At 30.9% G+C, this 144,179-nt stretch overlaps 1 protein-coding gene across 1 annotated transcript; it reads left to right on the top strand.

The window, feature by feature from the left end:
- Nucleotides 1–63,840: 63,840 nt before the first annotated feature.
- On the top strand, nucleotides 63,841–143,805 carry LOC116770884 (semaphorin-2A-like). Its single transcript, XM_061520968.1, is given in 17 exon segments — nucleotides 63,841–64,160; nucleotides 70,160–70,422; nucleotides 113,029–113,116; nucleotides 113,691–113,742; nucleotides 113,819–113,881; nucleotides 117,010–117,117; nucleotides 123,340–123,610; nucleotides 124,862–125,092; nucleotides 126,916–127,026; nucleotides 127,029–127,173; nucleotides 127,913–128,067; nucleotides 137,731–137,831; nucleotides 138,052–138,224; nucleotides 138,878–139,066; nucleotides 139,798–139,935; nucleotides 140,726–140,834; nucleotides 141,006–143,805. Coding segments are annotated over 16 exon segments (2,172 nt in total). The 5' UTR covers nucleotides 63,841–64,160; nucleotides 70,160–70,241; the 3' UTR covers nucleotides 141,063–143,805.
- Nucleotides 143,806–144,179: the final 374 nt, after the last annotated feature.

Raw genomic sequence — 144,179 nt, 5'->3', positions numbered from 1 at the left:
ATTGAAAATAAAATACGATTCTTATTTCCCGCTGCGATCTATTAAGAGCGCTCTAGGAATATTAAAACCGCTGGACGTTTAGTCAAATCGCAATATTGACATCAGATCGATTCGTATTTGATTCAATCGTTGGTTTGGGAATGCCTAGAACGGTTCGCCATATAACTTCCTTGGTTATTGTACGGTTTGATGTTTGCATTCCCTTGGAACCTCGGCAATTAGAAGGAACCATTATTCCAAGCACTATTGGTCTCGTAATCTAGGTATGCACAATATATAACTATTTCGTGTGTTTATAAATTCAACACAAATCAACTTTGGTTTCGCAGTTAAAAAAATCGATTTGAAATTTTAATCGATTATCAAAATATATTTTCGACTACATGAATTTTCAACCAATAAAATGAATAGAGCCGGACGTCACGTCGAATAAACAATTAGAAAGGCAAATAAAACTTAGATGAGACACAAAAAAAAATATTACAGATTTTAGAAATGAAGTGTTAAAAACGCTCGCAACACACGTGCTCCATATGCCCGAGTTTACTTTCGACTCATTCAATTATGCAAAGCCGCCATTTGTTAACAGATTTTAGGTAATTCTGGAAATGTCGACTCGATTTATGTTAAACAGTATAGTCCGTTATTTATTGTGGTAAACGCTTACAAACAATTCACTGTATAATGTTCCCTTTTAGTGATAACGTTATTTCAAGCAATTAATTGCAGGGCTCTTATTGTTATGATTTAAATGAAATTAATTCAGTTGAAGTGTTTTTGATTAAATGTTATCCCGCGTTAATTGCCATCTGGCTGTATTGGGATTGTAAATTGTTCTTGCTGAAGATATAAAACGTCATACTTAGCCACAAAAATCTAGGTAGGTAGATACAAAACATTTTTATACACTTCCGAAGCAATTACGAACATGTGTGCTTTTTATAAAATTCTACTCTAATTCATCTAAAACATCGCGCTAATAGATTTCAATAGAAAAATGCATTAATTATTTCAAAATAATGTGATAAAATGTAACAGACATGTTATTTGCCATGTTTACAATAAGTGGTAACTAACCACAATCCCCGTTGGTTGCGGCGACCTCACGACAGAGGGCGTCGGGTCGTCGCCACAAAAGTGAACAATTTTCTGATTGTCATCAAGCCTGAAATGATTACCGCTGACACGCCATTTATTTTTCCATTTGTTACATATCATAGAAGTAATACCCCGAGCGCATTATTTAGTTCATATCGGATGGAAGCCGAAATTTTTTTTTTATGAAATATTATATCTTTAATGTTTTATCAAACTTAAAAAATTATTGCATTTCAGGATGCTTTTAAACGGATGCTTAATGTAATTCATTTCGTTTCCGGAATATTCGATTAATGGAATGTTTTATTGTTACAGATGTCATATGATCCGCTTACAATCGAGATAAGTAAGTGACGAGAGAACAACTTGTAGTTCGTATCCTTTAAAGATATCCTAAGGCGGTAATTATACGTATAATTCAACACTTCGCACTACCGCTCGTTCCCGTCTCATAGTTAACAAAGTTCCGCATACTATAAATGTTATAAATGCGAAATTTTGTCTGTTTTGTTCAGAGTTTGTTATCAAATATCTTGCTTTAAGACTTAAAATTTGATGTAATCTCTGTTTAAATGGACTTAAAATATATACGTAATTGACATATACATATATCTTCATTTTTAATTGAATAATTAATTACGTAAATTTGGCTACTTTAACCTATATTTTTTACGAAAGATATTTTGAAATTATTTGTTAAGTACGAGATCGTTGCAGTGCAGAAAAAGCCTGATGATTTAAGCTAGTAAAGTTGGAAAATAATAAATTAACATATATAGTACCCGTAAACTATATAAAAATGTAAACCGTATATTTAAATGCTAAGATATGTGTTAATAACAGATCAAAAATACGTACGTACTTTGATCTATTATCAACAAAGCGTACCAAAGATATAGGCTCTATATAATTTTAGAATTATTGTCTTTAATTACGGCATGCGACGAATCTTATATTCTGTGACTTGTTCTTGACAGCCTTTGTACAGTGCAGTTAGAAAGCTTCAAAGGGTTTGAGTACATATGAGAACGAATAGCGCTGTTTGTATCGATCTGTAACACGAATCTTGCATAGTTTTAGAAATTATGAGTAACATTTACTAATTTTAATATAAGAAGAAATTATGCAAAATTTAATCTATTAAAAATATATTATAAATTCATGTAACGTAACAAAAATAAAAGCAAGGCTGAATGATAACGCCAGTGTGATACAAATTATAGTTTTTTATTATTCACTTTTATAACGAAACTATAAAATAATATATTTTATACGTATAAACTCAATGGAAGAGTTAATGCCTCCTTCATACGTTTACTGTTTAGTTTAAATTATCAGTTAAATAGACGGATAACAGTACTGGTTTGATACAAACATTGTACGAGGAATACCGCTCCACGTTTCATTTCAACCCCATAGCTGACGTGATTGCACTTCCTGTCGGTGACGTACCAGTTTATTAATTTGCCAAATTTGAACTGTAATTAAATTCAAGAAGGTTAATCTGGGGCGCGTAACTATTAAATTTAATAGCTTATACATAGAATATAATGGTATCGGATAATTTGATTTATTAATATCTTCAATATCGGTGGTGTATCGAACTATCGAAGGTCAAAGGCCATTCAACATTTATTCTATGAAACCACAAACTATATACACTAATCAACATTAAATAATATTCTGATTAAATATTATACTTGGTTATTGAACAGTCAATAATAATTATGGATACATGTCACGTCACTTCAAGTCGTTTTACGTAATTGAAAATAATATATCTACCCGGCAACCGCACGGCGAAACTATGGAATGCCGAGAGGTTTCTTCTCATGTAAAAATATGAAACATAAAGTGCAGATAAATCGATCTCCAGAATCCCCGGCCGCTCGGGCAAATACGAATCCAAATATTTTCACTAAGTGCAGATTCACAGAAGGGTTCTTTGAAGCAACCTGCAGATTCCTTTGCGATTTTAGGATAAAATTCATTGAGCTATGACGTCAAAGAATCTGTGTTCAGCTTATTGGAGCTACTTGTGCTATTTTATGCGCTTGTTAGAATGGCTTACCTTTTGGAAGCATTTATTTTCTTCATTTAGTTGTTTTTCTCAAAATAAAACTTTGTATAACATCCGCCTTTTGGGGTATGTTATGTATATGTATTGGAATGTTTATTAATAATTAGTTAAATTTATGATAAATATGTATAATGTAACATTAAATTTTTAAATAAATAAATAATTCATATAAATAATACTTCTTTCTAGTTCTTTTTATTATAATTTCCTGTATTTATATCATTACTAATTATTACTGACTGAAAAAATTCCCGTTTCCATTGTTCTGAATGTTTAAAAAGGGCGATTCGGTTTATCGTAAAGTTTATGGGTTATAATTTAAAAAAAAATTATGGGTTGCTCTTTAGATACTATCAATAAAAATAAGTAATAAGTACATATATATGTATATTATATATATATTATGAACATAACATTAGGAATATTATTAGTATCATTACACTTAGCTGACTTTAGTAGCCTTGAATAGATAAATATTGTACATCTTTTTTATATATAAAATACATCCATAAGCGTTCTATCAAATAATATGAAACGTATTAACTTAAATTTAGCGGAAACGTTGAGATAAAACTACCTTTTTAATGTTGTTTAGTCGTATGTCCTTACGTACAAAAATAGTTACACTACCTGAAGTCTGAATATGTTTGTGTATTCATTACGAGGACTCATTTTTAATAGAATACACTTTAAACGTCGCTGACAACGTTAAAAATTTTACGATTTATATTATAAATTATTTTAAGTCTGTCATATTATATGTAACAGAAATTAAAATTTATGCGACGGCTTTATATTCTCTAATAGGCATGACTTGACGCATATAAATATATATGAATCGATTAGTTAGATTTGTTAAAAGGGAGACCATTTTAAATTATTATAGCGTAGCTATTTATAGTCCTACCTGTGTTTGGTGCTAGGTAATAGATATTTTAGAGATTTGACGAGACGCCAGCGTTAATTAATACTGTCCATTAGCATCGCTTGCTTAGCGCTCTATCGCTCTAAATGCAATTAGTTGCCGACACTGAGACACCCGCGACACAGCGACTCTCAACCCAAACATAATTCGCTTGCTAATAACATTACACTCTGAGTGTTCCTCGAAATAAGATGAATTCGTTTTAAGTTTGTAAGGCGTTCGTGGAATATATATTCATTGAATAAATAATGACTATTTAAAATATTTTATTATTATTTTTTTGTATGATATTAATTTATCCTTACTATTATTATGATATTAAAACTACATTCACATGTGTATAATCTGGTATTATAAGATCTTTAATAAAATTTAAGAGCGTATGTTATATTTCATTATATGTATAAATATGTGCTTATAGCGGTCCAAAAAATAGTAAGAACTAATTGAATGAATTTGTTTCATAATAAACTACTTTTTCTTTAACATGACCAGTGCTGTAATTTCACCCTTTGAAATTCAACATTTGTGATACATTTTCATATATTTTATAACATTAAAAGCCATCTTGGCTATCGCGTTTGTTTTTTCATGTAATTCACATGTCCATTAGGAAAATTACTTAATTTAATTTTATATCTGAAATTTGGGAATTCTTCCGCAATTTTAAGATTATCGAATTGGTATAAGTATGTATTTGAATTAAGCTCATATATGTGTAGACCTTGCTTAAAGCTCAAGAGTAATCTTACTTTAGTAAAAAAAAAAATTTTTAATAAATTATATGACTACCTTTTAGTTCTCGCTATTCTCATGTTATCAGGACTTATGAGAGCCATTAAGTAAACTATTCAAATCATAATAAAAATTGCAAGCGATTCATTGCTTACAAAGAACTAAATAATAATATGAAAATTATTTGGTCCAGACATTGGTTTATTATTTGCTATCAATTCTGTGTCGAAATGTATGTATATCTGTCCTCGGTGATGTAATAAGTCAATTAAGACATTCCACTTTGAAAAGTAAGGTCAAATTAATAAAAAAAAATTATAATAATTGTTCACAATATAAACATTTCAATGTTTCGGTATTTAATTTTAACAATCTAAGTGTAAAGGAAACTTCATCTAATTGTGTTATAGAAAAGCGAAATAATCCTTTCGCTGGAGCAGTGTTCTGGCGTCGTTTTGTTTGGCCGATATTCCTTTCAAACCTTTTATTATTAAATTGAATAAAACATTTGTAAGGAATTGAATAAGCGAAAATGAAAGTACCTTGGACCTCTCAAGTACAAGCGAAATGGTATTAGACTTTGCGTCGACTCAATGATTTGCAACGTTCTGATATCACAAGACCTTAACCCTAGATGTGCGTTTCCATTGTAACAATACCAAATATTTAATGTTTCTAACAGAATTATACAGTTATATATTATATATATCAAATACTGAGGCAATCGTATTTCGTTTTGAGTTTTAAGATATGTTCTCGATAATTTCGTGACAGACATCTGAATAAATTAATAGACTAATGAACTTTAACTTTAGAGATATAATAAACTGGATAGTTGTTATTATATATATATATATATATCTCCTACGAGTACTGAAAATGTGTGTCAATGGAAATGTACTCTGACGCAAATTATTAGAGCAACTGTAACCTCCCTTCTTTAACGTCCGGCTCCGCTCCGTGAACTCTCAATAGATTCATTACGACTCTAACGAGATCTTCCAGAGAGAATTACGAATGCTTTGTTTCGCTAAATGCGATTTATTTTATTTAATACAATATTTCGACGACACTTACGCATTCGACCGCCTAAGTCCCTGTTTAATATTGTTTTATTATGGTCTCACACTAAATTTATTGTTCTTTTTAAGATATCTATAACCGATAAAATGTTTTTTGTGACAATATGTTGGATATAAAGAGACAGAAGATTCCGTATCATATAACAAATTAAGCGTCAGGCGTTTAATCGTGGTAATTTTGTTAACAAATTCATGGATAACTTATGAAAGTTACGTAAAAACATTTATACGGGGAGACAAATTTAATTTTGGAATTGGATAGCCGTTGTGCCTTTACAGCGTAAAAAGTCGCGGTTAGTTTACCAACTGAATAAAAGTAAATAATGTTATTGTGTCTTTGCTATAACAACGGTCTAGTCTAGGCTTTTAGTCTCAAAATTACTTCAATGGAACATAAATGGCTTTATCTATTTTTGTTTTATTTATCATTTAAAACGATGAGAACAGATTAATCAGAAAAATAAATGCTAAATTATATATATATATATATTTATCTTTATTTATTTCTAAGAACAAGAAACTTGACTATAATAAGATTCCGTTATTGACGAATGAGGTGAGGATTCTTAAGAATCGAAATTTTATCATTCCCAACATGTTATATTCGATCAAAACAATGACATAAAATATAATATTCATTTAAATTATTATAAATTCAAACACTAGTACTGTCTCTTTTCCTTTTATATTTTGACATCACAAAATTATAAGTGTCAAAATATTAACTTCGATGAAAAGCTTAAATTTATAACTACATTGGAATAAGAGATAATGATTAATTTAAAATAAATTTTCACTGTATTTAGGAATGTTGAAATAAAAGAATGTGCTTATAATATGATATAAATGTACATATTATGGATTTTTATTGCAACATTAAACGTAAATCGATTGGAAATGTCGACTTGACGCCGGCGAAATTGTGAATTCGAAGAACGGTATTTTTCAAACCGACTGCAGCCACGCGATAAGGCTCTCCGAAAATGTGACCGAATTTCAATCAAATTTATGACTTATTATAATGATTATAAGTATGTTATCTGTGCGTCGCATGAAATTTACGATTTGACTGAAAAGGTGTACTCTCGCGTAACAAATTCGTCGGCAATCGTAAGGTGGCGATAACGATTCGGAAAATTAATCTCATAGTAAAAAACGTTTGAGGGGAGTCGATTTTGAATATTCGTTTAGGTGCTAAATGTAAAAATAATGGCCAAATTACTCTCGCTCAGGTTCAGCGTATTATAAATTTTGTTAACTTGTTTTTGGGTATTTTAGCACACGTTTTTAGATAATCAGTTATATCTACAAACATAAAAATTAAATATAAGAAATTTAAGTTTTAATTTTCATGTAAAATGATATTTAAGCATGAAGCACCTAGGGCCTGTTTTAAAAATATTGTGGAAATAAAACCTCTTTGAACGCGTCTGTCAAAATCACCAGACTGGCAGTAATTAAAAAAAAAATCAATAAAATTAAAAGGTGATGTAATTTGGAGTTGTAATAAGTTATTATAACACTTTAGTGAAAGTCACCGAATGAAATCTTTGTTCTTCCACCCGGGGGAGGGACTGGACCGCTTGCAGCGATTGAAATTTAAAATATTGTACCCTTTGCCATTATGCGAGCTTATTCACCCTTGAAATATCCCCAGGGGCGGCAGGTACAACGATTGGGGAAAATATTTTACACTTGTTACTAAGGATGTCGCTTCCAAGTGTTTTTACGCTCCTAATCGCCAAAGAAATGCGAACTCACGGCTTTCGGATTAAAGTTTAAATTCATATACATCCCAAAAAAATTCGCGGTGTATTTATGAAAAGCACTTAATTAGTGTGTCGAGAATGAAAAATTGTTATTGAAACCGACCTGATTGAACTCGCATTTCATAACTATGTCATTTTTGATGCGATCGTAATGAATACGATATTAATCACCAATTCCCATGAACGTTCCTCGACCCGTGATTTTGTTATTTATTTATACGAAATATTAATTTACTTACGCCATTAATTTAATTATACAATATAAAATTACTAAAAGTGATGAACATGTTTTTGTGTTTGTTTGAGTTATTATCAAACGAACAGATAAATAATTTAAACACATAACAAAATCTATTTCGTGTTTGAAATTAATATAGAATATTAATATTATAGATTGTTTAGAATTATATAGAAAAGAATGTTATATGAAAGGATAATTTGTTACTACATTATATTATATCCTAATTTTATAATAACACACAGGCCTTTAAGTATAATGAATGAACTGCATATTAAAACGTGTGAAATACAGCACAGTAATAATTCAATTAAATATATGATAATAAAGCGTAAAGCACAAAAATAATTAAGCAAATAACTTAACTCATTAGTCCGCTACAGATCCATAATAGATACATACAGCCCGCATTACTGTGTTACGTTCGGTTCAGTGGGCGGAAGGCCAACGTTTACTTGATAAAATAAATTTGAACAAAACAAACGCACTCACAATATGAATCCTCTGAAGTTGTGCTAAACGGCATGGAAGCGGAAAAATTGGACGCTAATATGAGAATTCTAATCCTCATTATGAGGACGTCCTCTCTGCCCGCATTCCGAATGTATCTGTGATGGTTTCAACTGAAGAAATAAATTTAAAAACTCTATTGTGTAGATAATAATTATTAATAAAAGCAACGAAAACAGACACAAAATAAATTTTGAAGTTTATAAAACAATTTCGTTAAATCGTGATCCATAGACAGAAAATTCTGTATCTGCTCAATGGATATGTTAATTAACAGCTACACGAGAACGTTGAAGACAGAACAATTGCTGTTCGGAAAAACCCGAAGGAAAATTTGAATTTCTCACTAAATTCAAGCAGAATTGAAGTGTCAGGGGTAACTGGGAACGTTTATTCCATTCATTAAGGTCCGTTCACACTACATCTCAAAAGAATACATTAATATCTATAAAAGCGTTTTTATTTGCGAATATATATTACGTAGTAACAATTTAAAGAAATCTTTGATTACGATAATTCATTGTAACGTATTTTCTATTTAATAATAAGGAACAACTAAGTAAAACAGAACATTATAAATTAAAAAAAATTGTGTTAATCATATGACATTGATTTTTATTTTTTTAATAGCCCGTGTCAGTTTTAAATATTTATTTCTCTATGGTATATGTATTCTCTATGGTATATGTAAACCGAGTCATGTTTAACTGTCATCGGAACTCAGACTGGCGTCGATGGGGCGGCCATTCGTTAGTCTAACTCTTTTGGTAAAACGACCCCTGGATAAGCCTGCTATGTTAACATTCTTTTCAATAATGACCGAGGGGAGATGTAGCTCTGTCTTGTTTATTGGATTTTTTGTTGCATCTGCATATGAATGGACTTCAATCTGTTGGACTTTGAGTGGCGTTGAGACGAATTGGACTAAAACTTTTTGTGTATGATAACATTGATATTGTTACAGTATACACTACACACAACACGTTTTGGTTGAATGTACTTCCACACTAATAATCTTAGATATTGTTTGTATTATATTTTATAGTGTAATCAATTTTTTAACAACTACATATTTTATTACAAAAAGTTCTAATAGAGTTAAATAACAAATACTTTATGAACTAATCTCGTAAAATAGTTTTTGTCACACTATAGTATTCTAGGTATCATAATTTAACAAAGAAAAATTATTAACTTACATCTAATACAAATAAATCAATTTAATAACATCAAAAAACACGTCTAAGAAAGTTCCAAATGAACATATAACTGTTAGAACTATTTAGATTTAAAAAAATCAACATAGGTCACGTGAAACAGACGACTCCACACACTATTTATTCTTAAACGTATACCTACTTTAAAGTTTTCAAAAGTAACACGCGTGTTGGTCGCTTTAATAAGTGCCGCGCATGATAAATCGGATCAAGTACTAGCGCACGAGTGTCTTTTGTCCCTTTTACTCTAGTGTGAAACTTTATTACCCCTCTTTGTCCCTCTATGGGGTTGCGGATTTAATACATTGCTTGCGGAGTAGAAAACTTAATGAAAGTGTAGTACTGAGCATCATTATCGACGGCTTTAGTCGAAGATAAAAAGGTTTAAGCTATGAAAACGTATGCCCCTTTTTAGACTTAACCACGCATGGTGCAAAAGCTTCAACTATCGTTGCCTGTTTTGAACTAAACTTTGTGTTGAATGTGTACGGAAAACGAAATGATTTTGCATTCAAACATGTATGTTTTGATGCCAAACTTCCAATTTCCTCACAGCACTAAGGCAATATTGAGAAATATTGTTTAATTATATTACATTACATGACACATCAAATATCTTAGACATTGTAAGGAAAAATACAAGGAAGAATGTGTCAAATATATGAGCGGTGTTACCAGTTATTTTAAGCGACATTACCCGAAATAAAACACATGACATTAATCTGCCAAAATCAGGCCACCGGTTTCAATAGATCGGAAGTAGCAAAATAGTGTGCATTGACTACAATAAGAGACCGTATTAATTTTACACTAATGTTGTTTACTAGCATTTAGAGGGCAACATTTATTGATGACTGCACTCTGTCTTTGTCGGTGATATAACATCTGTACCGACGCGTCCAAATGTAGCCTTTTAAACGGAAGGGTTCATTGTTAATCGATGTGATAATTAGAGATTGATTTATAGTTTATTGTAATTGGATTAAGTTGGATTAATTAAGGCCAGGGCTTAACGTGCTCTTAGATTAATCATAGGATAGTAAGAGATATGAAAATTATATAATTTACACGAAGAAAATCCTCGTTGAGTTTGTTTAAAATTGTCATTTTAATATTATAGTATCCGATTCTTTAGTACTATTACAAGCTTCAGAGGTATTTTACATTTATGAAATAATTCAGAGATAATGTCACCCGCATATGCCACTGAGCTTTTGAATTAATACTTTTTTTTGGCGATTTGATAACTTAACTTATGACTTGTGATGTTACGGTGTAACCTATTATACTTGGGAAATAAGACATAACAGGTTAAATTTCCTTATTTAAATATTATATAAAGTTGCGTAAGCCGCAAGATACATGTAAAGCTATCATTTTTTTATTCATAAATATGTCATTTAATAAAAAAATGATTTTCCATAAGATCAAAGAGCACTGTCGAGTAAATATAATAGGATCAAAAACATAGTAGGTATTGAGAAGTTGTGAAATGTAATATTTGTAATATTCAAGGTCTCATTATTTAAAATGATTAAACTATAATTATAAATTCTCAAATAAATCGGTACATTAATAAATATTTCATTGATATTTGCGAGTTATGTCATAATTTGGTTAACTTTTTAGTTATACGTATGTTTATAACAACATACAATGAATTTTTCTACGATAAAATTAATTGTTAAAATTGAATTTATCTTTCGCATATTTTACATATAATATCTCTCTTTATAAATTACCATAATTTCTACTGGGTTTCAGGCTGCGAACGGCATTTTCATAAGGAATTAATTAATGATTTAAGAATTTAACGTTTAGACATACATAAATGCTTTAAAATAGTAAAAGGAAATAATATTTGAATGTAATTTATTTAAAGTTAATGTCCGAACAGTAAAGTTTTCCAAATTCAAATTAGACCTCAATGCACTTGGCCGATGTTGCTATACCAACACTGGTCATTAAAGTGGTGCATGTGTGCGTAACTAATTCGTGTACAGTGGCCAATTCATATCCAATGTTTACATTACTATTGTAATATTGTCTTTATTACATAAACAATATGACTCATAGTTGCTATGTTGCCGAGTGTACTTTCACGGGAGCTGACCTCGGAGTGCACTCACTGTTGTGTAAATTTATTTGGATTGACTGTATTTTAAAGTCCTCAAAAGTTTCTAATCCAGTGATTTTACAACAAAAATAATTTAGAAGATAACCATTAATTAATTACCTAAGTATAACATAAATTTATCATTTTTATAGCAGTATGGGATTTGTATAAAAAAGTCTATGTCATTTTTATTCGTTGTATCTTAAGGAAGAACTTCGGATTAAAGTTTGAATATTAATGTGTCCTTTAAAACTTTTCCTTTCTAATAATCTCCAAACCCTTTCAGTGAGCTGTAATCCTTACGTCTTAAGGCAGTATCAGGTGTCCTCAGAAAACTTTAAATGACAATAAACGCAGGTAATTCTTAGAAGCGGAAATTCAGGAACTTCATTTTTAATACAAAGTTCCGCTCCGGATTATTATTTCATTTGTTTTTCATTACGTGCAAGTTTCTTATTTAACAATTTTCATGTTTCAAAAAAATATAACAAACTTTGTAGTTGTGTTTGAATCTATTATTATAAGGTTTTGTATTAATTACGTAAACATGCTGAAATTAAAAAAAAAGTTTTAATTAGAGGTGACGAGTTTTGTGAGAAATAAATAAATAAAATATTAAATCCTTTCTCCGTAGTGATTTAACGAAACGAATAGTTTGTCTCGGTCGTTTAACGCTTTCAAGTTAATTTACTAATTCTATTTAATCCTCTTTATATCCTTTCAGTTTATTTGCTGACTGAAACTACTTTCAAGTTTAGATATCTTTAAGTACCTACACTTTGTCTTAAATAATATTCCACAAAAATAAAGATATCGTCAATTACAATTTTCTTTCCGCTTCGCCGCAGTCGGACACGAATACAAGCGAATAGAAAAACTAACATTCGCTATGCGTTTATGATTTATTAGCTTTTTCCTACAGCTTTACTATCCACTATTGTGTTTCAATAGTATCAAGAAGTATCATTATAATTTTTTTTTCATGGCAGTTTATGTCAAAAATTTCACTAATACTCTTTCAATACTCTTTCATAATTTAGGATCGATATCAATGAAAATATTCGTGCGTTAATATTTTTTTTTTAAACTATGATTTGAATATTATTTTTCAATAAAAAACCTTGTATGTTTCACATCTCAGACTCCACTGTCATAAGTACACCAGTGATCAGATATAATGTAATTGAATGCGTCATAAAATAACGTAGGTTAACGCTACACGGCCATTATTAAATTTAATTCTCTCTCATTACAGTTGGGATTTATATCAGTGTAACACTAATCACTATTAAACTACACGCTTGATTAAATCTACCCACAATTTGCGGTGTAATTATGTGAAAATAATTTTATACGTCACCTGTCATTAATATACTAAAATTTTGTAAATATTATTACTAAAGCAAAATAATTAAACGAATTCGATTCGTATGTGAATATGAAAATATGTATGTGATGCATACATTTTTCACTATATAAAATAATCAACAATACAGAAACCAATTAATTAGTACAGAATTAACCTATTTCCTTTGCCTTTGTTGTAATTGTTGTTTCATACAATCAAATCTAGCGATACCCAGCCAGACCCTCGTAACCTTTGTATCTCTACATATGTATACATTACAAATAGCGCGCCATCAATACAGTTAGTTTTCTTTATATGTGTTCGGAGAACGTATTACGAGAAGACAATTTACCGCAAGCCTCTGAGTGGTGTAGCCTAATTGCTCAGATTAATGAATTTACGTTAGATCCGGATGGCAGAGCTACCGGAAATCTTAATCTTATAGTGTAAATACACAATGCATTTTTGACATTTTATTTTTTATACAATTGGCCTTCCCTTTATGATATTGCTACTTCTAAATTCGTAGCGGGTCCTATGGGACGTGGATTTTTTAATTAAAACACTTAATTCCGGGGAATCGTAACTTCTTAAGATATATAACGGTTTATTTTTACCGTCTGTGTATAATGAAATTAATTTGTAGAATCACAATCTAATAAAAACATTTAAAATAGAGTTAGAAGCATATTATAATTGAACATATACGTATAAAAAATATATATCAACATATTTAAAAATTATAATTATATCTAAAGATTTTTTTTAACTATAATATAGAGTTTCAGATTATTTTATTATGAGACGAAAAGAGTGAAAGGTCTTTTTGAAATAATGACGTTGAAGTCATGATTTTAGTCTTAAAATGAATTTACGCCGGCGGCGAGCTAATGAAATTAATTGTAAAATTTTGGCATTGATATAAAATTTTATTAGCACTCTGTGGGTTAATTGGAAAATATAAAGTAAGACATTATGATCACAGTGGAGGAGATTTTTGAGAAAAAATGACCTCTCTATCTCAGGACCTTCAAGTTAATTAGAGTAAAGCAAGCAGAAAAAGCATTCAACTAAATTGGACGGATAATTCGCGAAATGACCTTAGATACGGGAAATTTAATTAATAACTGTAGTCGTTCGCAGGGTCCTTCTTAAGGGATGGAAATATGAATCACAGAAAAGTCTGACGTCAAAAACTCGTCATCAAATACAACTGAGAGTTTATTTCTTACTTACTTCAACTTAATACCTAAAATTTTAAATTTTCGATTTTTAAAACGCCAAGGCGGAAATCGAAAGAAATATGGCAGATACAATTTGCTTTCGGGCTGGAATTTTAAATTGGTGATAAATATTTTAAACTTTAGAATTGTTCAGAAAAGTTAGCTGTGCCTTGTATTGAATAATTATATGGGAACAATATTGTCGGTGTGAAATACAGCTAGTTTTAAATAAGTTGTAAGTAGTCGTTTAAACTTCAACCTTTTTATTAATAAACTAAACTTTGTATCATTTCGAAAGGAAAAGGTACTAATATATTTCGACACTATAATAGAAATCAAACGATCTTCACTAGAACGGTACTGTTTTGATAGAATTTTCAACATATTATTAATAAAAATATTTATTATGCAATATACAATCATGTTGGTCACTTTTCAATAGATTCAATACATTCAATAAAAATTAAGTGTCATTTTATAAATCAGGACGATACAAATTGTTCATTAATACAATTAACTTCCAACGTATCGGACTTAGTACTTAGCAAATGCTTAAAAATTTAGCCCCGCTTCTCGGGCTCCCAGCGAGCCTTCACTCTTAATTATTACTTTGGGAAAATTAAGACTGTCGTTTAGCGCAGAGTGCCCGACTGAAGGTTGCGCCATCCATTTATCTAAATGTACTTTATCTCCGGGGGCGCCCCCAAACTATGGAGTTGCCGTACCTTATACATCTGTATCGCTACACTTGTGCTTACTCGTATATAGCTTTTCAGAGGGTTGGATTCGATACAATGATAAGATCGTTTCCTCACTTATTCAGGTTGATTTAAATTGGTACTCGTGATCCGTTAACACACTCCTGAGTTTATAGTATCATAAACATCAACACACAAATAAAATATACATTTATATAATTGTAATAAATTATGTTAATGAACAATATCGGAAGAATGTAGCGTTGGTTTTGTTTAAATTTAAGAGGCGTCTGAAATTCTCCTAACTTTAATTTAATCTTAAGATAACTTTAGTGGGTACTTTGAAAACAAATATATTGAGATCTAAGATTTTCGCGAGTATTCATTTAAATGAAAATAGTAGGTGTCTGCCCGTGATCACGGTTGCTGCAAAAGTAACCGAAACGTCGGGATTATGTAGTTTTTAAATAATAAAATCCGCGTAGTAAATCCGAATAATACTAGTTTCATTTAAACAAATATATTTATGTTATAACATTCACAGCCTTTTTAATTACATTATTTTATTGTTATTTTTTTCTATATAAAAGTGTTTTGCTGGTACTGAAAAAAGAATTGAATTTAACCAATGTCGAATACCTCTGTGAAGTAATCAACCAACGCCATTACAATTAAAGCCCTTAAATAAATCTAATTTGAAATTTACTCCAAGGGTTCCGTTCCTCATAGTGATGTCATAGTACCCTTAAGTATATTACCAAGTAAAAGTGTTCTTTGAGGTGTCTACTCTGGAGATCTGACGCTTTTACTCTAATTATCATGAGCCTTTCTCTTTTACCCCTCTATATGATAAATTACACGTGATTCGTTCAAGAAAACTCACTTCTACTCATGACTGTATTATATTGAAGGTGAAGATACGTGGCCTTCTCTGAATAAGGTCATTCAATTATGATTCCCTCTTCTCTGTTAAAAACATCAAGAAATATCAAAATAAAAAGTCTTTTTAACATTTGAAATAGACGAATATTATTTTAATTTCCAATGTGAAGGATTATAAAAACTGAAAAGCATTGTCAATTTAGCACACTAGAAAGAATATAACATTTTCCAATAGCTTTTAAACTTTTCAATACAATAGGATTTTGCAACAATTTTTAACGTCAATATGTACAATAGAGAAAATTCTGAAACGAGTTTCAAATTATAAAGAAAACAAGTTCTGCATTTAAAATTGAAATACAACGCTAAAATAAAAAAAAAATATACACGTTAGTTTTTAAGATCATGAATTAATTGAATTAAATCATATCCAAATTCGTTTAAAATATCAAAATTAAATTACCTATGTAATTTGTAGTGCAATAATCCCTGTTACTACCACCTTTCTACGGCATGCGTTGTCCATGAATAATTTTATTGCCAACATTAAAATGTAAAAGATGGTGAAACATTTTCAAATGAATGGTTAACCATTTATATAAAAGACTTCATTTGCAGAGCCTAGTTTTGTGGTTTAGCATAATTTAATTACAATAGAATAGTTTATTATGCGGGGTGTCTATGAAATTTATTTTGCACAAAAATTAGTTTCTCCAAAAATAGTGTAGCGGTCTTCCATGATATAGAAAAACTAAACAAAAATAAGTTTCTCCAAAAATAGTGTAGTTGTCTTCCATGATATAGAAAAACTAATTAAAGATTTCAAATATCTTAAAGACGCAATAGTAACTTATCTTGTGAAGCTTCCCCCGTAAAGCATATATTAGCACTGGCTCTCGTTAAAGCAATGTTATTGCTGGTCCCAGAATTCAATTAATTAGGCGATGGTTGAAATCCATTTATAAGAAACCCACCCTCTATAATTCCTGAATACTGATAAGAAAGTTTTGTATAACATTCATTATTGAATAAAACGTAAGATTTGATGCCCAAGCGATAATTTTAACACCAACACTTGACTGCGGGATATCCAGTGATGGCCAATAAAAGCTTCGCAGGTGTTAATGTTTCGTCATTAAATCCTCTTTGTAAATTTTGTCTTAAATTTTTTATGTCCATTGCATTTTTGGAGGTAACAAAATTTTACGTTTTATATTTTGTAATTATTTTTAATTAATACGATATGACGGACAACAATATCTGGTATATTTTTATAGTTTATAATATAAATATATTAAAAATATTCACAATATATATACATATATATGTATTTTAAAATCAATATTCTGTCATCCCTTGAAGTCCATTTATGAAATGTCCATAAATAGTCCTCTTTATTTTCTGGCAAAACGAAAGATCAAATAGCCTTTGTCCTTCCTTTTTACTTATTCAAACAAAATTACATATGCTAGCTTCTGGATCGCCATTGCCCGAAATTTTACGCGCTAGAGATAGTGTCATGAATATAAATCTATCGTAAAAGACACCACGGAGAGGCTAGCCGAGTTTACGGCATGGCTCACTTTGCATTCTTTGTACAACGGCCCTTTACGGTCGCTTTATGGACTCAGGTCCTTTGCATAAAGCCTCACTGAGGGTCCCGATGTATTATGATTACGTCAACTGGATTATTTCTCTTACTTTTGATTTTATACTAGTTGAATTCTTTATTTCCAACAAACACTCAATAAATATAGATTAGAATAAGTCACTATAGTCATTTATAAACTTTTATTTTAATGATAAGGAATTTTTAATTACATTTAATTTACACAAACGGTCTCACACAGAATGTTACAAGAAGACACCAAATAAGAATACTGTTCTTATTTGGTGTCTTTAGACGCCGAAGTGGATATTTAGCGCCTGTTGGGATTTCTGTTAACTATTAATCCCATTTTCTTTTGCCTGAGATAACGAAACTCATTTAAGATATCTCGCCTTTCAGCCTTTTTGGGGTGCAGCTGAATCAAACAGAGAGGTTAATAGAAACGCCAACGTATATGGATTTGTTGCAGGAATTATTTGAGTCTCACCCTTTTCTATGTTTCTTCTAACATTGAATCCAAATAACAAAGAAAAATCGTTTGGATGATATCTTCATACCAATTATTTTAGTTAAAATTTTTAAACTTAAATTTAATAAAACTAACAATAAACAAGAAACTCTCTGCTATTAGAAAATGTATGGTACAGTAAACTTATTTACTTTTAAATATAACTATTTTTATTGCAAATGTATTTTTAATTAAGAATTGGTTAATTTAAGAAATTATATATTTTTCAGTTTTTTATCGTGCAAGAGAATGTAATGAAAATGCTCCACAGCGGTCGTTGTTCTTTAAAGCCTTCGTATTTCGTCTCGGAGACCAAAGGTTGCTCTTTATGTCTAATAAAATTTCCTTCAAAGTATTCTTAATTGAAAATTTAAATTTATGCATAAGCTCTGATTGTAGCATTGTGAGGTGCCGGCTACAGACGTTCTTGGGATGCCTTGATGCTTTTGCAAATTATACGAGATTAACTTAGAAATGGAAATAAGTTAATTTTTATATTACTCCTTTAAGAGGACTTTTTTTAATTCATTCTTATAAACTAAAGATTGTAGAGCTTGAGTAGTTAATCTAGTTTATCTTTGATCCAAAAGAAAATAAAACTATAATTCTTTTTTTTTAGCTACATCAGTATTATTATATTATGACATAATACATTAAGTAGTTAGTCACATATTTTAATATAAAAAATGTGTATTACTTGCTATTAATATATAATATGTTCTACACTAAAAATCCATTTTACAACTTTATTATCTATTAGAAAGTACTAAATGTTTAAATAATTTAGTTACTTACGGTCGGTAACACTAACTTAGAGCAGCTTAAAACTATAAGAAGTAAAACTTTCGATAACTTTAATTATCGATTTATTCCAAGTCTTCAAGCATCTTCAATATAGAGGATTAAAAAGGCTTAAAAATTACAACATTGGTTATAGGTAATTATGGCTTGTTTCAGATAACTTTCAAAAACTGAATTTCACAACATTTTAGAAAACCCCCTAACATTAATTTTCTTTTCCTAGAATCTTAAAGCATTTAATTGTGTAATCAATTAATCTTAATTGGAAAAGAATTGATTCTCTTATGTTGCTGTTCAATATTATCGAAAGATAGTTAGGAACCACCGCAAGGAAGTTGGTTTTAAAATGTTAAAGGCCACATACAGACATAGACATTTACGTCACACTTATAACACCCTCCTTTTTCGTCGGGAATTAAATATATCGCTATTAGAATGTATCTCTATTGTTATTTGTGGAAGAAATGAATATTTAAGTATAAGTATTAAGTATATTCATGAAAGCAAACGTTAAACGGCAACGGAATTAAATTTTATATCCTAATTTAAGAGTTATTAATTTTTAAAGAGAAAACTGTCTTATTTAGGATTCTGTTATCATGTTTCCGTAGCAGAATAAATGTCGTCCGATTATTTATGTCCGGAAGAGAGGGCAGATCGAATTGTGATGCCCCAGTGAAACATTTTAAACAAAATTATCATCTAACGACGATTATCTATCCAACAATGTTTGTACTAACAATTTTTTTTATTATTTTTTTTTTTGGTTAGAATAGAATATATATATATATATATATATAGTAAACTAAAGTTATTCTATTATAAATTTTACTTTACCGCATTAACTATTTCTAGACGGCAATATACATGTCCAGGGACAAAATCTAAATCAGTTTATCAAAATGTAATCAATGGACGATGGTAACGGTTATTTTATAGTTATATATAGATGTTGCTGTGGTTGCTTCTTATGAAAGCTTAAATAATTTCATAAAGCGTTATATCTTTGCCGGGTCACGTAAGAGGACGCTTCGGGAGAAAATTACATTTTGTTTGGCCACGTTCACGAGACATGGGACAACTCAGTTAACGAGTGTTCAGGATTCTTGGTAATTCTTTCATATCTCTCTGTCAGATAAAAAAAGTTTAGAAATCTTTTAAATCTCGTATTCCCTTATTGTTTTTTCTAATATTGAATATAATATTTTCGGTCTATTTTATCTGTTTATTCGCTCAACATTTCAAGTGAAAATATATTAAACCTGACAATTCAGAATCTAATAAAAAGATAATTTTTCATTTATTTTCCAATAACTTTTATTTCCATCAAAAACCTATTTAAGTTATACATATATAGTTTGTTACCACAATATAATAACGTATTCAGAAAGTTCCAAAACACAGGTTTGGGATTTTTTGTCGGCTCCCTCTTAAAACAGGGAAATTAAAGCAATATATTGTAATCTCTCATAATGCCTTGTTTTAATTTTGAACCGTAAATAATCATTTGGTCAATTTTCCCCATGGAATTTCAGTTGCGTGTTAGGAGTTTTTATTACATTTTTATTGTTATTTAGGCGTGTTTGTTCCTTGTTCAGATTAGATCGTCGGTTGGGAAGCAGCCTGGCGCTAATGTGACTTTTGGAAATTTCTCTTGTTTTTTTTTTTTAAAGGAAATTGTAATTGAATTGCGGCAAATACTAATTTTAATAAATATGCATAGGAATAAACAGATTTCATCTCATGTTAATAATTTTAAACAACAACGAAGGTTTTTATGTTATATTACGGTTATGTTATTTATATTTGGAAATATACGGGACTCTCGTTATTAAAATGTCTGCTAAACTAAGACTAAGCAATTCATGTTTATGCATGTTTCTTATATTAAGTGCACTATAAACGTATTATTCAATGCAACACAACATCTACCGACATGTCGCGTAGACCTATATCGCGCCAGGTCATTATAGGACCGACTATGTATATATATATATACATATTGTGTATATGCATACAGTAACCTTTATGAACGATCTTGTTAACTACTAATCGTAAACTAATTCCTAGAACTGTTTCGCACCTGAGACCGTGATTTTTATTTCTCTTTCGCGTTTCCACCTAATATCAGCTTGCCGCAAAGGCTGTTGAGGTGGGCTGAACTTTGTTGGGCGTCATAAATTTATTTAACGGTGCGAAGGCAATAAGAGGTGGATGGTAAAAAGAAAAATACGATACCAACGTGCCCAGCCGTTATTGCAATTAAACAGAGGAAGTAAATCTTTCAGTACGAGAGCAGACGCTCTCCGCCCGTTTCCTGCCTTAATTTATCGCCTTGTTTTAGAATCGCATCCCATTGACGAATTGCGATGTGTTTGATTAAAAAGAGCTTAATCTGTTGCAATCATTAATCAATGAGTGTCAGGTGAGTACTTCATAATAAACAAAATGAATAACATTATGTTCATCTCGGATTTGTAAATAAAACCTCCAATCACAGCAATGATCGATAGCTATTTTTTCAATAATATTTAAACTGGCTTTTATAACTCGTGTAACGGAAACGATGATGGATGCTCCCTCTGAAGTCAGATTGAATTTGGAAATAAAAGTGTTCACGCATCCTCCCGGTTATTTTGGAAGACTGTTGTGTATTTGAATCATTTATATTTAATGTGCACACAAATCTATATAATTCATTTTATATCATTTGTTACGAATGCAATATCAATTTATCATTATTTAAATTTGATAGATAATTGGAGGAATAAGCTTATATTAATGAAATGTACATTCAGGTAGTCAATAATTGTATGTCCAAAATTAATGACCACCTGAAAATAAAAATAAGTTTAATATACAATAATTGTTTTATATACATATAATATTTATTTTTTATATTGTATTTATATAAATGAAACTAGTTTTATTCGGATTTACTACGCGGATTGTATTATTTAAAAACTACATAATCCCGACGTTTCGGTTACTTTGCAGCAACCGTGATCACGGGCAGACGAGGTGTGAGGTGTGTGATAATAAAATCCGCGTAGTAAATCCGAATAATACTAGTTTCATTTAAATGAATACTCGCGAAAATCTTAGATCTCATTATTGTATTTATATAATTGTATTTTTTTTTTCATTATTAATAACATCATATTTCACACATGGATTACTTTTAAACAAGCTTCTTGAATACCGACGAAGATCTAGATAAGAAGAAGTTAAAGATTAGTTATTCCTTACAATTAAATTCGTAAACCGAGATATATTAATAATATTGTTATAACCGACAATATTCATATTGTTATAAAATTTGCACTTTCTTGTCCAAGGTTGGTATACTTCTCAAAGTTGCACAAGCACGATTTGCGGTTACAGGAAAATATAGGGACGAGTGTTAAATTCAAATTGCTTAATGGTTTGAGAACAGGCATTTCATTTTCCATTCGAATTACCTTGTAATTTAGGAACTGCGTGCGCGCGTAAACGAGCTGAAACCGCTTTGTTTGCTATACAGCCTGTTATTGAAATATTTTTAACATTTAACAATCAGTAAGTTCTAAATATGAATCGTTGACACATAGAATTTAGTTTTTTTTTTTCAATGACTAACTCTAAACCGATGACTTCGTTAGATATTAAAATGATCGCTATCAGTTTAAAAGCTCATTGTAATCATTCTTTATTTGTGGGCGAGGGTAATTATTTCAATAGTAATATGTATACGTCAACCACATATACGATATCAGTTTTAATGTTTTGATACAATGTATGTGTTTGTCCTAAAATAAAGTAATTACCTAACCTTTGGGTCAGACGGTCACGGTCATTTTTAAGATCGATAAGAAGAATAGTTTGTAAAATCAATCACTCCACTGTATAATATATTTCATTGCTATTGAGTTAATAAGCACGTGGTATTCCAAAATCAAAATAAAAGCAACTGATATAAAGGGCAACTGTTTGTATGATAATTAGTTCGATTTTCTTAATTCGCAAATTTACAGTCCAATATATCTACTTCTAAGGACTAAATATTCATACAACGGAACAAATACAAATCTATAGAATTGAATTACAAGTACATATATCATTGGTTTTATTGCCTAGAAATTGAACGCAAGCCGCTTTACAGTTATTGAAGCGGACAAAAGTTTTCAAATATTCATGGCATGCGGTATCGATTCTACACGCGTGTGTACACCCCACTAAAAGATGTTATCGGCCACCGCGCCCATGTTATTATAGGTGATGATACGACCGTGTATAGCTGTCCTAAGAGCAAACACTATTATTACATATATCCACTGCACAAGTTTTAACCTAATTACTGATAAATAATATACAATGTAAATCTTATTCAGTACGTTGCAGTTGTTGAAATGTATCGAATAGCTTATGTAAATTTTACGTTTTACAAAATGATATATGAAGTGAAAAAAAATATACACTTTTATTATACTGTGTTAACAAACATATTTTGAAATTATATGCTCATTATTATAATCAGTGTATTCCAATTTTATAGAAATAACATTTACATTCAGTCATTAATTGGATAGTTTGTGTAATAGATGTACGTAATTTTTTAATGTAAAAGCAACTCAAATAATTCATGGCTAACATACATATATATATGCTATTATAATGTGATATTATAAGCAAAACAGCAGGAAAATATTTATTACATCTTGTGAGATGTGAATAAAACAAACATTGTATTACCACCCAATCCCATTTTTACTTTTATGACACGAAAACATTATATATCCTCTTCGCTGCTGAAGATTAAGCTACTAAATAATTAGCAAGCTTTAATAACTTTGCTCATGAAAAATAAAAACATGACGTCTTAAGGTGAGCTATTACGATGAAATGAAAGTAGGTTCAACCTAGACTCTACAAATACTGAAAACGCTATATTTAGAAACATCGTGTAATATCTTGTACAGCCGCAGGATAAGGTTTAAATTTTCTGTGGTCGTATTTATTTTAGTCCGTTTATATACAGCAAAAATATGGTTATCTTATCTACGGAAAACAAATTTAAAATATTATTTAAATGTCAATACATACATCAATTACACCACAGTAACTTTGAACGGCCAATACAGATCTCAGTTTAAATCGATTCCTCGCTAACTTCTTAGAAAGAATTCGCTTCACATTTTATTCAGGCTAATAACTTATATTCCGGTCGGAATTCCTTCTAAATGCACCTCCGAAAAGTAACTTCGTGAGGCATATTGGTAACAAGTTTTGAATATTTCACAAAATATTACGTTTCCCCAGTAAACATATATTAATTTATATTGTAAATCAAGATTCTTTGAAGTCTTTTATACATAATTCTGATTACTACTGAATTAAAATCCAATATTCACAATTTTTAATGAAAATTTGAATTATTCGATTGTCTGTCATAGGCGATTAATTTATTACCAGGTACTTCCAGATATTCATTATTTCTTCATAACAACATCTTGATACGTTTTCACGTATAGTACAAAAAAAAAAATTACATATCTCAGTTTTTTTTTATATTCGTTGAATTTTCACTAGAAAGTTGGTTTAGAAAATTGTCTAGGAAGGCAACAGGACAACAATACAAGCTTATTTGCATATAAGCAATAATGTCATTAAGGTTTTTTTCCCTATTAATGATAACTGAATCGATTTAATGATTGCATTAACGTATATCAGCGATATATGTCCGTCCAATTGGCTTGACTCAATTACATGAAATCGAACTGTTCAAGCTTGATACATGCTCAAAGCCTTTGTCATTTATCCCCGATTACTTGATTGTCTTTATCAGATTCTGGTTAAGATAATTTACTGATACACGAATAATATCATGTCGTTGCATTGGTTAGTTTATTGATTAATCAATTTCCTATGTCACTATGTATCTGCATATTAAACTTCTACTTATCTGGATACAGAACAGCTCGATAGCTATGGTTTATAATCGGTTTATATTTCACTGCCATTGTAATACATACTTTTGTGATAGTTACAACTAATAAACCCTTGTTAAGTATGATAATGAAGTGACATGATACTTATGTTATGAAGTGGTGTGACGTCACCGCATACTTGTGGCTACTTGTGGCAAATGCTGGTCGGCCTCTATTGTGTCTAGACGAGATTATACCTACGAAATATATTAATTGACGAGCACTGTAATCGATATAATGGTGAAATTTAAATTCAATAACTAATATATATCTATAAAGTTATACGTAATCACAAACAAAATGGCTTATATTCAAACAAAAAGTTCAAACCCATCTATGACATGACATAAATTTATAACATTATATTATGCAAATAGTTTTAATGCATATGCATATTGAACACAGGTGTCTGGTGTTTATCCAACTGATTTAATAACTGGGCTCATCGCGAATCGAATCATAGGATTGTATGCTGAATATCAATGATTTGCACAGCATTAGAGACATAGACAGTTGGTAAATAAGTATGGTACAGATCCGAGCGTACATACTACTGTTACAATTTACCTTATAAAGATGCAAAAATAAATTCGACAAAATAGTTAAGTTGCTAAGATTAAATGTTAGTTCTTTATGTTAAATAAACGACCTTATCGAAGAATAAAAACATATAAAAACATATTTAATGTTTGTCCAAAGGGTGTTTAACAATAGTGAGGAACTCTCAGTTAAATAGGAAAGCATAAACTTGAAAATATACGTGTCATTTCCCGCCCTATCTAGTTCCGTGTTTTCGCGACATCAGAACTGATAAGGGAAGGGTGAATGCACGAACGACTCCAGGTAGTACATAGTGATGGGCCCTAGTCGATGATTTATCTGTTATATTAAAATTCACCTCGCGATACTGATTTCAATATTGTTCTTTTGTGCAATTTGTTATGTTGTCAACTGTAGTAGAATTTCAAAGAGACGAAATTACGTTTGTTTTAATTAGGAAATTTAATTGTATGCATTGCGTTTTAGAATATATAGTCTTTTTTTTGGGATGAAAAGACACAAATTTCTCACTTGAAAAGACACAAATTTCTCACTTGCTTAACATTCATTGTAATCTAGAGTGTGTTTGGATTTAGTACAACAACCTTATTCAATTTAATATTTTTTCTTTTATTAACATTATATATAATTTCGAAGTAATAAAACGTTATGGGTGTTTTAATATATTAATGTGATATTTATGTAACATAGAATCATTTTAATTTGATATGATAATATGGAATCACTAGTAGGGGAGAGTGATGAAGCCTCCATCGGAATACCAACGTGATTAATGGATGCCAGCGGTAATGATAACGACCTGCGACTGAATCATCGGAATCAATGCTGAGCACTGGAGTCCACTTTGAATGTGATGAGGTTTTACATTCATATGATTTATCTACACGAGATAACAACTGAAACACACATTTCAAGACAATGTTTAATTTAAATAATGCGTTTTGTCGTAACTTCTGTTAGTTAGGAGATATCGTGCAGCTCATCGGTCGGATATTCCTTTTATTTTGACTAGCCTTTCCATGAAACTCGGCAGTCAAAACACTGGATACTGTAACAGAATAAGCATCACTAAATAAACCGTCACTATGTATATTACGTAAATCGTTTTATCATTTCCGCCAGTTGCTTACGTACAATCCATTATCGCAAATCCGTCTGAACGCTCACGCGCTGAAAAAAAAAAAACAAATCAAAATGCACATTGTTTTGTGACTCTGCAATTATCTGCGTGGGCTTTCCACCGCACTATTGTTTGAGCTCTATTTTAATATTGTTCATAAATAGTCATCAGAACAATCTGATCAAAATTTAGAAAGTCCAAAGTAATACTCATTAAAATACGCAACAAAATTTATTTTGCTGATTGTTATTATCATATCCATACTCATCAGGTGATATAAGTAATATTACGAACAAAAGGTTCGATAAAATCAATACAACGGTCCATTTTCCATAAGTCAGGGAGGTAGGATAATCCCTAAGTAAATCATTGGCGATGAATACGCGTTGGAATGATAACGATTAAATATGGCGCTAGTTCACACCGAAACAAGGAAGCTGCTAAATGTGAATTCATTCCACGGAACACGCTAACTGCATTTTATATACGAGTTTTGTATTGAAATTACCCAGAAAGACATTCAATGGGTATTGATGAATATTTTAGATTTACTTTTCATTGAACACGAAGTTAATGTAACCAGTTATTATGTTATAATGACCATAATTGTTAAATCATTATCAAAGTTTTCGAACCGATGTCACAACATCCATAGAAAACATAATTATGGTTTATTATGTGAAACCCATGGAAAAACTTCCGTCATTACACTTTCGAATACACATATCAATGACGATTGAATAATTCCCATTTACAACCCCGCTCAATATCTAAACACGATTAACAGAAAATAAATGTCTTATTGATAAATCGCCCGTGCTAACTGCTTAATAGCGTGTAACTAATGATGGTCCCTGTATCGGACGTTGATGCACTTGTTTTCAAGACTGCACTCACATTAACTCAAATGTCAATACAAAAACGTATTTTATGCCATTAATACAGACACATATGATTTTTATATAATGTACAAGTAAAATATATTTGCTTATCATTTTGATGCCAGAGACTGTAGGCGACGTATTTATTATGATAAATAAACAAAAAAATAATAGTGAATTCTATTTCCATCACTCATATCGATCACATGTTTAATCATTATTGATTCCTCATTTAAATATAATCAAAAATAAACTTGGATTTTAATAATGACGATGAAAAGTTATCATGTTCAAAGCTAACTTAAAACCGTGATTAAAAGTAGTACAACTTTCAAACTTAAATACCCATTTTGGTTAGTAAATTGTCTGTAATGGATAAGTTTTCGTATTAGCTACATTGCCTGCGTTTATGAGTTCTTTGCATGCAACTGTTGGCTGTTATAGTTTTATTGATATTGTTTATTAAAAGTATACAAAAAAATGTCATTAAGAAAAAAAATTGATAAAAAATCCTGCATGAACTATGAGTTTTGATCAATATATATATTTTTATAGGGAAATTATTTATTCTTGATATTAGAGGTATTTTTATGTTTATGTTTTCAAGACAGGCAACCCTTATGTAATCAAATTAAATACTTTAGGTAGAACTTATCGGCACCGCTAATCATATTTTTTTTAAACAACTAACTTAACTAAAAATATACTTAATAAGAAAATGGCTCTTTATAACTTCTATATTTAAAATTTATCATATTTTATAATCTGAAGACAAAAAATTAACAAAAATTTTTAGCTTATTTGTTATAACTATCTTATTTATCGTAAAAAAATTCATTTCAAACTTTTTTTTTCGAAGTGTTATAAATCTGATAACAATTTTAAAAAATCAATGATCAACCAGGTAATGTCCTGCGAGAATTAATTCATAGTTTTCGTTATTTTTTCAAGAAACAAGTAAATATAACTTAATTCAAAAATACCTATATAGTAAATTAAATATAAAGTCTTAACTTCAACCCTTTTTATTAATATTATTAAAACGTTAAATTAGTAAATCTTGATATAATGAGATCTAAGACTCGCGAGTTTTATTCATTTAAATGAAACTTATATACTTTCGGATATACTCCGAATATCCTCAGTACATCCGAAAATATATTAGTTTCATTTAAATACATTTTGATATAGTATAGAAACATCTATAAATTAGACATTCAATTCATAACTAACTCCATAACTTTTTTTAATAATATTGAAACGTAAAATTTTGTCAATCGTTAATATTATAATTTGATTCGTGAGTTATAAATTAAACGTAAATTAAATTAATACGATTATGAATTGACTAAGAACGATCGCAAAACATCAAATTATATTTTAGACAAAACAAACATTGGCGAATTTGTTTATGATCGGAGGGAATCACTTAATTAAAATGTTACCAGTATCTAATATCCAGAGGGTAGTGCAAATATAGGCAGTACAGGCCACCTATCTGGGATGGTACCGTTGTGTAGATAAATTAAATTGCATCCCGCACATTTTGATAATCGCCAAATAATCGACAACGAGCCTAAAGCTTACCGGCCTTAGGGATAAACGAGTTAATATAACTAATATTATTAACAAGGTACAAGTTAACAGGTTAGATTGATTTGTGTTGCGTCGAGGATAGTTCGATCAACGTATTAGTAATACGTTAGTTATAGTTAAAACCTTTAATATAAATATATTATTGTAAAGCACATTTTGTGAAAACTTTACATTAAATTACACACATTATCGATAATTCAGTACAGTAAAACAGTCTATCTGTTTTGTTATTTAGATACCTCGTACAAAAAACACTTTGTTCTTATTTTCCCTCTTAATTTCGGTCTTACTATTTCTCATAAGTAAGAAGAATCTCTCTGATTTTAATGGGCTTTTTATATATTGATTGTCTCTTTTTTTATTTTAATTTTTTATTTTATTTAATTTAATATTAATGTTATATTAACAGTTTAGGTTATTTTCGAATATAATATATAATAAGTAATTAATGAATATTACCAGGATAGATATGCAAAACTTTATCATTTTCTATCACGATAAACATTTCCATATAATAATTTGACAGCCAGTTTTAATATACATATTATTCATATTATGAATAAAAAAAAATAACTGTGATTGTATGCCTACTTTAGGAACGAGAACAATATGAAAATCGATTAAATCAAACCGGTACCCTTCAAACAAAGCTGCCAAACACTACAAATAAAGAAAAGAGCAAAACCCCTTAAGTAAATCATCGTATCGCTAACATCGAGCGCGAATCGATATACAACCCCTTATCTCGGGGACGCGCACGTGTGAACTGGTTCAATTTTAATTTCATGCTCAAACAATGAGACTATCGAGCCAGCTATTATTTTGTATCGTGGAGGGTTGGGTTCATCTAAATCCAACCGATAAGCCTCGAGCTCTTTGTCGCAGTCTATCCTGATGGCTAATTCGACAACGTTCAGATACTCTCGGGCCTCAATGACTATTTTTAATTCGCCATTAAAATATATTGTTTATAGGAAGGTACTTTATCGAGCTCCCTTGTTACGTTTATCTATACCCGGCTTTCACATGTTTAATTAAATCGTCTGCTGTTTGTGTAGTGACTTAATAATTTTCACTTGGGATAGACCTTTCAATTTATATTCAAATAGGCTTCACGTGAAAAGAAGCCAATGATATTGTGCATATGTTAACAAACTATATGAATGAATTGTAAAAAAATATAATTACACTATCCTTAAATATTATATATAACCTATAAATATACTATGTTATAATCTAAGCATATATCGTGTATATATAATGTAGTCTTTATATCATATTTAATTTATATAATTGAAAATAAACATTTCAATAACAAACTCAACAATTTATTAGCTAAATTATTAAAACTCAAAGAGAGGGTCAGTCAGAGGCGTAAGTGTTTTGTTAAACACAGAACCCATGGGGCCGGTCAAAGCATTGATTTATGTTTAAATCATAAAACAGACAGCCTGTTTTAATTAGGATAAAATTATATAATAAAATAAGATAGTTCTAAAAATACTAGATTTAAAATGATAGCGAGATCGTACTATTGAGATTTATAACACGAAATAACGAACTAAGATCTCTCTCCTGCACACCTAAATCATGTTTGATTTCAATTAACTGTTCAGACACCGGATAGATGAATGGATCCCAGAGCCGTTCTGCTAAAAATGCGAAAATATTGCACTCCCGCTTAAAAATGAAACGTATTTAAACTACCATTTAATTTTGCACTGTAAGTTGCAAGTGAAATTAAATTGCTAATATAATTTTTCCAGATTTAAAAAGTACTTAGCTCCTTTACATAGAAATATTTATTTTAAAAATGACAAATTTGCACCATTTTAACGTCACTTATGTTGCTTCGTAAAATTCTTTTCGATTTGCATCTTTGTGATAACTTCTAAACTTTGTTCCAAATAATTCCAAGATAAAAGTTTATTAAGCAGAAATTGAATTCTAAAGAAGGCGAGATTGTATTTAGCATATTTTGATGGATACTTCACTTCCATAATTACTTAATTAATGTCTTCTGAAAATTGACTATTCAAAAATATCGCTACATCAATACAGTATAATTTTTATTAGAAATACAGTTATAATACAGTGTCTAATTAATGTTGAAGTATTTTATTTTTAAATTCTTAAAAAAGTAATATCTGATACAAAAGCCACGTTGTTCTTGAGGTTTTTAATTTGAACATAAAAATATCTTTGACGGAATTCTGTCAATCGATCTTTCTATGTTTAAACGTAACTAAATTGTTATCATTATTCAATATTATCGTTCTAAAATTTGAACTCCTTTAAAACCGTTGGTGATTACGTTACATTTTCTTTTATCATTCTTATCCTATATCCAATAAGTAAGTATTTTTTTACGAAGCGTGTTATCAGTAAACGAAATGTAATTTAAAGACATAAAAACAATGAAGTGATGAACAGCTGAATTAAACTTGAAATAAAGAAAAACGTTCAAATAATCTAATGTTAATATTATCCGGCAATGTATATGATTTTTTCATCAACATTCGGTACGTTGTAATGGGGCAACTTCTAATAAGAAAACTTGTAATGGACCGTTTGAAGTCGAATCTGGGGAATGATACCCGACTAATGTACTCAAAGTGTCGAGACCCTAATAATGATCATCGAACTTTCCATGTGTTTAACATGTTTGTAAGTCTTGACTTTCTTCCCACATTTCTATCACGAATTGTAGTGATTCAGCAACACGTCACACTTACCTTATATATGGTATGTATTTAGTATTTAGTATTTCGTGTTATACTTTAAAATGTTCTGTGTAACTTACGTATTATAAATATGAAAATTAGTATGCGTTCGTATTAAAATTCTCAAATCGATTTGAGAGAAATATCGCATTTCTTTAGTGCTAGTATAATACTTTGTATTTTGACTGAAAATACCCAAATACCACGACTGTATGGAAAACAAATCAAGTAACACAATCGTAGAAATATAGTAAGTATAAACTGAAAATAAGCCCCTTCGTGTTTCATACTTTAATTGAAATAATTTTGCATGAACAACAAAATAAAACCCGCTTATGCAAATACATAACCGTAGCATTGCAACACAGTTATCAGTCCAAGCCACTGATGTAAATTCTTGTTTGCATTATCTCAATTAAGTCTACGTTTTGTTAGCTTTTAGCCCGAAAACAGCACTTTGAAAATTTTGTTTGTTCCGTAATGAACAACAACCGAATATAACGTTTACGTTGTACTAAATCAATGAATACAATTTGACACTGATGAGCTTCCAGTTTAATTAATTTTATATCTGTGGCATAATTATTAATTTATAATCCCGTGATATTCAATTGGGTGGTTTAAATAAATGCGACCGTAAACAACTATTTACTTGCCCGTATGTGATGGTTTAAATACGTAATTACATGGAAGCGATTGTTTGGTTTATGACTTCATGTTGAATATAGTAATGTTTAATAAACATATATTTCTATTTTATATATAATGAAAATGAATCGGTACGGAAAGTGTTAATTGAAATCAAACAGAGATTAGCCGTCACTGCGGTTGAATCTCGGAGCGTCGTATTCGATCCGGCTCAGACTGAGACTTTATTTGTTTTTTATTTTATTTTTTTATAGAACAAATAATATCTCGATCTTTCATGGTTTAAGCATTTTAAAAATTAAGAAGATCTTACATTTTTTTTACTTTACATAATGCAAAAAAGACCCAACGTTACGGAATGATACAAAATAAAAGAATTAAAAAATAAATTTGTGTCTTGAACTAAATCGCTAATTATTATAAGTTTCAATATTAAAATGAATTTTCATTTAATATTATACACAGATTAAATTTAAATAGATTACTTTGCGGTCTCTTGCAACCGGTCACAGAGTAAAGAATTTCGTTTCATACTCGATAATGCACTTAAAAAGTTTTATCTCTCCTTTTTCTTTCAGCTTCATCGCCTTATATGTTTTTAATTTAACTAGAATAAAATCCTTAAGAACAGACGGAATAGAAAATAAGGATTTAGAATAACTATCATATAATGATATACATATACAATAGATAATAATAATTTAGTAAAACAGACTCCACTTTTGCTCTTAAATGTCTTTGACGGGTGACTTTATGAGTTTAAACTTAGTCTAAATCTCCCATCTTATTATACATATTCGGAAAGTTACTAGATATTCTAAAAGTTTATAATGTTACTGAAATAATTTTCGTCTAGAGATATTATAAATTTTCATCTTATTAGTACTATATCCATAACTCAGAAATGCTTGAGGTTAGGCTATGAAAAGTTGTGAGCGTCGTTAAATCTTAGAAATCAGCGAATATTATAACGGATATTTGAAAATCTAATTCTATCTAGAATAAATTTACCTTTTAAAAATATTTTGTAAAAGGCCGAAAATAAATTTCCGTCCCAAAGCAATTTAAAAGTATTTGATAAACTTAATATTTTATTTATGAGTGAATTAGTTGAATGCTACATGTTTTTTTACTATACAATACTTGTATTTTAAACGACTTGTTTCGCTTTATCTTCTAAATCCCTTTACGATTCTTTAGATTCATATTAAAATACGATATAACTGCCTGATTCAAGTCTGTGAGAGCCATGAAAGTGGAATTAGATGCTTCATTTTATAATTGTCTTAAAAATTAATCAACACCAAAAGCTTACGTCTATCTTTACGAGCTGCATCTGAATTTATTACGTAGTCGTAACTCAAATAAGTGAATTCTCTATAATGTTGGAAAACTTAGGAACCTCTGGAAATGGCTGAAACCGAACAATGGTTCTTTGACAATGCCGGTCACGTTTCGTCGCCTTAAAAATACGACGCTTAAGTCCATAAAGTACTCCGTAGTGTTATTCATTTTTAGCAGTTCCTTTGAATAGCACAATATTATAATATTAGATTTTTCGGACTAGACATTCGTTACAAACTTGTTTGATTACTTCATTTTCCAATATTCATAGATTTTGTTTTTTCCATTTTCATTTTTATTTAAATCGTCCGAAGAGAATACAGTTTAGTTGATGGATGATGTTTGCAGGCAGTTATCTGCAAATATCCTAAAACGTTTAAAGTTACTAAAGATATTGTTTCATTTTCTGTAGTAACCAACCACGGGCTCATAGCAAATAATGACAACTATCTATAGGGGCTTACAACAACTCAGGCAAGCTATTAGCGTTGGCGTTGTATACAAACATTTTTACTACTCCTTTGAAACTATAATCTGTACTACTTTTAAAACTAACATTAATAGTTAAAGACAACATCAGTCACTTCAAAATTACAATAAAAAAAATCAACTTGATTTTAATAGAATTCACATTCCGTTTGTCGGAGTTGTTTCTTTACCCTACTAATGCGTAGTGTATTTACTATAATATTATACATTTCTTTGCTAAGTTAAGAGACTTTATATAAAAGTAAATATTAATTTTGCTTTCACAACATAATTTTCTCTTTGGAACATCTCAATTTAAAAATCATGAAAAAAAACATTAATTCACTTTCACATTTAAACCACTTCAAAACATATCAACTAAAAGATCACGCTCAACGATGCCACTTAAACGTTTTAGAATCTTAAACAAAAAATTAAAGATGAAATTGAAATCAACATTAGAAGAAACATTAAAATACTTTCAATTGCATCATCTTCGTGAGGAAGCTTCTAAGTAGCCTTTTCAATTCAATAAAGCTGTAAACATCTTAATTTTTTTGTAGAGTTTTAATAATAAAAATGTTTGAAAAGATCACTGCCATATTTAAAATTTAATTGGATTGATCGTAATGCACTCTCAATGTGCTGCACAATTTAAAGAAGGTTAAGAATAACTAAACAGATTTTTTCATAAATATAACTTCATTTTATGAAATGAGCCGTAATACTTGAATGCTTTTTTTTTTGTCTGCATAGATATTTGAAATACAGAATATATAAGTGCGTATTAACAAATATATGTCCATGTATACTAATAATCTACATCTTTATTATAAACGAAACAATTATGACCTAATTGTTATATCTGATTATATATTTATAATTGCTACCAAAAAAGATGCAACGGCCAGGACTCTCAAATTCATAAACTAGCTTATGGTAATTTTACCAGTGTTTGCCCCGACAGTTCTTATAAAAACTTTCTAAGTTAGTATGTTTGTTCTTTATGCCCTCTATTTCCACATATCGTGATAAAGTAATAAAATTTGTAGCGGTTTTTTTTGATGATTTTTGTAAGGCTATTTAGGTAAATAGGTCTATGTTTAAACAGTTTAATGATTTTTTTATAAATAAAATATTATTTATAAAATTGTATAGTTCTAAAGAAAAGAAAAAGTGCAAGAACAGACTCGCCAGAATCAGAACAGCATCACATTAAATTACTGGCAAAAGAATGTCTTAATAGACCAACAGTGAAATATCTTTTAAAATTTGAAAACGTAAAGTACATTATGATACAAGTTTTCGGTTTTATTTTTTCTACAATTACCGTTATTGTGAACATTTTTTTAAATTGTGAAATGAAAAAAATGAAAATCCCTAAAGGGCCAAAAGGAATGGATGAATTCTAAATGTATGGGAGCCGCAAACCCATTAGTATGATAACACCGGCACATAGAACTGATTACCGTAGTTCAAGTCTACAGGGACATCTGAGCTTACACAAGCTATAATGTCTAAAAATAATAATGGATTAAATACTCATTGTTTATTTACTTAAATTTTTTATACGTTTTTTATTAGTACAAAAAAAAAACTTAGAAAACAGTTCCTTGACCTTCCATAACTCATTCATCATTTGATTTAAATAGAATTCATTATATATATATATATATATATCGAACTTATAGCCACTTAGAGCCAACTCTGGATACGGAACGAACGCACTTGAATACTATTACAATATTTAAGATTTATTACACCTATTGTTACTATACAAATAGCAAAGCGAACTCGAAAATCCGAGTAATCTCATTAATCATCTTTGAAATTCAATACATTGACACGAATGCCGCCATTACCCGGATTCCAGTGATTTTATGGTGTTTCAATTTCTATAGACACAGGAATTATTGGCATAACGATGGCCATCTGAATATGCAGACTGTTGGTATGCCATTCTATCGATTGCTTAAGCCAGTTAGGGCTCGGTTGTTTTAAGTTAGATGCAATTATTGTTCGCGAAATAACATTGGCTATATCGTATAAGGTTGCTACTGATCATTAAATATACATGTAAATACATATGTTGATATGATTATATAATTTTATACATAGAATTGAACATGTGATATTATTAATAAGTCGTATATTCATATTAACGAAACATAATATATCAAAATAATTTAACATTTTCTTTCCCGACCTTATTTCACAGTGTACGCGTACATCTCTTCACATTTCTTGAAAGGGTGGCAGAAAATGTTCTCGCAAATAATAGGCTTAAAGCGAATATCATTTTCAAAACAGAAATGTATTTACTTTTTACACGTAAACGTACAAATGTGTACGACGCGATCACATACGCTTACAACAGACAACTAAAACATGTTTATAAATTTTACATTATCTGTTAACTTTTTAATATAATTTCGTTTTCGAGCGCTATAAAGATGTTTCAATGTTATATTATTTGACAAGCAGATTTTAAAACTGGATTAAGTTTTCAATCCCATTGTATAGTATTTGATGTTCATATGTAAATCTCTTTACTATTCAAATAATAATTAATACAAATTTTTGATGCTGAAAATGATAATAGCAAACATAAGAAAAATAATCTTCTATCTCTTATAATAACTTAATCTCTTCCGTATTTTGAAACGACAAAAGAAGTTATCGTATGATAAGAGATTCTATTACACTCAAACTTTTCGAAGAATATATTGAGAAGTTTAAACGAGTGTTTTCAGGCAAAGTTTTTTTTATTCGCCCAACGTTCACAATGTGGTTATTCTGCAGTGCGAAAACTTGTAAAAAAGTAGGGCTACTACAGGGAAAATCTGACGTGTCGCTTGCTCTAACCTGTTAACCTCACAATAGGAGGATAAAATTATACCACAGGGAACAAGATTTAGCAACTAACAATATTATTTTGCAACCTCTTAAATAAACAAATAAAAGTATATTCGATTAAATAGATTGAAAATAATATAGTGGATAGAAAGGTAAATTCAATTTAATCGGAATTATACATTTAAATTTTCTTGTCCAATTTTAGTTATTAAGGCAATTTCCTTCACCATTTCTCTTCACTTTGACGATTAAAAATTTAAATAGTGCATAATTTCCTCGAACATTATTCACAATTAAAATTCTTCTTTCAAGTACAGCTTATAGTTTTAGAACGCTCCGTAATAAACTGGTAGTCTGAGTTGGGGGCATATTGCCGGTGTCTCCATATTTCATACTTTGTTCTGGCATGTCTGGCATGCCGACGGTTGCTCGCTAAGTATTGGTCAACGTATGGCATTTCTGCCCACACATTATTATTTTATAACACACACACCTGAACGTATAAAAACAACGGTTATTATACAAAACAACTCGTCTTCTTAACAGGAGTTTAATTAGATTATTAACAGGAGATTAAAGGAATGGAAATACATCAACATGGGTATTGGCAGCAACTAAAAACTGACATCCCGGAGTTTGCTGATATAAACCTACTCGTGTTGATGAATTTTCCATTATATATTTTCTGTATGAATTTAAATTCAATGGTGAGCTCAACATTTGCTTCACGTTGAAAATGTATTACAAGTAACTTAACTAATTTATTTAAAATTCGAACCAAAGGAATTACCGTATAAATCCAGACATAAGGTGAAGTATTGTTTTATTTAATCATAAACCTACAATTAATATTCACACGTAGGCTCCTGTTGTCAGTTTTCAATAGTGGGAAAAAAGAAAGCAGCCTTGTTCAGAGGTGCTAACCGAGTCTCATATTACCAATAGACAAAGCGGCCCGACAGAAAAAACGTCCACAAAATGATTTTTGTATGATAGCGTATGAGATCAAATAACTTTAAACGTTACGGCATGGTAACAAGGTTTAATATTGCTGCGCAATTTTTTTTTATACTTCATTTTATATTCGGATAATCCTTATCCTTGAAGACTGAGAATAGACAAAGTCACCCTCCCGAGGTCGAGGATTCCTTTAATATTAAACTTTATTTAGAATGAAATAAGATTGATGTTATAAATTCATTCCGTTGACATTTCCATTGGAAAATGTCATCGCTACAGGAATAGGCGTAAGTGAACGCGTCAAAGTGTAAAATGAGGGGTTTTGCGCCGTGTCAGTGAAAGTCATTAAGAATGGAATGGATGAAAATTGCGTGCATATTTACCTCTCTAAGTTAATATGAACGACGTTATGAAATGGAAACCAGCTGGGGTTTTTCATCTCAAATATTTCATATAATGATCTTGAGTGATTTCCGCCAACTTATGTCTAACATTTTTAAAATATTAGCGTTGTATGAAAAATCTTTATTCCATAGTTCAATTCAAAATTGTTGTTTTGTTTGTTCTACTAACTAACATTTAAGCTGCATGCTGAATAACATTCCATAATTATAACTGTGGGGCAACTAAGAGGAATATAAAAAACATTAGTATATCATTTAAGCAATTTTTATTATTATCTCCTCCATTGCAATACTTTTATAACATATAGAAATCAAATTCCAGCAATGAAATAGGACAATTGTAATAAAATATAAACAATTGCATATATTCTTCTTTATTTTTAATTTTTCCCATATAATTGTATAAAAAAAAATCGTAACCTAACAAATATGATATCTGAAAATTATGCATTAGTTTGAGATGAGGGCATTATCAAGAAATTGGTTAACGATGTTCATGCTGTATTGTGTAGCGTAACAAAGGCAATCATAGAAACACGTGAATGTGGACCAAAACACTACTGGTGTGACATAAAGTTAACAGAAGATAATAATAAAAAATGCCTCCAATATTTTAATTAATATATCCGCTTCAATCTCTGTAGTCAATCGATTACAGTTAATAGCAAAGTTAAAAAAAAATTGGGTCTTTGTGTTACAGAAAGTTAATGTGAACTATTTAGTATAATTGTTTTTCAATGGACGGTGCAAGAACAATAGACTGTAATTCTTCTTTCAAACCTTTCTTGTACAAACCTGTCGCTCCTTTTTAAGCTTCCAACATAACATAACAAATCCGGTTTTATACCCATACCAACCACAGCCTATAAGAGCTGATAATCCCTTAAAATCGTTTGGTTCAGATAGTCTTTTTACCCTATAAAAATACAGGCACATTTATTCAGAAATACGGTGACTCCATTTCAGTGTGCGCTTAATTAAAGACAATAGGATGATTTTGAGGCTATGAGCAATTTACGCCACTTTCGCTACTTTGTGGGTTGTAGGGCCTGAGGGGAATACGCTAACGTTACGTACTGCTGACGTAATAGTCATAAGATTGTTAAAATTTAAAAGTATTCAGTCGTTTTATTGTTTGGGTCTTTGTGAATTAATATTTTTAATTTTAATAAAAAAATCGGAGTAGTGTAAATCTAGTGTATAATGGAAGTAACTATCACATAAAGATAAATATCTAGAAAGAAAGATCTTTGGCTAAAATATATTCTGCGGCTACTTCCATAATTTACAGAATTTTATTATTTGTCATATATAGTAATTTTAGTAATAAATTTTGAAAAATAAATATGTTTAAACTTACATCAGCAAGAGTAAAATCCGATTATATTGCTTTTGAGATTCGAAACTTAACATTCGATCATACTAACGATAAGTAAAGTGATGATAGTGACGCTGATATAAATTTAATAAACAATTTTACACAGAAAAATCCATTTTAGCACTATAGAAACTTCCCTGGTAAGCTGCACGTTATGATTTTTCAAATAAAGATTGATCATTTAACATAACATCTAATAAGACATGCCTTTTTTATATAATATATGCCGTCTGTTCATTTTAAATATTTATTGATTACTTCCTACATCATAACAATAAGCTAGTTTGTGATAAAAATATATAATAATAAACATACATACCTATATGTAATTATAAAAAATATCATAGTTATAACATTACTATATTTCAGTATTCACATTTACAGTGTATCAAATAGACGACGAGTTAGTCTTAAAACTTATTTCTGTCTGTACTTCTACTTTATAACCAGCTCATTAAAGAGAAGGGGACAAATTTGCTGCTTACTTTCCCTTAACATGTAGGCATATGTCAGCATAGCTATAGTATAAAATGAAAACTCTTGCCTCAGCTACACTACAACTTTTGGATCACAGAAGTTATGAGAACAGTCTCATATATAGTCTAATACGCAATTTATATTTAAAAAATAAGATAGGGTTATTTTTATAGTTACGTAATTAATTTATAATATGTCATTGTTTGTAAAATAATAATGTTCTAATAATGTAGTGATAGACGTAAAGTGCCATTAAAATGTACATTTGAAGATAAAATGTGAAACTGATCAAACGAAATATTTACTTATACATTCGTTATCCGACGTGAGTTATTTTCTTACAAGCATAGCGTTTTAAAAGATTTTTTAATCCCAGTCAGTATTTGCAACGTTTAATAGTCACTTTGATGCCAACTTCATGCCGGTCGGGTTTCTTTTTACAAAGGGACCACGTCCACAACAGTTAAGTTTCTGTACTGTGTTGTAAATATGAAATTTCCTAGAAAATCAAAAGAGAAAATCAAAGAGTTTTTTTATTTATAAAACATAATTATAATTTTCATTTCATCTTCAGAGAAATTATAAACGCTTGTGATTTATCAATCAAACTTTTTCATAATGAAGTATTGTGATAATAATCTTGTTATAAATGACAATTTTCGTTCACCGTACCTGAATCATCGTATCATGATCGTCCTGTTCGGAACGACAGAATTTAAGTACCACCATGATTATTATCTTCTTATTCATCTCAACAATACACCGTCTAAGACAATATACTGTACATAAAATACTATATAGGCTCTTGGGACGGAGCAATTAAAACAAGACATAGCCGAAGGAACCAGTATTGTCTCTCACCTTATTCTCGACTGCCTATAATTTTGATAATAGACTAGAAAATATTCCTTTGTCTTAAGCGGACTATCTGTTGTACGTTGTTCAATATTTTCCATGAATTCAGCTTTGTTTGCTGTTACTGGATCTCTTAGTCTTCTAATTGCAATAATTAAACGGATTTTGGTGTGTATATAATGAGTCGTTAGGTCTGAAATTGCAATTTATCTCTTATTACATTCGGATATCTATAATTAGGTTTAATTTGTCCTCGAGAAAATTGCATTAGGTTTTTAACAATTATTTTGCAGGTAGTTACGCGGTTCAGTGTGCGGCCCAACCATTCTCTCTAACTATTGTTAATGACTGTACGAGGGTATAATTGCATTTTTTCACACCCCACTAACAGCTATTTCACTAATTCCGCGGGTTACGGCTGGAAAGTTTTAATTTTAAATTAAATAATGCTTGTACAAGTTTTCAGACCTAATGTGTTTTTTTTATTCAAATTATTTATCATAAACTTGATTAGCAGTAATGAGCTCTAAGACTTTCTTGAGTATTCAATTAAATGAAACTAATATTTTTCGGAGTAGCAATATTTTGCAGTTAGTTGGAGTTTTCATTTTTGTTTGCTTATATGTTTAATGGTTACTCGCTACCGCTCGCTACCTACTCGCTCAGTTTGTTAGTGTATGTGGTAACATACACGAACAAACTGATTTGTGTATATTTAAATGAAACTAACATTTTTGGATGTACTACGCGTGCTTTATTTTTTGTTAAAACTACATACTTCCGACGTTTCAATTACTTTTCAGCAACCGTGATCACGGGCAGACGAGATGTGAATGTCTGTCAGTTGGTCCTGTTATTTATCATCTACCGCCATCGATTTCTTAATTTTCTGGCGTACCGATCTGGATGCCGGCAAAATGCGTTTACGGTGTCGCGAGGTCCTGCGGTGTGGTCACGGACATGGGATTTTATATTTTTAAGGAGGGGGCCCCAGGTGTTGGATAGATTCCAGCTATCTTCTTTATTAAAATTGGTTTTTTTTTTTAATTTCAATCTCCTCGCGGATTAACCTCGGTATGTACCTGTCTTCACAAGCGAGGATCTGTGGTTTATCAAACCGAATATAGTGGCCTGGTTTGTCCATTGTGTGTTTACACACTGCTGTCTTCGACGCGCGCCTATTTTTGATGTCTGAGATGTGTTTCTTCACCCTTGTACCGATGCTCCTCTTTGTCTGTCCAATATATGATGGTATCCGAAAAATATTAGTTTCATTCAAATGAATAATTTCACGAAAGTCTTAGATCTCATTATGATTAGTGTAAGTTACCTACATAGGTAGCAATATCCCTAGTATTAAATATAAAATATATTTAGATCCCAAAAAAATTTAAGCTTGAGAAGCTTCATATTGTATTTCATAATAGGAAAGCGGAACCAAAAAATATATAAGGCTTTATAACATATTATTTTAATTATTTTTTTTCAGAGAAATTTTAAATAAAGGGAAACTATAATTTATTTAGATAAAATAGAAAGTATTTCTTGAAACGTGTAAAGTTAATGTAAAATATTTTCAAGTTGTAAAAGCTTTTCAAATATATGCCTCTCTTACACCCAATAGTGTCTATTGAAGTAACTTTCTCTATAAACATACAAATAAAAACTGTTCTATGTCTATTGCCATAGTCCAAAACAGCAAAAGGCAACTTTTGTGTTTGAAGTCCAAACTAATCTTCACCAACTTTCAGAAGAGGCTACTAGGCAAATAAATAACTTCGAATAAAATATGAGTGAAACGGCTTTGTGAATAAACTACAGAGAAAAGTTAGAAAGGGTGGCGCACATTTATAGTGGCTCACTTTAATTTTCAATTTTATATTTTAGTTTAAATGTTTTAAAGAACGGCATAGACATTTTTTAGTAGATTCAAAAATACTATCATACTGTTTTAAAGTGATATCTATTTTTATTATGCGAGTGGTAGCGCCATTAGCATTATACACATTTTCCCTTTGAATGACAATGTCGTCGTAGAAAAATGTACGCTTTTAACTTTTCCTAAATAGAACTATATTCCCTCTAGATTCAACAAAGTTTATTTTAAAAATACATCAAAACGGGAAAGAGAATATTCATTTCACGGGCGACATCAAAAGCTTATAGAAAATGTCAAAAAATATAAAAATATAGGCCTCAGGCCAGTCGCGTCTATTAAAGCGAGCCAACAAATAGTAAAACTTAAATAAAGAAGCTTGGCTAGGATCAATTACGTTTTTATAAGACGTCAGTCCTTCCATAATAATATTTTTAGAGCTTTTCATTAAAAATTTCCTTCAAAGAGAGTCAATGCTTGTCTCATTATTACACCGAATTCGAAACGAAAGTGCGGCGAACGATGAAACCGACTACCTCGAGCGGATCTCTAGTATTCACCGACTTTTAATTAATTTTGATTAGTACTGCATTTCAAGTAGGAGACTATTAAGCTAGTTGGCTACATGAATCATTTATACTGTCAATAGATGGTTTAGTGGAAAATCAATTAAAATATTGCAGTTCTGTACATAATAGTAACAGATTCTTTTCGTATTTTTTATTTTTTATTATAACTATAACATATAAATTTTCAATTTGAAAACATTTATTCGTGTTAACAGAAAAGTAATTTATGCATGTATTTTTCGCATTAATATATGTACGAAAATCATAGGAAGTTACAGACAGAGCAATAAGGTTAAAATGATTACGTAAAATAGGACCTTCAAACATATGAGCCTTACAACAGGGGCTTACTTTTTGTTTTTAAGGACTTACAATGCAGATTCAATCGCATCGGTTGCGAGAAGAGGCTCAAAGGTTTGGGCGGAATCATTAGCACCTAAACTGTAGCACAATGCGCAGTACACTTTAATAAAATGTTAGAGTACTTTGGAATTGTTCCTTCACTTTCAGCTAGTTTATTTTTATACATTTATCTTATTACATTTTTTTTCATACTGACGTTTTAGTTGATTAGATTTTTTTTATTATTCTTTAATTTTATGGTGGAAAGAGCTCTCTTTTATTATAGCGTTTTCAAAAGGATCATAAAACAGTTAATTACATTACTAAGAAAGCACATCAATATAATCTTCAACTAGCCACGATTTTATTTAATGAAATGGAATAATAAATATAATGATAAAATCAAAGTATAAAGAAAACCGACAAATTTAAATGCAAATCCTGACCTCCAAAACTTTTTCAAAGGAGAAATAAAATTCGGAGATTTTTTGACTCTATAAGTACCAAATTTTATAAAATTGAAAAGGAACGAACGGATTTACCAAGTTGAACTTTTTCGGTTATTATTCATAAATGCTAATCCGACGATTTTATTTAAAGTTGATTTTGAGTTATAAAGATGGTGATCATATTAATGAAAAAAAATATTCAATTTACGAATTGTGTTATAAAATCCTTTTATTTCTATCCAAGTATAGACTTTTAGTGATTTAATGTTGTATTGTTTCAGATCTTGCGATGTCAGAAACGTGGATAGTTATTTAAGATGGATAAAGTGATTCAGACCACACGGAGGATGGCTTTGCTCTGGATCTTCTCTGGACTAGTCGCTGTGGATGCCGTGAAGGTCGTCATAGAACCTCTTCCCAAAGGTAACTTTAAAAATATAATTTTCATTTAATATATATAAAAAAGTTTAAATAAATGTAATTATAGCTCTAATTAAAGTTACAAAGAATTTCTATTTTAAATGTATAAAGAAAAGTTAGTAGCAACTAACTTCGGCAAGACTTTTTGACCTGTCTCTGTCGTTCACAGTAAGATAAACAAAATCAAGCGTCCTCTCTTAATTTACTTTTTTCAGTTAGAGTCCGGTGTGCGCCCCCCAAACTTCCTCCCCTAGATGCAAGACTTCGTTTTAGTTTCGTTTAATTTCCTATCTCTCTTGTCGTCACGTTTATACCGACGGGCGCACCCACACCAACCTGCTTTTGTTGGATCGCCACTAATAATCGCACCGAAATAATTTTTATTCGCGTTTCTCCATCTATTTTGGGATGCTTTATTGTATTCACATAAATTTTCATTCCGCAGCTGCAAGTAACGGTGATTTCTAAGGAGTTTTTATCTGCCTCCAGTGTTCTTTCTTTTGGAAGTGAGGGTTCCTATTAATATTAATTAAAAGTTTGAATAATTGAATGGATTCGGAATTGTTCCCGTTGTTAGGTTTCTCTGGAAGTAAGTCGGCAATAATTAAAACTTGAGAGGAAAATGGGTTCAAGTCCATTATAAATCATCTTTATTATACATGTTTTTGTCAACTTTGGTTCAGACGAACTACGAGTATACAGCTAATATAATATATTAACAATAAAAATAAAAGAAGGATATTAACAAAACTCGCAATGCAAGTCACGAACTTAAAACAGATGCAATTAAGAGCTTGCCGTCGACATACTAATGAACATATTCTTTTATTGTTTAAAAAAAAATCTCCAGAAAATTATGACTCATATTTTACTTATTGTATACCGGAACATATTAATATATGTACAAACAACTGAGTGAACACAACATCGTATTTTTAACTTCTATAAATCGAATAGTATTCTTATAAAATATGAGTATTCTACTTAAATTTATAATAGGCGGAGCTGACGTCCAAAAATCCATGTATACTGGTCGTGGCCTTTATATTAATGCTTGATTTATGGCTTCATTTCACGTGGTGGTGTTATAACGAGCCGATAGTAATCGCCTTACCAATTACATACTTAAACAACATATATGTTTCAGGATTAACAGTTTAGGCCAGCTTAAGTCCATAAACACAGGTTTAGTAATATGTAATTATTAATTAACCTATTAATTCATAATTAAATTTAAATTATAACTATTAAAATAGCAGCCAAACCATTTTGATTATATAATCATTATTACGGTTTCTTAAAGCAGTAAATTAAGTTTCCAAAAGAATAAAGTTTACAACTGTACATAAAAGTTCTATAACTTTTATAAAGGCTGTTTTTATTTTTTTCTATTTTTAGGCTATCCTTAAATCAAAGTCAATATATTTACCAAATGACAATATAATTTCACTCAGACTATTTATACGAAAATATTTTGTGTTTAAAAGTATACATTTGACAACTCGCAGTCTTTATCGTAACTACTGCTTCATTCCTTTTTTACCAGACTCCAGTCTGGAAATTAAGTCTGCCAACTGTCCTTTAATTTACTTGGCGTTTTAAACAATTTAAAATCTTTGTTAGGAAAAACATCATCTGACGATGAAAATTATATGGATATTCGATATTATGTATAATATAATAAAACTATAATTGTTATGGTGAGATTACAAATTGTACAACATACAATACAAATTGTACAAATCGGAACATGACTTGCTCTACACATCAACATGTCGGATGAATAGGCCAGTAGATCTACGGCTGCCAATTAAAAGTATGGATGGTAACATGTCTATAACAAATGGTGGACTCATACCACTAACACTGGCTTTGTACTACTAAACAAAGTTTACCATAGGTACAGGGTGTTCCTCTTTTCTAAAAATACAAACTTTCTATCATTATTATAAATACAAATTTTAGTGACTGAGTAACAAACATACACAGAAACAAATAATTTTATTTGAAGGTAGGTACAGGTTGTAGTTCTCAAATTATTGGTTTGTTGTGTTTTATAAATTGCTAAAAATGATAGGAATTAAATGAAAAACCCAATATCTAGAAGGCAGAATATAGTATGGTCGTTCAAGCAAAACATTTCTATTACCTAATAAACACTATCAAATAATTGCATAAACATACTTATGCTCTTTTTGATATTCAATGCATATAATCAAGTACTAAAACAATAGATTAATAAATAAATAGAATTTATAAAAAAAAAATGTGATTTTTGCATAACACCGCATAGGGACGTGATACGATGAATACTCTCGTTATAAGAAGCCTTTGTCTTGCTGTGAGATGAAATTGTTTGCTATTTTACTATAAATTAGTATGTATACAACACCAGAGATATAATGCCAAAGATATAATAAGCAACTACTTCATACGATCTTGTTTTGGTTCCATTTATATTATATAAAAAAGTATTCATTTAAATCACACAATTGTACATCACAGTTCTGAATACTTGTGCTAACATTTGGGTTACATTGTTCAAAATTTATATTGGGTCCTCTCATAAAAGATACAGCCACTTGACTTTTGCCCAAATTAATTTTCCCGCAAAGACGGAAATTACAAAGTTCTCATCCAGAATTGTATTCTAGCAACAAAATTGCGATCCCTATAAAGCTGACATTGAGAATGGAATGTTACTTTTATTTCTGTTACACAATAGAATCTAATTGTTTAATTCCTTACAATAAGGTCCTATTTGAATATACGTGAAAAATAAAAATAGTACCTATCTACAACGTGTGTAATTGTTTGAAAAATAGAAAAAGTTCAAACTCACAAAAATCGTATCCCCTTTTAATTTGAAAATATCTGAACAGATTTCTTTTCCGTTTTTTAAAATGTTGGTTTGTAAGTTTGTAAGCACCCTGTTTGTTTTCACGATCGCCCCGAGCGAGCGATTTGTGTCGCAGAAATAAATGGCCGTCCGATTGACTGGCATACACATATAACACGGGCAGTCTCAACACAATGTTGCTACACAATATTATTGTTTTTATTAAAGACATTTTTTTATTATATTAGCCTCTATAACGATAACAAGCAACGCAAAATTTTTAAAAAGAATGCACGCTAATACCAAGGATAAAAATGCTTGCAACGACTTAGGCTATTTCTGCGGAATTGCTTTGCTTGATAACATTTTACTTATATTCAAGAGTATAACAAAAATGTCCTCTAGGAAATGAGGGAAAAATCCACTTTGTGGTAGAAAGTCGTATCCCACGGGATGCCATAAGCGGCATGATTAACGTCGTCTACATAAATAACAGTTACTCACCGTCAGAACAATACACGAAAATGACGTGACATGACTATTATTTATTTTGCGGCATCAACTAATAGGTGTCGTATAAAAGTTGTGTCGACGAGAAAAATTGCTTTCCATTACATAAATATGACTCCCAGAACTACAACTGTCTACGTTCATGAAGTTTTTTTTTAAAAAATCAAATCGATAAAAACATAACAAAAAAAAACAAAACAAGAATCTCATTTACATAAAAGAAAGGAAATTAGCTTTCAAACTTCTAACGCGAGAGATCAAGTAGAGTCCCGAAAACAATAGGAAGAGATCTCATTTCAACCCCAAATACGTTTTCGATATTCAATAACACGCTTCAAACAGGATCACATGAAACTCATATCAATATAGACCGTAATATTGTAAGTAAAAGAGCATATAGCTTTAACAATATATGAAAAAGTGAATTTGTTGATATTACAACTACTATAACTTTATTTATTGTGAAAAATAATTATTGGCAATCTAAATCAAATTGTGATAACGTAAGAATCCAAGAAATTTATTTTTAACTTACGTGTTATGTTGTAATTGTTGGTGGATACAATTTCAGTTATTCTTTAATATTTTTTTTATAGTGAAATTGTTTTGTCCACAGAAGAAGTTAAATTGGCAAACACGAAAATTATTATAATTAAAGTAACTAATTTTTCTCCTTAAAGAGCTCAAAAACTTCTTCAGCCATTTATGAATAAGTAACATTTATTTTGTTCGTCGATGTATACCTTAATATAATATACTTAAAAGAAGCTTTACATATGTACCGGCTGACGAAATGTGGGCGTTTTCGGAAATTTGATATTTTGGTTCCTACCTGAAATATTATCAGTTGTAGAGAAGACTTGCGAAACATACCTACTTCCTAAGAACTTGTTTAAATATCTGATTAAGGACGGAAATCCGATATTGCGTTATGAATTAAACTTCATTGGTATAACAAAAATTGTGTTTTTATCATTTCAATTAAATATGCTTGTTTTAAAATTCTAGTTCGGCTTATTGCTTGTAAAATATTATTACTCATAAAAATTTAAGAAATAATTAATTCTAATTCATTCCATGGCAGGTCAAAAAATAGCTGAAGGTAGAAATAAAATTAGTATATAGATTATGGAAATTCATTACATTTACAATTCAACTTGTAAATGTATTTTACTTTTTTATAGATTTCCAACAACATATGGGTAGTTTTAACTTACTGCTAAATGGTATTTTAAATCAACAATAAATAGAATGAAAACAAAGTTTACAATGAGGCCTGAACAGTATATTTTTTCCCTGCTCAGCAAACATTAGCAGTAAAAATAACTCAGACAAGTTTATTTTAAATAGCACCTTACCACATTGTTAAAGAGACAAACTTAAAATTTACAACATTGTTTTAGAAGGTAACCACAAATCACTTTACAGACACGAATAAACACAAAACCGTTGGAAATAAATAATTTTGTAACAAAATGTTTTCTAGCTCTGGATAGAAATGTTTCGGTAAAGTCAGCAATAATCAGAAATAGTAAAGTAAAGTGAATAAGCCCTCAACTATTAACGTATTCTAGTCAGAACATCCTGACCTTTCAACATCATTCCAACTGGAATCATCGCTGCGGATAAAAAGTCGATTACCCTTGTTTACGCACCAAATAAAGTTTTCTCCTCATTGGCTGAGATAAAGCAAGACAGAGATTAAATTCGGGTTTTGTTTGCATTAAGGCCCCATGTAAACGATCCGAAGTACCAGCACCAAAATATCATTTGGCATAGCCTAATGGGCTCTGAAGGAAGGTTGCTTACTTCTTATTTGGCGTGTTGTAATGAGTTTTGTAGCGAGAGGGGTCTTGCAGCGCTTTGAAGTTAACGTGCGATTCGAAACGTTGATGTTGTTAATGTTATAGAAAATGTGATTTTTGCCGTTAAAGGTAATCGAAAGAAAGCGTTCCAGCATATGTTTTAAAATACATCACAAATTGACTATCAAGAGTAATATGAATAGATTAAACTTTGTATATGCTTTGTGTTGTGATTCAGTTATGGTCGTCATTTTACAAGAAAGTAATACTGGTTTTATATATATTAAATATGACATACATATTCATCGTTTTTATGCAATCCTTAACCATGTTATATTTTCGTCTGGTTGGTTTCAGCGTAAATTGCAAAAATTTTATGTCGAAAAATGTTTTCTTTGTAAAAGCAGGTTTCCATATTGTATCCACCAACAAGAAATATATTTTCAGAAACATTAGTTATTATTGATAGCATAGCTTTAAAAAAACCTTAAATGATATGACTTTCGTGAGTAGTAATTTAAATAAAATTAATATTTTCGGATGTACTATAGCGTTTTTTATTATTTTAAACAACATACTATGAATGTTGCGGTTACCTTGCAGAAATCGTGATCACGAGCAGGTGAGATGAAAAATCCTGTTTTTGATCACGGTTGCTACAAAGTAACCGAAACGTAAGGAATATGTAGTTTAACTTAAACGAAAAACGCGATAACATATCCGAAAATATTAGTTTTATTAAAACCCTAGCAGGCTTTTTTTCAGATATATGAACTTTATATGAAACAACCTTCTTCTTTGTGCATGTGACTTCACCCTTGCAAATGGTTCATTATTTTAGAACTATATTTATTGTATTTCCACGTTGGCATTGCTATTATTTACTGCAAAACCATATAAATATAAAAATTGTTAGTCATTATATATGCTCATATTTACATATGATCATTTTTCAATGAGAATAACTCAAATTCTATTTTTGTTTTATTATATAAAATATTTTTTGATGGTATATCAAATATTCATGTTGTATTATTTAAATTATTTGTTTTTTTTACCTTATCATAGAGTAATAGTCCCGAAAGTATTTAATAAATTTAAAATAAAACTGGTTTACATCGATTTTTAAAAAAAATTGTCAATATTTACCGACACTGTTTTTTAAAGAGCTTCTTTAATTCTCAGAAATAACTTTAAAATATTAGACAAAATATTGTTATTTTGAAATAACAAAATAACTTGAATTTTTAATTTTGACCTAAAAAGAGGGTAGTTATAAGTCTGACATCGATGCCTGTGTGTCCGTAGCATTATCGCTTCCAAAATTTTCATTTGAAAGCCAGTTTCCATGTATGATTCTAAGCTTAATTAATATTAGGTTACTGTCGCTCCAGCAGTGTACGAGTACCAGCTATATTCTAAAAAGATTAAGACATTTTTGACATACGATTAGTCAAGACGGCCATGTGTTTCTTCAACCTTTAAATTACAATTAATTCGTAAAGGGTTCTTAAATCAAAAAAGGTTTTTAAATCTTTAAAGGGTAACACAGCCATAGATGATTGTTAGGTAGTAAACGATATATCATACATTTAAATCAAAATAATTTACGTGTTAGCAAAATGTTCTTAATTTAATGTCAAAATATATTACTATTTTTCTATTTCATTAATTATTTCATATATGTCATTTACGGTTGTATATTTTTATATTCCATTTCTTATACGCTGTCAAGGCAAACTGGTATCCTCAATTAGGAGTAATTGAGTCTATGAACGTGACAGGAAAAATATAAAAAGCATTAGTGATTTGTATTTACTATGGTTTCCGATCAATAAAACTGGTATAACACAAAATGAGATGACTCACCAAGGTATTAATTATTTTGAACAAAGAAACAAGAGGTAATAGTTTTGGAAGAATCGTTGTGTTGTCACTTCGAGTTTGCTGTACGTACCCGAGTAACCTTCTTTTAGGTAAGCAATGTTGTTGTTAGTTTACGGGTTACGTTAAAACCAAAAGAAACCTTTCTCGAAAAATGTTTTTATTTCCTGTGTCCATGAAATAAAGTGAAAACTTTATGTGTTAGAACATGGCAAACCCCTTCTATTAGCTACACACATCTTGTTATTCTCTATAAATTAATTACTTTATTTCCATCTATCTCAATTTAATGAAGTTTCTTCATATAGATATGATTTATTTTAAGACTAATATGAAAATAACAAAACAAATATTCAATTCCTTTTTAATATTAGTAAGCAAGATCGCACATTGTCAAACATGACAAATAACTTGTTTTGTTGTGTTTAAAAACTCTCATGATGTATTAACATCTTGATTGAGTAGAGTATACTGAAAACAAAATGTATTAAAATAATGTGCTCGGACAGAAACACGTTTCAGCAGTGGTCGCGGTCTGATATGATCCTAAGTCTCAGGGGATCGAGACCCTAATTGGACGTGGGCTGCCTTAGAATCGCCCGTCGATTATTTAATCTTTAATACCGGTGTCTTACATTTTACGTTCTCCGCTATACCTTGGTGAGTTATTAGAAATATGAAAATTTTTCATACTTTCCTTTTTAATTATATTAAGATGTTAATCAAATAACCTTTGTGTGAATCATCAAGTTAATAAAAAGATCAAGAACGGTTTTGTTGAATATTTAATTGTTTAAATTTTTATAAAACGTATAGTTTTATTTAATAAAAAAAATGAAATTAATAAAAAAAGTCGTCAATTCAATAGAAACTTAATAAAATTAATAGTGGTTTTTTGTCTTAAGTTTTTTTTTTAATTATCAACTTTAAGTTTAAATATTAGTTAAAAGTTAAACCGACTTTTAAAAATTGTAGCGTTACTTTAAATCTTCATTATAATATGAATTGGACTGAAGAAACCATTCCATTTCAAACATTAATACGTGCCATAAACTAAGACACTCGTACGTCTTTATTTCGAAGAAATGTAAACAGCCAAGGTGTCGGTAAGCGCTCATCTTTTCCTTTTGAAAGCAGTGCTTTGAAAACATTTCATGTCTTATTTTTAAGTTTACTGACCCCTTTTTAAACTTTACATAACAAAAGAAAGTAGGGTACGTATAATAATGCAAGGTTAAGAGCTTTGCTTTTCCATAGATTTCTTTGTGATTCTTTTTCTGAAACTTTTCACGTTTTAATATTAAGAAACAAAATGAGTAAATGTTGGACTGTATCTATGAGCGTATGCCTGCTTCGTCCAAAATAATAACAGACCGTATTTGTACAAGAAAACATATGTAAAGCTTCACATATTTCCTTCCGCCGCCGTCGTAGAATGTAAACAATAGACGACAATTTGTTTGTGGGGAGCTAATCTTGAATCTACTATTAGCCTCCCGTCAGTCGTCTGTCCTAGTCAATTGTCCAAGACAAATGAGTTTCATATCTGTCCTACTAACACTGTATTAAACCATCCTCATGGTTAAAGCCACCCTTTGGTAACAATGGAATCTGTTATTTCTGGTAGGCTATTGATGATTAAATATATTTGTGTCGTCAAAAAAAATTTCTCAGTATATTAATGTGTATACGTCTGGACATTATTATACAATATATATATTTTAAACTTCATAAAATTTCAACTTTATTTTAATACAGCGACAATCTAGTATTTTAATATTTAGCTAAATAAAAACGAGTAAATCCTGCGGCTATATTATAATGACTCGTTAATTTTCTTGTCCTTTTTAAAGAAATCTAAATGTATTCAAACATTCAATTATATCTTATTAAGGAGAAGAACATATATTATGAATGAATGCGATACATAAAGTTTTTAATACTTATATTCCTCTATTAATCCATTACGTTAAAATTTTTCATATGAGGCAAATATGGCTCTGGAATGAAGAACTTTTTTTACAATAGTCTGCATAAGACATTTAAATTTTTGATATTTTCTGAATTCTTCTCACAGCTTGCATTAGAGGACTACATTAAGCTTACGTAACTTAACAATTTTAGTCTCATAATAATGGTCGTTTCATTAAGAAATTATGAACACAAAACCTTTTTCTAATTCTATATAAGAAGATTTTGAAATGAAAAAAAATATTATTGTCTACTTCTATTAGATGAGTTAATTATATGAGGTGGCAACCGGAGATTCCAGGAAAACTACGAAACATACTTATATATTATAACAAAAATTACATATTAAAACTTATAACCTATACCTAAGACTACATGATTGCCCCGATGTTAGGATAGCAATACCATTCCATTGCTTGTGTGGTACCAGGAAACTTCTGGTTCACACGGCTGGGTGTTCGTTCCGCGGAGTCAGCGGCGTCACCAGTTATATGATATTTTATCCATACAACAATGTTGCCCCGGCGATATTTATTTATTTTATAATATGTAGCGCGTACGTAACAAGTTTAATAATGTTTGATTGTGTGTTTATATGTTATACGTACCGGCGATAACTTAAAAAAATCTCACGTTAAAAGAAATCATGTTTAGAAAAAATCAAAATAATTGGTCACATAACTCCGTCATTAGGAAATGTAATTAAAATGCATTTGAAGTATACGATGCATGGATAGTTATGTTGTTCATCTTAAATATAACTTTTTATGAAATTAATGTAAAGTAGGATAACAAAATAAAACAAAAAGTTATAATTATGATCTGATATATAAATAGGTGCTAATTGAAATAATTCACACATAAATCATAGAAAATAAATATATGAAAATCAGTTTCGAGGTATAAAATACTATTAGAAATCTCAGACAGACCACGCCGCAATAAATAAGCGATGTAACTAACAATTGTTCTTGTACATTCAACTTCAATTCAATTGTGGTATAGGATTAACTACTCAGTGCGAAGCTACCGAACTCCGTCAACGATATCATTTCTCTCTAATATTCAATTTAACTTTGACACTTCGCCCATCCAACAAAACCTCTGCCAACTTTTAATGTTAGGAATTATAAATGACATTTTTTCGTAATGGAGTCGAATTCTTTTTGTTTGAACCGGACTTGGGTTGAATAAAACTGTAGTAGTTCATAAAATCAATTGTGAGAGGAATTGTAATAAGATAAATTTATATATTAAACATTAAAATAATATTACACAAAACGAATTGGCCGGATAGTACGCGTGATGACTACGCTTAAAAAATGTTTAAAATTATATTGACAAATTATTAAGATTTCTCAAAACTATCTCCTTGAAATAGATTGATTACTTGCGTTTTATATATTTAACTTTAAATATCAGCAATTTCTGCTTTTAACATTAAAGATCAATTTCCATATTATATCATGTATTATTTACAAACTATTTTTTAAGAAATCATATGTTCCTGTTTGTTTCGAAGCTAGCTTTCAATATAAATCCAATAGCTGTACATCTTAATTTAATTCGTGTATATTCTATATTATAAAAACTTCCAGTAACAAGAATATATATTAACCAGTCACGAATATGTGCGGTACATTAATCAATTATATATTCTCACACGCATGTAAGTAAGTCTAAGAATAATCATAAACTTATGCAGACGCCTAACCAACTCTTAACTAGCAATTCGTAAAGTGTAACAAGTCCTTAGACAGCCTTTGAATTTAAAGGAATATTGTAACCGATTTCTGAGCACGTCGAACCCTCAACAATGTTCTAATGGAATTGTTGTATTATGCCTTTGAGTTATTTCGAAGTTGCTGTATCTTTTCAACATAATTATACGTTAGACGTCAAAAACAGAAGAAACTTCATTTAATTTATTGTTCAATAGTTTTGTTTGAGAATATATAAATACTTGACAACAGAACTTGACAACAGAATTATCAAAATATATCTCTAAAATCTTCTTAGATTCAGAAACGCTTTTTTTCTTTGTAAGCTTTATTCTCTGTGTTTTTCTTCAACTGTCATTTTAAGTCATTAAATTAGACACTCTTTATTTATGATAATTTATTCACAAATATGATGAAGTTGGTTTCAAATTGTATACGTACGTATATATATAAGTACGTGTACAATTTGATATTTGATTTGATATATATATACCTTATAATACACTAATATTAATGTGTTATTTTTTTACTTTTAAAACATAAAGGTTATAATAATTAAAATCTACTTTTACTTATAAATACTATGCATTGGAGATTCATTCTGAACAAAAATATGATATTAAATATTTTGCGAGGCAAACTGTGTAATAGTAAATACGAATAACACTATTAACTTGAACGTAACTGTATAAAATTCATAGCTTATAACTCATCAACCCTGCGTTCTTGTTTTTATCTTCAAAAATTTTATTAAGCCATTTTAACAAGTTAACTATGGACATAAATTGAAAACCACTTTTGCGTAACAGACAAATATTGTATTAATCTGTAGCTTGGTTTTTGTAGTCGTAACATTGTTTCCAAAATGTTGTGTAAGGTGTTAACTCATATAAACATTATAATTGCTAACAAATATCTTGGTAGATTCCTGACACTCGATCGGGATATTCAGTTTAAGGTTACATAATTTAATTTACATTTCGTTTAAAAAAATATATTATTTTTTAATGTTTTAAATCTTATTACAAATGTGCTTAATGTAACCAAATGTACATATATTAGTGAAGTAAGTGGCAAAGAAAAGTTGCATTTGATTAATACTGAAAAATAAAATTATAAAAAATTATCATCAAATGTAATATTCAAATAATTCTTTTTACTAAAGAAAAAGTAAGTCATCAAATCTCATGAAAAATTTCTGTTTCATTTAAATTATAGTTAGAAATCGTATGGTACACTTTTGATACAGCGCTGAAATTAACTGAGCACGTAAAAGAACTGTTTATTTTTAACCTCTTCCTACCCTTTGACCGAGCTTAGTGCTTCTGACAGGCAATTTTCTATATAATATTGTATATAAAGGTCTATGAAATAAATAAAACATTTTTAAAGACTTTATGAGTTGTTACTTATTTTTCTTCAAAGATAATTTTTCATGCTTTTAGTATCACGATTTGGTTTATGTCCATTTAAAGAGAGTGGAATAGAAAAATTTGGTATACATATTTATCGTATTTTACATAAAAATAAATAGTTTGGTATAAAATAAATCAGCTCGACCGATAAGAATTTAACTAGCTTTATTCAATATAAAGCTCGGGCGATTTTAAGAAAAGAGTAGTATAACTTGGGGCAAGAAGAAAAATAAATAAATTTAAATAAAAATCACCAATATAAGACATTTACACAAACTATTCGGAAACATAGAATTAAAGTATTATTTATAATAATAAATATGTAATTAAATTATTTCAGTCTAAACTTATCAGATCGTGCTGGCGTTCCAACTAGACAGTTTAAGTGCAAAACTGAATAAAATCACATTGATTGAAGCGATTCCTAAATATAATTTACAGATTTAGAACTAAAAAGTGGTACCCCAAAATATAGCTTTCCTAAATTTAGTCTTGTTACAACTTAACAATTAAACGGTAGTTTTTCAAGGAACACTACTAAACGCTATATCATAACTCGAGATACCTCTTACAGACTGCAGTTATTCATATTCAAAATATGTGTTGAACATATGTTTCTTATAAGAAGTAGGTGTATATTTTGAAACCGAGAAAAATTACGAATGTATAAAATGAAGGTCAAGTTAAATGCTCTTACCTTAAACGAAGCTGCGATAGAAATAATTCACTTAGCTCTTACACTATTCAGTTAGTACTAAAAAGCTCGTATAAAAATACTGTAACTAAACCGTAGTTTAAATAAGTAAAATTAAATGTATCACCTACTTAAGATTATACGGTTTATAATAATCGATCATTAACTGTATAAGAGTAAGACTAATATGATGATTATAGAAAATTATTAATACAAATTTCATAGAAAATTAAATATCACTTTGTAGAAAAAAATATTTTTGTTAATGGCTAACAGTAGACAGCTCTAACGGCTTAACTGTACTCAGACAGTGAGTGAAAGTAAAAAAAATAATGATGTGTAATTAATAATTACACATAAATACAATATAAATATATATACATATTATTTTAGTATTATAAATTGAAGACAATTTATTGTAGTCCTATAATAATTATGCTATATAATCACCGATTATGTCTAGTGAAGGAAACACGTTTTCAAGCTTTCTGAGTGCTTTGATTAATAAATAAAAGAAACAATCAAACTGAATTTGACTTAAAATAAAATAAAAGTAAAAATAACCCTAATTTACAAAAACTTCCAAATATCCTTGGATCTCAGATTTTATAAAATATATTTTGCATAAATCAATGAAATACATAACAAAACTAACGATAAATATTTTTCATATATAGTTATATAAATAGCATGATACAAAAAATGTCACAAATATAAATGAATTTACTGTAGGCAGTTATATTATACCACATTCATTATATTATAAGAAAAAAAACGGGGCTATAATAAAGTTAAAAACAACCCACGCTTGTCATATTAAAGCTCAAAAATAGTCTTATACGGATGAATGGTACCGCACGTGAACAATCTTAGCATTAATAGAAATGAACTCAATTATTATTCCGTGAAAAACTGAATGAAATAGTATAAAATATATCAAAGTCAATATATAAAGTAATTAATAAATGTTCGTAGATACATATTTATTTCAAAATTCTATCAGATTTCAAGAATATTCAGTAATTTTCCTATGTATGTATGTCCTTTAATATATATGACGTGATATGTATTTATCAATATAAAGAACCCTGCCCTTATCCTATTATCAAATACTTTGCTTTAAGTAATGTAGTATACAATTTTATGGGAGACACTGACTATATCCAAACCACTCCACCTATGAAAAAAACAATATTGAACAAAAGTAAAATTATTTCTACAAATAACATAATAGATTTGTGCGTGAGCCGGCAGAAAACTAGACTTTAGTATTTTATGTCAAAAAAAGTAAGACCTTCAAGCCCTTATATGCATCCCTATCCATTATCAAATCCAGTTACTGCCCCCGTATCAAAGTCAAAGAATTATATAGGAACTTTCTGACAAAACTTCTTTGCTTAAGTCTATAAAGTAATTATTAAATTTGAGTAATAAATTTAATTGTTTGTATATAAGCATTTATTTTTTAATATACCATTATATTCTTTAATGCTATAATAATAAAAAAAGATACAAAAAGGAGCGTATAAATTGAAAGCCCTCTCTTACTTTCTTTGGAAACCATAACATTAAATATGAAAAGTTTTTATGAAGCTTTTTCTTAATGAATATTGTTTTAACAGCTATAAAATATATGTCTACTGGAAATTAACTTAAAAGAAAGTATCTTTTTTATAAACTTTTAATCAAAAAATTTATGTTCTTTTAAATATGTCTTAAAAAAATTATAGTGCAAACAAAAAAAAAGTAAAAACTTTTTTAAAGCATTAACAAGGATTTTCTTAATTTCTTTTTCTGGTTTCAACTCATTTAATAACTACAAAAATCATTTTCACTGTATTAGTTAATAGTTTTGTTTTGTTGAATATGACGTAATCTTCTGGCCGACGAGACAGATCATCCGTAACATCTTAAGCCTCAGCTATCGACCGAAATCCAACATACGACAGTTTTGGTTTCGTGATTTCATTGCTATTAGGTTGTCCGAGCCGTCCCACGTTTATTGTCCAAGATACGAGTGGATTTGTGGAAGCAATTTTCTTTATACATTTTGTTTTGTCCTTTTCTTTACAGTTTGATGGTCCACTTCGTGAGTTGTGGTTCGTCTTCGATTTAACGAAACTTTCACAATCAGAATGCTACGCAACTCTATCTTGTCTTGAAAACAAAGATTACTTATAAGTATTAGATGAGCTAAAAAAAATTATCACTTGAAATTTATAAAGGAATTTTCATAAAATAATCACAGTCTTTTGTTTTTAAGGAACTTTTTTTGTTGCTTCTTTTCTAATCGTCGATATAATAAAACAGAATGAATGTTTAAAATTCAGGCAAATATGTAGTTGGTATAATTGTCATTGAGAAAATATCATGACATACTAAGTTCTTTCATTATCAGATCTAAAAAGTACTCTAAGATTACTTTTAGGACAAAAACATGTCATATTGTTAAAGTAGTGCCTCCCTTTAGCTCAAATAAACATGACATCGTCATTCAAATGGACACCGCACGAGGGTCTAAGGTCTGTCGTCTCGACCTTTCCTTTATTCGTCAAGTTTTTGTCACTCCTCCATTCACCCTAGCCTACATTTGTTAAGAATGTCGACCCAAAAGAACATATTTTCTTTTTGAGTTTAACACACTTCTTCTGTCCTGATTATCACACGTTCTATTCCAGTCGGACTGTATAAACATTTAAATCCTTTCGATGTTACAAATAGGGACCTAGCATTTATTTGTATAATGTAGTGGATAGGATATCAATGTATCAATAGAAATAAAGTGAGCATAGAATGATGCCATTTGAGGAATCAATCAGAGCCCAACGTTCGCACAATCAGCGTGCGTGGAGCGGACGAGCTAATCAAACTAATGGCCGCTGGAGGGCCGTGCAATCGAGCCACAACAATAACAATGATGACTGATTGATTACACCTTCGCCCGTTACAACTGACTTTTATTTTTTTTGAGACCAAAGTGTTCGAAAACAAGTGTAAATTATGTCTCCCATGTATATTCTTAATTCGCCCATTTTAATCTGTCTTAAAACTTAACAACCGAATTAATATACTATTTTGTTTACTTCTTCGATATTAGATTTAGTATTTTTTTATATAAAATTAATAGTAGTCATTATCAATTGTAATTTCATGAGCAGATATAGATGTCAATAACATCTTCCATGAAACCATTTTACTTTCAAACAAAAGGTACATATGAGTATGAATTTTGACCCTAGTGTCTATCCGAATTTAATTTAAGCCTTCTCAAATGTTATTTAAATAATATAAAAATATACTTTTACGTAAACTTAGTAGTTAACATAAAAATATACTTTTATGTAAAGTTAGATATACGATATATTACTCTATTACGTGCTTTCACAACATATTCGACCGTCCTTACACGTGCCAATAATTCTCGGTAAAAGTTAGAATGATATGACATTCACATTTTGTTCAAGGCTAACAAGTGAAGCAACTCAATAATTTTTAGCCCTAAGCACTGCCGTCAGGTAAACGTCGAGTTAGCGTCACACCACGACCGGACTACGATGCCATTTTGACGTTTATTAAGTAGGAAATACGAACGTTACCAGTAACCATAATGTACAATAGGTAAAAGTTGTATTAATCGAAACATCAATCAGTAGTATTGTTAGCTCTCAAAAAGTATATCCCGATATTTTTCTAATTAAACAAATTTTTAACTTATATGTATAACGTGAAGAACAATGCTGTTAACGAACAGACAAGCCATCACAACAATAGAAATATCTTTTAGTATTCGTACCTGTGGACGTAATAATTCCAACGCGCTTTACATAGTGATAGGACGTGCTCTTGGTACAGCCATATTTTTGTGAATAAAACACAAAGGGAGTCTTTTTGTTGACAGACATAAAATCTAAATCAATGGTAAGCTCCACTCACCTTTGTTATAGCTACCATTAGGTTTTGGACGCAGTTGGCGCGGTATTCTGACCACACAGAAACCAGTTCGCAGTCGCTAGGGGTTGGCACATAAAAAATCACACATTATATGTGAATAATTTACGCTATATTGTTGAGAATATTATTACAGTTCCTTATTATAATAATCATTAAAACACCTAATAACTTATTAAAATTTTATATTTAAAATTATAAATGTTCTTTAAGTTTAAGATATTATTACAATACATATAAAAATATAAAATAAAAACGAACTATATTTTAAACGCAATTTGTACTATGTTATAATGATATTTCCTTTCGCATACTTTTTATTCTTTTGTTTTCTTTGAGTTGATCTATTTTTATTTTTATTTTATCTATGTAAATGCTCATGTATGTCTAGATAAAGCAACAAAAAGTAATAGACACTTGAACTTATTTTGGCATTTTTAATATACGTCTTATAAGATAAATATGAAAACAAAATTTCACATTTATAAAAAATTTGGGGAAAAAAAACTGTAAAATACATAAATAAGACAGGTTGTCAATTACGTCATCCTAAGCACATCTCAACTGCAGCTTCAAAAAAAGGGTTACTTTTTTCAATAGACAAGAAAGCCACGAGGGACTATTTACGAATTCAAAAAAATAAAATAATAACTTACTTAGGACGGAGAAGAATGACTTCAATGGGCTATAAATAAATCATCATTGACAAAAAAAAATGTGTCTATTATATTTTTTTCATTCTAAAACAAAACAACATTTCTCAAAGTTTATTTGGTATAGTAAAATCACTATTATTGAAATTTGTTTCACACTCAAACCATATAATTTGCATACATTTTATATAGTTAGGACCAATTTTATTATGTTAAACTACTCCTGGAGTTAATACAAATCAGAGGTCTTGTTATATTACCGGGACCCGGAAAGTTAATGAAGTATACCGCGAACACTTTACCCGTGTCAAACTGTCAAAAACACGTCATATTTCACATGTGTATTTTTGTACTTTAAACGCTTCGTCAGTTTCGATAAGTCTACGGCAAGTTGATGAGCTTGTGCTAGTCGAATATCTACGCGTGAACCCATATTTTCAACTGTCACTTTTCATTACAAATAAAATGTTACAAGGAGGTGTAAACATAATACTAACTCATGGTTTCGTTACGTGGAAACATATTGTATGTTGTGATACGGTGTCTTGATGCGTTAACAACAGACCGCCGAGGCTCCGATTTCTCAGAAGTGTTTCGCTTAACGCTCTCTGATACCGAGTTTTTTTGATCGAAAATTATTTTACACAAAAGAATCATGCTGGGTGAGGTATTATTTTCGCTACACACTTTTTTAACATTCTGATGTCTTGCTTTTTGATACATTGAAGTTAAGGTTTTGTTATATCACAAAGTTGAACTTAATTACTATTTGGAAGAAGTGTAACTAAAATTAAGTAGCGTTAGTTATAATTACAGAGCTAGAAGAAACCGAAGTGTGTAAGAAGTACTCGAAAAAGTAGTTAGAAACTACAACAAGTGCACACGTGGATTGTAAGACTCCAAAATTTGGCACGGAGTGTAGTGGGACTTGCACTGCTACCTGCTACTTTATTATCTCTTAACAGGGCTACCGCTTACACCATTTTTTACTTCACCTTTCGTTACTTAAATAGGCACACAGCATTCATTATTCTTAATACTCATTCCAAAGATATAAAAGCTTTCTTTTTAAACTTGGTCTTGCTCATAAGTTTATTTATTTTAATAATAGTAACATACTTTTTCTCTAAGTTATTTTATTAAAATAAATTAATTCTGATTATAAAATACCTGCTAGTTACTGAGTTTAAGATAAACACTTGAAATATTTGTGCTACAATAATAGTTTAGATATATCTAGTATTGATGCATATAATGACTATATTAATTAGCGCAAGGAATACGTGACAGCCCTAACTTCATCTGCCACTTGAACGATCGAAAGGTACGACGGCGCGCCGGTATCAGGAAGGAATGTATAGTGGGTGACTTGAACAGTTCCTGTCTCATTCGCGCGCAACCGGCATCGCCTGGGCTAAATTTATTCGCCTACTCACTCGTACACACCAACATTTTCAATACTTACCTGCGTGAAATGATATACATCTGTTCGATATCGAAGTCTCCCTCGCACCCGCAAACTGTAATGGATTGTTGATATTGCTCTCTCTCTCCAGTTTCATGAACAGGGGGTAGACGGTGTTCGCACGCATTTGTGTTGGTGTCCGTTTATTTAGTGAACTTGGAAGCTCGGGCTTGTGTTTGTGAATAGGGTGTCGATTGCGGCTGTGTGCGTGGATTGTAGAGGCGCGACATAGCTTTGCCGTCTCCATGACTTAAAAGTTTTGTACGGAATGAAACCAGAGAGCTAGTTGTGCGCCGACCGGCACTCTCGACGGACGAGTGTTACGTATTTGCGCCAAACTTCTTCGTAACTCCCGATATTATAAACTTATAAATTGAAATGTTTACTGGTATGATAGATTAATGATATAATGTTGTGATAACATTGTATTTAATTCTAAATAAAGTGACTTCTCGGTTTAAGAGCAGAGTGATGTTTATTTTTTTGTGTAACTGCAACGTGTTTGGTTCAACGGACTGAAGAGGTTGGTCGTCACGAATTTCTTGTATAGAGACAAACAAAACTCCAGCATCTTACCTTATACAAAAGTCCCAAAAAATTTGTACGGAATAAATACAATTGTATATTTTTTTTTGTATCGATTAAAATAATTTTATTTTTAAAGTGACCATCTTCATTGACATATATGTATATTTATTTGATAAGCACTTAAATTAAATATGAAAATAGTTACTTGAGTTACCTAAAGTAAAGGCAAATATAATTTTGCTCGTTACCATTCTTTAATCATATTAATAGAAAAAAAAATGTAAATAGAGGTATCTGTAATTAAAGCTATAAAAATAAAATTAATAACCAAAACATTGCTGAGAATATAAGCCCCATAATTTTTTATGTTTTAAATTATTTCAAGTGTTTTCTTCGTTATTATCATTTAATTTAATTTTTTGACCGTCGGGTTGAACAACCTCATAGCAGTATAAATAGACAGTTCACCGAAAAGAGGGTAAACACGTGTTCCCCTTCAAATAAGCTACCTTCAAATACTTTGATATAGATACAAACTTGATAATTACCTTACTTGTAATATTCACTCAGAAAGCTCACCTTACATTAAACTAACTAATAATCAATGACAAAAATAGATGTACAAAAAGTTATCCATAGAAATAATTCTCTTGTTCCCATCACAATGGCAGAAAGCAATTTGCTGAAAACGGGAAACAATTGTTATTTTGACTCTACTTTTGTGGAGCAACAAAAGTGGATTGAGTAATCTCACTTAGTGTTATTTAAATTTAAAAAAATAAAACAGCCAAATAATGATGAATAAAAATTCTAAGTAATCAATGAGTCGGCAGTTTTCGCTATGAGGTCATTGTGTATTACTTTCATGATTAACGTTTACAAACAATAAATGTCATCTATGGAATATACTCGTGATTTCAAAACTCTAATTTACGTATCTAACTCATATGATTCGTCAAGATTTCCACATGGATGCTTGAAATTATTTTAGATGTAAAAATATTCTAAGCTGACCAACCTTAGCGAACAGTCCCGAAATTATTCCATTACAACTGTATCCTTGTTCGGAACAATTGATATAAATATTTGTATCAATAATGCGAGGCAGACGTTTACGTACGTGGTTTGAATCCAGTGGTCCCCTAACAGATGTAACATAACAATTGCTTATGTTACCTCTAGATCAATTTACGAATATCCCTTACCTTTCTATTTTTCAGGTTAATATTATGTGTAATTGATTTGGTTGTAAATTTAATTTTTATAAGTTATCATACAAAGCGAACGCTCATTTGCATTTAAATATGGTTCTATTTTTAATTTTGAAATTTTTACAAGTATATTATTAATATAATTATTTTTGACATTAATTTTACTATCACATTGTTGTTTTTATATTAATTTTGCTCATGAAACTTTATATGGGAAAAGAAGAAAAAAATATGTTTTAAAGAAATATGGTTTTAATTCACAAAGAATTATTACGTACCAAATATTATAAATCGGTTAGGAAGAAATACTACTTCAATAAGGGAGATTACTCAACGCTTGATAGAATATTGTTGAAAAGAGATGAAATATAAATGTAAGACACAAGCCAATATTCCTCTTAATCAGTTATTATAATTCTATTGCTAAAAACTTTAAAAACTGGACTTCATTTAAAAGTTTGATATCATAACATGAAAAAATATTTAATACCTCATATAGACTCGAACCACGAACTAGGTTCTAGACATTTTTAAACTCCTATTAAAAATTAAAAAAAAAACAAACACTAAATAGCTTAAAGGCTTTTGCAGACCAAAAACTTTATCGCCGATAATTTAAATAGGCTCTTAATCAACATGAAGACGTATGAAAATGAGCATACTTGAGCGATATAATTCTCGTACTCATTAAATGAACTATGAACGTTCTATAGAAATTTTAAGTAGGAAGTACATTCAGATGCTAAAAACATTCTGATAGGACTAAAAACATCAATAACTCGAGAACTTTACACAAATTTCGATATTGTTAAAAAATTAAATCACACTTATAAACATTCCAACTAAAATACACTTTAAGATTCGATTAACATTCGTCAATGCTCATTGTCTATCTAATGGGGACATTGTAAGTAATAAAATAGCAGGTATTAGGTTGAAAATTATTAATATTATTATTATGTGTTAGGGTTATGTATCAAAATTTCTTGGAGATGCGGTTTCGGGCCCGGCGTTGTTAGCATTTAATTGATTTTGTATCCGGAAACTAATTAGAATCGAGGTTTCTGTAACCGAACAGTATTAATAACTTATAAACTAGCCTGAAATCTTGTCAAGTTACGACGATTTAATGTTAAAGTTGAAAGTCAAACCTAGTATATAAATGTAAGTAAAATGTGCATAGATGTCCTTTATGAATCTGAAATGGTTTCTCTATTGGATTCAGCTATTGACATAATATACAGACATTAAAAAATACATCTCTATTTGTACAGCGCTATCTACCGTAGAGCTGAATTTTGAATTAAAATTTTGTTTTAATAATTAGAGGGGTCAAATATATAAACATATTTTTACTAATGTAAACTTCAGTAACAAATAACTCATTGGCAATATCATATAGCATTCGTAGAGTTATGCTGCGATGGTTGTACTAAAACATTTATATAAAGCACCAATTACCAATTACTGGAGTGAAGACGTGAGTTATAATTATTTAAACAGATTATCAACATTTAAGAAATACGTAAATAAGAAATAAAATATCCTTATCACAAACGGGTATCAAAAAATGTATTATAATTTTGATTATTAATATGACATCAATCAATATAAGGTAAAACTAAAGCAAACACATTTACATAATACTTGTATTACCGTTGAAGTAGTCGGTGGCCCTTGCTATCGTTCCGATATTTATTCAGTTGGCCACTAAGAAGCTTAGAATTCACCGCTCTAGTATTGTATTAATAATTCAAAACATCCGTCGGACCGTATCTCTTCTGGCCAGCCAATTAGCTCGTCCGGATTTTATTGTTCCTAAATATTATTAAAATTATATTCATGACTACAAAATTTTAATTACCGTCAGATACTAATCGCGAAATATTGCTTAAGCGAAGCTGGATTTATTGAATATTTTAGAAGGTGATTAGAAAATGAAATTCATAAGTTATTTACTCTTTGTGGGTATGTATATATTTTATGGCAAGAATTCGATGAAAAAATTAAAATAGCCCATCCAAGTCAAATATTCAAGGTATCTGCAAGGCAATTGCATTACGATTTCAAGCTTCGCTTACAAAGGCAATATGCAGAAAGCAAGCTATTTGTGGTATGAAGCGGTTTTAGAAACGCCAACAAAGTATACGGTTGTTCATTCTACAAGATTGTCGTATTCCTTATTCATTCTATTTAAAATGAATGCACAATTGTAGGTCTTTTGTATACAAACGAAAAATAAACATTATTTGTTCATTATATCATAAGAATAGAAAATTAGTTTTTTTTTTGTTTTCAAAATTTTTATTAGCTTGTATCTTGTTTGTAGCAAACAGGCTCTAAATTATGTTAAAGAATATTCCTCAATATTTCCTTATCTGTAAGTTTAGATCAAAACAATTCATCAATTAAAAGCATAAGTACCGAATAAAGACTTGTCGGTAGATATTTTTTTGGCTTGACATTGATACGAGATGTAGAGAGAACATCGAGTATTGTATTACAAGCTCCGTGGTCTTAATCGAGACAAAATTTTATTATACTCATACCCCTGTTCCCTATCATTCAATTGAACACCTTCGCACAATTGAAGGGTTCCTTCAATAGGATGTCGAATGAAATTTCTTAAGATCGTACCTTATTATAAACGAAGCCTGTCGTGCAATAGGCAGTAGTAACGGTTTAATTGTGGAAGAAAATGAGATCTGATACAAAAGCAGATTTGATCCCCTTAATGGACTCATACAAAATAATGCTGTAGAAATCCTTGCCGTCCCTGATATCCAGTTAGGAGTTTTTAATTTTTTAATTACTCATTAAATTTGAGATGAATTAAGCCATCTGCATTATTTCCATTGTTTTAATTCGATTATATCAAAGTCCACTGTTTTAACGAAATTAATTATCTAACCAAAATTTGTTTCTTTTAAAGAGGAATTTTAATATGATTTCAATATCCGAAAGATGTGACGATCAAAGATAATACATATTCTTTCGGGCGGCATATCTAAGTATTCTTTTGGTGTTGAGGGAATTCGTAATGAAGACGTCGTTACCAAACCGGTTCTCACTTGAGAGGTTTGTGTTGGACTGGACGAGAGAGATTCTCGTTACCGTGTGATATAAAAACGAGCAAACATCACGGTCATGTTGTAATGATAGACCTTTATATGAACAGAAACTTTAATAATGACTAAGTAATGTTAAAATGTCTCAGTCTTACATCCTTAATCATATTTTTATATAATGAAAATTATTACCACCATCAAAACTAATCGTTAAATAAATAAATAGGTTCCATACTTCTTGATTCAACGCGGTTATGTATATAAACATAACTTATAAAAGTAATTCAACCCCATTTGCTTTGAAAGGGGAGATTGAAAATTTTATATACACTCAAATATCTGTCTAAGAAATCATTCACAAGTTAAACCTACATCATTAATCATTTCGTATCAATTTTAAGGGCCCACAATGCCAATGAGTTTAAATTAAAGATTTTTTATATACTTTTAAATCCCTTGGAATCTACGTCTACTTCTGCCATAATATAATAATGTTTTTATTAAACGTTATAAAAGTAATAGTCCTTGAAGATTGTATTATCCTTAAATTATTATCAAAATCAAAGATCACGATAAACAAGTAACGTCTCAACTGATTAAATGATATATCAAATATTAAAATTAATGATATAATAATATAATATTTACTACCACGCTGAGATCACAAATTTTACAAAATAATGACAAAGTCGAAGCTTAAAATCAAGTCAACTTAAAACACTCACCAAAGAACAAAAGTCAAACAAGCTTAAAGAACAAGCTTAGGGAGTTTACAATTTATTCTCTACACCTTTTACATGAAGCTGTTACAAAATATAAACTATATTCATGCAAAACTTTCACAGATATCCCCTTTTCGGCCCTTTTGGAATTCTTTTTGAGGTTTATCAATTTAATTCATCAGGACTCTTCCAGGGTCTGACCGCATTCACGATATCTGCCACATGATGAAGGGATTCGGGTTAAATTTACCAGAAGACATTTATTTATTCACTGATACCCGCGATTATCATCTCTTTGGACTTAAGATGAATGATTATATTTTAATATGGATGATGTGACGAAATTATAACAGATAATAGAACTAATTTATTATAAAATTTTATTATTATTTTATATGTAAATAATTAGATTCTTTTTGATGCGTCAATTTATATTGTAGCCATTTATGGCTACGACCTTTAGGTCAACAGCCGTAGTTTTTTTAACAAGCGAAAATAAATAAATGCTATATTGATTTATAGATCATGACTGCTTTCTAACCCCAAAAAGATATAGATAAAAACTTAATAATAAAATTATAATATCTCCCATGATGGGCGTATAGTGTTGCACATTCATGGCATTGTGTCATTATTGGTTGCATTGTTGAATATTGAAGTTAATGTTTGCCATTGAGAACAGTCTAATAAATCATTTCGTTTCAATCACAATAACCAATAAATATTGAATGAAAAATTGGTTCGCATAATATTGGAGGTGAAGTCATGTGTTTTATCATCCGAGTCGTAATGACCTGTGTCAGATCCCGTCGCTGGAGCACTGAAGAGTTAAGTTTAGGCCTAAAAATTAACAATATAAATTCTAGACCATTATAATAATTACATAATACTATAATTCTTTATTAATTTTATTGCTGGAGTTTTGTTACAACATTTTCAAAGACCGACTGTATTTTTTTTTGTGATTATCATCATTTATAATTTAGTTTGCAGGGAACGATAATGTTAAATTCCTACTAAATAACATATTCCGTACTATCTGTGTTTTGTTCGTACATTGAGTGATTGTGTAAAGATGCGGACTATGAGCGTGACATCTTTGGTGCGGGTAGCTTTAGTGCTTGTCGGTGTAGAGTGGCAGGTTCAATCCCAGTCAGTACAAACTGGAATAGACAGTTCTTATAATTTTTACTATGAACAACCTTGCTGTACTGGACCTGTTATAAAAAACAAATACAACGTGAGACACAAGCGAGGTAAGTTATATACAATTTATATATTTGTTTATTAGTTTAAGCTATACTAATTAGGGCTATGTTACCGTTAAGCAATGTGTGTTTCATATGACACATACAATAAGGAATTTTGCACAATTCCCAGAAGATACCGAACCATGATTCATGATGTTGCAGTAAGCAACAAACATGTTTTTTACGTATGCATTTGTATGTATACAACACACACATGCACGCCCGCGACGCTTTCAAGGGTACGTAATGTGAGAGCGAGACAAGGATATGTTTATAAATAGGTAAAGTGAGACAAAACATTCCTTTTGTTTCTCTGCCCTCCCTGATGTCGGGAGATTTTAATACAGTTGTAGTTATTGTTACTCTATGAAAGTTTATTTCCTAGAACTCCGTAATTTCTTTTAGATGATTGGTTCATATTTTGTTAGCTGTATTTTGTATACACTCTTTCGGTTTATTTTTAAGAATACACCATGAATGATACATAGATTTAATTAGAAAGAAAATAATTAAAATCGCGCGTAACAAAATACTTCTTCGTATAATGTAGGTACAATTTTATTACTTTTACTACATTCATTAAACAGTGACTCAAAACAGCTCACCGAGGAGTTAATGAGTGGAACTTAGATCATTAAGAGTGTATATCAAAAATCGGTAAAAAGTTTATTCGTAAAAGTTGTAAAATGTTCTAAAATAAAAATTTTACATGCTTATTTATTCATGTAATCCAAAAACAATTCACGGCTATCTCCTAGATACATACTTTACTGTTCATTACAATAATTTTGGTAATCAAAAATAAATTAAAGTTTTTATTAAGCAACCATTCATATTTCAGAGTGTTGGTCTATAATAATAACGAGAAGATTAATTTCTTAATATTAACATATTTTAAAAAGAACAAAAATATTTTATAATAGAAATGAGTTCTAATACAATATTGTCTCTATCATAAAACATATTAATATATTGAAAAATTTGGATCCAAAAGTTTTGTTTACTGTATTAAAAGACTTAATGTTATCAATTATTAATTTGTTTATATACCCAGTGATTGGGTTGTGTTACCTACAAAAATCTAACAATGTAACTAAAATTTATCTAGATCGATTGACACGTGAAGGGACATATATATGTTTCAACATACCTAGCACAAATAATATATATTGAGCATGTTAAAAGCATTACCTCTTCTTGTTTCTTAACCAGTCGACTGAAGTATAGACGCTATTTATGCCCACAGGGGTAAAAGCGTATATAGTATAGGCAAATATAATATTTTTTCGACAGCACATCAATATTGAAAAAAAAATAAATGGCAAAAACATCTCTGCATTCAAAACTTAATGGGAAAACTATTTGAATGGTGCTGAAGCTATTTAGCTCAAACGTCATCTGTGTCAATCACGTAGGTTTTCGAATAGCAAAACCGATTATCGGGCATATTAAGTCAGTTATTGTTATCGACAGCTCCGTCCAACCGACCGTAAAGTAGATTAGGGACCTCATAATGCCATGTTTTGGCGTCAGCTGCACACATATCATGCATATACGACATTTTTCAAACATAATTCTCTATTAATCTACGTCTTTGAAGTAGTGAAACTTCTGTATGATAATAGTCTCGTTTGAACTGCACGTTCATACAATTTTGGTGAAGACGGGGTTAGTGCGATGTTGATAATTACAGGGGTTGAAAACTTGAATGATGGCCCGTTGAAAGGGACGAATAAGTTTAGGTCGCTTCTTCAGCGGTTGGTCAAATAATGGACGACGCTTGTCATTACATTGACAAATGTTTTGCATTTATCTATAAAGTTCAGTCGTTCAAAGAAAATCGAAATTTATATTTTATTTTCATTCATATATTGATTTTTTTATTTGTTTATATAAATTTCATATATTATTAAATACTTTTGATCTTAAATATATGCCATCATACTTGTTTACATTCAGACCCGATATTATATATACATATATCTGCAGAATTTAATATTTTATATCAATGGCCACTTGAAAGCCTAGGCAGCCTGAATGAGCTAAATCAGCAGCATTTAAAAGAAAGAACGCACTCAGCCAGGCAAAGTGGAATGGGAAAAAACACACAATAAACTAAGGAACGACTGCCAACGTCCGGCGTAGTCACAACTCGGAGTTCGAGTTGCTTTGACCACTGACCACATCTCAGTTCTAAATGTCGAATGTTCTATATGGAAATGACCTTTTTTAGCTCTCAACTTCAAAAGACCGTTGTTTTTACTCAGTAAATAGTCGATTGAATAATAAAACGTTTTGGAAATGAATGTATTATATTGTCAGATGAGAAAGAAATCTCAAAATCAACAACCTTTACCCGACCCAAATCGTATAGAAGAAGACACGACGGATAAGTCCGAAGGGAGATGACATTACTTATTTTAGACATTCGCGGCACAAAACATTTTGTACGAAATTTGGTCACGTATATATAAGAAATGTGTCCCATATCGTATCTTGTAGGTATTGCGATTGTCCATTGTATTCTCGCGAGACAAAGGGTTAAGGACGCCGGGAGGAAACTTACCTTCGTCAAACCGCTTTTTGGAATCAAACGTTCAGGTATTCGTGGCTGATCAACCCATTTTATCTCAGCTGCTTTCACGTTTCGGTGATTCCGCAAATCATTCTGAATGTTGTAAATATTAGTGACGTTCAAATTCTTCAGCGTTTCAACCTAAGACGTGACTTTGAATGGACCGAACAAATGCAATATAAAGTATGTATTTACAAAATATAGTTTTCATGTAACTGGAAATATCTCATAGTTCTTTCATGTACCTATTTTGAATCACTAGAAAATTCAAACTTGAATTTTTTATCTATTACCAGTTTTTAAACGACTTTATATAAATATTTTAAAAAGCAAAGCAATGTCTCCTTAAAACATTCATATATCATATATATGCTTAGCAGATAATTCTAAAAATGTATATTTATTTAATACAAAATATTTATATCAAAAGTCAATTAAGGCCCTATATAAAGTTATGCACTATTTAAACCTGTTCTGTTAATTGTTTTCATTTTATCGACATCAAAATTCATTTGCAAAGTAAGCGTAAATGATTTGTTGATTGCTAGCTTAATTTGATTTATTGCAAAAACCAACAATCGCAGTGGGGAATCTTGATGACTCTAGATTGAGTTAATTATTTAATTCTCTACTATAAAATATAACAAAAAGACCTCTTTAATAACAAAAGTCTTAAAAATAAAGCGATCTCTATAAAAATATTTTTTGTCAATATAATCTTTTATAATCTGGTACTATAAAATGTTTTAAAAACCAAAACTAATTTCTGTTCAAGCACTTATAAACTTGAACACAAATAGGCTCTTAAGTATTAGATTAAAGTCGTCTTTTATGAAATTAATCCGTGCATCCTTAGTTACATCGCCGCGGTATATAAATTAAATTTTGTTCAGCACTCTATCCCCTTCAGACCTTGAGCCGTCCACATTAACTTTATAACGCCCTGCTTTGTTCGCTTTAAAACAATTGCGGTTGCAAAGAGATCCGCGAATTCCAGTCGTAAAACAGTCATCACTACGTTGATGTTGCCTATAAGCATTGTTCGTATAAGCGTCCAAAATCTTCCCGTCTGGAAAATTTTAGCCTTTGTACTCAGAACGTTCGAAAGCAGAAGCCGAATAAGTTACCTAATCTCTGCTCAAACCCTTTCATGTCCCATTCGTCAATACTTCCTAAAATTGAACCATAGCGTTTTGCCAACGTAAGTTACCCGTATGCCTTTAGGTGCCTAATCTTGGACTATTGTCGAATCCTTTATCCCTCTTAAGGCGTCGTAGGATATTCAATTCGAAGGATATTAAATAAAGATTACACTCCAGAGTTTTCAATTTTGAAGGAATTATGATTTGTGAGACAAAAAAAAACGTGGTATATCAGATGTAGTCTCATAACTTCACGTGTTAATTCCGCTTATAAATTTGAATGTAAGGTATGTATCATTATTTCAACTCTCTACCTAACAAAAAAAAAATCTATTTTTTTTAATTAATTTTTGCACAATTGAGCGTCAAACACACGCATGATAATATTTCATATTCTATAAATTATTAAAACACTACATTTATCTAACTTCCAACTTTAAAAATAGACATATTAACTTTTTCAGTATATTTTGTGACGCAGCAGATGCTTAATTTCAATGTTTAATTTATTCTTAGTCAAAAATTTACCAAAAGAATAAAGTTTATGGAGATCTTGTGAAAATGAACAATGTACTCAGGGCTTACACAACGTTGCCTAAGTAGCATTTGCAATGTTAATTTTATTCCATTTCAGTGCGGTAACGTTTTTAAAATAACTAGTAAAGAGAACATTTAATATTTAGCACTTAGCTTAAGTTAAATTATCGCAGTATAATCTCTCAGTGTAGCCTTCAACACCTGGGCGTTAGACGGAAATACAGTTAAAAATATTATTTCAGAATGGAATACTACTATTTAGTATTTAATTTAAAAAAAAAAAACGTTAATAAGCTCTCTTTTCTAAGATAATTGTAATGTTTAGAATCAGATACGATAAGTCTGGGTTATAAAAATTTTGATTACTTGCTGTCAGAAAAATAAAGTAGAAGTATCTACATCATACTTTTTAACTTTACAATTTCTCTCGTGGAAATAATGAAATAAGTTTAATTAGAGTCCGTTGTCGGTTCCTAGTCTTAATTAAGCTTTGGATTCAATGTAGACGATTCTATTTGTTCGTGATACCCGATATTTATACTATGCTTCTACGAAATGTGTATAACGGCAGTTAGAAACAAACTGATTGGACAACAAACATTCCAGAAATACGTCAGAATTATAAATTATTTAGCCGCAATTCATATTTATTTACTACTTTCTATTAAGCCTTTTCGAATTTGTAGGTTTAAATTTTGTAATGTGCTTTAAATTAAAAAAAATAAAAATGTTTGCGATAGATGAAATTAGTTCGATATTTGAATTAAATTTCCTAGATACTGCTATTAAATAAATTTTTGCCACATTTGTATATGAATTTTTTTGATCTTCAAAACGCTTGTGGGATGCTTTATGGACTTCCCTTTAAAAGTACCATTTCAACCACAGCTGTCACTCATATAATAATAATCATAATCCTTTACAATACTAGCTTGTCTCAAATTCAAAGAAAAGGCGTTGGTTCAATCAATACACGCACAGGGTCCATACGAATGCATTTCATCAAAAGTAATTCGATCTAACTGAATCGGCGTCCTTTTGTTTTGGCACTTATACGCCTTTATTTATTTTTTTATACGTAACTCAATACCAACCGTTCGTGTTACTATTGACACTTCGAACCAAAACATAAGAGAGATGAAAAATATTTGTAATTATTTTTTGTTTGTTACAAGAATGTTTGATTAGCAAATATTTGACGTAAGTAAAGTACTCTGCTCAGTTTTAATTTAATGTGGAATTTCTTTACACTTAAGTAATAAATTTTCTGCATCCTATTAGCTAGTATCTATAAAATAAAACTAAAGCTTCCGGATATTACTACGCGTTTTTTTTTATTATTTTATAACTACATAATCCCGACGTTTCGGTTCCTTTGCAACAACCGTGATCACGCACAGACGAGTTGAAATTTTCACAGGCAGACGGGAGGAAAAACGCGTAGTAATATCCGAAAACCTTCGTTTTATTTACATGAATACACGCGAAAATCTTAAATATCATTATGTGAGCCAGTATCTAGGTTCTTTTATAGGAAGTATCATAATATTCTCACAAAACGTTGACGTTAACTGGTTATTGAAGATGTGTTTCCATCCCCGACCCAGTTCAATATCCCACTACCCTTTTACTATGTACTGGGCTAATAAGATAGACTATGTATATATGACAAGCGTATGAAAAATTTACATGATATATAAAAACATAGAGTTAAAAGTACATAATCAAGTTATAGTTGTCTTTAATTCGACCTTAAAGAACAAAAAAACTTACAATTCAATATTTATTATTTATATATGTATATACGTATTCAGATCATGGTTATAACTTTAAGTAATAAAATAAATGTCACCCGAATTCTACTTCAAAATGGATGAATCATTAAATAACCTATTTATAGGTCATTTAAATTTACAATCATATCATTAGAAAGGTTTCATATAATTTGTGATACAGAATCGTTTCACGACATTATTCTTTACTATCATATAAATTTATATCACTGTTATAAAACAAACCGCTGGATTACTGATTTAAATTCGTCGATAGCAAAGCAGTTAAAGGGGGCCTTTATAAATTAACGATCCCAATTTCCCTAATGACCTTGTAAAAGGAAAGTTACGATTTATATTTAGTGTACAGCATATATTGTACTGCTTAGGGTTTTGTCAATACATGGGACTCCCACACACTATTGGAAACTAATTTAACAGAACTGAGTCATAATATCTTTATTTTATAATTCCTAAAACGTCCTTACGGAGCTATAACAAAGTTTTATAGATAATAATATCATTTCTATAATCTGGGTCCTTTCCTTTCTAACTTTTAATGTAAAATATTTTATACATAAATACATAGCTATATATAGTTTATTAACTGAAGGGTTTAAAAAAGTGTAAAATTGCTTCACTACAATGACTTTACATATATATAAACCCCTGGACAGATAAAAAAATATTAATATTGAATGAATTCGACTTTCAAAAACCTTATAAAATCTACATTTTTTTTTTATTTCAATCTGCAAATGTTTTTACAAAATACACAAAGATTTATATTAGTATGTAACAGAAAAACTTTTTAAATCCTATCTCTTCATGAAATACCTTATTTGACAGCAACATTACAATTTTTAGATGTAAAGTAACTTAAGAACTGTAATATTGAAAAGAATAGCTTCAAAGAATTTTATGCAATCTTGGAGCAGATGGGTGTAATGAAGATAAGGTTTTTAAAAAAATTTCTTTACCTGGACAAACAAACAAAGCCAACTGGTCAGGCAGTTTTAAACATAATGCAAAAGGTAATAACATACAGGAAGCAAACTTAACCAAAAAAATCCTTACACAGATATCATGACGATAATGTTGAAAAGCTAGAAATATTTACGTTTCTTTTAAAAGTAGTCATGAATATTAGATTCGATTGTCTGCAATTTTATTATATATGTTTTTTTAAAAGCTGGTAGAGTTTCCATTAGTCCAATGGATGGAAATGGAAACTCATATTTGAAAACAAAAAAGAGATTTTATTAAAACTTAGAAAATACATGACAAATAATAGTCACATTTGAACCGCTTACAACTAATTTTCATTCACGACATTCTATGATATAAGAGTGAGGTTGATATATTTCAAACATCTATGTAACAGGAAAATGTGTTAATGAGATTAGTTAAAGCCTCACCTGAAGGTTGTCTTAAAATTAATTAAAAAACGTCACTATCAGATTCGCTTCGAGGCTTTTGAGAGTCATTCCTATATATTTGTAATGTATTTTAAAATTCATTACATAAATTTTACAATAATATGAATCAAGCGTGATGATGACAGATTCAATTATAGTTACAGGGGAACTTCCAAACATTAAGGTATAGTTACAACAGTACATTCAATAATTCATTGTTTTCTCAGCAAGGGCTTTTATAATAATACTGTATATTCAATTCGGTAATGATGGAAATGAATCCGAATCCTTCATTAAATTAGAGCCGTCCCCCGAAACAAATAGGTAACGACTTCACTCGTCGCTGCCTCTAAATTATATTAGTTTATTGTTGTATATTTTTTTTTTACTTTGTTCCCTCGAAGTAACGTAATTGGCTTGGGATCACGCTACTATAACTATCAACTGCGTTATTGGTTTGGCTTTGTAAGGCTATTTCCTATTGTGAGTTTTAGGGTTTTATTTGCTGCTATTAACTCCATCCGAAAGTTTAACGACATGTGCTAAAGCAATTACATTGATAATGTTTTGTTATAAAACATGTATTTTTTTAATCGATTCAGCCATATGTTACTTTTGTTAAAAAATATTTTGTTGTTCAGAAATTAACCTATGGTATACGATATACAATGATATTATAAAAATTTATAAATAACCCATCATACAGTCAATCGTAATATTTTAAAAGTCACAAAGTATCGGATACAGTACCTACTGCACACTAGTCATAGTGTGTTCATTAAATTTCTACATAACAAATAGACCCTTCAGTATTTTTTCTATATGTATATAAATATAAATGTAGCCTCTGTATAAATATTACAGTTCAGCTTCTTAATAGTGCAGATTTTTTGGTCATATATTTATTTATTTCGAGTAACATTACTCATAAATTTATAATCATAATTACACGGAAATTAGTTGATTCGAGTTACAGTCATAGGTATTCGACAAGAAATTGTCATATATATAATATGTATAATATTAACTCATTAATATTAGAACTATGTGTCACTTATAAGAAAATTTTGTCCAATAACATTATATTCCATATCAATTTCCAAGAACAATGTACTGTCATAACCACATACGATCCTATGTACTAACTTAATTGGGCCAGTTATTGCATTAATGTTACATAATAAAATAAACATCTTTAGTGCTAACAGTGTGCAGTAAACAGTTATTATGATGAGGCTTAATCTAGTTCTAATCTAAATCTTCTAGAATTATAGAATTAATTACAAATAATATAATAATTATTCTTTATTAACACTACAGATATAATCTGGATGGAGTGAACACTTTTTGATGAATACCCAAAATTAACTTGTAACAGTAAGCATAAATCTGAATATTCTTATAGCTTACATATATTTTCGAATATTTCGTCAGAAAAGTCGTCCTCTTTTCGCTAGCTGAATATATTTATGTGTCATAAAAGGCAACTCGTTGGTGAAATTTTATTCATCGAATGTTTAATTGAAGTCTAGTATTTCAGTTTTTTTTTAAGTTCCGCGTTATATGTATCAGAGAAATATTTATAATGAAGCTCTTTAGGAATGTACGGCTTTCATACATGAAATTGGAAAGACATTCGAGATTTAAAATCATCGGAAATTTTATGAAATAAAATAAATGTTATAACCTCCAAAATGTACATACACATATACACAAATATGTACACTAGTACATATATTTTACACAGCAAATTATACAATTGATCTACAAATGTATTTTAAAGCGTATTTAATAATTATGATTAAAGTCTATCAGATTTTAATATCTGCTTCCGAGATGACACTGAATACATGTTTCGTTTTTTTTATTTATATGTGTAATTTTTATTGAATACTAAATACTAATAAAATAAAATAGTCCATCCCAACATAACTATTTCATTTATTTTTGAATGCGATCCACTCGATAACATAAATGGGTAGGTCAACTAGACAATATTTATGTACATATATACTTTTATCGTTTTAAGTTTAAAACAATTTTACTTATCTAGTAAAGGATCCAAACTTTTTTCATGTTTAAGAAAAAATAATGTGCTGTAACATACCAGGACACACTACTCAATGACTTTAAAATATGTTATTATTTTCAAAATATATATTTCATAGAAGCAGCTTCGTAATTTTATACCTAACATGAAACACAAAACAACAATAAAAAAAATTACTTCCTTTGCTCTATTCAACAATATATTAAAATTGTTTTTAACACATAATACTAATGCTGTGTACTTAATTTTTATTATATGTACATACTTACAAATGGATATTTAAACATAGCGTAGATAGTAATTGATACTATATAATACATTCATAAAAAAGTATAATACATTCATAAAAAAGTAGAACTTACACTTCTAGGATAGTAATGACATTTGTTTTTAGTTTATTTTAATATAATTCCCTTAGAACAATTGCGAATAAAGCATTTTATCTAGTGACATTTGTTTTTTTACATTGTATGTATATAAAGTCTAGTGATTTCTGTACACCAGACATCTGTTTTTGATGCCAATATCACGTACTGAGAGGACGTGCGTACATGCAGACCGATCGAGAATACTCTGATAGCACTCGATACGAATCGAAATCACGATTGATATCGGTTATGGCACTACATAAACAATGACCCCTTTATCACGTTGTCGGATTCCGTATTAGTGGAGATGCGATTTACTCTAACACCTGCCAAAATCCTATTTGAGCTTAATTTAATCGAGTGTCTCTTGAATCCCGTGTAAACTTATGAACAATGTACAACATAATAGGTGTAATGATAATGATTAATATCATAAATTAATGTTTTTATTTATAAATGTATATAAAACAAAAACTTTAAGGCTTATAAAAACTTTGAAATCTTCAAAAGAACCTGAAATAACTTAGTAGGCTTAAATAAGCTCTTTTGAGTTATTAAAAACCCAGTTCATGATAAAGTCGAGTAGAACAAACGACCTGCGAAAGACTTAGCACGAATTTCAATTTCGTTCGCTTATAAAACTCAATTTTATTTAATATCCTCCTAGTTCAATATAGTTTATATTTTCTTTATTTAATAATGTAGTATTTAAATCTTACTGTAAAAGGAAATTACGGTAGTAATAATTGTATATTAAAAAAACAGAGCTAAATATTCTATTATAAATTCAGATTGACCTAGTTTAGAATACAAATTACGTAGATTTGATTGAAAGTGGTAAACAGACGGTGATTGGTAGCAGCGGTCACTCTGATTGTTTAGATAATCGTTCCACATCCCGTTATCCTTCGTATTAAAGCGGTAGCAATTGACAGTCCATCGACAGTAGGGTTATCACGGATTTAGAGCACAAAATTGTTGCCTTTTAGAACTTAAATAGAACAAACGTCATGAAATGTATTTGAAAATATTTTTACTTCCAAAATAAAATATAACAAATAATTGATTTTAATTTACCATCATTTTGTTTCTTCCGATGTCTTAATGGAAATATAATTTTAACTCTCAGCTGTTTGAAATAAAAACGGGAGATGGAAACTGGAGTCAATTATAAAGCTTAAAATATCTCCGGCATTATTATTCGTGTTTAAAAAGAAAGATTTCCAATCCTTTAAACGGCTAAAAACAACTCAAGATACCGCCGCAAAACCCCGCTAAATCTCTTTTTTTTTTTTTTTTTGTAAAACTTGATCCACCCTTCTAAGCCGGAATATTTAGGTATTTTGTTAATATCCCAAATACTTCTTTTTAGCTCAGTTCTCAGAGCCGGGGTAGTCGGCATTCGACGTTAACAGTTCATGATTAATGACTGAAAAGTCTTTGATGGCTTTTTAATTAGAGCTAAAATAGGGTGTAATCCTGGTACCGTCGGCCGTCACAAGGTTGATGCGACCATCGCTATATTTCATAGAGGGTGCGTCGAATTTGCAAGGCTAATAAATTGCGGCATACCTACGCCTTACGGGCTCGACGGGAAACTGTTCGAGCGTCACTGGATTATATTCGTCTAGACTCTCCGATTCTTCCTCATATAGACGTCATCGAAAACCAAAATGATAGACTCTTTTGCTTTAAGGGTCTTTCTAAATAAAAGCGTTTTCTTATCAGTAACATTGGAGTGAAATTTCTTACTTTGCATTACAAATTTATTTCCTCCGTTTAAAGTCTCTCCGTTTAGATTATACCCATTCTTCAGTGAAAATAGCGATTAATATTCAATAAGAACAGCCTATTTGAGTGATTGTTTCTGTAGGCAGCTATACAGATCGAGATCGGCTTTGTTCCTCGGCACTTTCCAATAGGAGAAATAAGCGTTTCAATTGTAATAAAATATTAATTTTAAACTTTGGATTAATATTGGTTCTATCAAACTGATTTCCGTTAATGTAATGAAAGATCGCTTTTATCCCAAGAAATATTTATTCTACCATTTACGTTTCTAATCAATCTCTAAAAATATGAGGGAAATTCATAACAAAATTATATTTTTAATAATTGAAGTTCCATTATCCACTTAAATCTTCAAAGTCAGCAAACAACAAACGCTCGTTCAATCTATTATTTTTATATTGGTTGTAACTGTTTTTCGCAAGGTTGCCCAAAATGTTCCCTTTACCGTTTGCACGTCGAAAACAATGACTTGCTGGAGCTAAGCAGCCACTCAAAGCAATTAGGAAAAACAAAACATTTTTATACGGCCGCCTTATGTCGAGTAACAAATTCTTACCCGATTTTGTAGCTTCGTCATCCTTAATTTACATAAACAAAACGTCTTGTAGTCCTGAGTTTTATTTGTGTTTTAAGACATTATACCATTTTGCAGGCTTTTCTATTGACAAAAGGATAATCCGTCATAATATCTTAATTTGCAAAAGGAAAATTTTAAGGGATATTTTAATGATTTTTATTACTTTGAACGAAATTAATTTCAACATTATTAATTATGAATGCGATTATTATATTTAATGATTATAAAACGAAACTTCACTCTCGACAAATATAAGAAATTTATAAGCGATAAATAATTATATTTAACGAGACCGCATTACCGAAATCTGGGAACAATATAAAAAGTTGTGTGCAACGGTCTCAGCTGTGTCTGAAGCTGTTCATAATATATTGCTGTTATTAACAAACAAAGTTTTAATTTCCTTCTAATCCAAGCGCAATATATTGCTTGTTCCAATGTAGCTTATTTTAAAATTATTTTCGTAATAAATGTTCATCCTTGGACAGAATTTTATCATCTGACTTCGAAGTCGTCTAAAACGATAATTTGTGTGTTTATCTTACCAACATGACCTATAGTATTTCTATATTTGTAACCAGAATCTTTAATAATACGCAGAACTGCTTATGTGTACAAAAGACAAGTATTCCTATATCACTTGATATTGACTTTAGCAAAAACTATAGGAATATTAGCATGACACTATGCATTTTAATATATATTTTTAATGAAGTATATATATACTATACTGAATCCCAAGTTTCTAACATTATCCTTCCTACAATTTATCCATGCAATGTTTATACATATAACTATTATTTTTTTTCAACATATTCGGTAACAATTGTTTATCCACTGAGAACATCTTTATAGTTTTATAAGTGGGTATTCCTCCCCCACAACTCTCCCGCAAGTCACGTTAATGTTTCTATTAGTGTACCACAGTCTTACAAAAACGATAACGCAACGACAAAAGAAACTCATACATCACTTACCGATAATGTTATTATGTAATCTGTGACGAATTTGTGACATCCACTTAGGGGATAAATAGCCTAATGTCTTATGGATCATCGAAACATTCAATTCGGTTTCTTTGCATGTGTGTCATATTAGGATATTATTGAGTTCATGCCATTATTAAATCTACTTATACAGAATAAACTGCAATGCTTCCAATTAAAAAAAGGAATTTCCCTTCAAAACCAAAAGAAAAATGGTGTTTTAGACTGTCAATTATTTTTGTCCAGGATATAATTCTCCTTGCAACTAAACAAAATGTTTCAGTTTTTGAAATATAACACTTAAACACTCGTATTGAAATTGTACATTCGTTGATGAAGCAAAATTTATTAAATAAATACATTTTAATCTTTAAGTAAAACTTCTCCAACTAAAACTACTCGGAAATCAATAAAGACAACAATAAACAGAAACTAAGTTTAAAATCATATTTGTCAACATCTGCGTAAGCTCCAAGTAAACAAAGAATGTTGAAATGTTCAAGGATTAACAGAAACGGCAATTAAACTCACATTAGCCCATAAAATATGAATCGGTCAGAGTAAGCTGAGGCGCTAAGCAAATTGCTTATGCTGTTTTGCGAAATGTTTTCCTCTAGGAAACTCGCGAAACAATTTCTTGTAGTCAGCGCGGTCCATTCGGCATCCAGTAAGTTTAACTCCAAACAATAGTTGAAGGAACAAAGAAAGTTAGTCTGCAGCTGGACCGTGTGTGGAACGGGATTCGTCCGTTTTGCTTTGCACTTCGACAGGATTATCTTTGTAGTTAAACAATGTTTATCAAGTTTAAATTAGCCAAGTATCTGCAATTTCTTTAAAATTTTATGTAATGAGTAAAAATATTCTATTAAAGTATTTCTTTCTAGAATAATAACATCAATGTAATATGGGTAATTTATATTACGCGGGTAGTAAATTGCTGACTATGTAATGCAGGTTGGATGCAAGCTAACAGTTGATGTAGCTAATAAGTTGTATGTAAGACGTAAGACGTTCGTGATGCTAGCAAATCCACATTACAAAATGCTATTACAATTTTCACTCAACTCGATCTGTGGGGCTGGTGATTTATTTGCGGCTATGAGGCGTGAAGCAAATGAACTGCCTTGTCTAAGATATACGAGTTTATGTTTAAACTGGGGGCTCCAGGAATTCTAGGATTGCTAATGTTACATCGACTTAAACATTATTTACTTGTTCTTGAGATGTTCTTAACGTCCTGATTATCCCACATTATTTATCAAATAAAATTTCAAGTACATGCAATAGTACATTTTTTGTTAAGGTAATTAAAAAATTATGTTGGTTTTAGATTGTTGTAAATTCTATTAATTCTATTCTATTTTCATTCTGACGGACAGTGAAGGAAAACATCGTGAGAAAACCTGGTCTTATAACTTCAAATTATAAGATAGAAATCGCCAACCCGTCTTGAGCAGTATATATATGAATATATTTGTTAAATTAAACTATGATTTTAGGATATACTACGCAATTATAATTTTTTTTATGGAAATTTATCTGGTCTGCTTATCACGGTCGCTGTAAAATAATCGAAACGTCGGGTAAAATGTAAATTTATGTAATAAATCTCGTGGTATATCCGAAAACCATTGTTTCATTTAAATATGTAGTTGTGAATATCTTATATATCATTACTCTTGTTACTCACCACAGTTTACTGCTGACGTTATATGTTAAGTTACTTATAATTTTACAGAGACAACTTTACTAAACGAGCTATCTTCTAAAGTGCATATGTGCATGCTGTTGTAAATCTAAAAACACATTTGCGTAAATCAAAACTATTTTACGTTTTAACTAAAGTACTAGTTCTATATCGGTTTTGCGGTAAGGAAGCTATGCCAAACACTTCGCAGCTGTCATTGATAGCGATTAGTCAAGCTGCTAAGTAGTTTCTACTTGTTTTTTTTACAGTTGAACTGTTATTTATGTGACTTTACAGTTCGGCTTAATTAGTGATCGAAGGTCCTGGCAAAACCACCGTTTTATTTATAGAGGTAGGGTTAGAAAGGTTTAGTTGTAAGTTTCTTATGTACAATAAGTTTTCGGATTCTAAATCAATATTTTCATTTGTAATTTAATATTGACGATTGGTTCTTAAATTTATGAAAATCAATAGGATGACATTACGAAAAATAATCACCACCAAAATGAATATTGTAAAATTGTATGTTTAATTATCTTTTTTTTAGAAAAAAGTCTTTAATATGTCTGAAGCGTTCCAAGTGGAATTAAAATAAAAAAATCAACTAATGAAAACACACGCACGAAAATAGTTAACAGAGGTTTTTTAATATAAGGTTTTTGCTTTCTATACAAGGTGATCTTGAACTTATGCAGTCTAATAATTTAAATAAGGCGACAAATAAACGATTTTTTTTTTCAAAATAAAGCAATCAAAATTATGTCTATCGTAGGATAGCAAAAATTTATAAAATCTTCGTTCTCGTTTAAGTTTATTTGTCACTTGTATTGACAATTGGACAAACAATCCGTTCCAAAAGGAACCAAACAAATTGTTTGAGTGGACACCGTTGTTGCCTTAAGGCTGTTTATTTTTCACCTTTTCCTTTTATACGCCACCTTAGACACCAAAGAAATAGATATTGGAAAAACAAGAACATTTAATAAATTTATCTAAATGTACGTCGCATTTAAGGTGATGTAGTTTATTAGAGAAAAGATTATTCATTAATACGTAAATACACATAAATGGGTGTTCATCGGCTGGTATATATGTACATCCAGATGTAATATACAGGATAAAACCCTCTCAATTCGAAGTAACATTCAAGGGCCTTTGGCACTAGACCACCCTTTGATTTACAACCAGACTGAAGATGCACACTTAGAGCCTTTTAGTATTTAAATTCTTAATATCTGTACAAATTCGAAATATATTTTGCATTGTGAACAACAAAGAAATGAAGATAATTATTTTTAGAATGTCACGTTAGCTACATTAATGTCTTTTAACAATATATCAAACTGATGTTTCTAAATAAGGGCTATGTCTTAATAAATCTGGATAATGTTAGTCGGATTGTTTTCACAAGACCAACCCCATGTTTTTCTACCCGCCGGGCTATTTCGCTACATGTCAGGCCCATTGTAGTGCTATAATTACATTTTATTTAGAGTACAATGTTTATTCGATAGCTGAATAAAAAAACATTTGGGATACTGATTGGCTTTTTAACATTTATATTAAAATGCCAACGGCGATATTGTTTTGCTTTATATTCAAATATAGATAATTTATTTATAGCATAAAAATATTTTCGCCAATTAATTTACTTCATACATTTCTTTTATATCCGGATAATATTTTACCAAATATATATTTTGATATGCTATCTGTAATATGACCATCTTTGTTGAAATACCCTTACATCCTTACTCCGTTTTTATAAATCTGAAGAAAAGTTAACAGTCGTTGAGATTTTCATATGTGTACATATTACGTTTTGTATATGGACCAAATGAGAAAGTACCACTAGAACTCGATATATACAAATCCTAAGAGTTTAGATCCTCCCACCTCTCGGGGGCAGCAATTAAAACAATAAGTGGTAAGGGAGCAGAACTCACGTTTGGCACTGAGTTCTTAAAACGTAATACATAAGGTTTAAAATTCTCGCCAAATATTTTGTTATGTTGTTGAACGTACAAAGTAACTACTGAGTGCAAATGACGGCCCTCGTACCGTTTCCGTAATTCGCAGAAAAAAGGCTTTGGGTAGGTAAATTATGTATCGGCACGTCTCTTCAAATAAAAATTAGAACGAAGTTTCGATGTATACAGCAAAGTGAATCAAAACGCTTACGTTTGGATTTGGTTTTTTTATTTATGTTACATTATTTTTAGTTAAAAATAACTCCACAGTAATTAAATGATTCATTTTGTAGTGACAAAACGATACATTTCCTTTTGATTAAAAACATGAATAAGAGTCTCGAGATTAATGAGTCTCCATAAGGATGTGTGAGTTAAAATAGTGCCTCCGCTCATTAAGTAGATCGTTAAAGTCATTGAGGCTATCCTTACCTTATACTTAGTCGTTAGGTGCCCTTTATGCAACAGCACCCTTTTGTATACGCATACATATTCGTCCTTATAGTAACCTATTGTAATATCACAGAGTCTAATAAAAGCACAAACAAAAATTCACTTCCTATTCTTCTATTACTAAACAAACAGACGCTAGCGTGTCTGTAAGTGAGGTTCGGTGCCACAGACTAAAGAAATACAGGGATATCTACGAAAACTAATATGAACTACTTAAAACTGTTTCGTTGGCTTCTTGGATAGATAGATCATCAGGAAGCGTTAAATACAAAGGCTACACGTATGTACAACTCCTTAAAAACAATGAGTGCAGTGTATGTAAAATGAAAGGGGTGTCGCCACGATAGCTCTCATGACGGCCCACCGATGCGGAAGAAAGCCGCTCTCGAGCTTTTTTCAAAATGGCTGCCTGTCAGATGTCAGACTGACGCGCGTAACAATAAAAACAAGATGGCCGTTTTCGTACTAAAGGGTTAATTTGTGTTTCGCGAAGGGGTTAAAGATATCAGAACGGTTGATTCGGCACCTTGAACTGATAAATAATTTTTTCATTTTTTTTTATATTATTGCCCAAATATTTAATGACACTATTAGCCATTATTTAATCTGTTTGAATTTAATATCACATAAGTATGTCTAATCGTACTCATTCTTGACTCTCGACCTTTAAGCACAAAAGGCATTGCTGACATCAAACCGGCCTTTTTCTGTTAAATCAAAGTGAAGGATCTCTCAAGCAACGGGCTGGGCAATATGAAACAGGCAGAGACGAAAGTCGCTCTCCAAAGGGCCCGTCTCAGATGTCACTAAGAGAGGCCATTCGCGATCCCGACCACTCCCCCCACTCGAGTCCCACATAAGCCTACGCGGCCCGCTTTATTTATTATGTACAGCCATTAACGCCACGGGCATCATGGCGGCGTTTTTCAATTTTTAATTTCCCTCTTACTCCACAACAGCAACACTCAACAAATAGCCAGAATTGACACTTAAGTTGTAACTCATTCCGTCCCATTACTCTGTGTTGAGACTTGCAATTTTTAAATAATTTGGTTCATGTTTAGTGAATAAAAAATTCACTATATTACCTCACAGCTTGTACCAACGACATGGCGATATATGTCGACTTATTTTGTGATTCGTCACTACAATTCGACACAGGGTAGTTGTACGACTTCTTTATACAAACCCCCTAAATACCTTTAAAAGATTTTATAGGTCTTCTTCCAACATGTCCGTTTGTTTGTATTTAATAAACAATTTATGTTAACAATAATATTGATTAAATTACAAAATAACAAATGTAATTACAAACTTCACTGTCCTGTTACAAAACGTCAGCGTGTGTTCCTGAATGATAATAATTTAAGTTATAGCAAAACATTTATTAATGATTCCCAATTTTATGGTAATAAAAACTCATTTATTTGTATTCTGTATCAACTCAAACATTGAAATTGAATGAATCCTTACTTTTCATTTTTACAAACTAAGAGGCAGGTAATCATTTCGACCAATACTCATTTATATCGTTTTAACTTTCAACACTACGAAGACATATTACGGCCACACTTGGGCCACGGCTAGCCGGTCTCTAGGCGCAAGTTCCGACTACTGATCCCCTAAATTTATTTCATTAAATTTAATTCTAAACTCCAAGGGCCGGCTGGGAATTTGGTCAGAAGCAAACGAGTTAAAGTTAAAGAGGACCTCGGTAAATTAATCTTAAGGGAGTTTCGATGTGAACCTCTTCCTTGCCTTCTAGTAGATACGCCAGGATATAAATTAACTAACCACCACAAATTAAACGAGAAGTGTGCTTCAAATCCAATTTAATGTATAAAAACGGAGAGAAATTACATCAGACAATTTTCTTAAAAACGTTATTCGATTTTATAGTGAAGCTGATATTTGATAAAAAAAATTCGTACACAATAAAGTATCAAAATACATTTGCTATAAAGCAACAGATAAACCGTTTAGGCAAAAGCTTTATATAAAATACAAATTTTAAATTAACCTATCACATATCAATTATATATGTATTCTTTGTTTCAGGTAATAAATACGGTGCAAGAAGAATCCGCTTCAATGTTCTAAGTACAAAATAGTTTAATTAAACTCCTTGGTCTACGACTGTGATTCCAAATGTCTTCCAGGTTTCTAATTAGCATATGCCATTGTGACGTAGGATTATTTCCCACCACACCTTTGAAATCACAATTATCTGATTATAAATAATGCTGAAACGCTCACATTTAAACACTGACAAAAACTACTTCACTATATTATTAAATATATACCATGTTATAAGTAACATAAATGAACACTCAATACTTTTCGTCTAAAAATAAAATTTTTCCGCCCTCATTAACATTCACGGTTTCAATATTAGCTTGACGAGAAAAATATCATGAGTTTTTAGTTCTCGTAGTCGTTCATAAATATAGAAAATCATTTCACATATACATTATTAGTAGTATTAGTTTGCAGCACGAGCGTACCAAATCGAGTAGAGTTGAAACTTTATAATTAACACAGTTAAATATCCATTAAAATTCGTCAAATGAGTCGCCTCTTCATTTGCATATTTTGCAACATGGGTCGAGTTTCGGCGGGTTAATTTTCCAGAAATCCCAGGACACTTCTATCCTTCTTTACCTCAGCAGTATGAAATTAAATGTTTATTAATTTCATTTAAAAGGTAAATACAGGTGTTCAGTTTAGAGCTTTGCAACTACTAAGTAGTTGAACTAACCGTGCCAGTCCCAGCTGGGCTGTAGAGGGAAACATATCATAAATTAAATAGTATACGACTTTATGGATCCTGGATAATTAATTGTCGGGATCATATATGATTATACCATATTACTGCAGTCATATATAAATAACATGGGACATTTTATCATTGAAATTGAATTATTATCAATTAATATTAAATAAATAATGACTCAAATTAAATTGAGATTTTGTATATAAAACACATTTCAGTTTATTCTCTGAAGTATATTAGATCTAACATCCAATAAGAGCTGTCAGAGTTGAACAAATGCATCAGCAAATGGCAACGTAGAGTCATTTTCCCAATGCACACGCCAGGGAGCGCTCGCGCTCGTCCGTCAATCAAATAGATAAAATATTTACAACCCGTATTCCGAGTGGCCGCGAATCCATTATGTGGCCCTTTTATAAATGTTCGCCCTATCATATTGCGGTAGGGTGATTTAAAGGCCATGGCAAGGTCCTGTTTTGTATGGTTTTCAGTCAATGGCAACATTATTGCAATTAGTTATTACTTTTACGTTACTCGTAAGTAATACTGATATTATACTTCTTGCTTATTATTAGTTTTTTTCTAGAATATTATATAAAAACCTATTGTACACGATAAATATCTAGTGATATATGGTCGGCTATTGACCTAACGATGTCTAATTCATCTAATCATTTATTCACTAGAGGCGGTCTGGCCGCTTTGACTTTTTCAGCGTATTTACTAACACGAAAGTATTAAATATTACGTATCCAATTACTACAATATTGGATTCGAAACGCCAATCATATTCCTATTAAAAATCAAAAGATATGCTTATTACATTTGAACTTTGAAACTGGAGCCATGTTTAATAAAAGTTCAAACTAAAAAAAAAATTAAATTCGCAAACCAAAACGCAATGTCATAATCGAAATCAAGACCCCCATAAGCGAGAAACCGCGGGACCTCTTCATCATTGATCATTGTCAGAAAGTAATTGATGTTTGACAAAGTGTTGTCTCCGCTTATTTGAGTAACCAGTGGAGCTTTTAAGAATAATTAATGTACCAATGAACTTTAAAGATATAATTTTGCAGCTGTTATTAATCATTAATATTGACAGACAATTTTCTTTATTACAAAAATTTAAATTCTTAAGCCACACCAATAATAAACTACAAATATTAATATTGTAATACTTTAAAAGAAGGTATAATATCAAAAGCAGAAAAATCCACAATCAGTGCCATATTAAATAGATTTAAAAAAAATTACATTTTTTTTTTTTTATTATAATAGAAATAATGTAAAACAATCATTTCAACAGAAAACACGTACTCGATATCACTAAAACCAGATAACTTTTAAAACTATAATAACTATTACTCTATATATAGAAAGAAATATTATAAAATCGGATGGTAATAATTTCATATTGAAGTTGAATAGGGAACTCGGCCATCGGCTAGAATGACTAGCCTATAAGAGTACTAAAGGACTAGATAAAATTATCTAACATGAGTAAGAGCTTAGCTAGGTACAATCTTCTAGTCTTAAAAGAAAATAATCTCACAGGAGTTGATTTAACAAAATAATGGAACTATATTATTGGTTAATAAATTTTATATCTATAAGTGAAGTTTAAAATTCATTTTAAAAAGTATTATTATAATGTTTAAAAATAATAAAAATATTTGAAAACAAAACCTAACTTTCAATCGAATAAACAAAATTAATTATGATTGCGTTTGAAAGTGACATTAATTCGAGTCATTTGTCTAAACGACGCAGTCTCCAGGATATTGTTCATTTTGATGATGTTTGAAATATGCTTATATAAGTTAGGAAGAAACTTATTTTTCTTTCGGTTGTCAAGTTGACATTTTCCTTATCATCTACTGACATTATGATTTAACATTGTGACACTGGATTTGAATCGTTTTTCATTTATGAGAAATATACCTTAAAAACTTTTTACGTTATGAAATTTGGTAAATAATAAATAGAACACCATTATTATTTTCCAAAATATATTTATGTTCTTTCTTAAAAAAAACACAGATACTTATTTAGAAAGTAATAAACGTGACTCAATAACTAAAAAACAAAAAAAAATCTCGAAGCCTACATAAGTCTGTTTTCAATTATTAACCAAATCCGCGAAAATCTCACTTGATCCCAAAAATTCTTCATCCCTAATCTTAAAGTTGGCCCTAGAAGATGTCGTGATATCAGCGCTTCTCAGAGTAAATAACGAGTTGAAAAATGACAGTAATAACTACAGGGATAATGAGTGGGGAGGAATTCCCTGAGGGAAACATGGGGCGTTATAGCACACCAAATATTGCAGTTGCACCCGCTACCAAAACGTTATACTTTTTACTCGGATGCATGGTAATATTAAATATTGTAGACAAACTCTTCTTTTGGACATATTGAGATCATGACATTGCAGTACATATAATTTCACAACATTTAAACGAACTGTTTGACATTAGTTTTCTTTATTTCACTTGTGTTAACGTCTCAATTCCTTAATAATTCTGTATTTTATTTCTATTTCTTAAAACCATTACTGTAAAAAATATGTATTAAAATTTTCTTGTTATTATTTTTCTTAAAAAATATATATCCCTCAGACGGTATCTAAACGTCTCATTTCCACTCAATCCTACATAACGTACACTCGCGCTTTTTAAAGCCGAGACGTGGAGGTATTATTAAAACTCATGTGGGCTTATTAGTAACATCTCAGATTGCCGGAGTTGCAAGCATCTTGCGAATAATGACGTAATATACGCCTCTCACTGTAATAGCATCATTTCTTGGTAACATGTCGTAACAAAAGTCACCATGACTACACGGTGCTCACTGAAACGAGATTTGCAAATGATAATGAGTACTCTTTGAAAAATATATTTCTTACCTTTTATGATACGTAACGTTGAGCTTTATTACATATTCACAAAAAACTTATTTACAATTCTTTTATTTTTATACAGCGATAAAACACATGTATCTTTACAAAAATGTTAAATTAAACCTTAAAATTTGTAACAATATTATCAATTACTAATATTTAATGATAATGACAAATCAATATAAGAAGGCATATAAATATATAAAATATTAAAATGTTGTTACATTAAATCTCACAAAAAATGAATGGAAATTCTTTAAGGTTATAAAATATCACATTGACTTTAACGGCAGGTTAACGAAACATGAAAAACCCAATTAAAATCTGTTTGCGAATGGCAGAGTAAACGGAGCAAAAATTGTGACAACGCAAATAAAGAATAGGAAAGGTCCTTCTTAATTTGAGTTTTTAATAAGATATTCATAAAGTTGTTTAAGGATCACAAAAGCAAGAGACGGCCTGAAGTCAGACTAAACTGGTGTGTTACAAAATCTGTATTAATAATAGTAAAAGCATACAATAAATAAAATTATCTTTACCTGAAAATCAATGTCAATCTAGGAGTTTTAAAAATATGTTGTAATTTGTTTAAAATTTTCTTTTCAGAATCCTTTTATATTTAATGTACTTGAAAACAATTTATTGCATAAAATTTTAAGGTAAATATAAAAGGAAATAATTTTCTCACTCTCTTTTAAATAACTCACATTGTTATATTGAATATTTTGGATTTATAGGAATCATTTAATAACCCCTCAAAAAACTGGCTACACGAAAACCTTTCATTTATCTCATCTCCCCTATAATCCAACCTTATCGGAGTAACATATCAGATATCATTCAAAATTAATATACTGACTTTGATTTCCTTAGGACTTTCGCGTACACTTCTAATGACAGGATTTTTTTTTATATTCATCATAATAAAATCAATATCAAATGTTTTAAATCAAAGAGTTAAAATTTATTAAGATGAGGAATAAAAACACAGCGGTTTATACATATATGTGTAGATAGATATACATATATAGATATATAAATCGCTTAAATAATTCACCTCGAATTGTTCACTTATTTTTTATGAGATAAAACATGGCCTCCAAGCCAACGGCCGGCCACTTAGCCGACTTACGATCTCGGATTACTCTCTTCTGCACCCCCCAAGTATTAATATCATCGCAAAGCTTTATTTTATACTCCCCGAACTCACTGATATATGACAGTTATAAGTCAGCCGAATTAATTCCTATCACTTAACAATAAAATGGAAGTAACAACTCAAGGAGTTAATAGAAATTTATTATTGTCAAGGGATCAGAATTTTTATGTCAAATACGGATACTGGTATCGTTATAATATTTTTGTTATTGTAACTGTTTCTCTTGTAGCGATTTATACATTTTATTGATATTCACTAACGTGTTTTGGTCCATGTTGCTATCACTTTTCACAATTTTTCTCTCGTTTCACATTTTTTTTCTCGTTAGTAAACCAAATTTTCCCCAAACACTTGCATTTTTATAAATTTCTGATATTTTTTTTACCCTCTTAGAATAAAATAAAAAGCTTTTAGCCAATAGACAATAGTCTAGCATCATGAATATTTCATTTGTCGCGACAAGAACAACCGTTTCGTTGTACACGCTAGGAAATATATTCTTACAAAATATACATACATATCTTTTCCAATGCATTAATTAAACGTCGTTGTTAGTAATGATATCAATTATTAATTTCAAATCATTTTAACTTCACTTCATACCTTGCAATATTTTTATAATCATTAGAAATTTTTGCATAATAATATTTATCTGCTATAAATTTTACAATATACATGTAAAAATTGATTAGCTCTATCTATTCGAAATCCTTTAATTCAGTTTAAATCTCATCAAACGCAAGTTCTGTAAAATCATTTTCCGCTATGCCGCCTCCTTATTGCTGCATCGCGGACCACATTTCATACAAATTGAAAATCAATTTAACAAGGGCTCTTCGTGATATAGGCGACGTCAAGAAACAGACCTCTTAGTAACCGAGGGTAGAAATAGGAAAATACATCACCTTAAAGTGAGTAGGGAAGATTCATATCATGCAGGAAATTCGACTCGCGTCCCGCCAACACTGAGAATTTTTAAGGAAACGAATCCACCTACTTTCGTTTTTCACATATGCAGTACTGATTCATGAGTTTTATCTGCCATGAAATGTGAGCTTGTGAATTTATTGAAAGTTAGCGGTGTGTCTGAGACTCAAAATTAATGGCCGTTCACGCTAATACCTTTTGTATAATACATAGCCTTATTCAAATTTATATGGACGAATTTTTTAGCATTGTTTTAATATGCAAAAACATAAACATGATTTATAGTTTTTATTAAAATATAAAATAGTTTTATGAATTTAAAACTAGAATTATAAGCTCATCATAAATGCATACACTGCCTTCCTCTCAGCAGTGAATAATACTCTCGAGACGTAACTTAATTTTCTGCATAAAAAACGGCATTCCTTTGTAACATTTGTTGATTCACGCACCCCATAGCGATACAAGCGATTATTATTTCGTTCGGAAACCCATCAAAAGTTACAATTGAAAAGTTAAAGTATTCCGGGTGGGACGCTAAGCCCCCCTCAGTATCTCTACAAATTACATTGCTATAAAAATATTCTTTTGTATATACAACTACCATCATTATAGAATACTATTCTTATTTACTATCTTAATTATCTTTTTAAAATTTATGGAATAAACTGCATACATGTGATGTAGAGTAATTTTTTTAGTTACTATATTTTCAAACTTAAAATATATTTATATAAGTACATATGTGGTTCATTCTTTTGTGTCGAAATATCGAAACACGATTTCACATTATAAGGTTTCTGTAGAATTTTGAAAATTAAACGACTCTAAGGAAAATATGTTCAACACAAGAAAGTTTGGAAAACCCTTAAAATCGATAGGATATTCAACTAAAAACTTATCTCGTTCCACGCTGCATTCCAAAACAATTTTATTAAACTTTTCTCCCGCCTTGGCTATTGTTGAGACGAGATTCGATGCAACTCCCTAGTTCGAATTCTTTCCTCAATATTTTTTCCAAAACAAATTACCCTCTTCGAGCACACCTTAAAACACGAAAGCACCGCCCTGAATAATTAATACTATGGAATGTTAAATTCCTCTAAGTGTCAACTTTCCCCTACTTTTTAATATACAACACCAACAAAGTGCGGTCTATGCCACCAAACCTAGTACCTTTTTTCTCACTGAGGGTTGTTTATTTAATTTTGACCATTTTATTGGAATCGACATTGATTTGAGAAAACTTTTCTCTCAAAGCTTTCGATGCAAGCATTATTCTGAAGTTTTCGCGGAGGGTGCGGTGTTTGATCCTGATTGACAAATTTTGTCCCGTCTAAGTAAATAATACTCCGATGTTTGCCTTGAGATATTTAAGTCTCTGAGCAAATGCACTAAAAGAAGGGTGAATCGATTAAGTCGATAGCAACTTATAAAATATATAAAACACGTGAATGCACTTAGCTATGGAAATAATTGACGCATATTTAATGTTTTAGGGATATTTATTATAAAACATGAATTGTATTATATAGTGATACCTACACATGTGGTTTATAATTGGAATTTAAGTATAATCAATTTATAAAATTTGGAAAATAATACGGCACAATAAAAAAAAATCGAATTTTTTCGACCAATATTAATACTTATTATAAGTTTGTTTTTGTTATGTATTTTATGCTATGCATTGTACTCATTTCAATGTCAAGATTAGCAATGCAGTCACGTGACCAATACTCGATAGTATTTTGTGAATCCGATTATAACTACACTGTTTTTTTATACTTTCACGTAAGCAATGCCCTTTAAAGCCCTACAATAATTTCCCTCGGGAGACGCTAGCCTTTGACAGAGGGTTCCTGGGCAGTAAGGGCAACCCAGGGTAAGAACTTGGTAAAATGTGCTGGGGTCAATCCTACCCGTTCATTGTTCTTTAACGGAATGGTCACCAAAAGGTCACAAACAAAGGTGAAAACTTATTGGTGCCCAAAAGGTAATCTTATAGCAATTAATATTTGAGGAAAGGTATTTTGGTAGTCTCCTTTTTGATGTTTAAATGAGAATCACCTCGATATGGTGAAACACGTATAGAATATTCCAAAACAACGTCGTACGTCCACTAACTACAACATGAATATAATAAATTTTAATAAACATATCTAAGATTTTTGCGAGCGTGCATTTGAATTTGATTAACTTTGAATACTGAATGTTATCAGCTGATGATCACGCTTTCAGTAACGTAATCAAACGTGACGTAATGTAATAATTCCGAAGGACATTGTTTTAAACGAAATTTCTAAAGTCAGAATAAAATTTAAATGCACAGTTTCATTTATTATGAAAACATATCAACAATTAACATGATACTTCACTTGATTTAATGATAATTAAATTTGTTTTCATGGTACACAATCTGATATTATCAAAATTCACCATTAAATAGTTTTAATATATATTATAATATAAGGCACAAAAATATTTTTAATATCACAAGAACCAATCAAACCTTATTACTAACCAGCGCCTGAATTTTTTCTCACATATGAAATGCAAATATAATTTTAAAAAGTTAGCATACACTTTCAGTGATATCAAGAACGCGCCTACCCTCGCTTTATGCATTATAAACTTACGCTATTTTAATTTAAATATGCGCAAACAGGAATAAGCTAAAGTATGTTATAGCATCCTTGTTCATTTCAAACTTAATTCTAGTGAATACATTCTGTTTTAAGTAGCTGTTACTAAGTGTACGCTTATATACATATTATCTTAAAGTTGGAAATATACGGTTAAGTTTCAAATGAGCAATTATAAGTTAGGCATAATGAGTAAATGTTTCCGGTTTAATGTTTTACTACTGAAACAAAAACTTAAAGACTGCCTTTTTGATCTACAACGTCATATGTTTCGTATATAAAGGCATTACAATATGGTGAGTTTGTTAATACTCGCTGTATCTCACAGTTTTGCCTGACAGCTCTTTCAGTTGTTATGCCTCGAATGAGAAACGATAAGTGTAATATTTTCAAAGTAACAATTAAATACATTAAATTTGATCTATTATATATACAATTTTTTAGAAATCCCTATAATGTGTTAAGCAATAAATATGGTAATCACAAACGGTAGCGACATCTATAGATAATCAGTCACACAAAGGCTATAATTCTTCCTGATATAATATAACACAAAAATACAGAATAAATTATAGCTTCCGTCTTGTTCTTATATCTGAGCAACATTACGGTAAAGTCTTATCGAAATCCGTTAAAAAGTTTTTTGTGAAACAGCAACAAACATTTTTATGAACTCGCATTAGGATTGTAACTTAATATTAAATTTTCTTTAAACTAAATTCATACAGATTTTTTTGAGCAAGCCCTATATTTTAATCTAACTTTTAAATTCTCTTAAATTTTATTCAAATACTGTCCCTAGCTCTAAAATTGTATATTTTTCATATAATGTACAAGATTACCATTCGCATAGCATCAAAGAATGAGTCCGGGCCGATGTAAAGCAAACTTCCCTCGGACGTAGCGTAAAATAAGGATTCATAATTCAAATCGAAAAAACTTTCTCGGGAGCTGTAATTTTTTCCATCTTATAGCAAGTTTCGCCCTGAGGGGTCGCGATTCTTGACTCAAGGAAATCTAAGAGATGGTTTACATTTTTAGCCTTTCGCCGTGTCCTCCTCTCCACTTTATATCGTCTTTTGATTACTCTCTCAACAAGTTATGCATATTGTAAGACTCTTCGGCGGCGTTGGTAAGAAGAATTTTGACTTGCCTTTATTCAACGTCTTTTCGGCGTTGATGTCTCATTTTTCATACCTTTTATCTCTGCGCTGTCTTTATTATGAATGAATTTTGTCACAACTGATGGGGTTGTTAACATTTTTTATCATGCCGCAAACCCGAGCGAAATTTTCGTATAATGTAATACTATTTTAAAGATTCATTTTATTTTCACGCCAGATAAATTCACTCATTTAGTGCTTTTTAAACCAGTGCCAATATTCGTCGCTTATAAAACCCCTCAAACCCGATACACCCTAATTGTTATGGGGTCGTAACGGTGTCTCTAATGCTCTTAATGTATTTTTGGACATTCTGCAGTTAGCCCAGGGCCATTTTTCTGTTTTTACGAACCCAATGCATTTCCTTGTTTCCCCTTATTCTGCGTAACGTTATTATCAATGAATATGTTTCCAATTTCCATTGTCCAGTAATGCAGGAAATCTAACCTAATAAACATTTTCTACGATTTATTAGCTATAAAACATGCTTTTTATATATTAATAATGAATTCAATATAACAATAATGGCTGCCGATAAATTCTTATTACCGAAATAAAAGAAAAATGCAAGAAAATAGAAACATTCAGAGTTCAAAAACGTATTAGAAGTTTTTGACCGCATCCCCATTATAAAACTGTCAAGTGACGAGAAAATGATATATTTCGAAGCCGATAAAATAGAAGCACTGCAGATCCGAAGTCAGTTCTTATAAAACAGTTTCCTATAAAAGTAACAAAGCGGTAAATTAGATTTTATTTTATTTCTTAAACAATTTGCGGCCGGACACAGACAAAGGGCACATAGTTCGATGCTGGTCAGCAATTCAACGGTTTATGCGGGCACGTTTATTACTTACCTACACATACGAATGTGATGGGTATCGCTTTTTATCGATAAAATATAAGAGCGCAATATTATAATCACAATAATTGAAAACTAAGTACTAAAAAGTTTTTCTCTTTGTGTTTGTTTTTATATATTTGATAGTAATGTATCAGAAACGTACAATATAACAATAAATCTTTTCTCATTTAAATATTATGAATAAAAGCAAAAATATTAACACCTTTACCAAAAACTATATCTATTTATACACGTAAATTTATCAAAAAAAATTATCGCATTGAAAATATATTAAAATAAAACATTTATATTACATAATACTTAAAAAATCTTAAAAATGGAGTCATAATATCGATACAGAAAAATCATAGGTCACCAACATGCCTAGCGAATAACGCGGTAAGTTTGCAATGACCACTGGGCCCCAATCGCAAGCCGGACAATGGCCATGTTCTTGTTCACATTAAAACGCAGTTAACCGTTCTTTATTGTTTTATCCGCACGCCAATAAATGTCCGCGACTCCTGGGAAATGTAAGTGCGATTCGATTTCGCTACCTACGGTCATTAAAGTCGTCCTTTATTACCGAAATTTGCTGCACTTAAATCACTTTCAGAGGAATGCGAATTACCGGAATAAATAATACAACTGGACGTTTTATTGTAAATCTCGAACGACTTATTATTGTTTGGAGTACATGACCTGTTGCGAGGGTATTAAATGAAAGGATTCAGTAAGTGATCAAACGATAGGTACATAAATAAACAGGCACTGTGAACTTCAAGCCCCTTCTCATACTTGATTGAACTAAATCCCGTTATCCCTTTCTTCGAGGGCTGAACGTACTTGGAACATTTACAGTTTTCAGGTTCGGTAATCGGGGTGAGGACACAATAGAATACTCTATAAGTGATTGATTAAAAAATATATTACTTAGTATTTAAAGGTCTTCTGTGTAGTTTACAAAGCACAAAAGACTAATAACTGTAATATAAATGTACAAATCAATTGGAAATATGCTTTCTCTTTATGTAATCTATATGCCTAAGCCTATATGTAGTAAAATTTATTACGTATCTCATGACTTATAAACAACCTCAATAAAAACAAAGAACATTGTATTCATAGGAAATTCAACTCAAGTATATAAATTTACTCTCACAGCATAAATGTAAACAAAGGCATAACCACAGACCCATTAGACGCACCCCGATTCATTAGACGTTATAAAAGATTCAGAGAGCAAAACGGAGAAAGACGAAATCAGATTGTCTCAAAATCACGCGAGTGACAGAATAACGCGTCCTGACCCGCGCATTTATAATTCAAAGCGACGGGAGTTAGAGGTTGATCTATTTTCACAATAACATTGAGATCCTCAATTCAATTGTTCCAACCAGAAATAATATAAATATATGTTATGTATATGAAAATATTCACATTTAAAGTATGAAGTTAAATACATTTATCTATCACATGAAAGGCAATCATCATATCACATGGTACTCCTTTCATCAGCTCCAGAACGGTCACTATGTTATTCGCCTCGATAATTACGACCTAGAATAGAATCAAGGCAATCAGTAATTGCTTAATTGAGCTATAGCACGCTCTCAGTATTGGCACCCGTTCACACTTCAATAATTATCGGCGGAGAAGTTTTCAACGTCTGAATTGAAGTTTAAGTCATTATCGGATAAGTTAACCACGCATTGGATGCCAATTGAAACTTTTATCTGCCATAGCTTTAAACTAAGGAATAAAATTACAAAATTCGTCTACCGTAATGCAAGTCTGATATAGCTTACTTATTTAATATGTTGTTATTAAATTATTCATAAATATAATGTAATAACACTGAATATTCCCTCCCAATCTCAGACAAATATAATACAGATGTCAGCAATAGTCTGATTTTAATTCTCATGCTTTGAAAAACATAAAAATTCGTAACAAGGGGAAGAATTATAAATTACAGAGAGTCATGTTGTGGGTGGGGGGCATGTTGATTATACTAAGCAAGTTGCACTTAATGTTCAAAAACATCCCTATGCCCTACCAAAAGTTTTCCTAATTAATCGTAGAATTTTAATCATGATACTGGCGTTACAAAATTATTATGGACCGTTTAATTTCCCTGCCCTACGCCCTTCGGCATCTTACCAATGTGTTAGCGTAATTTTAATCAAGGGCGTGTGGAAAATTATTAATTTATGCAGACTGTCATATGCACTCAAGGAAAATAAATCTTCTGCGTTTGTTTAGGTAATACCTTGTAGTCGTAATTCAGCTAGGAACTCTAATAAAATTATAGCTGCGCTCTGTAACACCCAGATGGTGTAGCTAATGTCTTATAATACGGTTAGCTAAATAGCTTTTGGTTGGTGCATTGTTGTGAAGTAATATGCAGAGCTCACATAAATATCAAACAATTTTATTTACGAAACTTTCTATCAGATTCATAAATTAAAAGAAAAATTATTAGGCAAGATATTAACACTTAATGTCTCTTATAAGTTTAGTTGAATGTATGTTAAGCATAAATAATTGGTTTAATTTTAAATAAACTGGTTCAGACTTCCATAAATTTTCATAAGGTAAAATAAACGTACTTAAGATCTGTATAGTATTAAATCAAAAATTAAAAAAAAATTAATATAAAAAGTATGCTAAACAAAATTCTTAGGGATAATTTCATAACTACATTAACTACAGAAATTTTATATATTATATCTATATAAATAAATGTATTCCTGAAACAACTTAGTTTCTTTGACATGAATCGGCACTTTAGCTGTTCTCCAAATGAAATTGGTGTAGGAGTTTAGAACGTTGACAATAAAGTTCACTTACATGTTTACGTAGTTCTTCTGAAAATAAACTTTGAAGGCAAACTCGCTGGCTCTTAAAGATAAAAATATCATGTAGTGAAAATAATATTAAATTAATCGTGAGATCTTTGCGAACGAATTAAGCGGGACTGGTCTCGCATTGGGCCAGATCAAATAATTTTCGCGAAAATGAAACGGGGTGTATTTAATTAACTAAGCCTCCCCTAAAGTGCACAAGAATTCCCCGGTTAAACAACATTAGCATTCGTCAGGAATTTAATGCGAACGAAACTGAAAATGTTTATTCACACTTTTTTATTCGTTTATTCAGTTCTCCCTTTCACATGTGAATGCATTTGTGTACGAAAAGGAAAGCAATAAATTTTTATTGAATTTTCTTTTCGCTACAAAAGTTTTAATTACTGCGGCGCGGGTACGTGTAACACTGTTTTATAAAGCCGTACCTCAACTCTCGCAATCTCGCTACAACGCAAATTGTTTGTTGCGGTCATAATATACCTCATATTCACTCATTGACATGTAAATTTATCGATCACATAATTCATCATTGACTATATAAAATCCTGTGTGTTTGTAGAATAACAATTAGTTTATGATAATAGGTCATTTTAAGCATATTGTCATGAAATGAACGTTAGAAAATTAAAATTAAATAAAAGCATGAAAGAGATTCTATATAGAAATTAAGGAGGTCGAATCTGTCCACATTAAACATTAAGCCCTTACCTGGGGCTGTACTAAATAAATAACATGGGCAAATGAAAAACACCCACGTCCCATTCGGTTCGAACAGTGAGAATTCGAAGGAGGCAATAATAAATATGCATAGCGCGTCTATGCCACATCCTCTGTGATTAGTCGGTGGGGGGACGTGATACGGCTAGGTGAGTGATAGCGAGGGGGCAAAGGAACTAAGGTACCCCCAGCTAATAACGGAACGTGTCTCTCTCCATTGTATCGGCAGAATTTCTTGGATATTGCCAATATAGGGTGTTCACTTGTGCCTACTTTTGTTTCTGTCAATGTGCTATTCACACGACTGCGTCTAATAATATTGTCTTTATTGAGGGATATCCTTAATTCAATATTTACATTGTCATATTGTAGCCAATAATATGATATTATCTCAGTATATAGAGGCTTCATACGTGTTTTGTTTAGTTTACACTCTATTTGTTGGATAATTAATAATTATTAACAATAATTTCTTTTTTTAAGTTTAATTTAACTTCTAAAAAACCCGAACCCATGGGAAACTAACAAATTTTATTATTTCGTTAAAGTATAAAAATTTTATAATCTTTCATTTAAAAACAACTCGTTGTTTGAAATGGTAAACATTCAAAAGGAAGTATACAATAATATAGCTTAGCATTGTGTTATGTTTTATTTAATAAGTATTTTATCGATTTCACATTTCAAAGCCATTACTCAAGGTTTTCTATTTAGTTACGGTAGAGTAACAATGTCAATACAGTACTCTCATAAATTTAATTCAGACTGTCAATACTTAAATTACAATTAGGGTTCAATCGCTTTACTAAACTGAAGCAACTGTAATCTAATTCCTCTTATTCCAACTCTAAACTTTTTTATTTGACAATACATATTTTCAAAACAAAAACAAAACATTAAAGTTCTAATCAACCCTCAAAAAAATGTAGAATTCATGACACGTAGGAAAGTAGAGTAAAAATTACAAAGCAATTAAATCAGTATATCGAAGTAAAAACAGCATACGGATTCAAATCCACTGATTATATTTATTGTTATTACACTCAGATGGCGCGAGAAGCGTTACCATAATAGAATTAGAAGCCCGACGCAGTCCTAAACAAATTTCAATTTCCAAGTATAACTGTCCGTTCATCCCTCGAGGAAGCAGTAAGTTATTGCCTGACAATTTCAGCGATTCGTCATGAATCAAAATAATTTCCCATACAACTCGCCCTGAAAATAAATGATTTATTCAGATGAATCTATTATCCTTTCATATCGAACGCTTTTAATTTATTCATGAATTTTTATGCAATATATGTATATGTAGATATGGAAATAACTAACAACTAACATGTTTAGATTTCCAAAGCAAATAAATCGTGAATGATGTACAAAAAGTTAATATTGATTAGTAAATTTTACTCAACATTTACGGAGGTCGGTTATTAAAAGAGACGTCCCAGAAAGCATTTGCTGTGTCACGGGTCTTATTGATTTCACAGCAATAAAAGAATCGATGCGACCTTAGCTTCCCCATATACTTTTAACGGTTCAATGAGCGTAAATTGCAATAGGATTCCTTACAGTGGATTGCCTCCAAATTTTCTTTAAACCGGCCGTGTCACCTAAAAAAGAAATTGTCCTAGGTGTTCTCACAAGTTTGTTACATTTTCTTAGAATCTAATTCTCGATAGTGACTATCTTTTTCACATAGAACAGCTAATGTCAAGGACCTAAAGGTGTGTTAGATAAATTCTCACAGAAGCATTTCGAATTAATTTAAAGTGAATTTGTCTTGATAATTTATTTTCCACTTAGTTAAAGTACATCGTGATTCGAGTAAAAAAATACAGGCATGGTGTCTACTAGACTGGAAGACGATCCTGTGATTGAAGTTTACTCAATTGACTGAGTTTGCTTAAGAATTTGTGTAAATTATTTTGAAGCGTTAAAGCTTTCAGTAAAAATAACACAAAATTTTAGAATTAATTTGTGTAATAAATCATTTAAATTCACGTATAATAACATTAAAGTCTGGAGTTAAATTACATTAACCTGTGTTAATTGTATCTTTTTTATAACAAAATGGCTTGCTTTTGATTATAAAATAAATGTTGCCAAAATATCTCCTACGGATTGGCCCTATCGCTGTTCCATTTAAAGACATGATCAATTAGTGTGTTCCTTCCATTAAGTCATTGTTTAAATTAAACAATACGATTTGTCATTGTATCTTTTACCACCAAGATAATCTAGAATATAAAATATATTCCTAGCCAGGATATATCGCAAAACCAGAAACGTGTTTTCAATATAACAGACGCGTGAGAGGCAAACAGGTATCAATATTGAAAATATCAGGATATCAATAAGCATGACACGCCGAGATAAGGGAGCGTGCTTACCCGAGATTGTCCACGATTACCGCTCAATCGGTATCACGCCCGTTGTATAGAACAAGCAATAAGCATCCACAATACCAAAATGTTTACGACATTTTATCGACATCATCACTGAATATTCGTTTATTTTATGTTTGGACTGGCCTTTAAGTAACCGTGGAATCCTGTAGGCAAAAATAAGGCTCTATAATATAATTAAATAAAAAGTACTAAGTAATTCTTCATTTTTGAAAAACAAAGACACATATATATGTATATTTTAACAAACACACAAACTTTTTCAATCGTTATTAAGAATAACTACTCCTGTAGAAGCATAAACATGAAAAAAAAAGTCATATTAAAGTCCACGTATCATTTAAATCGCCAGCAGTTCTAAAATGTTCACTTAAAACATAAGTTGTGTACACAACATTAAAAAGTATTAAGCAAATATGTGTCGGAGTTCATTGGATTTTGCGGATGCTCAACGTCGAGTGCAGGTAAAATAAACACCTCATTTGACTTTATAATGCAAAATCGCTTTTTTCAATCCGCTCTTCAATTTTGCGCATTATGTAGGTAATTCATTGGAACGTACATATATTACCTCAAGTTTAATTAAAATGAACAAATTGCATCTCTTTTACAACGGATATTTAAAAGAACTCTGGTCCATCGAAAATCAAACAATAAGTACACTAGAAACATCTTAGAGTGTTACTAAGTTACAAATGTGGCATTGGAGGGAGATAAAATAAGGTGAAAAGCATGTGACGGCTGAAAACGAATAAGAAAAAACGAAACAAAATATTTATACAAAGAATAGGGTAAGGGGGTAATGTTCAGTAATAAAATTTTATACGCCTTAATATTTTACAGTACGATGAGTTGAGGTGTGTGGCATATTATGTTGCCTTAGCTTGGTACCAAAATTTACAGCTTCTCCCTGAGGTGTGGAAACGTAGTGTATTCCGATGTAAGGACTTTGTTTACGATAAAAACTTTCCCCGTACCAACGAGCACAACAAATAAACCATTCTGTGCAGACTGTCTAGCTTTAAATTATATTTGAATTCATCCTTAATTTAATAAGTTTTGGTTTATAATTTTAATATAGGAACATAGTAACCAGATACTGAGTATTAGAATCGTATTATTCAATATGCAATGAGTAGGTAAAAATTTAAGCGGCGAGGACTACGGAGAAATTAATCCCTACGGACGAGTTCCCGCGTGTTGTGTAAACAAGCGTCCCGAAGGCGAGACTCACCGAGACTCCGTTTTTCCAAGATAATTTCATGTAAATGAAATTCACATTACCCTGTTTCCTATTCGGAGCCGTATACTCGTTCTGACGTGTTTTCATAGCACGTTTATTGCCGTGTTTTGTCTTTATTATCTTGTAGCTGTCACTACTTCAGTCTGGCACGCCAGTGCATTTTTTGCTGAGCAGAAGCACTGAAAGACTTTTTATTGACATGTTTATAATATAATAAATATTGTTTTCTATTAAAAGTTGCGTAATCTTACACAATAACGCATTCCTTGCAACATATTAATACATATAAAGTAAATTCATTAACGTTATGACATAAAAAAAATATGTTTATAAAGTTTGACATAAAGTTATCGAATTGAAAAACTTAATCAACTATACAAAGCAATATCAGGAGTACGAAATCTGTTTTATATCTGAAGCTGAGAGGAAACACTCCAAACACCGCAACGATTTTCTAAACTATTACCATTTGGACCCTTATAAAGGATCTAAAGTTTTAAGAGCGCGTTCGCTAAAAATACGGTGTCGCAAAAGTTTTCTTTATTAGTTTTCCCCTTTAATCCGACCGGGCGTGTTCCAATGTCTTATGGCGAATTTTCAATCTGAGTCTGGGTGGAAGCCAATAAGAAATCAACTATTTGTTCCCTGATTCCCGTGCATTGGTTCTAGGGGAGTCGATTCTTTACGACAGCTTTTACGATTGAAGGTGCATTCGGAATTAGTCCGCGTAAACGGAAAAGCCTTTTCATGTCTGCGGAGATGAGTATCAAAACGATTACAATAGCTAACGGAACGAATTTCATCGTTATGCTTAAAATTATTAAAAAACTGATGTTCTCTAATACTTTATCACCTTTACATATATGCTGCATAAGACTTGATTGTTACTGCTTATAACATTAAGTATTTGTTTTAATATTTTTAATAGAGCTATTGTAAGCAACACCTTTGTTCATAACAGCATAATAAAGTAAAGTTAATAAACAGTAAAGCGTGGAATTCAAGCAATCTTTCAGTTTCAAAGCGCTTGTAAAACGTTTGCGACATATTAAATCAACGATTCCACAGATACTTGTCTGTTCTGTGTTCATTAAGAGCTTTTATTAATTAATATATGAAACAGACAAGGCCGAGCAAAAATGGATCTTGATTTTTGTTTGAAGTCTTAATAACGTAAAGGAGACTGTTTTTATTAAGTTTACCTTTTATTTTGTATATATTTTCTACCGTCCTGGTTATATTCAATTTAATTTAATGCATGAGACGAAAAATATTTTAAGTTTTCCACCATTCGAGTCCGACGATTTAATTAAAAGTTTGAAGAAAATTTAAAGATATTACACTTCTTAATAAAAAAAGTATAGTAATATACAACGAAATAAAATTGTTTAATGCACTTATAACTCAACACTTCATTACTTTGTTCATAATATTTCGAACATTACCGGAGATGGACCTCTTTTAAGTCTCAGTAACTGCTTTATTACGCGGTTCATATGAGATTACTTGCTTCCATTTTACGACACTTTTAATCGCTGCTAAGTTACATTCACGTAAAGTTGAACATAACCACAATTCACCAAATTTAATTTTCATATAATAGGCTTCGTATAAGGAAACCATCGAATTTCTACAAGGTCTCAAATTCTACTTACTTATTCATAGTAGTTTTAATAAAAAAGCTAAGAAATTAGGCATAAATTTTGTTTATACATATCATCATTTAAAAAATAGGGGAATCCCCCTGACAAATAAATCATAGTATAATTAATCAATGACCTTCACATCGTATAATTAGAAGAATATTTTTGTGCTGAAAAATCGAAGCACGCGATAGGCTTCTTTACTTATAAACTTAATTTTAATTGGTCATTTTAACAATTTTAATTAATACTGTTTATTATATAAGTTTATAAAATGCCAACAGTTTATCCTTTGTTGAACGTCTCTTGCACGGAATTGTTTTTAAAGTACAATGCGACACTTATTTCGACAATTGTTCGCCATAGCAGTGATAGAAGATGTTTGTCTTTCGAGAACTGGACACTTTACAAAGCTTACAAACTAAAAAGATAACGGTCTTAAGTTGGAATTTAATGCTTCAAAATTTGTACAACAGAAATTTTTGTGTAAAATATTCTAAACCATCTATATGACATATTGCTTTAGATAATATAGCAAACTTTATCTTATAAATGCTTTAAAGTCTGCCTCTCCTTTAAAGTTGTTATCTAAGTCAAAGTTACATTCAATTTACGAGCATAAAATCGAAGCTGAAACATTTATGCAGCAGTACATTATGTAGACACGTGTTGCGATTAACTCGCTTAACTCACTTCGACTTGCCTTCTCCCAAGTAACAGTGTATTCAAGGCGATCGTGACTGAAATATCATATTATAAGCAAGCTAATTTAGTTTTGCGGTTCGCTCCTAGAGACGCTAAGAATCATTAGTTGTGGTTAAGACGCACTTTAAGACTCAATGGATTCATTTTATTCAAAATATTATGTTAACAATGTTGGTATATAACGTTCGTTTTTTGTTCCGTGTTATTTAAAACAAACATTAGGAACAACAATTACAGTAATAATTAACCCCCTTTTCAATTACCATTAACCGTCAAAGACCGTCCAAAACAAAACCTCGCAAAGCCATAAAACTACGCACCCATATTTAATTTGGAGTTTGGCGTGTTATTGTTAAAGACAGCGATAACACGAAACATAAACAGCCGTAGGCAACATTCTAAATTAATCCAATCCACCAAGTATTAGAGAGCTAATGGGCTAAAGTTCTCATGTAAGCCAATTGTATGCTGTTAATCTAATCGCTACCGTGTACGCTGCTGTAACAGTTGCCAGATGAATAATACGCGATTTTTGTTGCGAGTAACCTTCTAATCAATCAAAAATTATTCCGTATTTTGCTTATCTTGATTATTTATTTATTTATTTTATTTGAATCCGAAATGCTCAATTGATGATAAGACTAACATAGTTGCGAACAGAAGCAGTAACCGTTACTGATCAACATTTTGGGTGAGATAGTATCACAAAACGTGCTTCCTAACTTTCTTGAACTCCAGCTGTGATTTTAACCTCCCTTCCCTCTGCCTTTACCCTCTGACCGGAGTGACCGAGCTCATGCGATAAAACAATTACCACGACGTAGTCCGTTACACGAAATTTCACAAATCGGAAGGCCAAAATTATATAAAAAGATTTAATTAAAACGGTACCTTGTTAATTTTAGATAACATCTACTTAATTTATAAAATTATCAGTACTAGTTAATAGCTTTATTGAAATTTTAATGAACCGGTTTCAAATTAATTTAATATTTAATAAGCTTCTAGTAATTTTTCAATCGTGCTAATTCTGTAAAAATATCTAGGTTATCTAAATTCAGCTTAAAAATTGGCTAATATTAGGTAATTGCTGTTTTCTAGTGGTAGTTGAAAGATTTGCGTGTCGACAAGGCTCATAGGAATCTTGATACAACGCGGTCTAACTAATTATAGTCGCTGAAACCTGAACCTTTGTCAGAATATTTAATAAATAAAATATATTAACCCAAAATATTCAAACATTAGATGACACAGATTAGAAAGATGGTTATCTATGTTAAACACAATATTTATGATTCAAACAATGGACAATGGAAAGCTTTGTAAATTATTTATAATATTTCGAAATTTTAAAGAAAACTATTTGAATTTAATGATAAAATGTGAAAAAGCCATAGCCGTAACGTCTCGAGATACGAAACTACATTAACACATTGTTATAAAACTACGTTAGATACCTGTATGTAAGATTGAATGATGAAAAATGTATTGCCACTGAATACATTATTGTGATGCTCGAAGACGCGACAGTGCGAGTGAAATATGCAAAAGGTTTTATTGCGGACTTAGGAGCTGGGTCGAAGTTGTTTGAATTTTTTATATTTATTTTTACGAATTAACTAGAAAGATATTCTTCCTTAACTGAAAGGGTTCTGGTTGTTATTTTTAAACATACTTTAACCTCTTATTTATTCTAGAAACATCAAATGTACAGACAGGAAATGAATTAAAATATTTTCGAAGCTATTTTCGAAGCTAATATAATTTATTGAATTTCCGCAACAAAATTATTTAATGAGCTTATGATTTGGTTACAATAAACCATAACTTGTAACACATATGTTATAACAGCCACAGGGATGCGGTCACAACCAATATATACAAGGCTTTGTACTCACAATATTTTCCTACTACATGTTTAAACAATACAAAATGTAAATATTATTACGTTACTCAAATCTTACATGCAGATTGTTGATACAAGGTAAGGTCCCAACGGCGTCGCCGCAGCGACTTCTGATTTGCACCTGCTATTCCCCGCTACAGCATTCTCTATTCAAACTTAATTTATTCTGATACATTGTCACCATCATGAAGGCTTATAGGACTTTAATCGAAGTGTGAGCCTAGTTTATCTTTCATCATAAAATTTGTTGGTTAGTTTAAATTCATTGCTGTTGATATCAATATTTTGTGATTTTACGATGGAAACAATTTGGTCATTGGAAAATTGAAACACGCGTATTGAAGCGCTATTATTAAATAGATCCGTATCGAACTATTTATACAGAATAAATATCAGAGAGCAATAAAAATATAAAATATTACATGACTTTAATTTCATTATTCAACAGTCTCGTATAAAAGGAATATGAAGGCTTCGTAAAAATATATTCCTGTCTGCGAAGGTGTGCATTGAAAAGACTTCCGCGCGAACTCGTCTTCGCCGTGAGTTTTTTAAACTTAACGCTCCAAAGCACATGTACAAAGTTAACGTAGTTGTCAAAAATGAACACAAGAATATTTATGTAATGTTTTCTCTTGGTGAAATGTAAATAGTCTTCGTTAATGTTCTATACGTTTCTTATTCCGTTTTGTGGTGTATTACCGTCAGAAGAACAATTTCATCTGAAGAAAAAATACCTACCATTGAAAAATATGGGAATTAATAAAAATTGCGGTAAATGGAAATCTGGCTAACCTACCACCAAAACCTGTAAAGAATATAAAATAATGTGACTACAATCCCATAACAGATCCGAACATAACTTTTGGTCAAAATCAAAATGCAATAAAATAAAGCAAAAGTAGACACAATTCCCAACAAAGCGACATAAACATGCGATTACTTTCCAACTTCGTACAGATCACGTACATTTTACGATATGTAGTTTATTCGCTTGCTGTTCCAACGATATTCATTTGGACATCAATGACTCCGGCTGTAAAACTACAGTGCGTGACTCGACCCCGTTTACCTATGTCCCCACGTGTAGTATCTGGTATCCCACCCAAATATCAGATAAGCATAACATAATTGCTAAAATATGGTTAATGCTTCGAAATCGGAAATATTTCATCCAATTTATGGTCCATTGATTTTATTACAAAGAAAAAACGAAACTTAATATAACTTTAACAAATTGGATTTACATGGCTAGCACGAAACCATACAGCAGTATTCTAGATATATGTACCTGATTTAACTTTTGACCATCCAGACATTATTATCATAATATTTATTTATATATAATATTTATTTTAAATTCATTGCATTTTATTCTTTACAGATCATGTACGGGAATTCTCTTGTGGCACTCTATACTACAGAACCTTCTTTGTGGATTCCAAACGCGACGCTCTCTACGTCGGCGCTATGTAAGTTTTATATTTCACTATATAAATAGAAATAAAATCCTTGGATACATATTTATCTACTTTATCGCCTTATTTCCATATTTCATTTTTGTTTGTCTACATAAGGATATACACATAATTCATACTAAATGCTCTAAAATACATATATAATGTATGTACTAAACCGATACTATCATTATATACATATAATGATAGATTTTTCTTTTATTGTAATTTTTCAGACCCATTGCAACAAGTCTAAGTAATCAATGAAGCTTTTCATAATAATATAATATGTCAATATCTAATAATTTGAGTCACGGAACAAGTAACATTATACATATCACATTTCTAACCATATTATACTTGATGAACGCGATTGCCTTTGCACGCAACAAACTAACAACTTTGTAGAAACAGCCATTTGTATGATAAAGTTTCTAATTTTCTATTACATGCGGCAATGTTTTTACTTTTTATTTTGATTTTACGTATCTTTATAAGGCGTGTTATTTTATCAGCTTTTTTTATTATGATAACAAACATAAATACTTGTTTATTTTGAATGTTACAAATTGTCCCTTTTTCTCAACAGGGATCGACTCTACAGACTTAACATGAACAATATAAGCGCTTCGCATTGCGATGTAAGTATTACTAAATTAATTTATATAATTTAATATTAGGAAACATTAACACTTAATAACTTTTCTTCTCTTTCAGAGAGATTCTATTAATTTGGAACCAAGCAACGTAGCTCAATGTGTCTCTAAAGGGAAATCAGAAGTAAGTAGGCAATAACAATTGTACTTTTAATATAAATTTAACAATAATAATAAATATATTATATTTTTTATTTCATAATACCGTCTTTGCAATACATTATAACCCTAAAATTCACACGCTGTAGACTCTCAAATTGTGATTGACGTCTGCACACGCTAATCTTTATGGCTTAGCGCCCCATCGTATTTAGCGCGATGTTAACGCAAAATATGACACAACACGCTCATGAGAATATGACATTAATATTATAAGACAAACCTTTTAAAGCATCCATATTTTACACTCATATACCTTAAAACTAAAATTTTTATAAACTAAGAAGACATCAAAGATCCAGTTACATGATAAATGGAGCCACTAAAGTTGAGAGATGCAGCCATTATTGCCTCATTAAATCAATTGAAACTCCTTTGTTCAACGCTAAATTGCACACAACTAGCACTATTTCCATCAAGGGTTAATCCCATTTTTAACAGTGAACGGCGGGCGGGCATATTTCATAGCGGGGAAGCTTGAAGCTCCGTTGTGCCAGCTATATTAAGGTCGTTAATTTTGATTTACAATCGCCGCGTAAAAGCAATATTTGTTTTATTTGTCGGTTACACCGCCTCTGAAGATCGTGCGATTGCTGTGCTAATTCAATAATGCCACAGACGAATATTTTCTTTATTTTGGTTGTATAATGTCATTTACATTCTATATTATATGTAAGGGGATAAGCTTTAAAAATAGTAAGATGAATAAAAAACGGGAATATATAAACAAATTAGTCTTTTAAAATAATTCGATAAAAATATTACAATGCACGCTATTAAAATATTATTCTAGCAATAGAAAAAAAAGTAACAAAATATGCTTCCCTACTATGAAACCAATATGCAACTTCAGCTATGAAAGAAAAAGTAAATTTGTTTTATTACTATAAAAGGGATATAAAAAAGAAATATTCTGCAGTCTATCGCCCTGATCGCGGAAACAAGGGTTTTCCGTAGAAGCCATAATCAAAGTTTGTCGCTCTGGACGAGTTTTTCTTTCTCTAAACATGATGTCGTAACACGAAAAAGGCTGGAAAAGTGCCGACAGCAGAATTCTGTAAGGCAGCCATAGGTCCTTTCGACTTTCTGTTCTAAGATCATTGCTCGTATTCTCCGCGATGTTATATAAGAAAAATTGCTAGCTAAATTACTGAAATTTAGATTTTCAGATAAGGTGAACCATTTCCGGACCTGAATTTAAGGAGGGTAGCTTGGACGACAAGTGCTCAACCATTTCTTTTCCAACAAAACCTGTTAAAATAACAATTAACTTCCAAATGGAAATTCTAATGGTGTGTCTTAAAGAAATAAGCGCAATCGTTAGAATTGCAAATGGGTTCCTATATCAGTACCAAGAAGCTATTGGTTTTTAAGGAATAAGTACAATTCTTTTCAAAAGACCATTCGTTGAAAAAACGCAGGGAAACGTAGAGCCGGTCGTAAATCTACTTACGTACAAAGTGGCGAATAATTAACGAAATGGACCAATCGAAAGCATTAGTTCCGAGCGAAGTTATGCGAAGCCGGCTAAGTGCCGTTAAAAGTAACTTAGACGTGGGCCTGATTGTTCTCTTGCTTAATTCTGATTGTTTCTGAGCGCAAAACACTTTTGTTCATGTCAGTACAACGGTTAAACAGTCTAAGTATATTAATCCGATAATTACTTAAGAACATTCTCTAAGAAAGTTACCTTAGCGAAGCCGTGCGAGTGTCAAAAACGTGCTAAGAAAATAACTTTGTTTCTACATCCATTATTTATAAACTCAATCAATTTGTTTTCGATATCATTGCATCATAGAAAATGAATAGCAGAAATATAGCTACCAAAATTTTTGACACAAACATCATATTTCAAATAATATATCTTTAGAATACTGTCTTAAATAAACAAATTCAATAATTAATTTTGCTATTTAAAGAATAAATGACTGAAGTTGTCATTCTCTTAAAGGTAAAAAAACAAATATTATTCAAAGAAAAATTTCATTGTATTCATATATCAAAAAAAAATATATTAACTGGAATACTAAGCGGATTACCAAAAAAAAACTGTATGACAGTCTTATTACGACATCGATCAGATGTATAACAGAACTGCCATGTATTTTAGTCAAATACAAAAATGCTCACTACGTTTACGATAACACTTAAATCAAACTACGTGACAGTGCGCTCGCTACAAAAACCGTTTGCGATATTTCCTTTTCGTCCTGTATTTCGTAAATTTCAAAATCTGACATATCCATACAATAGTCGTGCCTGGCCAGCTCTCGTCGTGACGTAGAGAAAATTAGTTTCAATCTCTGCACTCGCCACAGTTACCGCAGCTTTATATACAAGCTGTATTGCCCCCGATTATAACGAACTAACATTCGCAAATTGTATTTCTGTTCCACGAATTCCTACTGAATAATAAACACCTATTTTAAATGCGAAGTAAATTATGTTGAGATAAAATTTATTTAAACCTATCATATTATCAACATTTATTATATTCTGCGTAACAGGTACAGCAATTTAATCAACAACCCCCATGTTGATACGTTGATTAGCTTAATATTTAATTAATAAAAGCCAAGACTTGTAAATATAGCTGGGCAATAGCTCAATAGCAATAGCTCATTTTGAGCTATGTTTTATTTACTAAAGCGGTCATCGCATATTCCTGTCGTACGGAATATTAATGCCTCGTTCAATATTTATGTTGAACGCAAATTTGCATAATCACAGCCAGCGCATATTCACCCACACTTCAGCGAATTACTATTATTTCGATAAAATTTTCGATGCACCCAATATGTATTCCTTCAATTCAGTTCATTTATTTATCGTATCGGCTAACCAATTATCCGTATTGCGCCAATTTTGATTGAAACGTAAGAGAATGGGTGAATTAACTGCAGTAATTAGCCGCTATTCTGATTTATAGACAGCTTCGACGACTCTTTAACCAAATGGATTATGTGTTTAAAACGTATTAACATTCTATCGATACAAAATTTGAATGATCATTACTGATTGAAGTGCTTCGAGTGTTATTAAAGCTCTGCTTAGTTTGGCTTGGTTAATTTTAATTGAATGGTTTCATTTCAGCACTTCGACTGCCGCAACCACGTGAGAGTGATACAACCTATGGGTGATGGTAGTCGCCTCTACGTGTGCGGAACCAACGCCCATAGCCCTAAAGACTGGGTATTATATGTAAGTACATATTTATTAAAATAGAATATTTAAAAAGGTGTTCTTTTTATAAATTAACAATTCTGCTGTAGTTAAATAATAAATATAGAACAATTAACATTAGATCGTTACATAATCTTCCCATATTGGAAAACAATCTAACAAGCGCTATTATTATGTAGAGAACTTCAAGTTATTCCTAAATACGGCTTGGCCGCAAGCCAAAGACGCAACAGTTTCAAAGAGCCAGACATGTTTTTCTATAAATAACACAGCACTACATTTCCTTTTATTGTAGTTTTTACACGAATTGCTTTTAAACCTCCATTCAGCTTGCAAATGCATTCGCGAACACATAACGTAGCGCCGGCAACCACGGCAAATTTCACGGACACTGATTTCAAATGACGCCGTAAGATGAGAGCAGATTTTTCTCAGAGTTTCTATCCGAACGATTCCATAACGCCAGTTCCCAATGACGATTTTACCTACAAAAGTATGAATATTCGACATAAACATTTTGAAATATAAAATTTAAATTTCATGTTATATTTACGCTGACGTTTGAAATATAGAGCCACTTGACCGCTAGCCGAGCTATGGTTATTTTTTTAAAACGTTTTTTTTAAGTCGTAAAAACGTTTTTCACAATAGGTATCGAAAGCAGGCTGCAATAAATTTTGCGGTGCTATGTTCACCTTTCACTTTCTCTGCTTTTGACTTTCATATAATTTTATGATGTATCGGGGGTCGTTTTGACCCTTCACGAGTTTATCGCGTTCCAGGCTCAATGTATGGAGGTTTTATGACCATTTTGCAAATTTACGTTTTAGTATATGAATACGAAAAGGGTGTTATTAAGGGGTATGAGCTAAAAAATACTTACTCGAAGATTTTCTACTACCGTTGTATTTCAAAATAGTTGCTCTAATTATACTAAAGTGTAAGTTATTATTAGCTATGTGTTGGGTGACAGCGTTAGTGTTAGCGTTAGTGTTTAACATCCCCAATAGTTTTTATACATAACAAGATTTTTTATATACGCTTAAGTACATAAAAATATTCCAAACTTATCTTAAAATTTGAGTTTATGTTTCATAATTATATAATTTACCTGATACTTTCAAAAACTGTATCCCTTTATAATTTGTTATATCGAAATAATATAAAAGTGATTTACTGACCAAACGAAATCGTCTAAAACGATAAATCCTATTAAAAGTCGAAAACCCTACGCAGGGGAGGCTGGAAATTGAAAATATATTAGGTTTGCGGGAAGTAACCATTGAGCGTTGATACTTGCCGGCGGTCCTTTGTGCAGAGCACACTGCCAAAACACAGATATCGTTTACTGATACTTCAATGCCACATACTATAACAAGAGGTTTTAATTATATATTTATAAACAATCACTAAACATTCTAAACAAAATTTATTCATGCTGAAAATGTTCTGATTTATCTAATTTATTTCCAGTTGACGTAATAGAAACAGTAAAGCAAAAATATTGCAGTATAATCTGTGGTTTGAGTAATGCTTTTACTCCCCACGGAGGGGCGCGTCAGTTTCAAAAATTGAGTGAAATCACATGTACGCAATTGATAGGGCACTTGCAGTGACGCATTCGTAACAATGCCCTTTCCAATAGGGACGTAGTTTAAAATTGAATTGGTCAAAATGGCAATTAACAGAATTGAAATTTTATTTTCATATCATTTTTTTATCTCTTCAGATATTATTTCATATGTTTTTCATGTCTCAATTAAAATAATTTCTACCTAGTTCACTTAACTCATCAACTTAGAACAAGTAATTTTTATTTCCCAAATCAGATACAAATCATTTGTAAATTTCCAGACCGTTTGTTTCGGCTGTATATCTTAAGATTGTCTTGAGCAGCTTGTGCGTGCCCTAACTGCAACTATCAATTTATATCTTTTCTGTTACAAATGTGAAATGGTTTCCTATTGGGGCATACGAAACTAATGACGGATGCGATTGCATTCCGAACGCTTGATTTTTATTGTTTTTCTTGTTTATGGTTGTATTTGACTTGTTATAAGTGACAGTAGCAATTAAATTATTACAGATTATCTCACTAATATACGTATAAAATAAATTTTATTAAATTAATAATGTTACAATAAAAAGTAACAATATGAATACAGAAAAGAATAAGCATGAAGTCACAAATTATTAATTACGTTAAATCAAAATACAAATAGCGTTGCTTTGTAAAGGAGATTAAAACAGTGAATGCAATAATCATCCAGAAAAGATTAGTCAATGGGGGCAATAAAACGAAAATGATTCACAAACAAAGGTATCATTTGTTACAGGTAAAGCTTGTTCACATTAGACGAATATTTTTTGTACATCGTTTTTCCATTCCGCTTAAATTCCGTACGCACATTTACTTCAGCTAGTTTTTAAATACATTATGGTTTTTAACAAAAAATTTTGGTAGTCAATATTTTATTTTTATTAAAATGGTATGTAATGAATTCAATGGTGACGAATAATTGAAAAACCAAATTGTTAGAGAAATGTAATATATTTAATTTAAATATTATTTTTGAACATAATAAAATTTTCAGAAATAATGTCTTGTAAAAAAATTTTTTTACTCTATTGGATGTTGACATAACATCATTCGATACAGGGCCTATGTTACAAAAAAGATTCAATGTATATAAACGCACCCAGCCCCTGCATAACAATAGGACAATTTGTATTGCTAGCAGATTTAAAACACATCGTATTCATCTTGTTCGAATAAAATGCGATAAGCCCCGCTTATTGATTGTTCCCATTTAAATTGAAAACATTAAATCTCGTCACACGAACGAAACAAAGGTAATGAAGGTGGGCCGATACACGGGCAAATATTAAATTGATTGATAATACACAAAAGGGAAACAATACCGCCGAGTACGCTCACTTATAACAATTATTGAATACTTGTATTTAAAAACACACTGTGTATACTTATAACGAAATGAATTAACTTAAAACTGAAATGCGAAATTATTAAACGGCTAATTTAAGTAGCTGTTCTTAAAATGTTTCCTATTTAGACATTGCCACAATTATGGCTAGTGCGTTAGCAACACCGCCAAAGACTCGAGAGCACTTAGCGCAATCACTTTATACGCTTTATAGTGTGTGGAGTCCGCACGCAGATGCTCGCCTATAAACATTTTGTATCCGACTTTACAGTCATAGTTAAAACGAATACCGCACATTACTTCAACATTTTTAAAACTCATTAGAATTCAAAAAGGAACAAACATGAGTTTATGTTTGAAACTTGCTTAGAGATCTTGCAGTTGTTTTCTTACTGGAAATACTTCTCTCAAGAAGAAACGTTAATATGTGAGACACGAAATAAAGTTTGTAGGAGCAAATTCTAGTTTTGCTAGAGATAGTTTAAAGTTATTTTTTACGACTATGTATTTCACCTTTTTAAGTTATCAGTTCTATAAAACTGCAACGTGTCTAACCATCAATGTTTTAGCTATATTTCGGTTAGCAAACAACACGAACATCATATTTCAGGACACGACTCAGGTGCAAAAGCAATCCCATTCAGAATTAGGAACCAATATCGTCTAGCGGAGTCATTGCAATGTTTTGTGATGTTATGTTGTAAACGTTTCCTGGACAGAATTTATCGAGCAATTATCCATTACGGTTGCATTTGTTTGAACTTTTTCTACTAGACCTTTCTTTGTTTAATTCAATGCGTTGTTAAAACTAAATTCCAATAAGAATTTAATTGTAAGATGAAGTAAATTATAGATGAATACAAGTATTATAATAAAATCACATAACTAATATCTAATACTTCTATTCTAAACTGCAAAATTCAAGGTAAAATATTAAGGTAAAATGTTAAGGGTAGAGCGTAGCAGAGATGGGTACTTACTTTGCAATCTCCGCAAACTGTAGGCTAATGGAGTGTCTTAAATTACCAAAAGCTGGCCTGTAACTATTTTACGTACATCAATTAATTTAAAAAAGAAATATACATACAAAAATGACCAAAAGATATAAAAATACAGTACCACAGTAAAACATGTATATTCACTTTTATTTATTTTGCTAAATTCATCTTAAAGAGACAGTAACAAAACAGTTCAAGAAAAAAAAATAGAGTTGTATTATGTGATATTACTTGTTATTTTACCAATTAATAAATGACATTCTGAAAAGTGACACAAGTATTAATGTGTGTGAATTTTATCTACAAAGAATTTATGACAATATATTTTAAGTATTTAATGGGAATAACGTGGGCATAAGACAACATAATTGTTAACTTTCACATATATATTTATATATGTGATTATTATTACACTTTGTGCTAGATTTGTTCGATATATGTACAAATAGCCTTAGTAGTTGCTAATTCTAACTAGGAATATTTAAGTAACAAAACAAAAATTAATTTTTGAACAATATCATAGTTGTTCTTATTGTATTAAGAGCAATCTATTTTATATCAAAGTAAATTTTCTTTAAAACACATTCTCAGAGCTCGAGGACCACAATATATTGTAAATACGTACGCCTTTAGATGCGAAGGAGGATCGAATGTAGGATAACTACACCTGAGTCCTTGTCTTACTTTATGTCGTTCTAAACTTTATTCCTGTAAAATTTTATAGTTCCCCGTTTTTCTTTACAACCTCTCCGTCTTGGATGATACTGTTATAGCATGTTATGTTATCTTTAAACTTTGTTCTATTGTCTTTAGATAAGATTTAAAAGGCTTTGACATAATTGTGTTTAAAAAGAGATAAAATACAGATATCATTTGGATAGGTTGTGATCATACATTAAGGTCATTACTTGTATTAGGGTTAAATCTAAAAATCCCCAAACATATTAACTTCTCACAATTAGGTATATTTGAAAAAATATTTTTGTATCACCTAATGATGTTGAATAAATTTGAGGTCTCTTATTTTGTTATTCAGTGCGTACAAAAAGCGAGTTGAAATTTGTCCAACATTTAATTTTGGGCCCCTAAAAAGATGCAAATCCCTACAACCAACTTTCGCTCAATGTGTAATAATTGCCGCGCGGACAATCCTCTCTAAAAAGCTTGGAGATGCTAATTTTGTATACAAACAAAGCAAAGGCCTAATGAAGGTTCGGTTTGCCAGCAACTTTCTTATTCTACGAAGGAAGTCCCCGAGCTCTTCCGTCCGATTCATTGAGTTGTTTGCTCTGGGCTTACGCTCACTTAGATATAGAAATAATGATTCAGCAAACGTTTCAGACGGAATACAAATGCGAAGACACGATTCTGTTTAGACTCCATGTTTGTGCACAGAAATAGAATTTATTTATAATCAAATTATACCTTTTTACAAAGTGACATAAGTATTTTATTACGAACGAGGAGCTATAAACGGAAATGATCATTTTGTTCATATACGTTGCGACTATAGTCATTATCTTTTTCTGCTATAATTACAACATATGTAGGTTAGATAAAGTTATTTACAAAAAAGATACATGTGTCTGAAGATGGTGTACAACTTGAAGAAGACTCGATTTACAAAAGTAAAGACGAGGAAACGACCCTTCCTGGCCCGAGGCGACCGTCGCGGGCACGTCCTTGCACGCCTAATTTAATCCTTAGCTTATTGAAATAAAAACGACATAGGTTTTCGACAGGTGCCGCGGGCTAAGCGAGAGACGGGGGCTGGGGAGGGTCACAGGTGCCGCCGATGGTCGCAGCGTCGTTAAAATTTACATAAAGTCTCAATCCACCGCGACGGGCCTCGCTGCCCACCCCACGTTTATGCTACATTTAGTAATTTTATGATAATTCCGAAAACCGTACCGCCACCCATCGCATTATACTAATAGAGGAGAACGCCCGTACTATGCCAAAAATATTCGAGCTTCTATGAAATAATAAGCTTCGGTCAATAAATCGCTCTGGATGTGAAACGGACGTTATTTTGAAAAAAAAAAATTAGTCGCAGATGTGTTTTTGAGTGGGACCAACGGGGGTGGACAGTAGGCTAGACACATAAATCCTCTCGTCGTTTGGACTATTTGTGTTGTACAGTACTCTAATTTTTAAAGTATAAAATTTCCAAAAAGCCATACTTATATTCTTTAGTCCTGAGATTAAGGTTATCTCTAAATTTAAAGATTACAGCTACTGACAAGTTTACGGATTTTTATAAAAAACCGTAGTAAAGCAATGTTTTATTTTTGCAGTCTAACCTGACACACCTGCCACGCTACGAGTACGTGCCGGGCATCGGCATGGGTGTTGCAAAATGTCCTTACGATCCTGCTGACAACTCAACCGCCTTGTGGGTGGAAAAAGGCAACCCTGGTTCTCTTCCTGCTCTGTACTCCGGAACCAACGCAGAGTTTACTAAAGCGGACACTGTGATCTTTAGAACCGACTTGCACAACTTGACAACGGGACGACTGGAGTTTTCTTTTAAACGTACTTTGAAATACGACTCTAAATGGCTTGACAGTAAGTTCACTTCATTTTTTTGTATACAAAGTAGTATATCAATTAGATTCAAATAAAATCACATAGAAAGTACATAATTAAACGGGAACAAATCTCATTAGTCATATTAGTGATACAATCATAGCAACTAATATCATGTCCGCTTATATTATGCTAATAATTCGACTAACATATGATAGAATCAATCAATGTTCTAGAAATTCCGATGAATGAATTCATAAATCAGCGAATCGCTACATTGATTTGCAATCAGCTGAAGGCTGATAATGATTAGAACAATTGTAACATATTATCGATGCTTGCGACTAAACAATGAAAATTAAACCGTTTTCGCTCTAACGAGCTGTAATGTGCCCCCAATCTTTGCCCGTTAATTTTGGTGGCACAGTAACCGGAACAGAAGTTGTTCGATAAATTCGTATATCTTCAATGTGATTCCTTTGTTATCTCAGTACAAATTTAAACTTGAATTTACAACAATGTTTGTCAGTTTAGTTTGTTGCTTTTCTCATATCTAATTATATAATGGCTGTTTTAGTACCCGGTTTTCATTGAACAAATTTGAACAAACATCCTTTTCACTATAATGTGGGAAACACTAATAATCGTAAAAATTAATAATGTATATAACCAATTTTAGTCCCTCCTATTTGTGGTAGCACACACCATTGTATATTACAGGTATTTCCATCGTTACGATCTGATCAAGCGTATAGTATGAACTCATAATTACTGATGCAGTGTACTTTAAAGTACCAATACCAATTGTATTAAAATATCTTGTATCCCAATACTAGATTCGTTTTTAATAATTAAAATGTTCGCTCCCTTTCTTGATTGCTTTATTAATTGTGATATAAATTGTATAGGCTTAACATTTTGTGATATGAATATTACTACCTATTGTGTGTAATCTATACTGATCATACCAGTGTCGTGTGTTCGTAATCCATAACACGTGGTCATTTCATTTCAGTAGGCAACAAATGAGTACGTACTATTGCGAGCTCTAACCACCCCGTGACATAATTGACACACGGCTTCATCTAATATTTATTGCATATCACAGAATAACAGCAATTTGATTCTATGGTATTAACATGGGAACTCGTTCACACGCTGGAATATATAAAATTTATGCGACTAATGGAACCGTAATATAATGTTAGCAGTTATTATGGCGCTAACAAATGTTTTTTTACGGGTTTTAATGTTGTATCTCATTGAATTAATGCTATGTTTTTTTTTTAGAGCCTAACTTCGTTGGATCTTTCGACGTTGGGGAATATGTGCTGTTCTTCTTCCGCGAAACAGCTGTGGAATATATTAATTGTGGAAAAGCAGTGTACTCTAGAGTAGCGAGAATTTGCAAGAAAGACACTGGCGGCAAAAACATCTTAAGTCAAAACTGGGCTACTTACTTGAAGGCGCGCCTAAACTGTAGTATACCCGGGGAATTCCCATTCTACTTTAACGAGATCCGTAAGTATTTCTCTCCTCATTCTAAGAATAACTGTGCTCTTAGATTAATATATCAATACAACAGACGCTTTCCAAATGATTTTATTTAATTATTTTTATACCAACAATTTATCTATAGATGTTATGTATTATCACTATATTGGTGTTGGTAAGGAATGCAAAAAGGACTCCCTTTGAGTTTTTAAAATAAAAATTAGATTACAACTTAGAAAGAAAATTTTTGCAATTCTTTAATTAAACCGTACATAAATAATGAATATGTTTAAGTAAAGGAGGAAATGTAATAGAATTAGTCTTTACAGTTGGAACATAAAAACTTAGTGAACTCGTTCAAAACATCAATATTTTGCATATATTTGAACTAAAATCAACAAATTGTAAAACCAACTCTAGCACAAATCTTACATGTAATATCCAAAAGGTTTTATTAAATAAAACTTTATAGAACCGAAAAGTTCCCAAATTTACTTTGTTCTCGTAAAGCACAAAGAGAAATCATTCGTTCGCAATCTACAAACTTTCATATAAACGTTAAATATTGTAGTGATTTTCCATAGCCTTTTAAAGTACAGTTCTGTGTATCCAGACTTTTCCAACTTTAAACTTCAACAACTAACTCTATAGCTCACCCTAATCCCAAACATCCAAACATTGACTGTCAATCTCAAGCAAATATTTCACTTCTAAATTCAATAGTGCATAGGAAGATTTAAACGACAAAAGTCTAGCCAATTCCTCCCGTACGGAGTTTCGACTGTGCTCATATAATATTAACGTTACCGTTCGGTCTCTACCACGATTTTTCACGCGCCCCATCGCTTCCCTGCATAACTCATGAGCACGTAATAGGTACGTACCTTCCAGCATTCAGTGTTTGCATTTGTGTTTAAGGACGATTAGACCCTCACAAAACTTGAGGAACTCGCTCATTACTTCGTGCATTCCTATTTAGCATTCACCGGCTACAAAAAAGAAGACATCAAAAGTATAAACATTCATAAAAAATCTATTATTTATTAAATAATCGTAAAACCCAATGTCTAACATGTGTTTTTTATTTTGTATTTTTTAAATAAAAAGGCCAGGATTAATGTATTTATATTAAGCACGCGTCAAGTTTTCGTTTGACAACTGTTTCGTGTTTTGTTTGTAAATTATGTGCTTGCTTTTTCCCCAACCATCGTTTACGCCTTTCTCAAATTTAATACAAGCTATATTTATGATCTTGCTAAACCCACGTCTTAGCGCCTTTGTTTAATGCTTTCCTGTTGAAATAAAACCCTGATATTATAAGCAGCGTTCATATTATTATTATAAACGTGTGTTTTAATGGACTCTCTTATATTAGAGTTATTGTATGACATAGTTTAAATTCGCGGAAACGTCTGGTGACATGAAGATATAAAGTTTGAAACCACAATTACAGAAATTTAATACCGAGCTCGCGAAGTTCTGACAACTATGTACAGATTTGGGGATCATGTTTGTATTTCACTGTTTAATAGTGATTTAAATATTATTGTAATGATTTTTTTTTAATTCATACTAAAAAAATTGTGTCTTTTATTTGACTAAAGTCAAAAACTTGAAGTGTAATGGAGAATTGAATATTTGGAATAGAAGTATTAATATTCATAAATGACTGGAATAATCTATAATTAGTACTGCTAATACAATTATTTTTTTACAATACTTGCATATTTGTAAAATTCAATTGCTATTCACATTTATAAATAATGTGAAAGTAGTCATTAGACTGTGTTAATATATTAATATTGTTAGGATTTAATGCCATTTAGTTCATTATGTTTATTTATTGACAGAGAGCATCTACAAAGTTCCTGGGGATGACAGCCGTTTCTACGGTGTATTCACAACTGCTTCAACAGGATTGATGGGTTCAGCAATTTGCACATTCACCATCGCTGACATTCAGAAGCATTTGAAGGAAAATTTAAAGAACAAGCAACTTCAAGCTCCGCCTGGCTTCCAGTCATCAGCAGCCGAGTACCTGAACCCAGACCTGGCAAATGCGTGAATGATACTTCTTCATTGCCAGATACAGTGCTCAATTTTATAAGGTAATATTTTCTAACAATAACAGCATTTTATAACTAAAAAGTGTATGTCGCCATTTAGTTCGAAAATTCTCATCTTAATAAAACGATAAATTATGTCTCATCCACGTGTATTTCAATATTTCCAACAGTATTCATATAACTTTAATGACTGTTGATATCACTTTTGGCATTGTCAAGATGTTCGCAAAAAAATTGTTAATTCATTGAATGAAACTTGTAAACAAAATTAACCTTACAAACTCAAGCTCTAAAACTACAACCCAGAGCCCGCCTCATTGAGGCCAACCACTTTTATCTAGACACGTCCTGTTAATTATCCGACACTCGCTAGAGAGTGTTCAATTATTTTTTTCCCACTTTTTTCACAATCCTCACGTGGAAACGTTGAGATTTTAGCACTTCACTTGAACCAGTCGCGTAAAAATAATACATTATTTTTTAAAACATGAAATTGAAAATTTTAATTAAGTGAAGGATTTTGCTGTTGGCGTTCAAGTAACAGCTTTTATTTGCTATCGGCACATTACTATATTAACTGTCGCATTGTTAACACGCGATCTACTTCAATAACGATATTTTATTAAGTTGTAACTCTTGTACAATAAATTTCATTACTCTAATTAACAACGATTACGGAATAAATAAAACTATGATAACTAACTTAAAAATTTATTAACGTGTGTGGATTTGTTATCCATAAAAGATTGAACCTTTGTAACATAATTAATTCTAACATCAGGTCACATCCACTAATGGACAGCGCGGTATCTCATGAACACGAAAAGCCTATTTACTATAAAAGAGATCTTTTCTTCACTCGTCTGGTTGTGGATCGAGTAAAAGTGGACATGATGGGACACCCTCTTGAATACACCGTATACTATGCGGGGACGAGTGAGTATTTAGTTTTATTATAGAATCTCAAAATAATACCATTTTTAATCACCTATTAATCATCATAACAAAAGCGATAAAAATTAATTTAAATAATAATACCTACTAAAATTTAAGAATCCATTTTGAAAAGAATAGCTATCCAATTCTGAACAATTAGAACGGTTCAAATAGGGTGACACTGGGAACAATCACGGGAGGACATAAAATTTCATAAAAGCGCACGAATTAAAAATGCCTGCGTACTGGGAAATTAAAAAGTAGCGGCGAGCAAAAGTGACACAAAGGCCATAATTCGTCACGTTGCGACGGTTGGACATTTAGTCGAATGCCATCGCTTACCCAAATACTTCTCGTTCACATTCACTAACGAAACAAGAGATTGAGTTCAAAACACGAAAAACCGATTATACTATCATTGTTTGTAATCAAATAGCATGTGAAACACCTACTCTTTAACGCTTTTGTCAACTCTCAATTTATTAACTTTTAAAAGGTTGCACTAAAGCTTTTAAGCTGTGTACCCGAAAAGCATTCCGTTTGGTTATTTTCCTGACGTAGGTAAGAGAAATTTACTTTGAGCCTTTTAAAAAGCCTGCTGTAGTCTGAAAATTCCAGTTACTTTCACCTTAGAGTGATCACTTTTACTCACTAAGAATGTGAAAAAATTAAAAATGTTTAGTTCCCTATATTATTTACTACCGAATAAAGGATAACATCGGTTAGAGTGATAGCAAAACCTACTACAAAAGATATCTTTTATGACAGGTTTGCATGACGCAAGTTACAGATCCGATTTCATCGGCAGTACACGTTTCAGTGAAAACCGCATTTTCGTAGTTGTTTGGTGCGATGCAACTCGCTCGTAGATCGTGTACACCGCAAAGACCTCACGTCACATTTTCAGTGACATATAAATCCGAACCAACGGCCTAAACAACGTCTGCGACTGGTAATTTTCACGTATACTGTTGCAATTTTCATCAATTTTCGTATAAAATCGTATCGGAACAAGCAGAGAACTTTACTGTGAGAATACAAAATGAATTAAACTCACGTAGATATCTAATGAAGGGGGAGTTCGTTTACGGAACAACTTTCACGAAAGGAAAGCTACGTTTGAGTTGGCGTTTCAAATGCTTGTGTGGAATATTAAATCGTTTAAGCGTTACCTTTGACGTTCCCTTTCCTGCTTTAGCCACGTACCGTAATAATTACTCTAACTTAATCTGCATAATGTAACTTTATTTCCATATTCGATAGTGGAGCAAAACCCTCTTCCAAACATTAACACACTGTATAAGTTAGTTGATACAACAACTAGGTCGCAATAAAGAGCGTAAACGTTGCAGCCACTTCCACGTTCTAGAAAGAAGTTTACTATTAATGGTCGGGTGCATTCAATCCATAGAAGAGACGAAAAATATATGTGTATAAATCCGTATACCGCTTAGCTCGCTATTATTTAGTTTGAAGCACCGAATAAGTTGGGAAAAATTGTAGTATCACAAAGAGCCCGAGTCGTCTCGTAAAAAAGGACAGTTTACTCTTTCAATAAAGAGTAAACTTATGCCTCGGTGTCTGCAGCAATATTACTTTCCCGTTTAACCCATTTCGAGTGCTTGCTACGTTATAATATGCATTAAACTGCACCGACATTATAGCGATGCCGCTACCAAGTTGTATCTTGCTGTAGGAGCCCCGAGACAATGAGAAATGAGAGTATGATGCCCCGCAATGCGGGCTCCAACCATGTCTCGCTTCGTCCCATTTGTTTTATCACCCCTAAATCACTGTTGCCACACAACTTTGAGACACTCCGCGAGGCCTAATGAAAGTTTGGCAGTCTCTGTCATGTACACGGGCCCCTGTTTGTCAATGGAAGAGAACCGAGGTATCAAAGACGTTAAGAGTTTTTAGAAGTTAACAAAGTTAATTAAATTCCAGGAGTTGATGTCAACGTCGAGAGTCTTAGCATCAAGGGCGCCTTTGTATATGGGAAACACAATATTTATGTTAGCATATCGCACGCAGACAGTTTACCATGTTAACAATGTGTCTTAAATTAATTACAACGTTCAAAACATAAAGAAACCGCTTCACAATGTATGTCACAGAGAATGGTTGGGCTAGCAAAGAGTTGGAATTTAAATAGTAGACAGATCAGCCTGAGCTAGCTTTGACGTCATATGTTCGATACGAGGCTTTTAAAAACGATTTAAAATTCACAGTCGGCTTAACGGTCGAGTCACCACTGGAAATATGATAGCTATTTGATAACATCATTACGTACACTCGAAGTCGCAAAACGTTGGGTCCTTTGATAACACGGAATTCGGTTACGCACAATTTTCGTATTTCAAAGATGTTTCCGTTAACGAATACTGTAGTTTTTACCGTGGGTTTGATTATAAAATAATATTCGTTACAAGAGTAGGTCAGTCATTTAAAAATTCCGTGTATAACATGAGTATCTAAGTACTTTATATTTAGTGATACGGTACGATATTGCTTTTATAAGTATCGGAAACCCATTTCGCTAAGAGCATGAAGTCTAAGTTTCGCCATAAACATGAAATGCGATTCCTACAAAATGATATGTGAAGGTGGTTAAATTATCGTATTCTCTGTAGCAATATATTGCAAGCCTCCCTATAATCGATGAAATATTCTTCCCAGTGCCTCTCGAAGTTTCTCTGACGTAGTATCGCTCCGGGGTCCATCGACTTGCATTGCCCACAGGACGAAAATGAGCAATATTTATAGCAGTGATATATAGAATCGCAAGTTTCAAAGTAATTTATAGTTTCCATGGCGGAGTACTGTACTTTATTTTGCATTGATATGCAATTGTACTTTGTCTGCAAATGCCTTTACTAGTTATTATTAGAGCATTTAGTTATATGTACTTTGTGATCTCATAATGAATTACTTAATTAAATTACAGAATTTAAAAGGAATCAATCTATTATCTTTCATTTACATACTTTTATTTAATTAAAAGTTTTATAACAATTCCTCTACGTATTATCCAATATAACAAAATATAAAAATATTTTGAAAAAAATCTAGCATAATTTTAGACGGAAGTACAAAGAGGACACATAACTATCCAGCATCAAAGATTTTAGGTTGACATGAAGTTAAAATACAAATATAGCATTCTTTACTTCAATAAAGGAATACCAAAACGAATTTAAGTTTTATAAAAAAAATTGTTTTAAAGTAACAAAATTTACACGACTGAAATTTGTATAAATTACCAAACACTGTTCAAAATGTGCGAAGAAACATAAACAATTAGCTAAATTTCATAATTAGTATTCAAATCGCGTGCCGTTAGAATAAACATTGATTTTTTCGAATCTGTAGGGGAGACCGTTGTGGTCGGGATCAGGAATACTAATGCGTTCACTTTTGAACGCTTATTCGCGCCCCGCCAAAATCGCTCAACGTTTTTTGCATAAACCATCTCATCAAAGGATTGCTTAGGACCCATAGTATATTGAATATCAAAAGGTATACGAGAGTTTAGGGTGGCGCGTCCACGGCATCCCAAATGCTGGCCAAAAGCCGTCTTCAAAAATACACCTTTGGAACGTGTTTGGAATAACTGTTTGCTTATTATAAAAATATATAAAAACAAGTACGGGTCTCCTTCTTTAATATTTATTGAATTTAATATTCAAAAATACACCCTGTTTTCCGAATATATTAGTGTAATATTCACATCAAAGCCGTGTTTTATAATAAACACAAAGGTATTGAGGAGATACTTTTGTCTTATTCCACATACACTTGACAACTTTTAAACTGTTTGTTAAACTTTGAAAATGTTAGGTGTATGCCAGTTTATAAATATATATGACCACTGTGGATTTTAAATGTAAACAGCACTGAATCGGTCAAAAGGTTCAGTCGATCACATAAAATTTCTAACGACAAATCTCATAAAAGTCGGAGAGCTCGTAGGCAAACGTTAGAAGCCGCGTTTTTCGATTTACGGCTCCTATAAAATACATATTGCGATTCATGATAAAAGTCCTCACAAATTTGTTGATATTAATCGCAGAATCCGCATTTACTACTTAAATGTGGATCACGTACTGTTACAAAGTGTTTAATTCGTAATACGATTAAAGTAAACGATATCCGAAAATAAATCGTGCTGTAAAGTGAGCTTTAAACTATCAATTATATTCAATGGGAATTTATAAAACGGATTACTTCAAAAATCGCGCTTTTGTTTACTTCATAATTATATATGTTTGATCAATATAATTTACCATTGTTTTTAATAAATTTGTATTTTTAGCTCATGATAAACATTAAAAATGGTGGGATAGGGATAAAATATAACACCGCTAAATGCAAACATGTTGGCGCGAAAGGTAGATTTTAAAAGGAGGCCATCAAATTGGCTCCATGGATATCTATAGGTTAAGCGGGGTCTTTTTTATGAAAACCAATAAAGATGTTAGAGCTACTTTGTGTTTGGAAATTTATACCACTTCGAGGAATAAAACTTATATTGTTAGGGATCGCAAAAAAGTTTTCACTTAAGGCCTGTCGAGGCGAAATCTTTATTGGATTGGCAGGATTATTTCTTTGAACCTTTATTGAAGGTTCCCTGATCATTGGCTAGGAAAATATGGAAACATAATTACGACCTGCGCTAACCCTTAGCTTTGATACCGCTGTAATGAAATGAATTCAATGATCTTTTATAAAACATAAACTCTGGAGAAAATAGTATGTTCTTAATATTATTTTTATTACGGGATGCTATACAGATTGCTTCTATTACGAAAGCCGTTTTTCTTAGTAGAAAGTTTACGTATAATCAAATAAATGGCCTTCCTTATTTTGGTGATTTTGGCATTTTCCTCCGCGCCCTTAAGAGTTTACGGTCAGACGTGCCAGCGAGCTTACCTTGTAGATCTAATTTGTTATTAAAGACGGGGATTCCGTCGGGAATTCCCCGATCGCAAGCAATGTGGTATTGTTTAATTATTTTGCTAGACCCACTGTTATCGGAATTAATGTTATACTTAATTTAGTACATGTTATATAAGTACTGATATATATACATTTCACGAATTTATCTAACAAGGGTGGTTAATACTTACAGGCACGTTTATCATTAAATTCGAGGGAATTAAAATGAAAAATATAAATAGGAAAATAAATGAAACAAAATGTTTGTTTTAATCTTCATTACGCGAATAGAACGACCATATATAGCCGCATTATATTATATAGTGCTAACATCTCTTACGTCTTAACATGTAACAGGCTTGCTATAAGCAGATTCGAGATAAGTTCAAGTCACGTGAAATACTCTGAACGATTTCTCGTGTTCTATTATCGCATCAAATTGATCTCATATGAAATAATGTATTTCAGACATATACTACATTAAATTACCATATATATATGTACTTACACAATGTATAGTATTGAAATACATAATTTTACTGTCGTTTAATACGTGTGTTTACTTTTGTAAGCAATTATTTTGAATTATGCTGTCTTTTTTGTCTAACTGCTACAATACCTCTAAAGAAAATTTAGTATAAAGATCATTAAACTGTAAGCTTACAGTAATTGAAGCAATAAACAGCAATTTTATACAACTATTTTGTGTAAACCTTATTTAAATAACATTAAAACGATCCTATTTAATATTAATTTCAGCATTATTCCGCATTTATAGCTGCAATTAAGGTCATACTACGATTATATCTTTACAACAGCAAGGCCAAATATTAAGGTATTGGGCAATTACTTTCTATGGCACATTTATGTTGGCACTATTGCCCTAAATATGTATCTCATTATCCTTTATTATACCTTCCAAGGTAATCACGCTGCTTCAATTGTATCTGAAATGACTGTAATTGAAATGCGTACGTGGTTTGACTTCTGTCGACCGTAAAAAATTATACCTTATGTTCGCAAATGATTGATGATATTTTCAAAAGTTTGCCTTTAAATAACATTCGTGATGAAAGACAGCATTTAAAAAAGGCTTTAATGGTCGATTTACTGTTCCAAACTTTAGCAATAATAATATTTATATATATTAAAACATGTCATATATCAAAAGCATGATCTAAATTTTGTATTTTTTCTAGATATTTTTATATAAACATTGTTATTATATAATTTTTTTTTTGGTTTCAACGTCTAAGTATGATTGATTCTTTAATAATTTTTAACAATTGAGTCGAAACAAATATTTAAGCATTGTTTAAAGACTTACATTTTAAATGGGGGCCGCTTCATGATTTTGGGTCCGCGTCTATTATGTGATTATGTGCTATATAACATTTAACAGGATAATGTGCTCATTTTTAAAATATGACATGAGATCTGTGATATACTTTAGAAGACAGTTTTATAATATTATTGCTCAAATTTCACTTTATATATATTATTCACTATGAAAAAATGACATAAATATTTTAATGAAAAAATGACATAAATATTTTAATGAAAAAATGACATAAATATTTTAATGAGATCTAAGATTTTCTAAAACTAGTATTATTCGGATTTACTACGCGGATTTTATTATTTAAAAACCGTGATCACGGTTGCTGCAAAGTAACCGAAACGTCGGGATTATGTAGTTTTTAAATAATAAAATCCGCGTAGTAAATCCGAATAATACTAGTTTCATTTAAATAAATATTTAAATTTAATTATTTTTCTAAACATTTTATACATAATTTTTTCACTATATTTATCGTGTTGCTAAATGAAAATATTTACTTTTCCCGTTTTGTAAATTTAATAACAAGTTAGGAACATTATTAACTCCGTACAATGTAGGTTTAAGAGCACTTGGCCGTTATGACCGGACGACGCTTGATTAAATATTCCCTCTATAAACTGATTTACCGTATGCCAGACAGAGCTATGCCATCATAATCCGAGATTTGATTATATCTTCTATATGAAAATCTTTATGTCAATGTATTTGTACGTACATAGCTCTAAACTCTATTGTTAAATACATGTTAAACATCGTTTTACATGCATTCAAAGTCAAGAATTGAAGCGAATATAACACCTTGTTATTTATCCATGAAGAATTGTGTTTAGATTTAATTATAATTTGAAAACGTGTTACCCGAATGGCTCAGCAAATTCGGTAGCAATTCTGTCAACAAAGATCTATACGTAGAATTTCTATATATAACGAAGTTAGTTCATAAGGTATTCAAGGAACATAATTACTGGTGCCTGTTCACGTCAATCACGCAGCGTCGTTTGGAAAACTAATGTGCTCCGTCAAACATTTACTGCTTTAATATAAATGAGATTGACTAATTGAATAAGTCTCATTAGATCGTGACACCGTTTTCAGATGATTTAACTGAGGATTAGTCAAAACTATACTCAATGTATGTATACTGCCTGTATTAACTTTTGCCGGCTAATTCTTAGAAATTAAAGATTTTTTTAAGATTCATTCACACGTTTCTTGTTTTAATAAAATATATATATATTACAAATATTAATTTAAAAAACCTCCTTTATCAACAGTAAATAAAAAAGCTAGTAATGTATAGATAAATCAAAGTTTCAGTTTGTTATACGAACAGAAAAATGAGTTTCAGATTTGAAATGTGTTATTTGGTTTTGTTTATAAAACTACAAAATAGAGTTCTAAAAAGACTTTTAATAAAAGGTTCCTCTGAAATATTCCCTACAGTAATAAAGTGTTGTACAAGTTTTTTTTTATATCCAGAAACAGAATTTCTCTGGACAATCTGTAAATAAACATAGGTGCGGATTATTTTTAATACGATTATATTTTTGTGTTATTAATTAATTCTCTCCAATATTTTCTTGGTCCTTAGTTTTGGTTTCATAAACAGACATCAAGATTCATTTTAGTAACTTATAAGTGTTTGTAAAAATATTTCCATTAAACTACTGAACATAACTTTATATGTACATTGTTTGCAAGACTTCACATCGATTAGAAAATAATTATTTATCAACGTTTCTTTATAATATATAAAAATAATGAGTGGCAATAGTCTTTGCCACTCGGTACGATCTACACGATTTGTTAGGGCTGTTTGAGACACTTTTTATTTTATATTCCAATATCCTTACTGTCTACACAAAAATGTATTATGAAACTCGATTTACTATCTAGATTTTGCATACACAAAATTCCTCTGTATAATATAACCTTTTGTTTCTCCCACGCCATAGACTTGAGAATAAAAGCTGACCATGTTTTATGTGAAATAAACTATATAAATAAATTTCCACCAACGAGCAACCCTAACTCAACCACGTACTCTCTACACTATTGTGCGTAACTCAGTTTGGTAATTTCGGTACATGTCTAATCCAATTAGCTATTATGATTCGTGGTCCGAATATTAATTTGGAGGCCGTTTTCCAAGGAGTCTACATTTGGTGCTGGCCTTATGTTATTGACACTGGTCAAATCATTCCGATCACGTCCGCTTTGTAATTCATGTACTGCATTTTATGCGGATATATTGCATTAAGTTTATTTATCAAAAGGAATAAAGACTATTAAATAAGCGAACTCAATTCATTCTACTAAATGAACACTATTATTACTTTTGTGTATGCATTGTATATAAAACACACCTGATACAACGCTGGTATTTCGCCACAGCAGATGGCGATTATTTTAACAAATATTGTACACGAATCGTGGTCGCGGGTTTTAACCAATGTTTAGTGAGCCAACCAGAATTACGATTGGTTCGTTGCATGCCTGGTTTAATAGGTTGCGGTTTGTTAAATGCTTCAATGACTGATTCTAAGTAATCGAAAACTCGGTTTATAGCGATATTCGAGCACGCTATGCGGCGCGCCCGTTTGGGCTGTCTAGCCGCTTTTATATTAATATTTTAAACAAAGAAATGAAATCTTTTATTAATGTTTACGTTAACTTATTAAGATAAGAATAATTTATGCGATTATTTGTAGTTGTAGTTGTTTGATGTCTTACAAATCTTAATAGTACTGTGTTCACATTTTGGCATTAAGATAGTATAATTTAGTTTATTTCCCCGTATAATAATAATTTATTTTCCATTCAGTAGTATGACAATTATAAATATAAAGACATTCATCATTTTAAATGAAAATTTACCGTCCTTTAACCATTTCACCGTTATTTAAAATAAAACGCTTTGTTTTAAGCTTGGAAAACTTTGTGAACAAAGAACTCCGGGCCTATCAGCAAAGTCGTTCCAAAAACGTACTTAGCAAACGAAGGAGGGCGAAGGGTGTACATACAATAAACAGCCTTTCGGTCCTCACTAATTGATCCCTGATGTAACGAACCATAGTAATTTCTCTCATGGCTAGACGTTGCTCTAAAATAAGAGAACACCTAATTACAAGCAAGAAAATGAACATTCAAAAAGGATACGTTAAGGGAATATTAAATATACGTATTTATTAAGCAAAACAACCTTTCAACTTATTTGGATGGATAAATTTGTTTTTAATTAATTGTTTGAATTTTTTCAAACATTAATTTACAGGATGAAATGTAGTCAATAATGTTCATGACATCGAAACGGGTAGTGATTTATGAGAGTATGTAGTACTATCAGTGTCTATAACTTATAGTATGTATTTTATTTGTCACAGATGAAGGTAAAATTCATAAAATCGTTCAATGGTCTCGGAACGGGGACAGTCAGTCAGCTTTACTTGACATCTTCGATGTGACTCCCGGCGAACCAATTCAGGTATGTGGAGAGTAAATTGCATTTTAACACTCGCTTTACACATGAACGTGATAAAAATTGTTGTTGAAATTTTAACATTGATGACGAGAGCACTTTCGAGTGCTCCGCAATCGGTTGCTTCATTTTAAGTTTAAAGTTTTTAAAAATATGATGCTATTTATTGTTATATAATTATTCGAAAATGTTGTATATATATTGGTAATTTATTAAAATACAACAGGCTATGGCACTTTCGCGTATACATGGATCATTATACGCGGCGTCAGATCGGCGCGTGCTTCAACTACGACTTGCTCTATGTGCGCGACGTTACGACGCTTGTGTTCGCTGCGCTAGAGATCCGTACTGCGGTTGGGATAGAGAAGCGGGAGTATGCAGGGAATACATGCCCGGGTAAGAAAAAGTGTTTACTTAATTAAAGCCTATCAAAATATATATTCAAAGATTAATTTAAAAAACATTCTTTGTAATACGATTATTATAATTAAATAGAGTTTTTACGTAAGTATTAATTGAGATATTCATAGACTCCTTTCCAAAACACTTTATCATATACCGAAAAAGAACTCGAGCACTAAAGGCTACTTAATATGCGCATACAATAATCGAACTTTAATTGATTTTAACTTTATCCGTGAAATTTAATAACACTATGCGAGTAATGCAAACCTGATATAAACAATTCTAACGCTGTGGCTAAGCTTTGCAACATCTGCTTTGTATGCTTTGTATGCGCTGAAAATATAAACATATAGACTTTGGGTTTACCAAACGCATTATCTTTATTCATAAGCTCTCGCATATTTTATTTTTCAAAAGTATATCTGACTTCTCTGGACAATTCTTATCGATTTGATAAGTACCCTGATATTTTTTCACTTGCTATTTTCAATGTTACGATGTGCGGTGATTTTTTAAACAAGAACCACCAAATCGATCTCACCTTGTTTCAATTTTAACCAAATGAAAGAAAACGTTTTGTCATTTGATTTTTTTGTCCATAGTCAGTTATTACAGGTTATAAAAATTTGGTGATTGTTTCACAGCTTGATACAAGATGTCGCGAACGAAACAGCAGACATTTGTGATACTTCGATCTCAAGGAAAGTGGTATCAGCGACGTGGGGACAGAGCTTGCATCTGGGCAGCTTCGTTAAGATGCCAGAGGTTCTACACCCGCGAGCCATCTCGTGGTATCATTACACAAGAGATGGAAGACATGCTGTTAGTTTCAAGTAAGTTTATCCATTCGAAAAAATATATAAACATTAAATTAAATGAATATATACGAGTGTATTACCTAACTAAGTCTGTTTATTTTTGACTATATACATACAGTTTTTAGAGATGATTGTTATAAAACAATAAAGATTTTCATAAAAAAAAAATATTACCGTAATAGTCCCTTAATTTTTTTTATCTTTCTTAACAAAAGATAAAGAGTAACAAAGAACAATAATTCAATGTACACACGAAGAGAACACGCATGTAATAACATTAATTAAAGTGTTTCCAAATTCCCCATTATCGCACTTCCGTTGGTGTAATTAAAATGCAAAGGGAACTCGAGATTCCGCTCTATTCATCTACTCCATCCTTTACTTTAAACGGGGTTTATTCTGTTCTGTAATTTCTTTTAATACAAATAGGGTATCAAATTCAACGAAGCTAAATGGGGATACCAAGTTATTTTAAATGAGGTACTAAATTACTTGAAATGATATTTTTACACGCAATTTAAATTTGTTTATTGCTGGCTATCGTTCATAATTACGTAATAATCCGTCCTCTTAGCGGATTTTTGTAAAATAGTAGTCATTTAACTTATTTTTCTTAATAAATAATATAAATAATAAGAAACGAATATAAATGTGATGATTTTCTTAGACAAAAGTATTTACAACATAGGTGTGAATGTTTCCTCCAATCTGCCAGACAAGTTAACTTATTCAAATGTCACCAACAGCAAACCGGAGAAATACATAGAGACATCTGAACACGGTCTGCTGATCATATCTGTGAGCGAGACCGACGCTGGCCGGTATGACTGCTGGCTGGGAGGATCGCTGCTATGTTCATACAACGTCACGGTCGACACACATCGGTATGTTGATACTGTTACTAAAACCTTGCTTTTCTTCACACAATCTGTGTACACGAGACTTGATCTTCCATAAATTGAAATAAGAGAAATTGCTGAAATTCCTTTTTAAGTATAGAAAAAGAATATAATTTTTTTAGACTGAATTCTATCAGTCGTGACTATAAACGGTCGACGAACAAAAACTATCTTCGCAACCCAAGTTAATAATAATTAATACTTACATATTAAGAGCAGCGTTGATCGAAATACCTATGTTTAAATCAAACGCTGTGTCGGTAAAATGTTTTTTTCAAGATGATTAGATGAATATTTTCTATTCTTTTACTTACTTAACTATTTTTAATAATCTAACCATCATCATGCGTATACATAGCTAATTGATTATCATAACTTTAGGTACATTTTGTCTGTTATCAGTTGACTGATACATCTTCGTGAACAAATAAAAGGGAAATTATGTGCCTTAACCGAGATATTAGTATCCTCTTATTTAAACGTTATTGCACCCAAGTTAAATAAAACTAATATACATCAATATATGTATCAATGTACGCCTAACAAATAGATAAGCCGTTTACTGCGCTGGTATTTCATATAAACGAGTTCACGTTGGTACGACTGATGGCACAGCAGTGCTGAACTCATGTAACATTACTGTGGTGATTCAACCATTATTTGTAACTGAACAGAGAATACATGTTTTGTGGCTTTTCTTTGCAGAATATCGCTGTTGGTTATAAAAATAGACAATAATGTATAAAATAGATATTTTAAAACCCTATACTTACAGATGTTCTCCACCCGAGAAGAGCAATGAGTACCAGAAGATATACTCAAACTGGTGTCACGAATTTGAAAAATATAAGACGGCTATGAAAACATGGGAAAGAAAGCAAGAGGTAAATTTATGGAAATATCCGATACTTAGCAAAAATTTAAATATAATCTATCATGGACTTAACTAAAATATGACAAGTTTTTTATCACAATACTCTAAAACGAAAGTAATAACTATTTTATTATAACGTTTGAATACATTTTTATGTCACTCACAAATGTAAATCTTGCAGCAATGTGCACGTCAAAATGAATCCAATCAGAACACGCATCCCAACGAGATCGTGTGATAGCTTCTGAACGTCGCCTACCTCATGTTCCAGTCCGTCAACTACTTCATAGGGGTCATACCGATACCGTACGTTCGTAATGGCCTTCAATACTTTCAGATATTATAAAAAAAAGTGTAACACGAAGCTCAATATAGTGAATCTAGTGATCCTTTAACTTTACCAGTGACAGTGACAGCTGTAATAGTGACAGTGACAGCTTTACCTGTAACAGTGACAGATGTGACAGTGACAGTCATATATCGTCCAACAATACAGCGGAAACATGGGTGGGTGATGGACCTCTTAATGTTAAGGATTTCCTAGCGTTGTGCGTTGCTTTGTTGGATGTAAAAATGGTTTTAAACTCTATGTAAGTACTTACGCTTTGTAAGTAGTTTGTTAGTGATGAAAAAATTTTGATTGTGCATTTACGCCTTTTAAATGTATGTTAAAGCGATATTAATTATTGTATTTATTCATATAATATCTAGTTCGTGTTAAATTTAATTTGTTCATAATTATTTCTCAATTTAATTCTAACATTTTTTCATATTGTAAGGTCTGATAATATCAATCTCAAAACTAGATAATGAATGTATTTATATACCTTAACCCAACCAAATAATTGTATTATGAAATAAATACATTTTTGAACTAATGAAGCCCATGTATCTTGATCTGTTGTAATTAAGTTTGTTAGTAACTAAATGATCAAGATTGGTTACTCGACTAATGGGTATCGCAGCTTTCTAATTCAAATCTCCGAGGGTTGTGGAAAGGTTAGACTCATTATTTTTCCCCTGTTCGTGTAAATAGTCACCTTATTCATTTCTTATATAAGTGTATGTATGCACGTCCCTAAACATAAAAATATATAATTTAAGCCTGTGATATATAAGAAGTTCGTTTAGGGGATATTTAAGAGTTCATTCTTTGCATGTATTCGTTTGATAATATGAAAATCAAGAAGGAAGTGATCCTTTGGGGAACAGTGGTGCCCCGTGCAAAATAATTGTTTTTATTGATAACGATTATAGTTAAGATACCTGGAGGAGATCATAAAAAAATTATAGCAATCATATTTTACGAGGCACTACAGCTTCGAATTCAGGGCGCATTTCTCGAAAAAAAAAAACAAATCCATAGCCGTAAGAAATTTTACAACAATAGTTTTTAGTTCACAGAGGACAAACGTTTTTCAAATATGAAGTAGAGTAGTTCATAGTCAACACATTCCTTTGCCACTGCCATTATGTTTAAGATACATTGACGGGTTTTTAAAATTATTATATTAAAATCTAAATCATATTGAGATTATTAATAACATCTGATAACTAATGTACTTAATAAACCATAAATAAAATTTAATACATGGTGCAACCTGAGTCGACTAAACAGCAATAATAATGTTTACTAAAACTTCAGCAAAGCTTGCTCATTCTAGTTTTATATGCATAGACAAACGAATAATAAAACTGCTTTCTGTATTATCGTTGTCTCTGCGTATATTTACTCTAAATAATATATATAAAATATAATTTCATATAAAACGAAATATTAGTGTATCGTAGCCAGTGTTTAGGAAATACTCTGCATATTTTTGTACAAAAAAATTTAATCTAAATGTTTAGAATTAGCGAGTAAGTAAAGTTTCCCGTATTGTTCTCATTCATAAATATTTTATAGTAATTAGTAGGCTCACGTTCTCATTTACAATATCAGATATCGGATTCAATAGAAATTTTAATGTTTAAGAATCGTATCGTTGTCGTCGGCCTTAATTTACACGAAACTGTTATAAGGTAATACTCAGGAGATTTTGTTGTTTTTGAGGACGTAAACCTATAACAAAATTTTTATGAATTTTTAAATATCAGATCCATTCAACGATGATCTATAATAAAATCATATATTTTTTCCGATCATCAAAATATGAGGTAATTACAAAAATGTTCACTTGCCGAATAACAACAAAAATATAATATGAAATGTAATAATGGCATAAAAGGAGAGTTACATACAATTTTATCCAATATTTTATTGCAAGTGGATCATTATAAGACTTGATGGAAAGCTCGCAAAGGTGTTAATGAATCCACTCGTTTTCATATCATATTACTAAGTAAGAGCTTGTATCATATTGTACTTACGTCATACTATTTATATTTAGCAGTCGACGTTTACAAACGAATTTCATTATACAAAAAACAAATATATTTTCTAATTATTTATAAATGAAAATATTCAGCGACTTTCATTATATCGCAATCGATTTTACTTTGTGTTAGTATAACTGGAATTCAAAAAATAGCAAAATGATAACTGAACCGGCCATTTTATACTAAATATAAATATTTAATTCATCTTTATATTAGAAGCTCAATTTAAATCAATTCCATTATATTTATTCAGCTAGGTAGCGGTAACATATTGTTATATGTGCTTAATGATTTCGCTAACGTTATGCTATGTGTAACTTCTTTCATATCATGATGTAAATACATGAATCGAAATAGATATAAATAGGATTTAATATCTGAGCTTCGTCGTTTATTAAATTATGTGTACCTAAGTACTTAAGTATCATAGTTATTAAATAAACGGACATCCCGGCCTGGGGATGATCCTACGCAATAATTATAGCTAAATACTATTGCCTATACTATTGGTAATTGCTCTGTACATTTCACATGTTACTATACTATGTAAGTTAAATTTCAGAAGTAGAATAAGATTTTATATAATAAATCTATGAAATGTATCTTGCAGTATGTCTTTAATTTCTCACCTACACAAATAATACGAAATTTGTTTTATAAAGGTCGGTAAAAAATTATATTTAATTGTTCAATAATATACACCTAGTTGAGATGAATGGTATTTTTAAGCAAAACATTTTTCGCGAACCTTATAAGATGTCAAAACTGTTAATATAGGAAAGTCCGAGAGGGGTTTAAAATAGTGTCGATTCATCAAGTCGCATACCGGGTTGACATTTTCGTCATAACATTGGGGAGCGAAAGCTGGGGTTCATAAAAAGTGAGGGCACATAATTATATAGTGCCACTAAACTAATTTCACGATACATTGCCTACGAAATCTGTGCTTGGCACCGCCTCGCCCGACGACGAAATG

Source organism: Danaus plexippus, chromosome 7, assembly GCF_018135715.1.
Source record: "Danaus plexippus chromosome 7, MEX_DaPlex, whole genome shotgun sequence".
NCBI lineage: Eukaryota > Metazoa > Arthropoda > Insecta > Lepidoptera > Nymphalidae > Danaus > Danaus plexippus.
This window is presented reverse-complemented; position numbering and strand designations above follow the sequence as displayed.